Source organism: Pipra filicauda, unplaced genomic scaffold, assembly GCF_003945595.2.
Source record: "Pipra filicauda isolate LSUMZ 115617 unplaced genomic scaffold, ASM394559v2 scaffold199_size1391877_pilon, whole genome shotgun sequence".
NCBI lineage: Eukaryota > Metazoa > Chordata > Aves > Passeriformes > Pipridae > Pipra > Pipra filicauda.
In genome coordinates this window covers 165,978-296,003 of record NW_024104308.1, presented here as the reverse complement: position 1 = coordinate 296,003, position 130,026 = coordinate 165,978, and the positions used below count along the sequence as shown (strand labels likewise).

At 43.0% G+C, this 130,026-nt stretch overlaps 4 protein-coding genes and 2 long non-coding RNA genes across 8 annotated transcripts; 4 read left to right on the top strand and 2 right to left on the bottom strand.

The window, feature by feature from the left end:
• The first annotated feature begins 18,792 nt into the window (after window positions 1-18,792).
• On the top strand, window positions 18,793-51,137 carry SERPINE2 (serpin family E member 2). Of its 3 annotated transcripts, none has more exons than XM_039380559.1 (9): window positions 18,793-18,813; window positions 40,799-41,073; window positions 43,538-43,765; window positions 44,853-45,050; window positions 47,532-47,730; window positions 47,853-47,953; window positions 48,953-49,039; window positions 49,586-49,669; window positions 50,478-51,137. In XM_039380559.1, exons 2-9 carry the CDS (start codon window positions 40,818-40,820, stop codon window positions 50,513-50,515), a joined length of 1,191 nt encoding a protein of 396 aa, XP_039236493.1. In that variant the 5' UTR covers window positions 18,793-18,813; window positions 40,799-40,817; the 3' UTR covers window positions 50,516-51,137. The 3 variants fall into 3 exon arrangements, with proteins under 3 accessions (XP_039236493.1, XP_039236494.1, XP_027607063.1); XM_039380560.1 differs by lacking the exon at window positions 18,793-18,813 and adding an exon at window positions 29,233-29,248; XM_027751262.2 differs by lacking the exon at window positions 18,793-18,813 and adding an exon at window positions 42,246-42,365.
• LOC114003870 (translation initiation factor IF-2-like) lies at window positions 26,701-39,515 on the bottom strand. Its single transcript, XM_027751224.1, has 2 exons — window positions 39,347-39,515; window positions 26,701-27,752 (listed from the first exon to the last, which is right to left on the bottom strand). Exons 1-2 carry the CDS (start codon window positions 39,513-39,515, stop codon window positions 26,701-26,703), a joined length of 1,221 nt encoding a protein of 406 aa, XP_027607025.1.
• Window positions 51,138-59,324: 8,187 nt separating the features above from the next.
• WDFY1 (WD repeat and FYVE domain containing 1) lies at window positions 59,325-84,306 on the top strand. Its single transcript, XM_027751230.2, has 12 exons — window positions 59,325-59,537; window positions 65,614-65,681; window positions 66,388-66,461; window positions 67,661-67,715; window positions 69,050-69,200; window positions 71,885-71,997; window positions 74,584-74,710; window positions 76,179-76,284; window positions 78,634-78,735; window positions 79,512-79,642; window positions 80,653-80,761; window positions 81,447-84,306. Exons 1-12 carry the CDS (start codon window positions 59,401-59,403, stop codon window positions 81,504-81,506), a joined length of 1,233 nt encoding a protein of 410 aa, XP_027607031.1. The 5' UTR covers window positions 59,325-59,400; the 3' UTR covers window positions 81,507-84,306.
• Window positions 84,307-91,299: 6,993 nt separating this feature from the next.
• On the top strand, window positions 91,300-108,573 carry AP1S3 (adaptor related protein complex 1 subunit sigma 3). Its single transcript, XM_027751231.2, has 5 exons — window positions 91,300-91,645; window positions 104,615-104,793; window positions 105,962-106,070; window positions 106,996-107,133; window positions 108,089-108,573. The coding sequence occupies exons 1-5, from the start codon at window positions 91,643-91,645 to the stop codon at window positions 108,122-108,124; spliced, it is 465 nt and encodes a 154-aa protein (XP_027607032.1). The 5' UTR covers window positions 91,300-91,642; the 3' UTR covers window positions 108,125-108,573.
• LOC114003876 lies at window positions 103,931-107,259 on the bottom strand. The gene is made up of 3 exons (XR_003546386.2): window positions 107,177-107,259; window positions 104,478-104,681; window positions 103,931-104,119 (listed from the first exon to the last, which is right to left on the bottom strand). It is a non-coding gene; the product is annotated as an uncharacterized LOC114003876 (long non-coding RNA).
• Window positions 108,574-127,663: 19,090 nt separating the features above from the next.
• Window positions 127,664-129,235, top strand: LOC120323113. Its single transcript, XR_005563277.1, has 4 exons — window positions 127,664-127,711; window positions 128,072-128,144; window positions 128,852-128,937; window positions 129,039-129,235. It is a non-coding gene; the product is annotated as an uncharacterized LOC120323113 (long non-coding RNA).
• The last annotated feature ends 791 nt before the right edge of the window (window positions 129,236-130,026 follow it).

The following is a 130,026-nucleotide window of genomic DNA, read 5'->3' as shown; positions in this document are numbered from 1 at the left end:
GTAGGCTCCTGCACAATCAGCAGCAGCCCCACTGCAGACTGATAAACAGGGCACATAGACCATTGCTGTGCTGAAATTGCTAAATTATTCCAGAATCCCACCGGTCAGTCATGGCAAAGGCCTTTGACTCTCCAGCGGCTTCAGTCTGCAATTGTGCTCCAGGGAGCACCTCAAGCATTTGCCAGCAGTAACCAACTTGCCTTCCAGGTGCTTGGAGAGAGGTATAGAGCTGTCAATCTGATAGTTGTTCACAAAACACATAATTTGGGGGGAAAGAGAAAAAAAACCACTTGCATTGATCCATGTTCATTTGCTTTGCAATCCAAGTATATGAGTGCTGCAGAGCATGAGTCTATTCTGTATTTGAGACCCAGTCTGTGTTTGTGTTTTAAGCTAGTCTTCCAAGCAAAACATGTGAAAAGAGAACATTTAAACAGGAAGGGTTTGATATTTTTTTTTCCCTCATAAATTTCTTTAGGTCTTGTTACTGCTAATTACTGGAGATCTCAGCACAAGAGCTTTTCTTTCTAGCAAACCAGCTTCTCATGTTTCCTGCCCTTCAGTTAATCAGTTATAATCTCCTGCTCTGTTTGTTTATTTAACTTTTTTTAAAAGCTAATTGACTGTTTGTGACATGAGTCTGTCTGAGACTAGGAGAGCAGAGTTTGTTTGTGTGTACCCGCAGCACAGACAGCCGGTGGGCTCTGGCAGTGCCCACCACTTGCCACTGTGGCCTCTGTACGTTCCTCCCCTGATGCCCAGAGCCCACCAGCGTGCTCAGTGGGTGGGTTCAGCGCAGCCTCCTGGCTCAGTCCCCTCAGTGTGCCTGCCAGGGAGGCTGTTTTCCCTGGAGGCAGGCAGTGGCCGGCAGGGCTGGCAGGTAGGGCACAGGCAGCTGCCAGGGCTGATGGCTTGCAGCCTTGCCTAACCAAGGCAGAATCCCAGCTGGAGAGGGTGGTTGGCATCAAGAAAGGCAGGGACATGGATGGGAGCCATTGCAAGCCTGATCCTCTGATTCCTCTGGTGGGATGCAAAAGCAGATTAGCAAATAAAAATTTGAGGAGCTTTATAGTTCTGTGTCTCTGTTAATTGAAGAAAGATGTTTGTGGTGAGAGTGGTAGGCTTGTGTCCTCTTTTGCTCCACTGTCCCCCTGTTCCCTCCCTGGCACAGACACGCCCTTTGAAAGGCCAGGCACCTATTGCTCACTGTGAACACGTGGCACAGGACAGTGGGTGCACCCACAGCTCTTTATTCCCCTGTGCCCCGGGCAGACTTCACAAGACACAAACCAGCACGTCTGGGTGTCAGGGCTCTGCCCTCAGTATGGTTCCTACCCACGTGGTACTGTGCCTCCCAGCCCTGTACCAAAGAGGCCTCTCCCTTGCGTGTGCTCCCGACAGTGGCTGCCTCCCCACACAGTGCAAGCAGGTGCTCTGGGGTGTCACCCACAGACCCTCTGAGCAAGATTACGAGACGGCTTTTCTCAAAATCAGTATTTAGTTGATTGTGAGGATTTTTTTGACCCTGTGGTTTTTTGCCTTGACCATGCAAGAATAACTAAGCAATGCTGATTTTAATTTTTTTTTCTTTTTACCCTTTAAAATGGGTTCCTACATCAAATCAAACTTTGGCTCCCTTATAATTTCCTGTGGCATCACATGGCTATAGGCTCAAAGGATATGGCCAGTGGCAAAATCTTGCTGCCTAAGGGGACTTTCTGAAAGAATGGATCTGCTATGAAATATCTTAGTTATGCTCATGCATGCATATTATCATTACAAAAGAGACTTGTTTTTTTGGCAACTGAGTGCTCCTGGATTGTGTTTCAGCATTGGAGGAACAGGCTGAAGTGCAAAGACTCTTGAAAGGGTCCTACTTGAGTTTGTGGTATGACAAAACTACCCTTTAACCTCAGGCCATGAGGTATGAGGCACTCTCTGTTTCTAAAGCGACTTGAGACATTATGCACAGTTCTATAAAAATGCAAAATGGGGCTTCTGTATTACCCCCTATAGTTGAGGAGGTTTTGGAGCAATTGGTTCACCATTTGTTACCAAAAAAGCACTTCCCTAAAGCCACGGCTGCTGCATCTTCTTTTGCAGCAGGCTCTTTATTTTTGTGCTTATAACATTGCAGTTTATTTCCGTGGTAACAACTATAATGTGGTAATTTGCATCTATAATCACTGCTACTAGAAAAGGTAAAACTGTGACGATCTTTTTGAAAAAAATTATTTGAGCCCAACTGAAATTGCAAACTATAAAAAAATATTAATGGCTAGGGCATTAAATCATGACACAGTGAGCTGAGCATATGATTTTTATCGTCTCACTGCCACACTGAGGGGCAAGCCTGTGTAAAACGACTGGAGAGCTGAGACTGGGGATGAGGGAACACACAAGAACTCTCATTCATATTTTACTCAAGCTTTGCCAATGTTGTTCTCTGTTTTCCCTTCCTTGAGGACTGCAATTACTCATGTACTGTTTTCCTTCACTTTGCTAAGTGATGCACAAATTGTTCCTACATTCCAGGTTAGTTTCTGACGTCCCTCTCTTCTGTTTGCATGTGGATAATGAAGATGCTGCCCTGTTCATCAGGAAATGATTAGGCTGCTTGACTCCAACCTGAGCTGAAGGAGAGAAGTCACATCTAGGTCAGTGGAATTGCTATGGCTTACCACCAGCCCTGAACCAGGGTTTGCCTCAGCATTGCAAGTTGTTCAGTGGTTTTGCACATGTTTTATCTTTTACCTGTGTCCAAAATCTCAATGCTGTCCTTCACTGTCAAGTTTAGGCTGTAACGTGGGCTCTGCTGGGATGAACACTGCATACAGTCATTGAGAAACTAAGGTCAAAATGCATTTTTCTTGGTTCAAGTTCCAAAACCAACCACAGAGTGTCTTTCCTAGTTCTGTCTCCTGTGGGTTTTGCTTGCTGTAAATCTTTTAGAACATAGCAAAAGTTTTTTTTATTTTCTTGCATGTACACACACACTCTGGTTGGGTGATGAGACGCCTACAAAGGGTGTGTAGGACTTCACACTTGTCTGGTCTTCAATGCCATGTCTTGATTCAAATGATTCTCTGTTTTGATGAGTTGATTTAATCTATTTTAGCTAATACTTAGCAGAAGTCAGGCTACTGATAATATAGAACAAGTTAAGAAATCTGCTGTCCATATCCTTTGAGCTAAGAAATATACTGTCCACCTTTCACCTTGGTGAAAGGTGTTCCTCCCACGGCAGGGGGGTTGGATCTAGGTGGTATTTAGGGTCCCTTCTAGGCCATTCTGGGTTGGAAGGGACCATAATTCTATGCTTTTCTGAAAATCTTATATTTCCTCCATAAATAGAAGTAAGAAAGCTGGCACTAAGAAAAAAGAACAGGCTATCAGAGAGCTCAGTTTGACTGCTGTAGAAATGTCAGGTGATATGATTTTCTGTACATCACTGACTGCATAACCAGGTTGAGAAGTTAGACAGTTAGACTTCTCCGGAAAAGGCAAGACCCATGTGAGCCATCTGAACCCACACGTGGTCATGAGCAATTCATCCTTGCTCGAGGCACCCGGGCAAGCAAGTATCGCTTTTCTTCGTTGTGTGTGATGTGGGTTGAGAGTTAGAATTACGAAACAAACCTCTTTGCTTGCTGCTTTGTCTCTTCACGTTTTCATAGGCCAAAAAGAACAAAAATCCCACATCCAATAATACAAGTGTGGGCTTGCCTCAGCCCTGTGTTCCCTTGCCAAAGGGTGGTGAGAGGTCTCTTCCCAGCCCCTGAATGCTCCTAGGACATGCATGACCTACATCTCAGCTGGCCTGGGTCTGCCTCTTCTTCCTGTGTGCTGTTCTTGCCTGTGGTGCTCACCTACATCAGTACATGGATTTGGCAAGTATTTTGTGGCTTATATAGATGATCTGCAATCTGATAGTTAATGAATGGTCCTAATTAGAATACAGTTCTGAAGAGTTAGCTCTGTTTTAAATGTCCTGCTTTTCCTGTTGCATGATATTGCGGTCTCTTAAGAGCTATTGGAGTCACCACGTGACGTGCTCCTTGTGGCTTTATGTGTTTATTTTTTTTGCTTCATATTCAGAGTATTATCAATATTGATTCTCAAGACAGTTGGTTTGTTGTTTCTAGAGAGACATGTAAATTGAGCTACCTTCCATTTAATATTAACTGAAACTCCCTGAACATTATCATCTGCATGGCAACCAGAAGCCCATCTGTGCCTAACATCAATACTACAAAGTGAAGGAGCCTGCTTTTTACAGGATAAATACACACTGTGAAAATCCTTATCAGCTCTGAACAAGGGCTTGGTGGGAAAAGCCATCCCCTCCCTAACACCAGCTGCAGGTCACATCCTATTTCAGCTGTGAGTAATGGACAGCAGTGATTCACTCTGCAGCCAGTCTCATAAAAGTCCACTCCTTATTCTCAGAGATAAATAGGACTGATATTTTTATAGTCAAGTGTTGTTTCTGGTAAGTCCTTTCTAGGCCAGTTTAAACCAGCATGTGTAACCCCTCCTGGTTGATTCCCAGATTCATGCAAGCTGGCAGATCCACTGGAGTACTGGAATGGTGCTTTGGAGGGGACATGCTGGACAAGCCACACGGTCAGGATTGGGAACTGGGTACAAAACCACAAATATCAAAACTCAGGAGTGCTGAGCTCTCTTCTTTCAGTGAAAAATAAGTGTGTCAGGTGCTTGCTGGTGAGGAGGAAGCCTGGTCACCTGAGCACTGGCCACAGAGAGGATCTTCATACTTTCTGATGCTCTTCTGTCAAGGGGCGACATCAGTGTGGGCTCCCTGTTTGGGGCCTTGAATTCCCTCAAATTAATGGTGCTCTGCTGCTTATAAGAAATCAGGACAGTATTAATTTAGCTGTGTCTTAAATATTCCTTTTCTGTCTTTCTACATATATGGCTGCTTTAATGCTTTAATGCAGTATTTTCCATTAAGCATTTCTATGCAGTACAACAAAAATAAACACTCTTATAAAAACATGTGTAAGATTAAACTATTAAACGTGCTCAAAGTATACAGTTCATAAATTAAAAGTGCTTATGCTCATACTTTAGTATTGATTGCTAAGTTGATACAAGTAGGAGAACTTGCCCTTAGGAAACAAAAATCACGGTTCCTTAAGCTTTTCTTTGTCAGGAAGCCAAAAAGACAACATTACATGGAAATGTCACCATTTGTTCATGTCAAATATAGTTTATTCAATTAGATATTTTATAACTCTACTGAGTTATACAAAGGAGGTTAATATTTTTTATTGTTTTTCTTCATGCTGTGCCTCTCATATACACAGAGATAACGTAGCCTAGTAAAATATACAGTGTAATTTGGTAATGTGCTTATTGGATTCCAGCAAAAGTCTATGAGAAATTATTCAAGATTTTTGCTTCTTCAACTGAAATTTTCTTTCATTTTTTTGTTGTTTTGGTTTGGTTTTCTTTGGAGTTTTTTATTTTGTTTTCTTTGGGGACCTTTGGGGAATTTTTTTATTTTTTTTTAATAATCTTGCAAGGTTTTTGTTTTCTAGAAATGCTACAAAGAAGAAATCACTAGAAACACACTTGCATTTTTTCCTCTCAGAGTCAGGAAATAAGGACTTTCTGGAAAACGAGGACTTCAGATACATTCATGTTTTCATAAATTTGTCTATGGTTGCGAAACATATTTGACATCTTGCAAAATGATAAATACAAGAGGAGTGAGCCCAAGTTTACAGTAACTTGCCTTTTGAAAGTGTCTTACTGAAGGTACAGATGAGTTCTGGTTTTATGGATACGGTTTAAGTTAGCAAAAAAATATTCCTTTTTCCTTGTGGAGTTGGTTTTCTGCCCAACTGGAGGCTGAAGCTCCACTCAGCTCCAGCTGTCAGATAAATGCCACCACTGATGCAACGGAGAGAGGTGGGAGCACACAGCCAGTGAGAGGGAAAGGAGAGGATCAGTGACATCAACTTCAGGCTCACTTAACAAGCGATGGAACTTCAGCCAAAGCAGCTGGGTAAAGCTATGGGCGTGCTCCCAAGTTTTACTGAACTGAGGCAGTGGTACCATGCCCTGTAAAATGGCCTTGCCACAGGTGTAAAGGAAAAGGAGAAGCCAGGCTCTTCGGCTGACTTTAGGCTGAGAACCACCTTTGTGGTCCACGGTACTTCTTAAAAGTACCCGTGAGCACTTTCATTGTGTGAATCCGCAGGAGGTGACGTTTCTTGAAAGAACCAACACCCTTCCTGGAAAAATTGCAACAGTTCAGAAAAGGTGAAAGTTGAGCACTGCCACCCTCTTCCTCTTGCGTAATTTGATTAGCTCATCCCCTGAGGCAGCAGGAGCTGCTGTCCCCACAATGCTGGGTTTAGGGCTTTTTTTAAGTCCTATGTTGTATTAGGACATATTTGAACTTGATTGAGGACATGAAACCAACTGCCATTTGGCAAGCCATGCAGATTGGAGATAATTTTTGTTCTCTGTTAAACTACCTGCCTGTGGTATTTTTGTGCTGCCCAGGATTTAATCTCAGCTTGCTCAGGAGATGCTAAACACGTTTGTCTGGAACTGTGCTGGCTGCTGACCAATGGGCAACAGCAGCAGTGTGTCACCAGTCTGATTACTCCTCCCCCCAGCAGGGACAGCTGCTGTGCTGTGACAGAGACAGACCCCAAGGCCAAGGCTTCCCATGATTACCACATCCCTGAGTACATGGGAGGAGCATTGAAGGGGTCTCTCACAGTGGGTACAGCTTTGGGCTGCCTGGCTGGTAAGGAGTTAGTGGGACTGACAGGCAGAAACCCCTCCATGAGCTTGCAGGCCAAACAAAGGAACAGAAATGCTGGAAATGATGGTGTGCTGTGGCACAGTTTGTGGAGCGGCCTCTGGGAGGGACGCCGCAAACTGTGATGACTAAGAGTGGCCTGGAAGCTAAATCAAGTGTAACTAAGGGTGCAGATTCATGAAATGCTTAATCCAAGTTAAATGCAAGCTGTTTCCAACACAGGTGGCCCCTCCACATCTCACATGTGCATTCCTACCCTCTCTGTCTGTCGCCTCTGGGTGTCCTCAGGCTGTGGGTTGACTCAGATCACATTGCTCACCCAGTGCAAAGCAGCAGCACTGTAGGTTTGGTTTGTGTCAGGCCATAGCTATGCATACGAGAATCTGACCTAGGAGGCCCCTTCTGGTAGGGCAGAGGGAGAAATGCTGTTCTGTTTGGTAGCTTTCAGTTAGACAGCATTGAGTAAAAGGAAACTGCACTACACAGAAGCCAATTTGAATAATGCTCAGGGCTGAACTGGATTCAGCAGCTTAGGAGACTAAAAAACAGAAAACCACTGGAAACTCCTCTTAGCTACTTTGTGTAGGAAGCACACAAAACCTGGAGCCTTGCACTAAGCTCCAGCAAGAAGGGCTGTAGACAGAGGAGCCTTCTTTCGGAGACATCACTTGAAAGAAACCAGCCAGCCATAAGTGGTTTGATGGGGTTTGCTGATACATTTATACAGGTCAACAATCTGGAGGCCAGGAAAGAGCTCTGGTTTCCAGATAAATGCCCTCTCTTGCATTCACTTTATTACTGGTCACAGTTCTCTTCCATTCCCTTTATTCCTTCTTGCTCCGGTTTCAGGACAGGGATGTGGCAGAGTTTGAACAGGTCTGGTGGTTGCTCATCGCTTGCACAGTGCTGTGAAGGAACACAACCACAGCATTGAAATCCAAACTAAATACCCTTTCATTACTGCCTACTTATGCTTTGATTTTAAACACAGCTTTTTCTATTCCAAATGTAAACACTTCCCAGGTTTATCACCTCTGGTTTCTGCAAATGGATGCTTCTTTCAGGAAAAAAGTGGAAGAGCAGCATTCTTCCCGGGTAAGTTCCCAGGGCAGGAGATTGCTTCTCTGCAGTGAGAAGCCTGTGGTGATTACTTCTTCCAGTCTTGTCAGATGAGTGTAGTTGCAGAGTGGTAACAAAAGCTGTTATAGCACTTCTGAGAGGAGCAGTGACTCAGGGAAATTTTGGGAAGATGCAGGTGGGAGCTGAAAGTGAGGGATAGGAGAAGATTTCTAGGTTTAATCTCTGATGGAAAAAACAAACCAAATCAACCAACCAAACAAACAAAACCACAAACGTTAGAGAAATTAGGATATAAAAGTGGGGATAAAAGCAGGAAAAAAACATGGGAGTTCTTCTTCCAGCTTCTGCTTGCCTGTCCTGCTCCTCTTCTCTCTGTGTTTGGTGTTGGTGTGTTGCTGCTCTACACACTCACCTGCAGCGTTGCTGTGGATCCCACCCATCCTCCTCCTCACGTGTCTCACATGGTGAGTGCTGCAGGGGATGTTTTCTGACACACACAACTAAAGACTGCCCGGGTGGGTGCCCACCTCAGGCATTCCCAGAAGTGTCATGCCTACCAGCCCCACACCAGGAAATCAGACCAAGGTGCACACGGGATTTGTGAGGCTTGTGTGCAGCAGAAGAGTGGCTTCCACATGCCAGGATGTTGTGGGTGAAAGTCAGATGATGGAGCAAGATTTAGGGGCTCACTCACTGCCCAGACAACACACCTTCCCACGTAGGCCTGTGGGCTCTACAACAGCTTCTCTGTCGCAGGTCAGGGATGCACTGCCTGCCCCAGCTCCTGCCCACAGTGGCACAGCTCCATCCCAGAGCTGCAAATGAGGCTGTTCCCAGCCTCACAGCGAGAGAGTGAGGGGAACAAGTGACTGGTAAAGAGCACGAACTCTGCAGACTTGGAAAGGTCTGCACAGTTACTGAGCAGTGCTGGACTCCAGACTCTGCAAACTTTATGATCACATAAAGTAAATACATAAAAATAAATTCATTTAGGTGGCCTGATTTACACAGTAATGTCCTGCATATACCATCTCTGAAGTCTTTAATGAGTTCCTTGTACCGTAAATTCTGATCTTTTTTATTATTATTTTTAATTCTGTACTGTTCCAAAAATGTCATCCTATTTCCCGCTGTCATACAAAGTGCCTGAGGCTGTGATTGAAAAATCTTATGAAAAGACTCATATTCTGTTTCTAATCTGATGTTTCTGTCTTTAGAGTGCCTGCTAGTTTCTTTTTGCCTGCATGACATTTCTATTTTGATCTAACCTCTTCCTCTCCTCCCCTGTTGCAGTGCCTCTGTCTGCAGGGCCGGTTTCTCCTTCACAAGTTGTTAACATGAAAAAACTACACTGCCCCATACTCGGGCAGGTCAGCTGCAAGCACTCCTGAATCACAGCTTCAGCTGGTGTTTACAGTGGCTAACAATGAAAAACCGTTTTTACGCTGAGGATAATGGTGTATTTGCTCTGTAAGATAAACCTTAGATGTAAAAATCATTACTTATTTAATAAGCACATCAAAGAATACCACTGGAGAAGGGAAATTCAAAGTTTCCCAGAATAATCAGATTTCTGCTATTATGTGAAGTATTTTTTTCTCCTGACTCCATAATAACGAGTAATAGAAGTATAGTTCTCAGAAATCGTTGAAAGCATTACTAGACTGAACTAAAAAAAAGTGAAAAGGAATTAAGTGTTTCCTTAGAAGCTAGAAATCTAGTAAGCAACAGGACTGCAGAGCTAATGAGAGAAAGAAATTCTGACTTGGAGCAGACTACAGCACTTCCAAAACCTGAGAAAGATTTTCTTTTAGGAAGGAGGAGAAGTACCATTGGGAAAGCTCGTTGCTTAATTTCCTACAGGACTTGCCTTAATTAAATGCATATTTAAATAAGCAGGAGCTCAGTAGTGGAAGTATCCTATAGCAACATTGTGCATTGTGCTCCCACGGTACAGAAGCACCACTGAGGGCAGCCCTGTCCCCAGCATTGCATATTCTAGGTAAAGAGTGCCACAGAAAAGACATCCTTTGTGGCTCTCCCCTTACAGATTTGTCTGAACGACTTTCTAAAGCCTCTGATGACCGACTGTGAAACAAGGCCCCAGTTGATTAAGAAACCGAATGGCTTGGCAGAAGAATGAGGTCCTCAGTTTAAATTCAGGCTAGTTTCCGTTTTCTTAGTCCTTTCCATGGCTCACAGAGAAATCCCTCACAATTTTTTAACCCTTTGCTCTGCCTGGCTGAGCCCTGGAAAGATGGGGGCTGTGTGGGTCACCTTGAGCTTTCTTTGTTGGCAGCACCTCACTGCTGGAATGACCCTGTGCCCACCTGGAGCCACAGTATGGCAGGAAAAGGCTCACCTGGCAGGGCTTGTGGGAGAGCTGGGTCCACTGGGCAGAAGGGAGTAACCAAGAGGAAAAAGGGGGCATCCAGCAGGTGGAGGATGTATCTTCCAGCAGGATGCATGTAGTTTGTGGCAGAGAAGGAAGTGTGGTGGTCTCTGTCTCTCCTGGGTGGTCTCTCCCAGGTCCATGTGCCACACACTGGCCTTGTCTGTGATCCTCCTGTGTCTGATGAAAGCCAGGGTGGAGAGTTCCCTGCTGCGAGTGTGACATTTGGTGAGCAGGCATTTGTGTTTGGCACTAATACAGGCAGCTATTGCTTCATCCCAGGCATGGTTGTGGCCCCAGAATTGGCAGGTTTTGCCAACAGCTCTGAAAGGTTCCTTCATCCTGAAAGCACAGGGTTCATTTCCTATCCCCATGATAGGTGCATTGTTTGCATGCTGTTGGGAAGGAAGAACAGTTTCTAAGTTGGTAGGGCAATGATCAAGGTCTCACTGGACATGGCTTCTTGTCTCACAGCTATCAAAGGTCTGCCCAGTGGCCTCCAGCAAATCACTTCACCTCCTCCTGTCTCAGTTTAGCTATTGTGAAACAGAAATATAGGTGCTAACCCTTGGCCAAGTTCACACAGGGACTTCCATCAGCAGAGGGTATGGAGGTTAGACCAATATTATTATTACAGTATGCACAGTATAGACAGAACTGGAACAAAACCAGATGAAGTGAAGGGGGGAAAGGATGGAGCTCAGACTGGAAAAGAACATTTTATAACAGTGACAACAAGCAGGAGAAATAGTTAGATGAGAGCATGTCCTGTTGCCTAAGAGCAAACAGTGCTATGTCTGTGCATTAGGAGACATGGGTGACCTTAGTGTCTGTGTCTGATGACTTCACCCAGGTAGATTTCTGGACAACAATGTGTGCATTGCAAAGCTCTTCCCAGCCTTGGGTTTCATTGCTTGGCATTCTCAGACAGTGCTCCACAGTCCTCTGTAGGCAGCTGTGGCTTGCATGGCCCATGGTCCCAGCGCACTGGTGGCTGCTCGTGCTGCCCCAGCTCCCCAGGCTGAGATAACGAGCCCTGTGAGGGCTAAGGAGATGCTCATGCAGGCACGTGGCTTCTGGCTGGCTCACAGCATGACCACAACTCGCTCAGGCATGTGTGCACAGTGCCTGTCAGGCTCCAGATGGGATCCAGCCTGCCAAATGACAACTGTTTTAAAACTTGGCTGGTGAAGAGTGGTGACACCCCCAAAGGCAGCTCAAGCTGCCTGCAGTTAGGTGTGTCCAGGAGCTCTGGCCAGGACATCACTGTGCCAGGGATGGCCAGTGCCCTCACCAAGCTGACTGGGGGCTGTATGCAGCACAGGAAAGCTTCAGGGTGGGCTGGACTGAGCTGGGGAGGGATGCCCAAGTTTAGACTCCCCAAGGCATTGCACTGATTGGGGTTGTTCAGGAGAGCAGTGCCTCACCTGACAGAGCAAGAGATAATTTATCCTTCTGTAGCTCACCCAGAATTGCTCCCTCTGACACCACTAACAGACTCTTTCCTGTGGGTAGGGGATGTGCAGTGATCTGTATTCTCGGCTCACACAAGATGTACTTTTTTCCATAGCACTTTCAAGTGCTATCAAATACAAAGGTACATTTTCCTTTGTCCTAAATACCATATTAAAAAAAATAATCTGTGGTTCAAGTGGTCCAAAGTATATGACTGAGAGCTTTTCAGAGATAATAATCTGCAGGTGTGTTCCAGTCCTGGACAGTGATGGATCTACTGCAGAGAGTCCTTCCAACAAAGAAAGGGGCTCCTTCTTGTGGGATGTGAAACACAGCAGGAATGAAATGCTTGAAAGAATATTGATCTATGTACAGGTGGCAAAGATAGTGTCAGTTTAATTTTAAAATCAATACAGGCGCTTGTAATGATTCCTAATTGCAGCAACCGAGACTCTTACATCTTTTGTTATTAGGGCTGGTGAAGTCAGGACAGAGAACTTCAGTGGGAGATTAGTACAGCTCTAACCATGCCACGGGACAGGAGATATGGACCAGAGTTTCACAGTATAGTTCCCCCCCAGAAGGATTTTTACTGTGTCAGGAGGAGTAAAAAGGAGGCTTATCCTCAATGCAGTACAGTACTTTTGGGGGAACAATACTAACAACAAATAGGATATAAAGCTGTCATAAGGGAAATTTTTCTGGACCAACTCCAAGGAACAGGGGCTGGACCAAAAAAGCCCTGCAATAACAGGAGTGATAAATATAATATCTTCTAGAGCCTAAAAAGTGAAACCTAGAAAGTGACATAGAAAGGCTGGAAAGAACAGTATTTTGTATGAGTTTTGTGGTATATTTGTGGAAAACTGACTAACAAGCACATGATGTGCAGTTTGGTAGAGTGGGGGGAAAGTGCTGGGACAGAAACCTGAGCTTTCAGAGAAATTAATCTCACTGACATTAAAACAAACTCAGTTCACACATTGGTAGGAGAAAGACTCAAGTGCCAGATTTCTAATGAAAACGTAGCTCTGATCAAGCCATGGACAGCAAAAAGGCATGGCAAAGGTTTAAAAAAAATGGCAACATATTGAGGAAAATCTAGGTGGAATATGTTGGCTCCAACTGCAATATTGAGACAGCTGTTGAATTGCAGGCTGAAAAAGCATAAAATATTGAGAGCTGGTAACACAAGCTCCAATTCTGAAATACTTGTGTGACAAGCAGAAGAGAAACTCGTTAGGAGCTGAAAATGTCACAGAACTAATTGCTTCATTTTGTTAGCTACCCTCCGTTGCATGCACATCAAAAACCACACCAAAAGATAAGGAATATTCAACTTTTTTCAAGCAGTAGTAGACTCTGTGACATCTGAACACCTCCATGCTCCAAATTTTTGCTGTCTGGCACCACAGTAAAGAAATGCCACTATTCCCATTTTACAGACAGGGAGGTAGATGAAAACAAATGAAGTGATTTTCTAAAGGTTGCACTGAGAGTTTGTTGGTGGGTCAGGGACTGAACCCAAGTCCCCAAAGAACTAGCTAAATCTTTAGCCACTGGATTTTTTTTTTTCCTGAGTTGTGAAATGGGTCATTGTTAATAATCCAGATTTGTTATTCTTTTCTCCTTTGACAGATTTAAGGGTTTTCATGTGCCACCTCCTTGTTCTCTCGTATTTTTATATGGAGCATGCACTGCATATTTGGTTGAAAGCCAAGTCTGTGTGCCTCAGTTCTCCATCTGCTCTTTTTATGTTGCAACTTATCTCCCACCTCACCTCTGCATTGTCTTTTATAAGTGTATCTCTAATCTCAAGCAGCATTTAGCAAACCGAGATACCAGTGTCACAAGGGGTGACTGCCACAGCAGTGCTCCTCATGCTCTCCATGGTGCTTCTATGGAAAAGTTGGGCAGTCCTAGGAACAGATCACTAGGTGTTTGAGATTATTTTCAAGAACCTTTGCTAAGTATTCACCAGGAATAGGGAGACAGCTGTTAACACTCCAGAAATACCAAGTGAAGGTTTGAATGCCAATCCAGAAAAGGAGTTGAGAACATAGGAGATGATTTATCAAGGGCATATTGGAGAAGTGTGAATAGAGATGGTGCTGTCATGATGTATCTCACAGTGTCTGATATTGGAATGACTGCTTGAAGACTTCTAGTTAGATGCAGCAGAATTCATGATAATTGCCAGTGTTGAAGGAGTCTATGTTAAATGGGCACCAAAAAGCAAAATGTGAAGAGCCTGAGGACAAGGAATTTTGTTGAGTACAGTGGAATTTGGGTGGTTGGGTTTGTGGATTTTCTAAATTTATTTATTTATTTATTTTTAAGTTTTGGATTTATTTTTTTAAAAATGTTCTGACAGAGATTATTATAGAGAATTAAGAAGAAAATGTCATTTTATCACCATCCCACTATTTGCTAGCAGTGGCAGTTCTCCCCCTCTCTAGATCCAGAAATCAAAGGAAGGAGAGAGGACAGAGGTCTGGGGATGGACTGCTGAGTGCTGCATGGCAGTGTGTGTGGTGGGGACAGAAGGAAGAGCATCTGCTGCTTTTGTTTCCCTCAGTTCATCTCTGTTGGTTTCACAGGCAGCTGGGAGGTAGCCAGTCATACAAAGGGAATAACTTAATCCAAATAACAGAATTGGTAATAAAATATAAAGGATACTTACCAAGAGGGTTGTACAAAAAAAAAAAATATTTTAACCTGAGGTGTGATTGCACCTGAGGTGTGAGGTGTGAATTGCTGAATGCAGCTTTTTTTAGGAAAGAAGGATGCAAAACGAGGGAACTGCTGGCACTGCTTGAGTGATACATGAGCTCGGTTTTGTCTGTGTTACTTGGAATTGGCTTTTAACTTCTGCTACTCTATTATCTGCTCTTTTTTGACAGTAACTCAATAAATATAGGAGCCAACTGCTCTGAGGGGTCTATGTGTCCAACCTGGATGTGCAGTCCAAGTCCAGCCTGGTGTGTAGCTGGCCATGTGTGTGCACAGATGCCCCTTTTGTGCGCACAGTTGCTGTGTTAGTGCCAAGACGTGTGGAGTGTGCAGTTTGTGCAGGTACATATGCAAACAGGTAACCTGAAAATCGAGTCTTGAAAGTATTAGGGTTATTACCAGAGACGTAATTCGCCTTGAATCTGTTTAATAATAGCATTTTGGAATAAACCAAACCTAATGATTACAAAAAGAGACCTGCAAGGTTCTGTTCATTTTGAATACAGCGTATGGATACTAGGCTCTGATTCCCTGCCTTTGATCCTTGGGTAGTCATTTATTTCTATGCAAACTGGACTCTAAATGCTGCTGAACTCGAATTCAGCTGTCCTGTGTTGCTCTGCTAATGTGAACAGACCACTCCTAAAAGGTGAGGGAGCTCTGTTTTGTGACTGCCCGACTCTGGTTCTACAGACGTGTGAAAGGCTGGGGTCAGGCTTACTCTATTTGCCTGAAACGCTCAGGCTTAGTAAAAACGTCTTTGTTTCAACTCTGAATGGAACTAATATCCAGTAGGCAGTTCTCTGCTCTTGATGACAGTGAACACTCAGTAAAAATGATGTAATACTAGATTGCTCAACACCTGACATGAAAAAAAGCTTATAAAAATTGTGTATATGAAGATTTACTTAGAGAAACCATGGCAAGGTTTCTCTCCACCAGGAACTCTTCTGTGAGAGAAATAACCACTGTAAGAAAGTGAAGTCCAGAGCACCTCTGAGGAATGGGCTGGCCAAAAGTGACAGTGAGAAATGGTTGCTCTAGAAGCACAGGGAATCTGAAGTGCTCTTGGAAGAAATGGATGGATGTGAGATGCTAGTGCTCTGAGCTGTCTCAAAGCTACTTTAGGCCTAATACCTAACCTTTCTCTTACAAAGTACTATAAACAATGGCTTCATATATATGCCATTTATTTAACACAAATGATTGTTCAGGCTGAACAAATACCAATCACAGGGGGTAGGCATAAAGCACCAGGTGAGACTGCTACCTTTGGACTAGTGTGTGAACCAAGTGAGAAATTCCTAAGGAAAGCTGAATTTGCTTTATGCAACTCCTTGCCATCTGGACCACCTTCCTGGACCTTCCTGATAACAGGCAAATTGCCAAAAATAGCTTCCTCTGATACCACAGGGCACAAGAACCGGAAACATAAGGTCAGTGCAACATAAGGTATACACCTCCTGTTGCTTCCCACACCTTGTGTCCCTTCCCCCTCCAGGCACAGTTAGAAGAATCCTCTATGAGGGGACTTATCTTCGTTTATTTGAACCTGGGCAGATGTTTTACATGGTTCTCCATGACCTCTGAACCACAGAGTGCACCAAATGAACTATAGATATTGGCTGCTTCATAGCATTGTGACTAGAGAGAGGTACATCCACATTCTACTACAGAAATACAGCTCTTGGTGCCAACTATCCAGGAACTCATGAGGTTAAAAAGCCTAATCCATGCATTTATTACCTTTGAGTAACCGACTCTGGAGATAAGCTGAAATAAGCCATCATTTCTGTGGTGATCCTTTCTCCTTGAGCACTGACAGCTTTCCTGAGTGCTGTCATCTCAAGGGAAGGCACTGGGGCTACTACATCAATCATTTCTGAAGTGTTGTCAAGCCTGATGGGGCAAGAGCAAGCCCGAGTTGGGGATGCTGCTGCCTGTGTATGAGCTTTCTGACTTAACAGCCTATCCACTGGACCCAAACAGTGCGACTGGAAAACAAAGCAGCAAAATCCTAGCTGACAAAAGTGGATGGAGGCAAGCCAGGATTAGAACAAAAAAAAAAAAAACCAAAGCTGCAAATAAAATATAGATCATCTCTGCCCTGTTAAAGAAAAAAAAAGAAAATGCATTCTTGTGTGGCCAGGGGAAGTCCATGCAGTGGTGGGGACCTTGATTTATGTCCCCTCTTATGACACTGAAACACAGTGGAGAAGGCAGAGCTGTCTATTCAGCACAGAAAAAAAAAAAAGTCATGTTTGCTTTTTCCTTTAGAAGGAGGTGACATGAGACAACCTCCGGTTCATGGTGTCCTGTCTTGGCTAAGGAGTAGCTTTGATCTCTTGTCTGCTGGGCTATGTGTGTTTGTGGTGAAAAGGTGCTGACCCAGGAAAGACCCTGAGAGGGCGGCTTTGGTGCAGAGCTGAGGTTTTCTTAGGCTAGTCCATGAGCCCACCAGTTTACATGTGGTTTCAGAATGCAGACAGTGTACACAGTTTGGAGACTGAAACATATCCCAAGCACTGTTATGATAGCTGTGGAAATGGAAGTCACTGTCTGCGGAGCCACAGCAAGATGGATCAGTGTTGGCAACATCTTCTGTTCAGGAAGGGACACTCCTGGTACTTGGGCACCAGCCAGAGGTTCAGGCTTGGGAGGCAAATGTGCTTCACCAGAGCTGTTCAGCCCTACAGGATGACTTCAGTGTGCTGAATTGCTTCTAGAGGGAGCCACTGGCTGGTGCAAGTGTCTAGGCTCCCAACTTCTGGCACGGTGAAAGGTGCCCAGCCTGAGACAGGCTTTCCTAGTGGTGCTTGGATTCATGGATGGATCTATCTGCTGAAGCCTCAGAAAGAGTTGGAGCTTGTGTTGGTGCAGCAGGGAAGGGGCCTGGCAGAGGCAGGGGCTGGCCTTGGCCATCTGGCCCGGGTTTTACCTGGCACTGACACCAACGGGGATGGAAATAAATGAGGTGGTGGGAAGTTGTGGTGCAGGCTAACCACAGAGCAAGGGCATGGGCTGCATCTGTCCACAACACCCACATGCCATAGGAATGGTGCTGTTGATGCCTGGGAAATGGTTCACCATCTTGTCTGTCCCACTCTTCCTCCATTTTTTCCTTGTGGTATCATTCCCGGCGAGCACTGACTGAGCAGATGTAGCATATTTAAGCTTCAGCTAGGGCTTAGTTAAGTTTGGCTACAATGGTATCTAAACCATTTGTCCCAGAAAGTGTTTAGACCATAGCTTTCACCCTCTTCCTAATCTACAAATTTATGTTTTTGCTTACTAGGAACTGCAAGATGCAAAAGGGCCCTGCAGGCTCAAGGGCAGAGGCACTGAGTGGGGAAGGACACCACACTCACCAAAGGTAAGGCTGCAACGTCTTGCTTTGATCTCATCATCGCTGATGCCCAGACTAAAGTTTCAGCCAAAAAAAAACCCACTTAGGTCACTGGCTGCAGTAGTGTAACAGTGAATTGAGGGAGGGCAAATGTGGTTTTGTTCCTTGGCAGCTGTTTGGAGACTTCTAGAGCTTTCTTGGACACCTTTACATGAATAAGGACAAAGTTGTTTCTGCTCAAAAAATCTATCTAGCTGTTTGTACTAAGGCAATGTCTTCTGTGATTAAAGGAGTTTGTTCTGTTATTGGTAGTTGTAAAAAACTTTTTCTTGAAACTTTCTGTTTTCTCCCATAGTGCTGGTTTTCTTTGCCTTTTAAATTAAAAAAAAAAAATCTAAATTAATGTCATATATGCTTTTATATATATTCACCATGTATTGAAAATATATAAAATCTTTCCTATAGAGTGATAACGGGTAGTTGATATTTTAGTCCTAATACACAGTAGCAACTAAATCTAAAGAATTAGATTTGTCCTCATCTTTTTTCCTGTTCCATCCTGTCAGAGAGTCCCCCAAAGCAGACTGCTCTTGTCCCTCAAACTGAAACTAATTCACAAGCTAGTGTGACCCCACCCTTTTTTGAAAGAATGAGTTTGGACTATGAACCATTCAGTCTATTTCTGCCTTCAGAAACTGAAACTTCACAAACTTCAGAAATTCTGGCTTAAGAAATCGTTAGCTTGAACTCCATCTCTGAGAAGGGGACATGGAAAAGGACCTTTCCCATCATGTCTCAAATTAATTCTTAAAGCTTTGAACGAGTTAATCCTGTCTTTACTGTTGTTGCAGCACAAACTGACTCAAGGGGATGTCTGGAGTAAACCATAGGCAAGAATCTCTCCTCCCAGAGAGGATATCAGTCCTGGAAGAAGCTAGTGCTGAAGTGCAGAAGGGGATAGGCAAACCCAAGACACTGAGGCATCAAACACACCAAATAGAGGTGGTGAGTGGAGAAATAAATTTGGGGAAAATAGAAAAAGAATGTTTTTCAGTATGATGATAGGTGCTTTTTATATATAACAAAGAACTATATATAAAAATAAAAATATATATGAAACCTCCCCTTAACCAGAGCTGAGTGCTTAATTTCCAAGCCCTAGAGACCTAGAGAGGTCAAGAAAAGCATGACAGAAGTCACAGAAGATGAAGATAATTAGCATGATCAGAGTTGCAGTCCAGGCAGGAAAATAGACCAGAAGAAATCTATGAAATATCTTGCTGAGAAATAATAGGCTTTTCAAAGACCTGAAGTATATTAATTAGTTGAAAGACAAAAACTGTCCAATCTGCCATCTTACGCATTGTTTTAGCAAAACAAGCAAAGCAAGATTTCCTGTGTTACTCCGGCTTGTCAACTCAGAAGCTGCCTTTGTTTTGGGAAGGGGCAGGCTAATGAGAGATGCTGAGGTTTAGCTAAGGTGTCAGGGCTGGCTGCCCTGTGATGGGGGAAGATAGTTCTGATGGAAGGCTGGAGGTCCCGCGTTTCGGGGTGAGCCGTGGCGCTGCCCTGGCGCACAGAGGAGCAGGTTCGCCGGGGCAGGAGCAAGGTACGTCCTTGGCTCCCTGCTGCTGGGCTTCCTTCCTGCCTGAGTGGCAAGTGATTACAGGCTGCAGCTGCTAATTGTTTCAGACAGTGGTTAGAACCTCTGGGGAATCAAAGCCATAGCATTTCTCTTAACTTCTGGACTCTTAATTTTGCACTTTAGGTGTTTGCTGTCGGCTGAATGGGCCAATAACACGCTCTCTCCAACAGGCTGAGCAGCAGCCTCTTTCATCCAAGAAGGTTGAAATCAAAGCCCTGAGCCTTGTTCCTTTCTACAGGCCTCTGAAAGAGAATAGTAATCAAAATTGATTTAATATTCTTGGACTGAATATTGAATTTCTCTTCAGTCCTCATCCTCAGAGAATACAATATACTTGTTAGCCTCAGAAGTCACTTGAGTGGGTACAGCACAAACCAAAAACCTAAATTCTTAATCTGTAAATGTTGGGGGAGAATATTAGCTTTTTATTGTTTCCCTGTCAATAAAATGCAGGAAATAATCCTAACTGCCCCACCTCTACAGCTTCCCATTATTAATCACAACAAATGTCCCTTCTAGGCTCTTTGGTTTACTCCTGCAAAGGGATTATGCCAACATGTCCCACAGTTCAGCATATGGAACAGAACAGATCCAAACCCTGTTCAACCAAATGCAAGGTGCCCTCAGGTGATGCTGCTTCAGAGTGTGAGCTGACCTCTCCCAGGGAAGACAGTGCACTGCACTGTATTGTGAGCTGTATGAAAACACTCAGGTAGGCTTGGAAAAACGGTTATCAGAAAGCAGTCACTGGAGCTGGCAGGAAAGCACATTTTGGAAACGCTTGTTTCATAAATATTTATTTTAAAAATTGAATTTTGTGAGTTTTCAGATGAAAGAAGCCATAAAACAGCGAATAGAAACTTCAAGATTGAATTTTTTTATATAGAGTCCTTATAACCTCTTTTATCCTTTTTCAGTTTGAAAGAACTGAAGAAACTTAAATCTAAAAAAACCTGTCTCAGGCAGAATGCAGAGCCAAGGCCAGGTTTCCTGAAGAATGAGTCAGTAATAAAGAAACCTGAGGCTTGTAACCAAAATGCCTTGAGCTGTTATCATAAGTTATCTTGAATAAACTATGTATTGTGTACTTCTTGAAGAGCATGACCAAAAACTCACTGAGACAGTGGATCTCCAAGTAGGTTATGGCTAAAAGCCCAGCTAATGTTTTATGCCTCTTTTTAGTTCATATCCAAAAGGATGTTTGTTTGTTTTTACTCATTCATTACTCATGGAAAAAAAACCCCAACAACCCAGTGAACTTAAATGGGGTTTACAATACAAAATTAATTTTTCATTTCTTAGAGAGCACCTCCTCCAGACTGTAGAGAAATTGTTTCCCAGCACAGAAAAATCTTTACTGATGTGGTCAAGATTTAAAATTCAGTGATGTACTTCCTCTACTGGGGAAGTTCTGAATTTCTTCAGTGCAGTGAATCATTCTGGTGGTGGAACCAAACACAACTTACTTATGTTGAATGGCAAAAGAACAACAAAAACTTTCCCAAATTTGAAAATATCACTGAAAAAGAATAAAAGCACAATTGTCTTCAGCCATTATGGGCTGCCCTAATTTGAATCACACGGGAAAATGCTTTGTTAATGGCTTTCTTCTTTTACTCTTCACTGGCAACAAACCAAACCAAACCAAACCCTTTTCTTTGTTCTCTTTTATGCATTGCTTTTCCATCTGGTTTTAGAAGAGGCTGGTCCTGTGGGTTAGCAAAGATGTGGAAATACTAGAGATCTGGGGTCATTTCCACAGATTTCCTGAACAGCCATGGAGTGATCACTTTACCTCCACTACTCTTTTGTAAAACAGGAATATTCCACTTTACCTCACAAGGCTGTGACTAGAAAATTTATTTACTGCTGTAAGATGTCCAGCTACCACTGGAATATTCAAGGCATATATATTTTGTATTTTTCCTTACAAGTGTGTGCTATGTAGAGTTTAAGCTAATGAGTCCCGATGATGATTCATGATGATTCATAAGAGGAACAAATTTGAATATATTTAAATACATACATGTAAAAGAAACATGTGAGGCCTCCCAGAACTCTTTGAAATATAAATGTGAGAATTCCTTTAGGTATAATGCTGGAAGCCTTCACATCAGACCATATTGGCAGGTGCCAGGAAGAAGGAGCCAGCCAGAAAGACTGATTTATGCAGTTTTTAGCTGGCAGACCCCAAAGATTGCAGCACTGCATCACTCCAAACCGTGGGGCGGGTAGTGGGATGCACTCCACTACCACCACCATCTGCTTTGAAACACAAGTAGAAGGCTTATTCCTCTGTGTTCTGGACCTATGGACTTTTTTTTTTCTTTTTATACCAGCTTCTCCAAGTTTGATTTTCATTTTATTCCCCATTTTATTCCCCTCCTTAGAGTATTATTTACAACTGAATAGCAAAATGTTATAGGCTGAGCTGACAGGGCACTAAATATAGCAGGAGCAAGTTCATTCCCCACTCTAATCATCTCCTTCTGCTTTTATGCAGATAGTAAATGATGGGCCACAGAGGGAATTGCCATTTGTCCCTAGGAAATGCATGTCAAAGGAGTTTAAGCGCTACATCCTGCCCACACCAAGGGAAGTTAATTTAGGCTTGACGCAGCAGCACTGGCTTTTCCTAGCGCTGAGGAGTTGCAGAAGAGATCTGTTGTCCTTCAGCTGAGTGCCACAGAACTCATGTTTTTGAATAGGGTATTTACAGTGGCAAATGGCAGCATTTCCAGCCTGAAGTAACAGGCAAATTTCAGCCAAAAAATTGTGGCATTCATTCACATCATCTCCCTTGCTGACCCCGCTGCCGACATACGCCTCTCTCGGCCTTGGGAACCCGGCCATGCCTTGGCTGGTGGCTCAGCTCTGCCTCACCAGGACCTGGGCCAGCCCCAAGGCTGCCATTTGCTTTGTTTGTGCTTTAGGCTCGCTCCTCTGACTTGCCTCCCCCGAGCCAGCTGACTTGCCTTTGCTTTTTTACCTCTGCCAAGTCTGCTTTTGCTGCCTTCTTTCAGGTCTGGAGCTGTTCTGCTGCCTGCTCTTTTAACAGCTGTCCAAGTGTGCAGAAATAGTTGAACCAACAATACAACTTCGCCAGCTCTGGTCACTTGGGTCCTACAAACTTAAACACAGTGTGCAAAAGTTTAAGCAGCAGCTTTGCTGATGGGGCTTAGCCCCAAATCCACACAAATCCAAGGTAATCTGGAAGCAGCTCACTGCTGCTTCCTTAAAATCAGCGTGAGACGGCTTCAGATGAGACGGGGGCAGAAGGAGCTGGGAGCTGCGTGCGTGCCTTGACAGAGAAAGTTTGTGATCTAAAGGTTTTAAAATCTGCATAATGAAAACTGCCAGAAAGTTTAGTGCAGCAGTTCTGCTTTTCCCCGTGCAGAGCTACAGGGCACAGGTTAAGGCTCAGCTCCAAGAAGCGGGCGAGATATTGCAATGCAAAGGAGCAGAGGAGATGCTGAGTACAAGGATATCAGTTAAAGTTTCTGTCCAGCCTAAGGGTTGTTTCATGTATTTTATTCACTGGCTGATTAATGTAAAATACAAAAGTATTCTGCCTGGCAAGCAGGGAGCAGAACTGCAGTCTCCACCCTCCCAAAGGATGACTTAAATATGAAGCTATGGTGCCATGCTCTTCCTTTCCTTCTGCCTGATCAAATGCATTTTTAATTCTTTAATGCAAAGAAGGAAGGCACCAAAATGAAGAGCTCTCCCTTGCTCCAGAAAAGCCTCAGACAGGGTAGATAGAGACCTCTCCTGGGAACACCAGCAACTCTCCTCCTGCCTTCCGGGGAGTTAAACTCACACGCCCCATGCTCTAAGTGACCACCTAACCCTGCAGTATGGGAAGAATGGAGCTCCACCCCCTCCCTAGCTGTGTGCAGGAGCACAGCACCAGATCCCATGGCATTTTGTACCCAAGCAGTCTCAGCAGTGACTAGAGCCAAGCCACCAGCCTGATTGCACAGGACCTGTGGGCAAAAGCAAAAGCACAGGTTTAGTCACCCAAGGGATATGAGCTCTTCATGGCCTACTCCGAGATTTAAACATACTTTGGGAAGTCACCATTCAGTAAGAATAGCCTTATACCCTCGTGGATGTACAAAATACAGATCATTATAGTGGTCTTCCAAACTCAAAAACTGAACACTGTTTACTTGAGTAAAAGCACTGTTTACTTTATTCATTACAGGCAAAGCACTTCAGAGCCATTCCTCCTGAGGTGCTAAGGTCACTCACTGTGGTGTTTCTGTTGCAAGCTTACTGTGTCCCAAGTCACCAATAATTTTCAGTTAAAACACTTCAGATGAACACAATGGAAGCCAATGAAAAACAGGAGATTTGTTGATTGGAAATGTTTCCCCATTCCTGCCACCAATGAAAGCAACCAGCAATCTGCTATGTTTGCACGGCGAAACAGAGTACAAACTTTTTAATCCTCAATTCAGAGTTCACCTAAAAGATTTAGGGCCAAATATTCCTCCTTTTACACCAGTGTAAATTTAGGGAAATTTGATCCAACTTAATGTACTACCAGGTGGTGGATTTTGCCTCAGATCTCATTATTTTTGGGCTTTTATTTATATTCAGCCACTGTGTGTATACACATATACAAAGCAGTAATTTTTTTGCCAGCAATGAGAGAGTGGAGTTTGCTATATAAATCGGTATTTCTCAGTCAATATGTTGCAACCCCTGAAGGGGTTATAAAAACCATCTGGGGGCTTGTAAAAAACTGAAAATTTTATAACAATCTAAAGCAAAGAAAATGTCTTTTCTTCCACTCTCCATAGAGCAGCACCATTCTCTTGGCAACCTGTCAAAACCATACATGAAACAATAAATTCTATAGGCTTATCACTTTTACCATAATTTTTTTACTTTAGCTTTACAAAACACGTATGGGAACTGGAAAGCTTTTTTTTTTTTCTCTTTTATATGCGATTTCCAATCTGAACTGCTTGAGAAACGCTGCTCTAAAATTTTTGGCCTCAAAAGGCATTAGATTTCATTAAGGGCCTCCGCCTTGGTCTTCTCTTAAGCTGCTTGTTAAAACTACGGCCTATTTTGTCAAGCTTAGGCTTGTTTGTGTTGGAGCCAGTTTTTGTATTTCACTGTGACTTTCAGCCTGTCAGCTTCCTCTTTAAACCTAAATCATACAGGGAAACATCAACATTTCCCTTTGTGGGAAAAGATGTTTTGCTTCAAGTGGAAAAAATGGATGAGATTTCCTGTATCCTCATTAGCAATGTGGTGTATGGTTTGAAATCTGCCCTTTCTAAGGTGAGATACCATCTGAAGAACCTCTGTGCTTTAAAGTGTAGCCTCACAGCAGATGCAACTTGTCAGTGAATTTTGCTTTCATGTACTCTCATCTTTCATCTCTGTGCATAGGTACTTATCTATGAAATTAATTTCAATAGCAACCAAGTGTATCCCACCTAAAGGAATCAGAGAATAAATTCAGAAATAAAGGCTCAGTGTTGTTTTTCTTCCCTGCCAGGATGAGATGGGTCACACAAGGACTGGGCAAGCAGCAGAGCTGGTGAGGCTCTGAGACCCTCAGAGGGATAGGGGAAAAAGGAGGGGATGGTAGTGCTCCCCTTTTGGCAGCTGTTTGGTTGGGTGAGCCAGTCTCATGCAGCTTCACCCCAAACTCCTCTTGGCTTCAACTATTTTTGCCTCATGCTTGAATTTCCACAAATTAGCTGTTTGTTGATGCTAAGTACTTAATAGGTGTGGTGCCTCTTTCCAAAAAGTGTGACTAGTTAACTACTCAATGGGCACAAATTTGATCACTCAAATAACTTGTTAAGGAGGAGAAAGTGATTTCTTGCCTGGGTGGGAGGTGCTTGTCGACAGATAGAAACTGAATGAGCTCTGGGCTACACGGCAACAACTAAAGGGAGGCTCCTACTCTTTAGCTCCAGTTTCACTGGATTGGAACTGTGCTGTCCAAACTGGGTGTAATCAAAACTGAGCCTATTTCATGGAAATCATTTGGAATGCAACTTTATCCTTGTCTCATTTCTACTGAACACAGACTATAAAGTTTCCATGTGCAAAGGACGGCTTCAGATCCAAGCTGAGGCTATTTGGGGGCTTGACTGTTGGTCTTCAGCCTTTCAGCCTTTCAGACTAGAACCAGGGTTCTGCCCCAAGATCTGAGTTCAGCTAGCTAGTCAGGGTCTGGCTCTTCTGCTGCCTTTCCATAAACCAGATTGTACCAAAAGGATCCTAAACCCACTCAATTATATTTTTCCATGTAATTTTCATGATTCTAAGCAGTTGGGCAGGAGATCTGACATGGTCTACACAGCTTTCTGTCTTTGTTCCTGAGAGAAAATGGATGCTCAAAGGTTGTCTCTGCTAACGTGAAAAATCATGCAAAAGGCAGGTGGGTTTTGTTGTTGTTGTTGTTTTTAATTAATCTCTATTCTCAACTCAGAAATGGATCTGTGTAGGAAAGATGGCATGAAACATTTTTGGAAAAGAAGCCAAACTTTAAAATAAGAAACTTGAGCTAGTTAGTAAGTAGCCTAAGAAATGTCCAGCAGCTAGTGCTGCCCACAAAGAAGCCGTTCCTGGACATCTTTGCCTGCTGGTGCCAGCGCCTTGTCTCAGCCAAATTCCTCCTGTCCTGGATAAGGCTGAGCTCCCTGCCTCCGTGTATGGCCACGCTGTGCCACCTCCCTCATCCCTCTTTCCAGCATTTTGGTTTTGCCCAGGCACAGGGGCCCTCCACCGAGAGAGCCCACCTTGATGAACACAAGGCTCTCCACCATAAAGACCAAGAGCAGCTGCCACTGCTGCTGCTCCAGCTCATGCCAGGAGATGGGTTGTTTTGATTTTTTTATCCAGAAGAGTCCAAACTCCTGAGGGAAGAAATGTGGTTTATTGCATACTCATCCTGTTTCTTCAAAGCTGGACTGTGCCATGCATGAAAAATGTTTTGCAAAATAGGAGCAGAAAGAATGACTTAACAAGGCAGTATTGTCCACTGCCGGACCAACACACTGCCCGTTTCTCAGAAGTCAGCAGCGGCACCGTTTTGGTACGACGAGTAGAAATTGCTTCTTGTGCTTTGTCAGTCCAGGGCTGTCAGTCAGTGTTAAGGTTCACACGTGCTTTCCCGAGATTACACTACTGTCCTGCCACTCTGCTGTGCCCATGCCTGTGCCATTATGCTGGAGCAGCAGCTTGCCTCAGATCCCTTGCACGGTTTGTGAAGATTAAAACCCCAGTGCCATACGAGGGACCGAGGTCCTTGGCTGAGCCATTTCCTCGTCCTCGCTGCTGGAGGACGTGGGTGCAGTGGTGGGTGATGAGAGGAGGTGCCCCTTTGGCCGAAATCGTCCAATCTCCCACCACGCCACTGGCCAGGAAGGAGCCTCATGGTGCTGGGGGACGCTGCTGCATTTGGCCTCGGTGGTCTCTGTCCCCTCGCCACCCCTGGGATGGGCACCGGCACTGCTGCCTCGGCTCCCCCTTCTCCCCGCCGCGGCTGGCGCGTCTCCCGCCGAGCCGGTGGGGCTGGGGAGGGTCCCCGGGGCAGGGGCACAAGCCTGGGCGAAGGGACTCCACGGGGGTACCCGGGGCTCCCCGGCCCGGCACAGGGAGGGAGGGGCGGGCTCGGGCCGTGCATCCCGTGCCCGGGGCGGGCCCGCGGCGCGGGGCGGGGCGGCCGCGGGCCCCATAAAGGGCGGGCGGCGGCGGCGCGGTCCGGCCGAGCCGTGCGGGCGGAGGGGCAGCGGCGGGGCGGGCGCGGAGCGGCGGGAGAGGTGAGAGAGGTGAGAGAGGTGAGCGAGGTGAGCGGGGCCAGCGGGGCCGCCGTGCCGGGCGCGGAGCGGGAGGACACGGGTGGGCTGGGGGGGACCGGACCGGGGCACCCAAAGTTTCGCTGCTGACACCCCGGGTCCGCGGTGGTCGCTCCGGCGGCTCCTCGGGTGCGCTGTTACCTGGCTCCCGCAAGTTTCCCAGTGCCCGGAGCGTGGGCGCTGTGGCGGGAGCGGGGCTGCTGGCTCGGTGAGTTTCTCCTCCCGCCTGTTGGTTTTTTGAAAGCTGGAGGGTTTTCCTCCCGTAGGAAGCGGGTTTCGGGGCTGGTAGCCCCCGTGTCCCCGTGCCCCGGCAGGGCGGGATCGCAGCATCGCCGCCGCGTCCCGGGCGGTGCGGGAGAGGCGGCACTGCCCGAGCACCGGCTGCGCTGGGAGAGCTTGGAAACTGCGAGTTCCTCGCTTCGTTCTTGTCTTCTGTCTGCTGTGAGAGGGAGCTTGCTGTTCTCCTACTAAATGGAAGTAATAAAAATCAAAATTCAGTTAGTAATGAAATTTTCTTTGCATGTCGACTGATAGAGTAACAGGGGAGCGGCGTTTTTAGCCGTTTGGGAAGGAGAGGGTGACATCCTGATAGTGAAACAGGATTTGGATAGATCTGGTGGCATCGCATTATGTGCCGAAGCAGGTTAGCTAAAACCTCTGACCTTGGCTCCCTTTAGACTAATATAGGAGCATCCTTCGTGTACTGAGTTCTGGGAAGATTTGGAAATGCAGAGTACGCCTCAGGAGAGAGCAGTTTGTCTCTTGGTTAAAACGGTGCTCGATCTCTTGGCTCAATAGTGTGCGGTGTAGGAGGATCTTCACAGAGAAATTAAACCTTTGGAGGTGCTATTGTGCTGATGAATAGGTGTTAAAATGTCAGATGTCCCTTAAAACTGGGGAATAATATTTCTTTATGGATTAGAGGCCTCAGTGTGATTTATTTCTCTCCCTCTTTCTTATGCCCTCATATAATTCTAAAACATGGTTTGTTTCTTGTGGTTTTAATTGCATTCTTGGGCAACTTCCTGAAAGAGAAACCTGGTAGACTGATTTTTTTTTTTCTTTTTCACTGCACTGAAAAATGACCTCTTCTTCCTTTACTTTCTCTTGTGTGTGAGTATTTAGTAATGTCTTGCCCCCAGCTTGCCACAGGAATTCATTAGAAACCTGGTTTCTCGGGGAGTATTCACAAAATGTACGTAGGTGTAAGCAGCTGTGCTGCCGTGTATCTTGAAAAAACGGGAGAAGCTGCAGACATCCATGAGAAAAGGGAAAAGCAGCTGCAATGACTGCTGAGTGATCAGATGAGTCTTTAAAGTGAGGTGAAGACCAGCACAAATAAAAAACCTGAATGATTAAGTAGATTAATTCAACTACATATAAAATGTACTAGCTTGGAGTTTTAGAATTTTATGGGGTGTGATTAAACCTATGAGCATAGCAGCTCTTTGGCACAGGAGTAAACTTTTGAGTAATGAGTGCTAGTCCACAGCTTTTTACAATGATAGACAAACTGTATGTCAGACAAGCTGTAAGCAAATTTTGTCAGTGCTCCTAAGGTGCTGAAAAGCTGCTTATCTGGGCATTATTGTTTTTTCTGCTCCCCAGGTATCAGGGTGATAGAACAACTCCTCTTTGCTTTGAATGGTGATACGATCATCACTATAGTCACATATACATATCTATATATAGCTCCATGTATCTCGTGTGGGAGGCAATAGAAACTCGTGTCAGTACAAAAAAGAAAACAACAGAAGCCTGCAGTGGATTTTGTCTCAAGGTGTATACAGAAGTGTTGAAGCTTCTGTTTGGTGTTGTCATTGACAACCAGGAGAATAGCATGGCTTAGTGGCATGTGGAGACTTTGTGTGGGTCTGTAAATTGCACAGCCAGAAGCGTGTTCCAGTCCTAGAGCTTCTTAACAGAATATTGTTAAGCAGAAAAATGTCAAGCAGGGAACCCAGTAAGTTGAACTAGGCATTTTTAGACTACATTGAAGTGTGTGTGTGTGTATAAATACATAAAAATAACCACCTCACCTTATTGCTAGGAATTACAGTGGAAATGGGGGATCAGAGAGAACTCTGGCTGGAGATTTGTGTTGCTGGTGTGATGGTGGGCTCAGTAGCTACCTGGCTTATGCTGCTGATTGTGGCTTTTGATTCTTGCTAGGCAACTAGTGTGCCCATATCTGAAAAACGTGAGGCTCAGTGGAAGGTTTTTCTTGGAAGCTGGAGTTAGGGTTGTCTGGACTGCTTGAGTTGCTTCATCACAAGCATGCATGAGAGAGCATGCTTTTGTAATACTAATTAGGGGGAAATTCAGCCTAATCATCAAAACATTTCCAGTTACTTGGTCTGTTAACTGGATTCTACTACTCTCTAGGGTCAAAGGTTTTATACGTGGGAAGATGGGAAAGATGGATTAATCATCACTAATTTGTAAAGTGTTGCTAGATCCAGTCAGTCGTCTTTGTGTGCCTCTAGGCATCTTGCCAATCACCTGTGACATAACTTACAAATCATGTTTTACACCAAAGTACTGGTTTGTAAGTACCACGTAATTCAGTGCACGTATACCAGCCATAAACAGCTTCTCAATAAACAGTGATATATAGAATTATCTCTTTTCAGCTTTGAAGAACAGGTAGCAGTAGCATGCAGTAGTCAATCACCTACATACAAATTTAAAGATTAGCAATGTAAATGTTATGAAAATATAAGAAGGTTTTTTTATTGTTATTAAAGTAGATAGCTTCCCTATGTAAAAATATGAGAAAGCTGAATATGAGCAACCATGTGCATGTTCAGGTGTGTCTCCTCTAAGATAAAGTGGTGGGGTGGGAGGAGAGCAAAAAGAGATGAAAATAAAGGTGGTAGCATTCTACAATTGTAGCTACATGAATGTTTGGGCTGGCATGCTATTGGAAAAAAGCTGTCCTGTGTTCTTTTTTCATGTCTCTAGTGATAGGCTCTAATTCACTACTTGACTTACATGAATACTTCTGCAAGCAGAGGTAAGGTCTCTGCTAAAGTGAGAGTCAGTGATCCTGGACAGGGAGAGGATGGGGCAATTTTAGTGGCAATGCTACTATTAGCCATAGGTTCTTGAGCTGTTTGTCATGGCCTCGAAATATACTTAAGTGCTACCTGAAATGCTGTATTTGTGCTTTAGCACCTCTTCTTGAGCGGTGTCTGTGGAAACACATGCATTTTGTCAGCTGCTGTATCTTGTCTGTGATCTGGTGTTCACCTTTAATAGCCAGAAAGATTTTTTTCTTATATTTTCAGGCTGAAACAGAAGATACCTTATGCTGGGGTCAAATAAACTGCTTTGTGGCATAATTAAGTATGAAAACCTATTCATCTTGTGGAATTATCTCCCCATGGTGGAAATTGCAGTCTTGCTGTCCATACTCATCAATGTGATGTAAAGTGTGGGCTTCAAGCAGTCTCCTTTTGTCTCCTTGGGCTTTGGAAACTGTGGCCTGAACTTCTTTTTATTATCATGGAACCATGAAAGCAATTGTGGAAGGCATCAAGGCTGATTGCCAGTGAGTTCTGAAGTTCAGATGCCTGCTCAAGGCTGTGTATAGGTAGTGGCCTCAGCATGCAGGCAGGTTTGTTTGTGAGAATTATTAGTTGTCAAGAGACTGTAAGCTGCAGTTGTAAATCCCACTGGGGTCTCCAGAAGCACAGTTGAGAAATGCTGGTACATCTTAGCTCTCTTAGTTTGGCTGATGTAGAGATGATGTGAATTTATGTTAATCAGTTATGTGGCTTTGACCAAGACTCGTTTCTTACTTAAATGTTTTTTGTATTATTTAACAGCTTGCACTTTAAACTTCTATTGCTGCAGAAGGGCATTTTGTGGTATTTAGTGATGTTTCTCACTGCTTCTGAGAGGCACTGTCACCTGGTCTGAAGTGCAAGCTTCTTTTGGCCAAAGGTTGAGTGGGTTTTGAGGTTTCATGTTTTCATGGGAGAGGGGCAGTTTGTCATTGTCTCTGACAGGTTACAGGTACAAAACGAAGAGGAGAACTGAACATAACTAACTTTCCCATTCTGTTATCTTCTTACATTACATCTCCAAGTAATCTAAGACATATATGCAGAAGTTGGTGGATTATCTGTTAGCTACACATCTCCATTTTGCTATATACCTTCCTCTTCCAGGAGTAGTTCATGTTGCTTTCTCAGCACTGAAACAAGCCTCCAGCTGCTCTGGCAGCTCAGCTTAAGAGGCTGCTTTCCCAGCTAATTGCCTACTTCCTCTGCAGAGGTTCGTCATCTGCGTTACAGAAATAGTGATGGACTCTGCGGAGGCTTCTCAGCCAACACAGCTCCCAGCTCAGCCTGCAAACTTTCAGGCTGAACTGAATCAGATGGTTTAATATACCAGGTCATGACCTGCTCTTGCAGAATTCATGTGCGTAGTTCATACTCAGTTGTCCCTTTTTTCCTATGGAAATTTAAGTCTTGCCTTTCCAAAAACCTGTAGTAAAGCCAGTGGGATCAGTCGGAAGTGAGGTGAGATTAAGGAAAAGAGTGTGTTCTCTTAAATACAGCCTTTAAACAGCTGGTAATTCTCTTATTAACTGATGAATCTAAGTCCTCTTGCAGATGACTGAGGAGGTGTCTATCTGAGCATATGGAGAGTTCCCAGCACAGTGCTTCATTCCTACATCCTTACAGCATCCGTGACTGCTGGTTGCATTTGTGGTTGGCTGGTTCTGCTTCTGAAGCTGGGAGGGGGAAAAGATAAATATATGTAAATGTCTATATCCTGTAAAGAGAAATGTGAATATCCTTATCCTTTTTGGGTAGCCTTCAACCCAGTTCTGAAACAGCTGAGAAAAGGCCACTAAAAACTAGTATCTCATGTTCCTGTGAGCTTAAGTCTCTTTCAGTGATGCTGTCCTGGATACAGAAACTCAGTATGCTTTTTTTCATCTTAAGTACTAACAGTTTGGCTATATTACACTTTACATTTGTTATCTAGTCTTTCAGATGAGAAGGTGGTTTCTAAATTAGCTTGCAAATAGGAAGTGGTTGATTGCTAATGTTGTACAGTATGATTAATAAATAAATAAAAGGCTAGTCACCTCTTACTCTGCAGATCTCCAACCACAAGTACAGTAAATGGTTAGAACGCTGTTCCAGGTAGTTTTGTCAGTTGGTAGCATTCCCGAGATACAAATGCTTAAAGTATCAGTTCTTGGCTATCAATGAGTTTCTGTAAGTAAAAGTTTTTATAGAAGTTCTTGTTATGAACAGAGAATACTGGAGTTCCAGTTTATTTTTATGGTGAAAAGAGTGTATTGATTGCAACTGTGTAAATTTAGAGAACTGCCAACACTGTTATTGCCAGAGCCTCTCCTCTTGTAGGAGGAAGGATAAGTAAAAAATTAGTAATATTGAATTACTTGCATTATTTTAAGCGGGGTTTCTTAAAGGCCTCTTGGAAGACTGGGAGCCTGTCTCCTGTTACCAGCTGGGTATCTCTAACCCAAGCATGAATAGGCTTTGGTTAGATGTCATGTGGCTGATATGCCCTCCTACCTCTCTTAGCTTCCCAGAAGAAGCTACATAGCTTCTTAGCTATGTAGAAAACCCAATTTTCAGTTGTGCTGTAAACCTAGACTGAACCATAGGGTGTGGAATGATGGGAACTGGGCTTTGTAGGGTGTTGTTTTGTAGGAAATACAAGTACCTCTTCTGTAGAGTAACCTAAAAGGTGTAGAATCTGAAGGCAAACTGTCATCTATCTCCTGCTCTGCAGCAACTCACATGCCTTTTCAAAGCTCTACTGAAATTTTCACTAGTGGCTTGAGGACTCAATTCTATACCTTTAGCTTTCTTTGTTTCTTATACAGATTTTTTTTCTTTGCTTGACAGTTCTCCAAGTCCCAGTGTTACAGATATTAGTATCTTAACCCTTCTGAAGAAGGATGTATACTGGAAAGCTCTTGGCATTCAATCTGCTCCAAGCACAGCTTTCCACAGTTTTTAAGTGACCATGGAGCCATCTTCACAAGGCTGTTTCTACTCTCAGCCTGGTAGGTGCAAGACACAAGGCATGAGTCACTGGCCAGCAGATTAAAATTTACCTGGGGAGAGGAGAACCAAATTTGTTTCCCCTGCAGAAGTGCCAGAGTCATGGTATCAGATGATACCAAGATACCTGCAAAAAGTGAAAATGAGTAAGGATATTGGGTTTCCCTTTAATATTTTTTAAGGAAGAAAGAAAGGTCAAATCCTATGGCAGAGGACTTAAAGTAAAGGTGGTGGTGAGGTACCTGATAAGATACCAGCCATTGTTAGTCCAACACATTGTGGACTATTTACTTCATAAATGTGTACTTTTATAGCCCATTGTACCTTTATTAATGGGAGCTTGCAATGCTGTAGGCTTGCCCTCAGCTCCTAATGAGCTCCTGCTTGCATAATAAGCATTGTTAATGTACAGTAAATGTGGGAACTGTGGTTCCATGAGTGTTCCTTCCACAAAAAAACCTTAAAATGTGAACTTGAGTTTAGGCAATTGCGGTGATTGTTGAACCACTGTTCCCTCTACTGGGGTGAATCCAGAGCAAGAAGGTTTAGCCTCACCAGCATGTTGTGAAACACTGCTGTGCTGCCTCTTTTTGGGAAACTGGTTCTGCAGCATTAGTCATGATGAGCTGACTGTCCCAAGCTTGTTTCTTCATTACGTTAAGATAACCACATTGCATAAAGACCTTAAGAGCAACAAAACCACTTATTTAATAAAGGGACACCAGTAAATTAAAAACATAATTCTCTTTAACCTTCCTGATACTGTAAAACTTGATAGTAGATCTTGGAAAATTCTGTGGCAATGCTGCTTTAAATACAGGAGTAAATAATATTTACAGGAGTAAATAATACATAGAAACTTTTAACAACAGCTGTTGAACTTATAGCAGTGAGAGAATGCAGATAAAATTTGAAAATTGTGGTAGAAGTGTGCCCTATCGTATCAGCAAACTGTATTTGCTCCATGAAGCAGAGTTTAAGTTGGCTTTTTTTAATTATGTAAAAATGAGATGGAAGGAAAAGCAAATGATACATAAATGCCTATCTATGTTCTTGAAACTCTGAATAGTGCCTGTGTAGTGGAGTGGTGAAGTAAAAAACTCTCTGGTCAGCTTTGCATGATGTGAAATTCGTCTTTGTAATGAACTAGCATGGCCAAATGCTATTGAAGACAGATACTGGTGCAAAAATCAGGGTGGCTTAGGAACTGGAGACCCTGTTCATGAGGCCACAGAAAGTTTTCGATGGAGCTTGTCCCTCTGCACTTCATGCTTAACAAATTCGCAAGAAGTGGTGGTGGTCAGGACTCTTCATAAAGAAGCCCTGAACTTGTAACTTTCTCCTCATGTGGGAGCTGTGGAGATGGACAAGGAGATGGTTCCTGTCTGGGACCAGCCTGGTTTAACAAGCCAGGGCTCTGCTGGGAGATTCCTGCTTGGCAGGGGAGGCTGGTTGGACACGGCAGAACAGGCATTCCAGACCGAAGTGACCCATCTTGAAACAAACACAAATGCACTCAAAAACTGGGAGGAATAGGAATAACAGAGGTAGGTTTAAGGTTGAGAGATGAAGGACTGAGCCATTACCATGCTTTCTGCAGCTGTGTGCAATGGTGGCTGTAGTGCCTGAAATCAGACCAATATCTTAACATACAAAATTAGGGTTTTTTTAAAAATCACTTCCAGTTTATCTCTGTGTACAAGTTGTTTATATCTTGTTGACGGTAACTCACTCCTCTTCAAAGCAGTGTAAGTACTGAGCTGTTTAAAAGCTAGCAATCATCCTTTCTTGGTAACACTGCGCATATACTAAACTTTCCAACTATTGGGTAACAGTGGAAAGAGTTGTTAGATAAAAAGGGAGAGCCAACATTCAGGACGTACCAGAAAACCTGGAGGAAGATGAAATATTTCCCAGATCTGTTGTGTGGAAGAAGCCACTCCTGAATTCACCTGCATTCAGACCATGATAGGAGAAGATACTGAAGCTGAAGGCTTTGGGATGTAAGAAGCTTAGGTGGGGAGTTATGAACACCTGTGAGGGGGAGAGAAGCCTACTGACAGATTTGAGTGTTTTAATTATGTTTAATATATATTTAATTATGCTGCCAAGTGTGCATCATCTGAAAAACAATACCCAGCATCTGACCTTCCCATTGCAACCAGAGTGGTCTCATTGCTTGGAAAAAACAATTGCTGTGTGCCCAGCCAGCTTCTTGAATGACTGTTAACAGGTTTGGTTGAGTATTTATTCAGTCCTGCTGGAGAGAGTTGGTTAAATGCCTGAAGTGAAGCTGCTTGCTTTGAGCTCACATGTCAGCTGAAATAAGACTTTTAAATTAGTAGCCCAGATGGCACTGACATGGAAACATCAACATCTCAGACTTGGAGAGGTCCCTGAATGTTTGTTCCGGGCCGAGTTTCCCTGGGTACACAAGGCTGCCCAGTGTCTGCCACGTGGGCTCAGGGGATCTGAGCTTTTTGAGCTTAATGCATGAGACCAGCAATGCTGTGAGGCTCTGCTGTTTACTTTTAGTCTGTTTAGCTGTGCTTGCTGCTGTTTTGGTTACAGCTATTCACAGAAGTGCAGTCTGGTGTGCAAACTTCCTGATGTCTTTAAAGAAACTGCAGAATCAATCTTGCAGCTGCAAGAAGGAATTTTTTTGGGTTATACGTTATTGCTGTTGAAGTCAGGCTTCAAAATAAACTCTTGGAGGTGTCTCATAGGAAGTGCAGCCAGTACAGATACCTAAAAATCTATGTGCAGTTCATTATTTCTTCCTCAATTCACTTCAAAGTGTTCTTCAGGCTCTCTGGGATAGGTCTTTTCTCCAACTTAGATTTTAAATATGAGTATTTTTTCAGCTTATATTTTGCCTCTGATCTTGAACCAAACTAATTTCTCTTCTTCCTCTTGGGAAGAGGGCAGCAGCTTGGTTTGGCTCTCTGAAAACTAAGTCCTGCCTAAGCTAGTTCTTTCCTGTAGGAGGATCTCCATTCTTAGCAGTTTTTTGTGCTTGGGACTGAGATATAACTTCTCCCCGCTCTACCAAAAGCTTTTCTAGACCCAGATTAAACACTCAATATTAATATAACTTCGCTTTTGTACCAGGCGTTCTGTAAATGCAGGCTGGAGGCATCGTGTCCTCTTTGTTGACATAACTATTTCCATAATAAATTTCAGCCAAAAACTTAAACTATGTATTATGGGGGTGATTTGAAGAGCTGAGCCTAGTGAGAGCTGAGTATTCTGCCTAGTGTGTCAGAGGGTTAGTGTTTTGAACACCAGCTTGAGGCTGAGGTCAACTAGAGATTGATATCCTGAAGACTTTTCATCATCTGTCATGAAACGATGCAGAATTATCAGTGTAGATAGGACGTGGAACAGTCGTCTTCCCCTGCCTTTCTCAGAACTCTGTGCCTGACTGGAATAGTTATCTGGAAATTATATAGCAGCTTAAACTAGGCTCTGCAGTTAGATACAGGTATAACTAGTACTTCAGTGTGGTGTACAGGACTTGGTGTGGTGCTGTTCAGTGAGGCAGGGGGAGTTAAGGAGTCCTTGGTGTGCTTGCCATGGACATAGCATCCCCCATACAGCTGAATGTGTGACACTGTCATCTGTTTTGTTCAGAAAATTTAGCATTAGGGTTAAGAACTGGATTTGCATAACAAATTGCAGGGGGGCCTGTTTTGGGTTTTTATTTATTTATTCTTTAGATACATTTCTTTGGGTTAGTGACAGTATTTACTTTGCCTATTAAGAAGTCTAAGTTGTGGGATGTCCTTCCTGTAAGTTCTCAATTTAAGAAGTGGGCAGCCTACCCTGAAGAGGGACAGTTTTTTTGGTCCAACATCTTTCTAAAGCCCACATTTATGTAAATGAATTCGCCTATACACCTTCCTCCTTCTCAGTTAACTTTGTAAAAAATTTAAAGGTCATAGGCAAAGAAATGCCTAGCTTGTATTTTTGTTTGGCTTTCTGAAGCATTAGATTCAGATTTAACTATCACTAAGTTTTCAGCTTCAGTGTTATGAAAGCTTGTTGAAAGCTTGTTGGTATTCTGTATAGCAGGTCAGCTGTTTTCCATCCTACACATTGTACATCCTTTTGGATTTCTTTTCCTTGCAATGTACTTAAGCTGTTTCTTTCAGGATATGCAAATGCACTTGTTGTTACTGAACTGCATAGAAGTTGAATATACTGAAATCCATGATGGAAACATTAATAACAGGGATGCCACTTTGGCTCAAAGATGAATTTATATCCTCAGATGAAATTATCTCCCTTTTTATCTAACAACTGTTGCCTGGTTAAGCTACACAGTGGCCATAACAGGGCCAGGCCAAGAAGGGGCTGCTCTGTAACCGGTGCTGAAAAGTGTTTTTATGCTTTTCCCATGCTCAGAGCACTGCATGACTTTATTTCACTTATTAAGTATCTGCTAGAGATTGTGCTCCAAAACAGAGACCAACCTGCCTTAATAGCGTGTTGGGGGTAGAGGTGAGGCAAACATCCTGTACCTGGTTTCCCAAGAGGTCTCCATGTTATAATTTGAAACAAAACAACAAACACAAAAAATACCCAAACAAAATAAGTCCTGCAGCAGTGGCCTTGGGGGCAGAGTTGGATTGTTTTGACAAGGCTTCACATGTGTCATGGTGAAAATGAAAGGCTGTCATCCTGAGTCTGCAGGGGGCTGTCACCAGTGAAGTAGAAAATTTAGGGACTTGTGCTGTATTGCGGTATAGGCAAAAAGAGAAATGTCTGACTTCAACTAGGTTTGTGCAGATGCACTGTGTAAATGACAATGAAACATTGTTTTATTTGACTTCAAAGAAGTGTCACTCCTGTCTGTGCCCTCATAATATACTTCTTGAGGTGTAATGTGTCAAGGGTAGATGTGCTCAAAATAGCCCAGTCTCCTTTGGTTTGGGCCAGGTGGAGCTGCCTGGGTTTTCAAAAAAGCAGGGTTTTCAAATTGCAGCTCAAATTCTGCTTTGTGGTTGTCTGGCACTGTCCCTGTCCATCACTACATGGGACAGGCTGTATTGCACCAACATTAACTTTTGCTTGCTTGTAAGTGCATCTGGTAAGAATCTCTAATAGTTTTGGGGGGTTGAGGCTTTTTTTGCCAAGGTATTTGGTAAAGGTAAAAGTCTGCTTAATATCGGGATTCAGAATTTGTTTAAACTGCCCACTGGGTTTCCAAATAGGGAGAAGAGGTGGCAACCAAACCACCAAAGAAACCTTAAACCCTTAACTTCTCTTGGAGTGTCAAGCCACACTTGCCTCCTGCAAGGCAGCATTGCCATCAGCATAGAGCTGCTGCCTGGGAGAGAGGGAAGCCATGTGCCTAAGAACAAAACTAGAGGTTCAGATGATTTGTGCCAGCATCAGGAAACACTCAAGAACATTCCTTAACATTTTTTTACTTAAAAGTACAAGTTCACTTTCCCTGTCAGGCTCCTGGCTCTCCCCATGACAGCTTCGTGCTGTAGCTGGTGGCGAGAGGTGCAAGGTGAACCTGGGGGTGACTTGTGTCGCCTGTTTCAAGGGCTTGGGTGGCATTTGGGTTTTCTTCCTGCAGGTCTCTGCTGCAGATAGTCAAATCCTGTCTAAATTTTGGATTAAGCATAAATAGTTCCTGTTGATGGCTGATGTGGAGCTCCTTTGGAAGGAATTGTACTTCAGTGACTTCAGAACTGCTTGAGGGATTATTAGGTTGATGGGAAAGACTTAATTGTTGGGTGGGCTGTTAGCCTGCTTTGTAGGACAGTGGTTTTACTTGCATAACTTAAATCAGTCCAACAAGCTGCTCTGGTAATATTAACAGTTGGACTGAGGGGAGAAAGATGTCTCAACTCCTTCATTATTTCATTTGGTTTATTCTGTGCTGCAGTGGCAAACTTTAACAAAGGCAGCTCTGTCCCCTGAAGCGGTGTAAAAGAAAGTGGAGATGCTGCATTTTGCTACTTTCAAGTGTTTTAGCACAGCTAAAGTACATGCTATTAAAAGACGATTAAACAAATCTGCGCAAACACCAGCTGGTTTGATGGTAATCAAATGCTCCAGCGTGGTTTGAACTTGCGGCGTAGGTAGGCTGGCGATGGCAGAGCTCCTGGGAGCCACACGCCCTTGGAGTGTGGGAGGAGGCTGCGAGTGACGCCTCATCCCGAAGCTCTGCGGCTCTGCCGGGCCCGGCACCCGGGATGCCGCAGCCAGGAGAGCCAGTGTGCCATGCTGTGCGAAGGCTCAAGACGGGCACAGACCCGTGTTGGGGGTTTGCGTGTGTTGTGCAAATGACACTTTATTCAGTTGTGTGCCTTCTGCGGCCTGATGAGCCTTTGGTGAACTAGGGAACCAGCTGATTCCTCCTCAGCGTGTTGGAAGACCAACAGCTCGGCGCGTTCTTGGAGTGCCAAAGTCAGCTTAGTGAGGCAACAGGCACACTACTGGTCTGAAAATAGAAGTCAGGGCTGTTAACTGTGCAACTGAAATGTCTTAAAAATGTGGTGAGCAGGGAACATAATTTAATGAAACTGAACATTATTGCATGACTGTTTCTCTAAGTACCTGTTCGCCCTAGCAAAAAAGAGGTTGACTACAGTTTCCTGAGTAGGAAATACAGTGTAGTAGTTACAGTACAGTGTTTAAGATTTGGGCTTGGTTCTCTATAATCAGTTGCTGAGAGGTCTTGAACAAACTTGCTGCTGCTTGTGCTTCATTTCCTAGGAGATCACGGGTGTCCTGATACTGAATTCTGTCAGGTGTTAGACCTGCAGATAGACCTGTTTTGAATGTTAACTTCACTCTGTACTCATTAGGTCCTGTATTTTATTAAATGGAAAATTGCAGGTTGAAATCCAAACTAAACTTTGCATTTTAAAATCTAAAAGTTTTCCTCTACATTCCCATTATGGAGAACGCCAATTATGCAGCTAACTCTTATTGTTCTAGGCAGGTGTAAATTCCCACGACAGAAGGTCTGTTTGCATATGCACACATGCTTTTGTTCACTGCGGAAAATGATCTATAAAGTGTACTGTGCATCACATCTTAGTGGGTGAGGACTGTACCACATCACTTCTTACCACTAACTTACCCTAAAGGGCAGTCTAAATAGAATGCCAAGGCTCATTTTATTGAAACACAAAACTAACAACTTGTGTGTGGTGGGAGGTAATCTCCCAGTTTGGTGGCTTTTGCCCTGTTACGTAGGCAGTGATATTTAGCCCCACTTCATGATTATCTCTGCATCTGGAAACCCCTAGGCCTAAAATACCAGTAGTGGTAAGTAAAATGCAAGTGTGAGCCTCACTGCCAGAGCTCTGTGAATGGTGTGTGGCACATGTGCAAGACTTGCCTGGTCTTTAGGTAAATAAGAATTTACGTTAAAAATAAAAATACTGTAGTTGTGAAAACTGACTTAACTTTCCCCTCTTGTTTTCTTACAGGTATCTCCAACTAGGAATCATGAACTGGCACTTCTCCCTCCTCTTTGTTCTTGGGACTTTAATGTCTGTATGTTCCCAGTTCAGTTTTTATCCTCTGGAGGAGCTTAGCTCTGATGTTGGAATCCAGGTCTTCAATCAAATAGTGAAAGCGAAGCCTCAGGACAATGTTGTTGTTTCTCCTCATGGGATTGCGTCAGTCCTGGGGGTGTTGCAATTGGGAGCTGATGGCAAGACCAAGAAGCAGCTGACAACTATGATGAGATACAGTGTAAATGGTCAGTGGTTCCTAAGGTGGTTTTGGGTGTGTTATGTCAGACTCTTCATGCTGTATGAGATGGCTTTCCAAGTGTGGTAGATTGCATCATGCACCAATTAACTGTGTTTACCAAAGCACAAAATGGACAGACTTGAAGCTAATTGGCAGTTTGAGTATGGACATATACATATACTCCAACTGGCTTATAAGCAGCTTGGTTAATGACTTCAGGGCCCCAGCTAGAACTGCCTTTGTCCTTGCAAAATTGATTTTTCAGAGCAATGTGGGAGGTGGTCCAGTGCCAGCACCGTGCAGGAAGGCTGCAGTACCCCATTTCAGGCTGTACTGAACAGCCTTTAATGTGCCACTCCTTAGATAAGGGGGCAAGAGAATATTTATTGGCACCATACTGAAAGCAATGCAAACTAACCATACTATTGATACTTTCACTTTGCTCTTCAGCTTTTTTCACGTGTTTCTACTGTCAGGATCCCTGTATCTTGTAGTGCCCTCTTCAGCCATTTCTGCTTGCCTCTGTGCCTGACACTGCATGCATCTGTGTTTGTGTTCTCTGCCAATGTCTGCCCCTTGAGAGTGTGTGGCCTGAAGGTTGTTACTGCTTTAATTTGCACGCTATTTCTGTGAGTGTTTGCCAGCAAGACTTAACGTTTTAGTGCCAGCATTCTCCCTTACTTCCAAGAATAGGAAACCCTCTAAGAGGTAAGTGCACATTTAAATCTTGAGCAGTATTGTCATACGACATGCTGTTCTGTCTTCATTTGCTTTGCTGTTTTGGTCCTGGGTTTAAAGTACAGCAAAATTATTTGACAGTTTAAGATCGAAATGATGTAGATTGAAATCTCTTCATTGGATGGTCAACTTTAGGAACATTTGAATGCTCAAAGTAGAAGTACTTTGAAAAATTTTCAAGCATTATATCAACTTGTTTTATTTGGCCCACGGTCCTAATGCCGTGAGACACAGAGGTTCTCAAACACTTTAGAAGGTAGCCAGTACCTTGTTAGAGACTTGTTATGGGATGGGGAGATAGCTATCTCATTGCACAGATTTCCTCTGCTCTTGTTCATGACTGCCTTGCAGTTCTTTGGCAACTGCAGCAACTGCTTCTTTGGAAAGGTAATAGTTGAAAAGTATTTAATTTGTCTTTAGCTGTCTTTTAATGCAATTTAGCAGCTGGAAGCAAAGAGGAGAGCCAGCATCATGAGACCAGACAGCTCTCCCCGGACCATCAGCAAGTGATCCGTGGACCACCAGTGGTCCACAGAATACAGTTTGAGAACCTCTGTTATGGTATGTTCTCCAAAAGAATTTACCCATAGTATTGGAGAGTGAACATTTAGAAATTCATACAACTGTACTGTTAAAGCATTCATGATACATGAAACAGCAAAGCCATCTGAGGCTTTTTTCTTGTATGCAGCTAAGAGAATAACTCTGAACTAATTTATTCACTTCATATCTCTTAAGTTTGTCTACATCAGGAAGTAGTCTGGAAATGTTTCTGCCCAAGTTGTATTGGGAAACAGAGGGAACTCATTAATAACTCTGAAAAACAGCCACCCAAGGATTCTGTTCAATATAATGGTTGAACATGAAGTTGCTTGCCTGGCAAGAGCTTCCCTGTGTAGACAAGCACTCCTTCATAAGCCATAACACTGGGGAGAACTGGGTATGGTGAACATAGCAGTTCTTCTGTGGTGCCATATGCCTTCTCTCACACACAGTGAAGGAGCTAGCAAGCACTTGATACAATCTGCTTTCAGGTCCTGAGGATCTTGACTGTAACACCAGAATCTGCTACTTTCCCTTTTTCCTTTTTTTAGAGACAAGCTCATGTGTTAAGGGATTGATTCCTGCTTGTAGCTGATTTAGGCTGGGACCTAGTCTTGAGGGAAACCAAGACTTGACTTGCAGTTTATTAAAGAAATCTTGACAGTTTACTTTATTCTAGAATAAACGGAAAGGAAGTACGTCAAAAACAATTTTTGCTTTACACTCTGCAGTTCAGAACCACTTGTTGTGCAAATCCTGCAGAGCTCTGACTGAGCAGCCTGACCCCTCGACTTTCTTTGTCACCGTCGCAGAACTGACAAGTTATCTGGGCTTATATGATATGAAATGTGTTTTGGAACAGTCTGTTCTGTGGAAGAGTGTGGTTAGTAGCTCCACAGTAAGACTTGAACCTCAGTGTTATCCCCAGCACTGTCTGTTGCATTCTGAGCAGACACCTAGAGGGGCAGCAGGAATCACAGCAGAGGTCATGTTTTTGCTGGGAAATAGTAGCAATCTTCAGATGAGAGATCAGAAATGGTTGTTTTGGAAGTCCTCTGAGAATGCCTGCTATGATCTCCTTTTCTAGTCCAGCACTTAATGTCTTACCTTTCATGTCATTAATAGTTTGCATATAAAGTAACTGTTCATCAATCTTATTCTAAATTAAACTTGCTGTTCTTTCCAACTAGGAGTTGGTAAAGCCTTAAAGAAGATAAACAGGCTCATAGTCTCAAAAAAGAATAAAGACATTGTAACAATTGCTAATGCAGTGTTTGCAAAGAGTGGCTTTAAAATGGAAGTGCCTTTTGTTACAAGGAACAAAGAGGTGTTTCAGTGCAGTGTCAAGAGTGTGGACTTTGAGGACCCAAATGCAGCGTGTGATTCCATCAACCAGTGGGTGAAAAATGAAACAAGGGGTGAGTATTGGTGAGTGCCTCTGTGTGTGGCAGGGTGGTATCTGAGACCTCAGATTCAAATGGAAATACTGGGGAAAGATGGGGAGGTGGAGAAGGCTCTGCCCTGCAGCTAAAACCATCTTTTAGCTGGCATTACTGTGGTATTTTAGAGCTGGTGGGCCAGGAATCAGCATCTCGCTGCCCCAGCAGATGAACCTATGTGATGGCCTGGAAGGGATGTGTGCAGTGTGTGTGCCTGTGTCCATCTGCCCATGGGATCAGAGGAGCTTCTGCTTTACTTTACATTCATACAACTGGTGAGAAATGCAAGCAGAGTTTGGAGCATGCTTTCTCTTTCAGCTGTGCTTTCTCAAACATAAAAGATACTTTCAGGCAAGTCAGATGTTTTACTCAGTAAATCAGACTTACAGAAAGATGTAGGGCAGTTCAGCTTTTGCTCTGACTGCCCTGAACTCTTGTAAAATATGACCCTGTTCTTATGACTCAGATTTAGTGGAGGACTTCTGCCTTGACAGAACTCCTCGTGATTCAAACCTTTTGGCATCTAGTTGTCAAGATTACATGTGCTAAAGCCAAAGATCACGTTTTGCAACATTTCCCAATCTAGGTGAACTACCTGGTTTGGTACCTCTTGGAGTTAAAACCAGTGCCTCCTGGATGTGAGGAGTGTGTTAATGATGTTGGATGTGGTATGTGTGAAAGGAGGCTGTCAAATTCTTTCTCAACCACATCACCAGTTTTGCATAGCAATGTTGCAAGCAGCGTGTGAATGGGGAGGTGTTTCAGCTGAAACTATTACCACTGTAACAGTCTTAGATCTGTTCACATGCTGGAAAGGGTAAGGCCTTGTTAGTTGTTATAACATCAGACTATCAATTAGTAAGATGTGTTTGAATTCTAGTTATCCCAAAGGCTTACTTTTTGACAAAGAATACCATTGGCTTTCTGAATTGTGAATGTATTGCCCTGTGAAGAGCTGGCACACTCACAGATCAAGAGGTCTAAACTAACGTGTGCTTCACATTCCTCATGAACAGTTGGCAGCGTTATGACAGCAAATACTTAAGACTTCCTTTATTTCTTCTAGGTATGATCGATCAGGTTGTAGCTCCAGATGATATTGAAGGCAGTTTGACCAGACTGGTTCTAGTAAATGCTGTGTATTTCAAGGGCTTATGGAAATCGCGATTCCGACCTGAAAATACAAAGAAACGTCCATTTTATGGAGCTGATGGGAAGACCTACCAAGTTCCTATGCTGTCCCAGTTGTCGATCTTCCGCTGTGGTAAGCTCAGCGACTCCCACTACCATGGACAATGGTTGTAAACTCAGCTTTTTCAAACTGAAACAAGAGTTTTCTGGACATGTGGTGTTAAATAGTGCTGCTTGTTGCAGCTGATGCAGGCAGCTTGTGTTAGAAGAAGTGTCTGTGCTGCTGGGGTATGGGTAAGCTTGCCCTGCAAGGTACTTAGCAGTTGCTTAAGGTTGAATATTCTGTCAAATCCTCTTGCCTTCCAAATGGAAAATCTGAAGTACCCAAATTGAGAAATTTGCATGTTACTTAAACTTTGCTGTAAGGAAAAAAAAAAGGTACAGATTCCTAAGGAGTGAGAAAAGGAAAAGCTGCAACAGACAGAATGTAGAGGTTTACCTGGTGATGAGCTGTGTATGAAAGAAGATTGGAGTAGAATCAATCTATATTTTACTGCATATAAAGAAATGGAAGTTGCACAGTCCCTAGTCCTGTGAGAGCCAGAAGAGCAAGGGGTTAGTATGTTGGCTGTATCTCTCAAGGTGTGAAACAGCTCTTCTGATTGAGTCACAAGTGAAAAGAAGTTCAGCAGGTTCAGCCAGACTTCCTTCAGAGATTCTCAGAGCTGACATAAGCAGCTTGATGTGACTGACAATGAACTTCAGAGCTGCAGTGTTGCAGCCCTGTGGGGATTTTAATGGTCAAAGTAAGATTGATACTCTGATAAAAACTTCTGTTGCATCCTTCCAAGAAGTGCTACTTGGAACTTGCTTCCTTGTGTGCTAAATACAATCTGAGGAATAAGTCGGAGAGTACAGCTTTCTTGCTATAAATCCAAAAAGCAAGACCCACTGTGCTTTTTTTAAATGCTTAGTCTTACTGTCAGTAGTGCTCACCTAATAATATTAGTAATTTATGTTAAAGTAAACAGCTGTGACTTTCTGTCCCAAACCTATATGTTAGAGCAGATGTAATGCAGTACTTTAGGTGACTGCTGAAAGTGTGAGTTGGAGGAGGTGGGGAAGCCTCCTGCAGTATGTACTAATCTGTGGAGTTTCAAAGAAGTTCATAACTTAAGATGGGGTTTAGCAAGACTATTATTCTGAAGGCTTTTGACTTCTGATGCTGGTTAAAGTCTCCATTATGTTTAAGCTAGAAAAGCTATTAAGGCTAGAAAGGAACAAAAGAAATACTGCTGAGTTAGGACTCACTTTAGTTTGTGAATCTCTGGATTTCCTCACACAGGGCTTCTGTTTTATCTATGCTTGCAAAGGGATCTTTAAAAGTTTAAATTTGTTAAGCATCTTCAATCCCATGAGCGGACTGAAGCTGAGCTTCCCCTCCTTTGGGGATGCCTCAGTAATGATAGCAGTGTGTAGCAGATCAGGAAAGCAGTGCTTACCTGTTGGGACAGTTCACCTTGTGTTACTGTCCTGTAGCTGAATTATGCAGCCAGTGTTTTGGTCTGTAGGCTCTAGTTTGAGAACCACTGCCATAATAAAAGGAAATAATGAAACTGCCAAGCATGACGCTATTCCTGCAAAAGTGTGATACTGCTGGTTTTGTAGCAATGTGAACTCAGTCAAGGCACGTTGCGTGGCCCTGGCAATAAGATTTAATTAGTAATGAAGCTGTTGATTTTTCGGCTTGGGCTGATAAGTGTAAGTTTAGATGAAGAAAGGGGAAAGATAATAAGATCTTGCCGCTATCCAAAAACTTTGCCTGAAATCCTGTCTGTAGTTAAACTGACAAGTTTTCACTTGAAACTACTATAAAAAGCATTTGCTTCCCAGCCACATGCCAGAAATCCCACAGTAACTAAAGGGAACTTGGAAGAGGAGAGGGTTGCTCAAAGACAGTCTTCCTGACACTTGCTGTAACTTGGAGGTGTTGCTATCTCACTCCTTCTCATCTAATTGGCATCGTACACTGCCTCTAAGTGGCTGATTTCCACTATCTTGAAAGGCTTAAGACTGCTTCCTAATCAGATCCTTATTCAGCAAGAAGATTAAGTAAATGCCACAGACTACTTCAGACAGGAACTAGGAGCTCTTGCAATAACTCTTGGAGAAAAAAGCTTATCTACAAGATCTCTTCAAGTTGGAAAGATGCTTTTCCTTGCTTTTTGTTTCTCAGTGTGCAGTTGGTTCTGGTACAGTTGAGATCTGAAGTAGAGATGCAGCTGCTTTGCAGACTTTGTCACTTCTAACGTAGCTTGCTTGCTGCTCTGGGCTGATGAGGTTTGTCTGGGACACAGGATGTACATTAAATGAGTATTTGCTCCTTGGTGTCATCCTGTCTGTGCTTCATGTAAAGCTAGCATCTCTCCAGAGCCCATGCCTTTTGAAGAGTTGCCTAGTAGGAAGCCTGTGACTCTAGAGTCAGTTTTAAGATGTGGGCAAAACTTTCCTAACAAACTCTTACAGCTGTAGGTATCTAAAGGTAAGATGGACACTTAAGGCTGTAGGTTATGGCTCACTAGAATTGTTTTTTTGGGTTTTTTTTTTTTTTTAGGTACTACAAGTACTCCAAATGAGCTGTGGTACAACATCATTGAGCTGCCATACCATGGTGAAATGATAAGCATGTTGATTGCATTGCCTACTGAAAGCACAACGCCACTCTCTGCTATCATTCCCCACATCAGCACAAAAACAATAGGAAGCTGGATGACAACCATGGTAGCAAAAAGAGTGCAGGTTATTTTACCAAAGTAAGTACTGATGTAATCTGTTTCTCCTTCAGAGTGTTTTCAGGGGTTATTTATGTATATCTCGTCTGATACAGGGTGACTTTCCTGATGCATTCATTTTTACCTCTTTTTGTTCCTACTAGATTTACAGCAGAAGCAGAAACAGACCTAAAGGACCCTTTGCAAGCACTCGGTATTACAGATATGTTTGACCAGTCGAAGGCAAACTTTGCAAAAATAACAAGTAAGGGGGGTTTTTGTTTGTTTTAATTCATGGTGGTCCTTCATAGTTCCTAGCACTGAATAAAGTGCCGCTTTACCAATCCAGTTTTGTCTGCTTTATCTTGGCTGCGTTACTATGACACTGGAGCTGGGTGTTATGTTGTAGCCAGCCGGGCATGACTGTTTGCTTCTGTTGAACGTTGCAGTAGCTCTTTTTTTCCCTTGTCTTGCATTACAGCAGTAAATCATGGTGGTCAGTTTAAGATTTGATAATACAGCCTGGGGGTCTCAAGCATTGTCTAAAATCTGTGGCAAGACTTATAACAATACTGTACCTTAGACTGTGGCAAATACTGCAACTACAATATGTAACTTTCCCTGAAGTATGTGTTTAATGACTTTTTCTTGAGCTCTGTAGGAAAGCTCAAGGATTACATTCACACTTTAAGGGACTGGACTGACCCAGAGCTGTAAATATTAGTATCTGAAAATGGAATATAGACACTTCTGAACTCATGGCTGTAAAATGTCATTATGTTTTTCTTCTCTGCTTTTATTAAACTTCTCCATAATGATCTAACAAAAAAGCCTGCCTTGTGCTGGCTTAATTTGAAAACAAATTCCTGTGTTTGATTGAAAGCAAGGTGTGTTGCTAAGTGCTTTTTCTCCCTCCCTGACTTTGAGATAAGTGTCTTAAATTCAGGAAGCATATTTTTTCAGTTTTTTTTTTTTAATTAAAACTATAAATGAAAGTGAACACTTAAGTGAACACTTCTTAAACCATCAAATCAGAAAACCTAGTTAAATGGGGAGGGAGGGGAGTAAGATAGGTTATTCCCTGTTTTCCAGTTACTCAGTGACTGTATTCAAAGATGTTACCAGCAGTGTTCTTCCCTGCAGCTTCAGGATTTTAGCAGCTTTTATTATTCTGAGCCATGCTGGCATAGCTGCTAGCTACAAGGTACTTCAGGACTCTTTCAAGTAGTTTTACTGAAAGTACTGTTCTCCATGGCTTTTTCAGGAACAGAAGGTCTTCATGTATCTAATGTTCTGCAAAAGACAAAAATTGAAGTTAGTGAAGATGGAACCAAAGCTTCTGCAGCAACAAGTAAGCAACTGCACTGATAACTGTCAGACTTGGGAAAACTCCATTATAAGGCTATAGCACTAAGCAAAGATAGTCCACTCAGAGACCATTGCAGGAATAATCTGACTTAGATCAGTTGATGGGTTTTATGTAATATTTCAGGAAAACCCCAATTTTCCCATGTTGATCACTGTAAGAAATGCTAACAGGCTTACTTCTAGAGAAGTGTCTTCTAATAGCTCTGACCACTCATAAAATGTTCTGGCTATCCAGCTGGCAAAGAGGACTGAGCTATTACATGCTTTGGGTGACAGCCCAAGAGTTCCAGCTTTCTGTGGGTCTTGTATTGTCTTTTTAATATGCATCCTGTAAGAATATCATATGACCTATGTGGCTTTAAATGTCTGAGTTGGTAGGTCTTAGGCATTTGTCTGCACCTGTGAAAACCTATATGTGTACCCACACACACATATATATATATATACACACACATTAGGAAACTGATAGAGTATATCATGTGTTGTCATGCTTGATTTGTCTCACTCTGAGTCTTATCTTTCCTGCAAGCTGCAATTTTAATAGCCAGGTCATCTCCTCCATGGTTCATAGTAGACAGACCGTTTGTATTTTTCATCCGGCACAATCCCACAGGTAAGCAGCATTTGTAGGTACTTTTTGGCTTAGCAGTTGAGTGTCAGTTATGTAATAGTGACAAAAGAAGTCTGGAGCTACTGAATAACTATTTTTAAAAAAATCCTGCAAGTATATTTTTATGCCTTTAATATTAGATTATTTTATTGGGAATACAACTCAGAACATGGTGAAAAATACATACTGGCTGCAAAGTTAACAGAAATAAGCATAGCAGGTTTATGGGTACAAAAAGAAGACTCTTTAATAGTCAGAGTTCCTCTGAGGGCAGAGGAAACAACTCCTACTGATAGTGAATTGGTGAATAGGGCCCAGCTTTCTGATGGACAGTCAGCTATTCAGGGCAGAGGCATGATAGGGGCTTCAGAGATCTAGGGTGTTGCTCCAGCCTGCTCTGAACCAAAGTCAGTGTTCAAATATAGTGGTTGTGGCTTCTCTGCACTGTGGGCTGATTCTCCTAGAGCGGAGTTGCCCCATTTACTTAGAATAACTTGTCTGCTTCTTGCAGTGACATGTATGATAGATATGTTAGTTAGCAGGGAACAAATGCACTGCCAAGCATTGGGGGAAGAGCAGGCTCCTGGCAACAGTCCCCATCCCCAGGCTCCACAGAGCATCAACAGAACTGTGTCTCCAGAAATATGAGCTGGCCACCTATCCAAACATACACTTCTCTGGGCTCACAAACTTGAGGGAGGCTAGACAAGACTGACGAGGTGGCTTGGCTGTGCTCTGTGAACTTCATGCTTTTATGGAAAAATCTCTACTTACAGACTATGGTAATCCTTGTTTTTGTTTCATCCCTCAGGTACAATCTTGTTTATGGGACAAATAAACAAACCTTGAATGTGGAAAAGACTTTCTTCGAGAAGTAAACAGGCACACCCCTGTTCTGTTAAATATTTTGTACACTACTCTTTGACTTCACTCAAGAGCTAGTTTTAACCACTGACTAGGTTTTGAAACAGGAGTCGACATAGTTCTGGCTTTGTGGGGAAAAATACAGATTGAAAACTACAGTATCTCTTCAAAATGTCTAAAAGATTCCCTAAACTACTGAATGGTTACCTATGCTAACAGCTTTTGAGCTTTTTCTGTATCTACTAAGAATTTTATGTATGGCTTTTTGTGAGAGGATTTTAACAAAGAATGATAAACGTTTCTATTAATGTTGGTTTTTTCTTGTGTGTGGAAAAGGTCTAATTTTGTAGATACCACCTATCAAGACTACTTTTGGTTCTTGGTACCTGGATATTCTTGGTAGAAATAGAATAAAAGTTCTAGCAGTTTTTATATAGTGCATGTATCACTGAGAGTTCTAAAACTAGTGTGGTGTTCAATACACATCGCATTGTCCTGTCTTATTGTAATGTAAACTTGTCATTGCTAGTATACACTTTCTATTGGATTTAAATTTTATATTTGTTTTTGTACAAAGGAAAAAATAAAAGTGCATTATGAACAGTCAGTGTTGTGGATCATGGATGTTCTGGTAGATATTTGGCTCCAGAGCCCTGTGAACTACTTCTTTGAGACTTACTTCTAAGGAAGGTGAAAGGAGAGTGAGTGGTTTTGTGAGACCTTTTTGGTGTGTGTGTGTGTGTGGGGGGGAGTGGTTTGGGGGTTTTTTTTGTTGTTGTTTGGGGTTTTTTTGGGGTTTTTGTTTATTTTTAGTCCATGCTGCTGATTACATTTTTTTGTTGAAGTCATTCTGCTGTGGATGAATTATCCATAAGTTTAGTATCTGAAGACCAAACTCTATTTGCTTGTGCCCAAGTTACTACTAAAAACTGCCCTGTGAGGGCATCTCAGTGCACCTCTGGGACCTTTCCTCCTGTTCCCTATGGTGTAGGTTACATGCTCATTGGCATCTCTCTGTGCCCCTTGCAGGACTCTCCTGAGTGTAAAACTCCTCAGAAGATGAGCAGTAAATCCCTTTGGCTTGTCACAGATGTTCTTTGTTTGAAAGCATGTTGTACTGCTCCTGTGGCAACCGAGGGATTTGGGTGGGTAAGGTAAATCTTTGATGTTAGCTGCTCCTCTTAAGGGCACACTAGCAGGGAGAGCAGCCTGGCTGCTGCTGGTCTGGGGGAGAAATTCCTGCACTCAGCCCTAGTGTGAGTAGATGACTGTTGCATGTATCCATAAGCTGGAGGGTGAATGAGCACTGAGCCTCTTTGTCAGGTAAGAATACAAGATGAAGAGAAAAGGCTTCCAGCTGAAAATACCTGAATGTGTTGTGCATGGCCAATCCTAACCCAGTACAAAACCTGGGAGGAGAGCTCATAATATGCTGCCAGATATTGGGCCAAGCTGCTGGCCTCTCATTTCCTGCTTGAGTTGAGCACTGCAGTTGTCAAGATGAATAAATCTGTTGAGCTGTCTTTTTTTATGGGTTGTACTAGCTGCCTACCACCAAATCCTCTTAAGCTGCGAAAGGAGTGCTCCTGCTGCAGGCTGAGGGCTGGGTCTCCTGTACTCAACTGAGAGGTGCATGGAGGAACTAGCGTGACCTGGTTATCTTCCTATCTTTTTGAAGAGAAAGTGAGCCATGCAGGTGGGGAAGGAAAAAAAAAAGACAGAAAAACCCCCCACACAAAACAACCAAAAAAGTAAGTATGTGAGTAATGTAACTCAAGATTCTGATGCTGAGCAGGAGAGCTCTCCTGGCTAACCTGGCCAGACTTGTCCTCAATTCCTTGCATCTCATGCAGGTAAGGAGCACAAGTACTAACAGAATTATTACTGGGTTGTGTACAATTACAGTGACACTTGCATTGGTTTGTCTTGAATCTAGTTTGGGTATGGTTCCTCCTGCAAAAATAGAGAAATGTTGCATCACAGAAACTACATAGCCAGGACCACCTGAGCTAGACTTGAGAAACCATGATGTGTGTGAGAAGTGACTACTGGGGTACAAGGCATCATCTTTGGGCTCTGGAGCAGTGTGGGATTGTATTTCAGAGTAACAGCTGCTATTTTGGTATCAAAATAAAATTGCAGTATGAGAATTTTCCAGTTGCTTCTATTTAACGTTTGTGGTAAGAATTCAAATATTACAGGGTTGGCACTCAAACTGGACTCCCACAGGACTTGCACACAGCAGCAGTGTGTGATCTGGGCAGCAAGTGGGCTTGGGATTAGGTTTGGGTAAGAAAAAAATGCAGTGACATAAGCTTTCAAGTTTGCCTTAGCACAGTTTCTGTGTAAACAACTGTCGGTCCCTTCTCTTAGCCCTGAAATAATTTGCAAAATAACATGATTGCTTTAGGGCACTGAACAACGAGTAACTGTGGGTATTTTCTTTTTGCCCTGGTCAGGCCAAAAGTGGACAGTGAAGAGGGTGACTTGGCAAAGGTGAACAGGCTTGTTGAGCCTGATGGGGCCAGGAGTACCTGCCCAGGCTGAGCTCTGAGCAAACTGACTGGGAATGTCACATGTAGCAGCTACTTGTGAGCTTCAAGGTTCTGTGGTACAAGGGTGAAGTAAGTCACTGTGCAGAAAAAGGGGTTTTCAGCTCTGCTGCTGTAAGGCAGTACTTTTTTTTTTTTTTTTTACCCCTCATTGCTGGGAAAGAAAAGCTTAACAAATGGTGGTAGTATTTGCCTATAAACTGGGTAAGGGAGATCAGGATAAAAGGAAGTGAATTAAGAGTCTTAGAAGATGGGGGTTCGATTAGCTGCTAAAAACTTCCTTTTTGGTAGTGCTGTAAAAATAGTGTCTGTGCTCTTCTGTCCTGGGAGTTGATTAATATCAAATTTCCAGTCCTGCTTGTCAAAGTAACTAAAGTTAGTGGGGTGTTTTTAACATTAGGGACGTGCTTACTGTAGTCTTATTAACCCTTACTGCAGCAGTCTGTCAGCTGCTCTTGAAAGGCTTTGGGGAATCTGATTGCAATCAGCAGAGGTTGTATGTTAATTTTTTTTAACGTCATCTTTGTCTCTAGGAGTATCCAGCCTAAGGTGAATGCTCATGTTGCTTGGTTCTGCTTCAGTCTACTCCTTCTTTACTCCCAACTGCTTCACAGTTGAACTTTGTCTTCCTGGCAAAGCCAGGGTGCTTTTGAGCCCCTGAGCCCTGTGATGCAGCAGCCCTGCACCCTGCTTTGAGGGTAGGAGGGCTAGGGAGGAACCATCCTTGTAGAAGAACAGAGACCATGACACTGAATGCGTAAAACTTAATAATGGATTGGTTACTTCAGGCAGGAGTTGCAGAATTGCTGCCCAGATGATTGCATTATCTGCTGTTCCTGGCTACTCTCTCTATGGGTGCCTCAGTTTCTCAGTCTTTAAAACCAGAGGTAATACATCCTTTGTAAACTTCTGAGGTGGAAAGCTTGGAGAGACTTAGCTCTTCAGCAATGAGAGGCTGAAACCCTAGGCAAGGACTGATTGTGAAAAATGCTTGTGGTTACAATTGCTTTAGCCTAGAAAGTGAGTAGGGAGAAAAAGTTTGGTAAAACTTGCCATAAGTTTCCTAAGCCAGATCTGTAATAAAGAAAGTAGTTAGTCATGAAGTAATTAACAGGTAAAATAGCAGGCTATTAATCTGCCAAACTGTGTCTCAACTTTGTTTTCCTAACTTGAGAGAGCTCTAAAAAGCTGTTTTTCTTTTACAACTTCCACATTTCATTAAGACTTTGTTTTCAAATCTTGTTTGCTGGACAGAATGGAAAGTGTAGGGAAGGGCCAGTTCCTCAGCCCATGTAAAGGGATAACTGCTGTGCACCCCTTGGCATCACAGCACATTCCCTGCTGGCAGCCCTCTTCTGACTGCAGCCTCTCCATTAAAAACATGGCTGCATTGCTTCCCAGCAGCAGTGAGAGTTAATAAAGATGAAAAAGAGAAATTGAAATACCTCTTTTGTAAGCAACATTTTATAAACTCTCCCTTGTGCTTCAAAGAAAGTAAAAGCCCTTTAGCTTAGCCCCACCAATGGAGTTTAACTGCATGTATTTAGTAGTAATGCAGTGGTTGAAACTTGTCTAACACTAATAATTTCCATTATTACTGTGGTGCCAGGAGTCTATGTCGGATGTGACACCCAGAAGGACACAAGTACCTCTTAAAAGCACGAGAGGACCCTAAAGGTAGAAGTTGCAGGGGGTGATGCAGTTGCCCTCCTCCCCAAGAGGATGGTGCTGGTGACAAACTGCAGCTCTCCTTGCCGTCGGATTGCTGGGCCTGCAGCTAGGGCCAGGTGGGCACTGTTCACTTACTCAATGACAATTTTCTGTGGTAAGGATGGAGTCATGTTGGGTAGATGCTGCCACATCCACCTGTCCTCACAGCAGGGGCAACCCCCTCAGTGCTGTGCTGCCTTCAGTCCTCTCTGTCCTTCAGCTCATGCTGGAATTACCAGGGTTGTTAATTTTTGCTTTCAAGGCCATGTTGATGATAGCTGTTACAGTCTGGAAGGTTGGACCCTGTCTGGAGTGCATGTAGCATGCATTATGCATTACCATTGTGTCATTTCCATTCCACCATACTGCCAATGCACAATCAACCCTGACCCAAGGATTAGCATCCCCAAGCCTTTTCTGGCTGCTAAGCTTATGGCATTTCCCTTGAATACTGGATCTGGGCTCCTAATGCACCATGTTCCCTGTAATTAAGTGTATCAGCTCCTGAAGGGCATTTGTGCAATAGAGGGAGTGAATCAGATGAATTTTCTTTGGGGCACTGAGCACCTGGAGCCTGTGGCCATCAGTTAATTACTCTGGCTGTGAGCCACCCTGCCCTAGACAGAAGGGCTGGGTATGTCTCCTTGGTTCACAGGCACCATTTGTTTCACTTCCAGACTAATTTGCATTGGCTGGTTTGGGATCAGAACAGGTGGTGGAGAGGGGAGAAGGCAGGGCTGTATCTTTTGCTGTATCTGACCATCCTGGGCTCTTCCACCTTCCTGAAATGGTTGTGGTGAGGACACTGCTATTGTTCTGCTCCAGGCCTCGCTGGCAGGAAGCACAGCCTTGCATCACCTCTGGCCCTTCTTGCACACTGCCCCTGAACTCCTGGCTCCCAGCTCTCCCCAGCAGGCACCACTGGGCTTCGGGGGGCTGGGGCCATGTGTGCCCCTCTGAGAAGCAGTGCCACCTTCAATGCTCTGCCTTGGACTTAAAAAACCCCCCACCAAAACCAACAACAAAAAAACCCACCAACCAAAGAACTCCCTGATAAAACCATTCTGAAGGGGAATGATGGAATTTGACCAGTCCTGTTTTGGGTTTTTTTTCTGTTACATTTTTTCTATTGGGAGCTCTGATGGGTGTCCTCTAAGCACTGGGGTCAAGTAGAGGGGTTGAACAGGTGCCTTTCCTGCCCTGCTGGCCTCTCCAGGAGGCAGTGTTTCAGCAGGAGGTTCCCACTGTCCCCATATCCCTCTATCCCTATGTTCCTCATCCCTGTATCCTCATACCCTCCTTGTCCCCATATCCCCCTGTCTCTATGTCCCCCTGTGCCCATATCCCCATCCCTATATCCTCATGTTCCCCATGCCCACGTCCCCCTGTGCCCATACTCCTGTCCCTCTATCCCCATAACCCCCCTTCCTCATATCCCCATGTCCCCCTGTCCCCCTATCCCCCTGTCCCTACATCTCCTTATCCCCCTACTCCCCTATCCTCATGTCCCTACATTGCCATATCCCCATGTCCCTATATCCCCCTATCCCCGCATCCCCATATCCCTACATCCCCATATCCCCCTGTCCCCACGTCCCTACGTCCCCATATTCCCCTATCCCCGCGTCCCCATGTCCCTACATCCCCATATCCCCCTATCCCCGCGTCCCCATGTCCCTATATCCCCATATCTCCATATTCCTCTATCCCCGCGTCCCCATGTCCCCACATCCCCATATCCCGTTGTCCCCCCGTCCCGCATTCCCGATCCCGGCGCTGCGGCAGCGCCCCCTGGCGGCCGGCCGCGCGCACGGCGCCGTGTCCAGAGGCTGGTCCCTCACCTTGGAGTTTCGGAGCGGGATGTGCATCGGGACCTGGGAAACACGAGTTGTTTTCACATCCCCTGCTCCCGCGGGAGATGGAACTCCGTCCAGGACACGGAAAAGCTGGTAGAAGGATGTACCTCCGAGCCAAAATGCGTTTCCACCACGCTCCCAAGCCAAGGTCAGCAGGATGATGAGCACCAGATGACGAGGCCGGAGGGAATATCTTATGTGATAAGAAAGGAAGGTTAAAAAAAGTTCAAAACCACTAGTCATCAAATAAAGTTTTTGGATAGTTGCTCTTGAAAACGTTTCCCTGTGGATATGCCATCCTAGAGCCGTGCAGGAGTCCCTGCTGTGCAGCCTTTGTACAGGGAGAGCACTGCCTTCCTCTCTCTTCTTTGGGCAGAGAGCCAGAATCTCACTTCTGACAATGGGCAGCAGCTAAATAGGTCAGGCTTAAAATGCAGAGGAATAGATATGTACAAGTCTGAGCAAAAAAATAGACCACTGGGCAACAAGGTGCCTTTGGTGGCTGCTTGGATCACGAATTATTAATTCTGACTGCAGGTATGTCCACTGGGCCAACTGCTGTATTGCTGTTTGCAAGCACAGCAAACATAGTCAAGGCCTGAAATATTGTGTTTGAAGGATTTTTAGATCCAGCTGTTCCGTGTATTTCACTTATGTGGTCCTTGCCTGTTGTCTTAATTGGGCCAATTTGCTAGACCAGACCTGGAGTAATATTCTTGTCCTTGGTAACCAAACCTGACTGCCATGCACCAGGTCCCCCCTTACAAGTGGGATTCAGGCCAGGTTCTCATGGCAGCATAGACCAGCACATCATTCAATAAAATCTGAAATTTAACCCTGGAGCTTCTGGTGACAGCAGTTCTTGTACAAGGAATGGTAAATGATTACAGGTGATCCCACAGAAGAGTGTTTGTACGCAGCAGCATCCCTGGGTGCAGTGGGCTGAGCCAGCAGCTCTGCTGTGTGCTGGACCTCAGCTCTGGGGCAGGTATTGAGCAGTAAAACACTGTAGGGTACAGCAATGTAAGGTTTGTAGGTGTGGAGACTGAGAGCCTCAAAAGGAGATTTCTGTTTAATTCCCCTAGGTTCAAAGAGGATTCAGGCACCCGCATCCCTCTGAGGCTCTGGGATGGGCTCTTGGGATAGCTCTGCACAGTGAGTCACCTATTTTGAAAGACCTGTTTCCTATATATATCCTCCTGTGACTGCTCCCTGTGAAGCCTGGGTGAAGGCCTGCACAACCCTGGAAGAAGTGGATGTAGTCAGTCCCTTGTTACAGGGACTGATATCTTCCCTTCATCTTACAGATGAGCCTCTTCAGAACCATGGGAGACATGAGGTCTCCTCATGGGAGATGTGAGGTGGTGCAGAGTGAGTTGGCTTGCTGCTGGGTTTGATTGTGGTGCTGGTGCAGATGTGGTGATGGAAAAAATAGGCTGAGAAAGAAGAATAAATGGAGAGAAAAAGCAGGTTTTAAGTTTAGGAACTGGACCAAAAGAGGAACATTGGAGAAAGCAAAGCACCATGGCACAGGTATGAACTGAACGAATGGGGAGTGGGCAGGGCTCAGGAAGTAAGAAGGGTGGAAGAAAGGTGGACTCTGGAAATACAGAGAAAAAATAAGGAAACAGGGAAATGCTGAGGTGAAACAAAGTGTATTTAACCAAAAGTATCTTAAAAACTTCAAGCTGGACCTATTCTTCCTGTGTCTGTTTCCTTTGCTGTCTAGCCAATCTCCCTTACTGGGTTTCTTAGCTACAAAATTCCTCTCTTGGAGTAGGTCAGGGTCTTGGAGCAGGTCAGCAGTAAAGATAATTCCTGACTGCTGCCCTCTCCCAGGAGCCTGGGGAAGCCTCATTCAGCCTCCCTGCCTCCAGGTGGGGGACACGGTCTGTGATGGCTTTGGTCAAATGGTACGAACCTCACCACTGTGCTCTGGGAGATTTGTCTGCACCTCATCTTGTAGCTCATCTCTTTGGGCACAGTTCTGTCCAGGACACACAGAGCTGAAAAAGCTTCATCCAGCTCCCAGTTAGGATTTTCAGTTAAGCCCAGTGTGTTGGCTATGTAATATATATAAATATATAAATATATATGTGTTATATGTATATATATGATTTATACATATAACACACTGTTCAAATACAAAACCAGGAGGAATTCTGCCCCTGGTTAACCAGCTATGTGGCCAATATTCACATGCATTGGACACAGAGGCACAGTAACAGCACAGTCCAGCTGCTTAAGGACTTAAAGGATGAAGGCTTACAGCTGCTTCTGGTTTAAAGGACAGAAACCAGCTAATGTATTTCCTGTGACTACACATCCTTCCTCAGCCCATATCCCTCCGTTAATTACTCCAGGGGAAATAGCCTTTCTTCTGCTGTGCTGTGGTGGCCCCAGGCCGGCATGACTCCTTGAGCCGAGATCATGGCAATGACTTTTCCTGGGCAGAGCACAGCCAGCCCCGCGGCGCACGCCACGAACACACGTGTTTGAGCCCACGGCCACCTTGTCCTCCCGGGCGTTGCCGGAGGGGACACGACCGCACCGCCAGCCCGGCCCGGAGCCAGATCGCTTTTCTCCGCTTTTCTACGAAATACGGCCTCTCGCGGCCCTTCTATTCCAGAGAATACGCCCTCTGCCTTATCCCGCCCCAGGCCCATGACGGCATCGGCGCGCGGCTGAGCTGCGCCGCTACACGGGGCACCTCGGCCCGGGCCGGCGCCGCTACACGGGGCGTTACGGCGCGATGGCGGCCGAGATCCACTCGCGGCCGCAGAGCCGGCGGCCCGTCCTGCTCAGCAAGGTCGAGGGGCACCAGGACGCGGTGAGCGCCGCGCTCCTCATCCCCAAGGAGGACGGCGTCATCACGGCCGGCGAGGACAGGTGAGCCGGGGCCTGCTCCCCGCCGGGCCGCGGGGCCGGGGCTGGCGAGGGCGGGGGCCGGAGGAGAGGCGCTGGCGCGGGGGGTGCTCTGTGGGGAATTCGGTGTGGGCGATACCGGTGTGGGCGATGTCACTGTGCCAGGAGGCGCCCGGCCGTGACTCCGTGCCTGGAGCCACAAGGAAATAGAAAGCAATAAGAAACAGCCGGAGCTGCGGTTGCAGGGAGGGACTGGAGCCCCATCAGCTGTGAGGGAGGAGCGGCTCAGCGGAGCCCGCAGCCTTCCCTCGCCCGCTGTGTTCGTGTGCTGCGCAGCCCCTGCTCGCCCGTGTGTGCAGATGGGCTCTGCGGAGGGTACGACACAACCAGGACTGTGGGGATGTGTTTCCCTCGGCCTTCAGCCCCGCCGGCTGGGTCGCTTGTAGTGTGTCGCTGCTTCCCCCCGTGCTGGCAGAGCCGGAGCTCCCCGAGCTGCTCCAGCCGAAGCGAGCCCGCTCCGATGGCTCACCGTGAAGGTTCAAACCTGCTTCGCCCCGGCTGGAGCAGCTCAGGTGGCAGAGCGGGGCGGAGAGGGAGTGATGAGCAACTGAGGAGGATGGTTTCTGCTTGGAAGGGAAAATGCCTTCAGCGCCTAATCCTGATCCGCAGCACTGGCTCACACAGCTGTGAAGCGCCTGCCACGGCAGCTGGTAATGGCATTAAGCAGTTCTTCAGATGAAAAGCAAGTGGAAACGAGGAAGCGAGTAGCACAGAGGGGTTGTGGCAATGAGAGTGGTGAGGGGTCTGCAGCGTAGCGGTGAGAGAGGGAATTTCCCCCGTGCTGTGTGGAAAGTGAGTTTTAAACGTTAAGAGGGATAGAAGATGCTCCTGTTTAGAAACGGTATCAGTGTCTTAAAGAAGCATGTTAAAAATAAGAAAGTGCACTCTTTGAGGTGTAGCTTGGTGGAGGGATAATTTTAAACTGAATTTGCATCAATTTTTGCATGAATTCTTATTTGAATAGCCTGACCTTGTGAGAAACGGGAGTGTGTTATCTGAACTGAGTTTTCTGGCATTTATTTTGGGTCAAAAAGCACAATCAGACCAGTTGATCGATGGCTAATTGGTTGGTCTCTTCCCTTCCCACGGAGATGACTTTGTGCAGTACATGTTTGATAATGGGTTTTGGATGGGACTGGGCAGCTTCCTTTTTATTCCACTCTTACGTGTGATTGTTCTGGTATCTTGGGGCTGTGCAGGGTGAAGTTGAGCTTTAGGTGCCAGCATGGGCTGTGTTCAGTTCAAGTTGCTTCCTGAAGGAGAGAAGAGGAAATAGCAATTTTTAAGAGTTCCTATCTGAGTTAAACCTGCACAGAGTTTCTTGGTGCAGGCTTGCAGAACCTTGCCTGTGGCAGACAGTGCCAACCTTTAAACCTCAGAGTCTAATGCTGAAGGTCAGCAGCCTGCATGTTTAGGCTGTTGATAAGAGCCAAGGATGCAGCTGCATCTTTATCTGGGCAAGTTTTGATGTCAGACACAGAGCTGTGTGAGGAGAGCAGAGGCCGCTGCCCACGTTTGGTGTGTGTAATGTTAAGTGAGGCTGTGGACTCAAAGCAGAATTCATGTCACCTGCCTTGCGGTGGGAATTTACTTAGATCTTTAAACTTTCAGAAACTGTTGCACTGTTATTACCTCTAATCTGGGATACCTCCTACAGTACATCAAGCCTACTCACGTATCCTTTACCTACAGTTTAACGTGTTGTCAAACTTACTGCCCTGTTTGTTCACAAAAGTGGGGTGTAGGTGTTAATGCTGTGTAACTGATTATGCTGCTCACAGCAAGCAAAGTACAGAGTACAAGGAGCAAAAGAGCTGCTGTGTACACTAAGAGTAGGGCTAAAGTATTTTTTATTGCACCTTAATGCAGCCGAGGCTGTCAAGTATTTCATAATAACCAGTCAGAGGAATGTGTTTACAACTTAAGTAGTGAGGAAGACATTGGTGCACAAACATTCTCCAGGATTGTTGTAGATTATTCTCTCATAAATTGTAAGTTCTTTCTATTTTAAATTATATTTCCTGGAATGAGAAGTAACAATTCTATTTTTTTGAGAATACAAGAGGTTCCATAGTAGATCTGTGAATGCCAACACAGAGTCTAGGGTTTTTTTTAAAGTTTTGAAGATGAGAAAGGAAAGAAGAATGCCATCAGGAGACAAACAGTTAGTTTTCCCAATCTGATTTTTCAGCAGGATACTTGCCATCTGTGGAGCTTTCTCAGAACTAATCTAAAAAGGGCAATCAGCTCTGTGTCCCTGTCGGCATCTTGCCTGACCCTGGCTCCAAGACAGTGTTGGGAATTGTTGCAGTGTGTCCCTCAGCAGACAGATAGCTAAGGCTGGGTGCATGTTTCCCAGCTGTAGTTGGGAATGCTGAGGGATGATAAGCTGTGTGCAAGACCCTAAATGCAAGATGAAGGTAATGTATTTACCACAGGCTAACAGGATCTCTGGAGTCACTGGCCCACCTGAGTGATGGTGTTTGGTGACCATCAGCAGCTGCTTACATTGCAGTGTTAGGTTTTGTTGGTTTTGCTGGTTTTTGGTTGTGGAACTTAAATATTGGTCAAAACACATTTTAGTGTACAGAAATTCAATAAAAACTGTCAGCTGCAAGCTGTGTCCTTGAGATTCCACTGCACTGTGATTAAACCAGACTCCTAATGCTGTTTTGGGAACAAGGTCAATATCAGTCTAAATACTTTTGATTTATTTTAACTACCAGAAAGATGCAGTCTTCTGTTCTTGCTAGGAAAACAAGAACTGTTTTAGTTAGTAACTGTTGGTAATTGATTTCAGATAGGAAAGCAATTGCTGCTGGTTTGAAGGTGTTAGGAAGGTGCAGAGCTTGGAACAGGGCTAGGGTAGCTGTGTAGTAACTTGCAGCAGTGCTTGTATTGTAGCAGGTTTGGATTTGCCTGCTAATCTTTCATCAGTTCTTACTCCCTGACATATGTGCAGTTGGCTTTTAGAGGGCAGCTTATGTAGCACGAGCACAGACACTTGTGATGCGGGATTTTCTCTGCTCTCAAACCCCAGACTTTGTCTCCAGCACTATTGGGTGCTTAATCACCTTGTAAAAGAAACAGCAATCAAGAACAATGAAAATTCTTAGAAATTGGTGAGGCCACACTCAGTATTGCTTGAAGATGGCTTTTGTGTGTGTTTCTTTATATTACATTAAAAAATCCAACCGAAAAACTGCTTTGAATGGCTCTTCTATAAATGTGCATGCTGTCCAGCTGAAAGCAACTTCTGGTTCAATACTGAATGTTAGGGAAGTTTGGAGGTCATTTTTAGTCTTGTTTTGTTTCCTCCTGCCACTCTCAGCTGTCTGAGTCTACTGTAATTTAAAAAGTATGTTCCTATCTCTGGGTGCTCCTTAATGAGTTTCAACATTTTTACGTCCTTACCGAGACTGCTGTCAAACCAACCTGTGTCTTTCTAGGCCCTTAATAGGAAATGCCGAAGGAAAGGTGAGTGGTAGCCAGCTCTTCTCAGGCACTGAGCACTCCATTAAGTAAGACCAAGGTTTGAGAAGGGTGCTAAAGACTTTAGGGTGGTTCTCACGATAAAGCAATGTTGCAGTAGAAGGAGATTGTGGGAGCAGCATTACTGGAGGACTTCTCTAGTCCTTTAAGCTAAGAACTAGTATTTCACAAACTAATTTGTCCTAACATAAGGAGATGCATCACAAAAACAGGACTGTATGAGAGAGAATTGAGGAGAAGTGGTATTTTGGCACAGGTCACTTGCTGAGTGAAATGATCTCTTCAAATTTTGCTCAGTCAGAGCTTTGTATAATTAGATATAAAGCTGTCTGACAGCTTATCTTTGCAAGCATGAGGCGAGTGTAGTCTAAATCTTACTTAAACTAAAATAAGAAGCTTTCAGAAGTTAATTTTGCTAACACTTGCAGCTATTTGCTTAGGCTCTTGACTTCAGTGAGGGACTGAAGTTGATGATAAGTGCAGAAATTATACTTCCAAGAAACAATTTCTTAGAAAAGCCAATTCTTTGCTTCCTTTACTCTAGTTTAGTATCATTAACTGCAATACTGAGAGGAAGAAAAATCTGCTTGTGAAAAATCTGCAATGGGTGATCTCAATCACCATGATAACCCAGTAGTCTTCTTATATAGAAAATAATTACGTGACTTTGGCTAGAAGTGAAAGAGCTGCAGTAGTAAGGGTGGAAGCTACCATCTGGTGAAGTTGCTTTACAAAGCAAATTAAAGGCTGATAAAAATAAATAGGTGGTAACTCATGCTACTGTTGGCATTTGCATCATAAGAATGATTTGGAAACATTGTTTTTCCCAATATTGTCATGTTACCAAGAAATAGCAAATGCTCTTCTGAAGTGTTAACTTACTGACATAAGGCAGGGTGTCGATTCTTGTAAAGAGGAAGTGATAGCTTTTAAGAGACAGTCTTAATGCAAAATATTTAGTGGACTGGACTAATGGACATATGTCATTGAACTGGTGGAAAAGTGACTTGATTTAAAAGCTGAAAATTATTGTTTCGGGGCAGTGTGTACTCAGCTGTATTGATTTCAAGTTTTAGAAAAGTAGTACATTAAGGGTGGGCATTGTTTGCTTTATTTTTGAGTGGTTTTTTAAACAAAAGCCCTGAAGTGGATTGCAAAATTAGAATGCCACCATTGTATCTTCAACCTGAAAAGTTCTAGTCTTGATGCAAGATACCAGTCCCCTGCTGTGCTCTTTTTGTTAAACTCTTTACTGTCAATCCTATATGATATTTAGAAAAAAAAAAACCAACCTAGTATTTTTCTAAAAAATTCTAAATACCAGGCCTTGTATTAGCTAACAGTAAATAGAACAATGCATCTCAATGAAGTCTCTTGACAGTGTTTCCAGGTACATATATTTACAGATCATTTAGGAATGAGGAAGTTGGATTTAAACAGTAACAAAAAGGCAAACAATGGTTTGGAGAGGAAATTTCAAGTAGACTTAAAATAACCTGAGCACTGTCTACATGTGTGCTCTTAACTTCTTGATGTAGAGGCCCTTCAAACGTGTCTGTTGTAGGAATGTTTTTAATTGACAATAGCTTTCCACTTCCTTGCTGGTCTCTTATATCCCTTCTCCCGGGATTTGACAGTCACGAGAGCAGTGTAATGCTAAATGTTCTTAAGACTCTTTTTCCTTTTCTTCCAAGGGGTGATTCTGGAAGGTTGCAAACTAAAACCAATTTTATAAAGAATCTTAGCATGCTGTCCAGCTCATCTTGTCCGCTTGTTTCAGTTTTCATTTGAGTGCCTCATCAGTCCTGTTCATGTTTAGGCCAGAGGAGCAATGCAAACTGAAAGCAGCTAATGTTGTTTGTTCTTTGCATTTCTACATGAGGGAGTACAGGTATGGCTTAGTGGAAATAATACTGACTTAGATTTGTTGTCCTCTAAGAATTCACACATTAATTAATACTTGGGGATGGAGATGTCAGTAATATACTGGTCTGGAGGATTAGGTGCCTCTCTTACTAATATTCAGTGTCTGGCTTGCTCAAGGCTGAGTTGTACAGAGAAGCTCTAAAAATGAAAAAGTTCAGACTTCCATAATGACATGATTTGCAATTTTTTAAAAACATATCAGACACTTAATCTGTTATAAAACAAGCTGTGTTTGCACTGCCAAAGCTAGAAAGTTTCTGCAACTTGAATTTGACTTGCATCAGCCAGATCCAAGGAGGGGAATTAAAGGAATGCAATATGTAGCAATTTTGAGGTGAACTGAAATAGCATTTCCATTTCATACTTACTGAAACTCAGTGTATAAATAGTCTTGAAGAAAACTCTTCAGAATCCAAGGATGCCTATTCTTAGTACTATTAATCTTGTTAAGTTAGAGTAATATTTGAGTGCTGTTATTTCTGTTATGTCATTTCTCAATTATGTTTGAGTAGCACAAAAGCTTAGAGGGTTGGAGGTGATACATAAGTAATGAACTGGTTCAGATGCAAGGGATGATGCACTCACTCACAACTGGTTTCTCCCTGCTCTTTCCATGACACAGAACAATACGAGTGTGGCTGAAGAGAGACAGTGGACAGTACTGGCCCAGCATCTACCACACCATGTCATGTAAGTACAATACTGGAGATGGTAAGTGGTGGCCAGGCATACCATGGGTTTTGTGCTGTGTGTGGGAATACCTCCTTCCCATTTCCCCAAGTGCTGGAGTCCTTCAGTCATCTCGATTTTGAGAGCTTTGCAGCAAATCTAGCTCAGATTTCAATTTGAAACAAGCTGCATAGTGGGCAAGGTCTACTGCAGCTCTGTCAGAACCACACCCTTCAGCAGGGTGGATCTGCAGCTGTAGGTGCCTCAAGTGCTGGCAAATAACTTGTCTACCAGTTAAGTGAGCTTTTCAAACCACTAGCTCTAAGTTCAGGCATAAGAATATTCTGTGCTTTCCCAGGTGTGCTTTTTTATCTTTTAGGGCTCCATGTGAGATAATTTTAGTGAGCTCAAGTTCTTTAGTGTAACCAGCTGCAGATGCTGTTGCTGCTAGCTCAGCTTTCAGCCTATGTAAAATTCCTCTTGCTGAGTTGCACCCTGTGGCAGGAAATTGTAGTAGTATATCTGGGTTACAGTAATGTACCCATCCTCAGCTTCACAAGTGGGAATTTAACAATCTTACCAAGGGATGTTATCTGTGCAGGCTAATTTCTATCAAGCTACTTAAGTAGCTTTTGCCCTGAGTGAACGATTTGACTTCCTGAAAAGTCATGTGTATCCTAATACCTCCATTTAAATCACTGTAATGTACTTGCTCTTTTTTTGACAGCACCATGTTCTGCCATGGCTTATCATCATGACAGCAGACGAATATTTGTTGGCCAGGATAATGGAGCTATCATGGTAAGTTGTTGTGACTTTTCTTCAGAAAGTAGATTATAATTGCTTAGGTTGTCTGTGAGCTCCAGGTGTTGCTGGCAGCTAATAATCTGTTTTCTTCCCATTCATTTTGGAATGCAGCTACTACTATATGGCTGAACTTCTTGGCAGTTCAGCTGAGCTGTGCAGGGGAGGACTGCAAAGCAAGGGTTCTTTTGGCTAGATGTGAGCCAGATAGCCTCAAGAAGTCACTGAGTCATTAGTGCAGCAGTGGACCCAAACAACTGCACTTTGTCAAGGAATTATTTTAAGGGGAGTACATTAAGCTGGGCAGGGTGCCATGGTGGAGAACTAACAGGGGTTATGAACTGCCTCTGGCCAGGAATATGGATCTGCCTCTATCTTGCCATGCACATGGCACATGGATTTGTTTTCTGCAGATCTTTTTATGATGTGGAAATTTGAACACTAGCTCTAAAATTACAAGAGACTGGGTTTGTTTCTTTTCTTTCTGGGATCTCTTCCTTCTTTCTATACTCTTGCTGTAGTTGCTGTCCTTGTCCTGGAGAGCAGATACACATAGCAGAACAGAAAGTGGGTTTGTATTCTTCCGCTCTGTTCTTGGTAAAGAAGGGGAATCTTGTGACTCTCAGATGTTTTAACGATTTCCTTTCTCTATGAAAACAAGGTCAAAATAATAACTGTCCTATAAGGAGTCAGGGTATGCATGAGTGTCATAAACAGTGATTCTACTGATAACTGCTGTGAATAGTCTACATAGAACTGCATAGAATGGTGATTCCTGTGGTAAATACTGAAACTTGTAAGTTGAGACTTCTAAAATTTCATAAGCCTAATGGATCAAATAGAGAACACTCTCACTTAAACCCATCCATTATGAAGTCTCAGACATGTAAATCCTAAATACTATAAGATACAGTTTTGGTTGGTTCTGCTGGGGATAAATGAGGTCTTATCTTTTCCTGTAATCTCCCTTCAGCAAACTCAGTTCTGAAAGGATGTTCCCTGTTGAAAATTCTGTTAACCTTAATTTACAGTTGATATGTCAGTGTGCTTTGCTCCAGCCTCAAAAACGGCTCTGTTTTGGTGAGATATACTGCTGCTATATAACCTTTGGCCTGAGAGGCTACTGCTCCTTTTTGGGTATCAGTGTTGTTTATATCACTGTGGTATGTTTCCTAACAATTTCACTTTGCTTTTAGGAGTTTCATATTTCTGAGGACTTTAATAAGATGAACTTTGTGAAGACCTATCCAGGTAAACTGTTAACCAGTGTCTACACTAACATTTGTGTGAAGGGAAGGTGTCTAAAATGCTTGGTAAACTGGACACAGTCAAGATTAATCAAGTCTAGATATGCTTTAAATCTGACTGACCTCATAGCTGTCACTTAGTTGGGGATAACTGCCATAAGATAAATGTTCTGTCAGTCAGCTGAGTCCAAGTTGCAGTCATTAAGTTCACTACACCATTAGCCTGTAAGTATAATGAGCCAGAACTAGTGAGTTCAGATTTTGCTCTTCAGTTGGAGTAGTTATACTACATGAGTGTTGGGGTAAGAGTTTTCTAAAGGTGAATTTTGGTATTTACAATTTCCATCCTTTTTGTCATCCCTGGGCTTGGTTACTTCTAGCTGAAGGTAAGAATCCTTACCCTCTCTATCATCTTAGGAGGGCAGAAGGCATGAAAAAGATCATATTTTTCCTGTACGTGGGAAATAGGAATTGTTCTTGTATTTATAGAGATGCTAATTTCAGCATTTGTCTGGACATCCTTAAAAGAAATACAAAACTCAATTGCTGGTTAAAATTGGAATATTAATGTGAAAGGCCAGAAGGAAGCTCTTAGAGACTGTAGATTATGTAGCCAAACAAAGTGTAGTTTGTCTTATGACTCCCTGACACTGATAGAAGCAATGTTCTTGCTTAGGAGAAAAAGACCTTGTTTTTAAAGCAACAAAACCTCCCTTTATCCTAAGGGAGATGATTGGCAATTTGGTCAAGGGAAGTACTTCCATCTTGGGGTGGGGGGGACTTCTTTCTAATGTCCATGTAACTTCTTGCTTAGTGGCACCATTCGAAACAAAGCTGGGTGGGATTTGGTTGCTGTCACAGGGGGCAGATTGAGTGCCATGGACTAGATATGCTTTCAGGTGCTTAAAAGTAGGAATCTGAGTGTAGCTTCCCCGGGATCAAGAAAAGAGGTATTTAAAGAAAGCAATTAAAGTTTTCAGATGTTTTACATTACTCCCCAGAAATCCTGGGCTAACTAGAGGAAGCTGAGGGTTTGCCTGTTCCTTAACCAGTGTGTTTTGAGTATCTGGGCTGAACTCAGCTTCTCTCTCTCAGGGAGTAAGGCTTAAATTAGCTGTCTGATGTGTTTGTTCTGTTTAGTATTTGCCTTCTGAATAGCTTAAGTGAACCAATATGAACCTTTTAATTCAGCCTAGTCACAAGTATAATAGTAAAAAAAAAATCTTCCTGAACATTGCTTAGATATCATCCTCAACCTCTGTCTCTCTGAATTAGAAGGTAAGAACACATCACTTTGATTTTTGGGAAAAAAAAAACAAAATCTTTTTCTTCTCACAGCTCATCAGAATCGAGTGTCTGCTATTACCTTCTGCCTGGCATCAGAGTGGGTTATCAGCACAGGTCACGACAAATGTGTCAGCTGGATGTGCACCAGGAGTGGGAGTATGCTGGGGAGACATTACTTCACCTCTTGGGCTTCATGTCTACAGTATCCTTTGAAAAATGATTGCTACCCTGAAAATGGAAGAGTACCTTTAGATCAATTTGATCCCTCCTTTATGTGTAAAAAAGCTAGAGTGACACCTCTTGCAAGTCTGCTAACCCTTACTCTGATTAGAAGTTTAGCACCTTTATTTCTGTTAGTGGTTGTTAGATTGCAGAAGTGACTGTGAGTTGCACAAATCAGTGTGTACTACTTCCTAATTTTGAGGTGTTTGTCTGCAGCATCTTGTGGAAGTGACTAGTAACTATCTATAGCCTGGCCTGCATTCTTCCTAGGCAAGTCACTTTGTTCAACAGATGCCAGTGTGCATTTGAGTCCTTCTAGAGCATAAAACATCATGGAAACCCTTTGGACTGCTTCGATTTTTCTGTCTTTGCTCATGTTAATATCTTCTATCTTTAAGCTGCAGGGTATGTTGAAACTTTATTCACTACTAGTAGTAATTTTCTGTGTGCAGTTTGCTTTTCCACAAACTGCATTTAACTGCAGCATTTGTAGCTTAAGCACTCTGGTTGTCTGTCCAGCTGTATAAGTACTTCAGGGCATTCTTTATCCTATGTAAAAGACTTACAAACCCAGTAACTTCAAGTGTATTTCACATATCAAAACTTTTGAGCGAGTTAAATACTTAAAATCCTAAAACTATTTTGTAGCACTTGTTAATGGTAGCAGTTTAGATGTGGCTGGACAGTAATTGAGGTACTGGTTATGTATGAGGATTAATGTCAGTAATGTTTTAGAAGTGGCAAGATTCAAAGATGAAAGAGGTGAACTACATTGCTTGAAAACATGAAGGCCCCTCTGGAGTGGCTATGTAGCTGTGTGGTGGTAAGAAACTAGGAAGAAAGGCAACTGCTCAGTTGCCAACAGCATGTCTGGCCTTCTGAGGTCTCCCATCTGTGCAGACCCTGCCTTACTGAAGAGCCGACAGGTTTGTACTGTTGCTCCTTTTTGCTGTCTATTTTTTTTTTTTTTTTTAGAGTTTTGGTGGGTTGTGTCCCACAAAATATTTCATGTGCAGTTCCAGTTCGTCTCAACTGAAGTGCAGCACAGAATGGGGTTAAAGCTGGAGAGTGTGTTGGAGACCAGCTAACAGAACAGTGGTGAACAGTCTGAGCCTCACTGAATTCAGTGAGTTCTGTAGCTAATGCTATTGCAAATAATGGGATGGTTTATTATTGAAATGGAGAAAAGAATATGACCTTTTATATCAAGATAAAAATAAATTTCCGCTGAAGAACTTGACATTTGAAAATGCTTTGTAATCAATCCTGCCTTTGGACTTGTGTTTGGAAGACCTAGCTTTCTGATACGTGTTCTAGGTGCTTGGTCTCCCTATTGGAGGTTCCTTAGCAGTTATTTGTTAATGATTCTATGTGTAAGCTTCTGAATAACACAGTAGAGTGCCTATTCTTTACTGGATTAGTGGGGATAATGCAAGTCTGAACTTCCAATATGAAGAAAGGATCACATGTTCAGGGACTTAGAGGATTTGTTGAAAGCGAATTGTTTATCTCAAGATTCTGAAGGCTTAAGAGGTTTTAGAATGTCATCAGATGGCAAAGCCTCTGCATTTTCACTTAAAGCAGTGGGCTTTTTGTTACACTGTCTTTTTAAAGTTAGCCTTTTCTGTGGCATACCAGAGGCTACTTAGTTTGCTGTTGCTTGTGGTTTTGTGTGGCTCCAGGAGGACATCTAAGTTTATACACAGCTCTTAGGTGATGTGGTGTCAGCTCTATGGATCTTTCATAGCTCTTGCTTTTATTCTGAAGAGCAAAAGTCTTCTAAAGGCAGCAAATGTTCTAGTTCCATTGGCTTGCTGTTCTTTGGTTTCTGGAGACAGTAGTTATGCCATGACAAAACTGAGTGTCACAAAGCTGTTATGAGGTATAATGCTTTTGCCCAGTGTGCCACCATGTTAATAGATCCCATGTCAGGATGCGGTGTGGCTTTTATGTCAGTGTTAACTGACAGAACTCCTTTCTGAAATACAGTTCAGTTTTCAATACCATGCACAAGGACCTGCACTGGTAAACTTGGAAGTGCAGAGAACAGAACAAGAAACAAGATGGTCTCACCTTCTCTGTAGCCTGAACATTGGGAGTGTACTTCCACTGCAAGATGAACTAGCTGTGGAGGGTCAGCATCTTTGTATCCTGATTTTTTTTGTCTTGAGGATATCAACTATTATAACATGGTAGAAAACTGAGGGCTTATAGGGGAACATCCTAGCTAAGACTGAACGCCACCCAGTGTCCAGTGAGGTGCTCCTAATGGTAGCTCTGCACTGAAATAAGTAGCCTGACAAGTTTTGGCATCTCTTGTAGACAAGCATGAGTGTTTTCTGTAAATATATGCTAGAAATGGCCCAAATCTACTTAGCTTGCCTTAAACTAGAGCATGGATTATCTCACAGCTTTCTCCAATGGCTTTTTAAAACTTTTCTCATTTTCTTTATATGCAAGTACAGCTTTACTCGCACATATAGGGAAGTGTGATGAGAAGAGAGGAATCAGAAGAATCAGAAAGGTTTATTACAGTCTCCAACCCCTTTAGAAGTATTTATGTAAATATTTATCTGGCATATTAAAATGTCCTTTTCTGATTTTTTTTTTTTTGTGCTATAGCTGACTATTTGTCATGTAAAATACTCCTTGACTGCTGTTCAGATATGATCATGAAACTCAGCATGCATTTGTTGGTGATTATTCTGGACAGATCACTCTTCTGAAGCTTGAGCAGAATACGTGCTCAGTTATCACAACCCTCAAAGGGCACGAAGGTAAAGTAACTCTTTGCTTAAATCCACTTGTCCCAGATGTAATACCTCGTTGTAAACTGGGGTGAGACGTTCAGTTGCATATCTAGCTCTTAAGGATAGATTTGGGATAAAAAACCAGTCCAGGGTAGTAGTAACCGTAAGCTGTACATGTGACTGTCTGCTAAAGAACACACACATATTCTTGCTGAGGGGAAATCTTAGCCTAATAAATCTGGACAGGTATTTTTATTATAGATGAAAAATAAAGGTAAATATATGCATTCAGTTAAACACAAGTTATCCACTAGATGGCCACCTTTAAAAGCTTTAGTCTCCTTAACTTAGAAGAGAAAGGATGAAAATGTGTTACTTTGTGGGGCTTTTCTCTTTTTTTAGGAGACCTTGTAATATGATAATACCTAAAGCAGCTTTAACAACCTCCAGTCTAGATTCTAAAATACCACTTAATTCTTCTCTATGCAAACCTTGCTGTTCTGATCAGTCTTTATGTTCTAGTTCAATTTCCTGTGTTTAGCTGAACCTAAGCTATAAGCAAGAAATCTAGAGAGCCTTTTAGAAACAAAAATGCCAAGTCAAAGGCAAATGTCTCATCCTGTATAGTATAGTTCTAGTCCTTGTATCAAATGAAGAACCAAATGGTCTGTAACATGATATAGAGCCACTGTCTGCTGTAATGAGTGGCAAGAATGCAAATCACAGAAGAATGTGTGACTTAATTATATGCTGAGAAAAATAAATAAGACAGTGCCTTTTCCCATGTGGTACTGCCAACTTTCAAATCAGTTGACTAGTTTGCATTTGGGTAGGGTTGAACTACTGGGTCATGAGTCTCTGACCCACTGGAAAAGGCTGCCTTGTTTAACAGCTGTAAGTATAGAGTAGGCTTTGTTAAAGCTGAGGAGACTCCTGATTTACAGATGACTGAAGTGATTAAGCTGGTTTGGAATGCAAGAGGCAGGTTGAGATTTTCAAGTGATAAATGTCTCTTCTGCTTTCAAGCAGAATTCCAGATTGTTTCAGTTAAAAGCAAAATAATTCTCTTGGCCCTAGAGACTCCTTTACCTCTCTATTCTTTTGCACTAGTCTGTTCAAATGCAACTCCTTGGCAGATGTTCCTGTTAGTCTGAAAGCAGTATGTGTCCTTAGCAGTTCTTATAAGTGTAGGTTCTACCCATTGGGTTGTGATGGACTTCCAAGCACCAACTTCAGCAATAGTGTCTGCACAGCAGACAACTTTGGCTTATGTACTTCCATATGGGGATTGTGACCCGTAAAACAAGAATTGATCTAGAATAAAAGATGATTAAATTTGAGGGGCAGAAACAGGTTTCTCTTCAATTGGTATAATACTAGCTACTTCATCTTTTTTCCTTTTTTTTTTTTAGTAAATCAGATTATGTGTAACTTTTTTTCCTCCACAGTATTACAGTATTTGTGTAATATTCTCAAGATCTAGTAACCCTGAACTTAAATGGCATCTAGTTCTTCTCTGAGTGCACCTGTGTTTGACAGACTTCAAAAGTCTGATTTCATCTTGTTTCCTTTCTAGCTCTTGCTAGATGGGACTTCATAAGCAAGCAGTGTTTGCTTTGCAGTTTAAATGGTTTTAGAGTTTGTTCTTCAGGTTAGCTTCCAGAATTCACCATATTTTACAGCTTACTTTGTGTAATGCTGAGATAATACTCAAACTACTGCCTTTTGTGGTGCAAATGCTATTCCCAATGGATCAGTCTGAAAACAGTGCAGCCCTAAAGGCGGCTAAAAAAAATCTCTTGCTCCAGAGCACTGAAATGGACTGATTTGGGTTCTAATTACCATTCATCTTGCTTTCAGACTAACAAGGCTTTTGATGACAACTGAACAGTGGAAGGATGCTTTAAAGGGAAGGATCTCTGCAAAGGAATAAAATATCCCAACTTCACAAGTATAGGTGGCATAAGTGACAAAATTACTCCTTTAGTCTCCTGGCTACATTACCATGCACATGAGTTTAATATAAAGCTGCTAATGTCAGATGACTCATTTCTTTCCCTGACTAGTGTAATGCATAGCCAGGCTGGGCCTTCTGAAATTTAGTTTGTAATTTAGTAAGTGGTGGCAGATTTGCTAACAGCAGCGAAACTGTGACTTTGTTTCTTATTCCAACTATTTTAAGGTTGTAAATATTTATGTAAGGGAGTTGGTTTACCTGTGAACACTGCATGCTGTCCTGCAACCACTGACCAAGCACCTTGCTGAGTTGTAGATACTAGTCTCTGCTTGGCGAGTGTTCATACTTTTCATCTTCCAAAGCTTACAAAGCAGCCTGGCAACTCTTAAAACCACCTACCTAAATATAAGGGGCAGAAGGCTCATAACTCAAACTTTCTGGTTTATGCTTTATCTGTCTTCTTAGGGACATTCTGTTCTGTTATCCAGTGCTCTTTCCCCTCTCCACCAGGACTGTATCTTGCTACTGAATGTTGTCCTTTGCCTTAAGGCTTTCAATATGTTACCGGAATAAGGTTTCACTTTAGTGCTCGAGAAGGGCATCATTGTGCTGGGGAGTCAGTCCCTTACATCTAACTGCAGAATGTTCTTTCCTAGGGAGTATTACTTCCCTGTGGTGGGATCCTGTTCAGCGACTGCTCTTCTCAGGTGCCTCTGATCACAGCATCATCATGTGGGATATTGGCGGAAGGAAGGGGCGAACGCTGCTGCTCCAGGGACATCAGTATGTAATGGTGCCTTATTTTTCCTACATGTTCAGTAATGAACACAGAGTCCCAGGAGGACTAAGTAGATATTCGAATCTTTGTGAATAATGGAGAAAATATCTTTTTGCAGAACCCTGAGGACTTTGAGGGAAGAAGGATAATCACTACTAGGAAAGCATTACTGATAAATCTTTTTTCTTGCTCGTGTTTGATATGTTCTTATTACTATAGTCTAGAAGTAATATAGAAGTAGTTTATAGAAAGAGGTGGATAAAAATCCTAAATCACCTGGTTTGTCTTTTATGTAAAAATTGGATGTGTCTGTATTGTAAATACTGCACTGAATTACCTGTGAGGGTAGGTCTAGAACCTTAATGTATAAGCATGTTCGTGTACCCGACTAGAATAAGCTTCAGTATGTTCCTGTTCTCTGTCTCTTTCTATCAGTGAGGTGATAAACTGATTGGCTAAATTACAGGGGTGGTCTCTCAACTTCAGACAGTGTGTCACATCTCCCCTGTTCTGCAGATGAGATAGTTAGCTGCTGTATTTAATCAACCCTTGATTTTTACAGAGACCCAACACTAGCTGCCATTTTTAAATGTAGGGCTCTAACTCAGTCTGACAGGCAATTCACCACTAAAGATACATTCTACTTAGAAATGCACTGGTGGTAGAGATCTTGTTTGTGTTTAAAGATGTCTTTGTATAGCGCATTCTCCTCATGTCTAATTCATAGATGCCTCCATCCACCTTTGATCAAGACTGATAGCCTTAGCCCTAGAACTCTTGTTAAATATTGAGGATTTAGTTTTATGGCTAAAGAATTAATACTGTTTACAAAAAAAGTAACTGAAGTCAGTAGCTGGAGGACTGCTATTAGTGCTCCCTCCTTTGTCCTGGTGAAGACTTATAACAGTTAAGTTTCTCTTCAAACATCACACTTAGCATCAAACTTTACACTGAATGGGAAATGAAGTTCTACTGAGAAGCAGAATGACTTTTTTAATTCAACTTAGATGTTGCAAAGCAGTTTAATACTATTGAGATCCTTTGTTTAGTTTCTTAGGGTAGACTTTTATTTTGCCATGACTTTATTTAGGATTAAATTGTCTTACTGGTAAATGCATGCTTTGCTTTGCAGCTACAGACTGACTGTGATTTGCTAGCAAAAGTGGAAAGAAGCTCTGTCTGCTTCTTAGCTGCATCTTAAAACAAATATTTCTCTTTATTTCTCCAGTTGTCTCTGTTTTGATAACTTGGCTTTCCTTGCCAACATAGAAGAGTATTTGCACACACATTTGGAGCCAGTTGACACTCAGCACCTGTCCAGTCATCCTCATAACTCTACTCAGCAGACTTAGCAAACTGTTTGGAAACCAGTTTTGCCGTCCTAGATAGCTTTACAAGGATAAATCAGGGTTTGCTGGGAAACTAAGCTTTGTTTAAATACCTTTGGTTAAATAGTGTCTACTTTGTTTTCAGTGACAAGGTGCAGGCTATCTGTTACCTCCAGCTGACACGGCAGCTGGTGTCTTGTTCAGCTGATGGAGGAATTGCTGTTTGGAACATGGATATCAGCCGAGAAGAGGTAAATTCATGTCCTAGGTCAAGAAACTATTTTATTTTCCCCCCCTTCAGAGACTGATGTGACTTTACTTAGTCAGTTCTGCAGGCTGCTTTCCTCACATTGTCTGACACTTTAAGATTCAGTGGTATTATTGAAACCTGTTCTGTTCTAGTGGCTGTCCATGCTGCATTGTAGTAAATGGACTCCCAGGACAGGAGAAGTGCAGGACACACTTGGGTCTACTTAGAGTCTTATGTCAGTGAGACAGCATGTTCACTGGAATGGCTGTGGCCCTTGCTGCTAGAACAATCTAAAGCAGGCAATCTTCTGCAGTAAAAAATGGACTGTGCTTCAACAGTCTTGAAATAAGTTCTCAACTCGTGTCAAAGCAGGTAAAGAAGTGAGATGCAGGTTTTGAGATGCAGTTCAGAAGGCAGAGGTTCAGCCCCTAGGCAGTGCTTTTTTTGAAGATCTTAGTACGCAGCAACTGACCTTGCCATGCACGGCAAGGTTCTGCATCAGTTCATACCCATCACAGGAACTGAAAAGATATATATTACTACTCTCTGTGGTTAAACCATAATTATAGGAGGTAGTTTTGGTTACTCCCATAAAGCAGTATTTAAGGCTCAGCCTTTCTTGTCCTGTTGCTTTTTCTTAAATGCAAGTGTCATGATTAAGAACTGGTTTTTGATGTGTTGAGCTGTCACCTTAAACACACTGAATGCTGTATGTGATGCTCCTGACATTTTCAGCATGATGATCTCTCTTCAAAACTTCTGTAATGTTATGAACCTTTGTAGATGAAAGGAGTTGACTTATGATACAATTGAGAAAACAAGATGTGGCCATTTCTCTTCTGGACCTGCACACAATAAAGGGATCTTCTAAATAATAGACAGTTTTAATGCAGCTAAAATAATGCAGTTAAGATAGAACAGCTGTGATGTATCAGAACTTGTTGGAAAAACATAATCAAGCCCAATCCGAAAGCAAAGAAACCCAATGTTTGACAAATGATGAACATACTGCCTCTGAAGCATTAGTTAGTGAGTCGTGTTACAGGGGTACCTTCAAATATGCACTAATGCACAGAAGACTAGAAAACAGACTTTTTTGATTAGAAGGAATGGTAACTCCACTGACAGCTGTATTATTGCTCTTGAGCAGTTCCAACTGTATGTTGGTAATAGTGTTGGTAGCGTTGGCAAGTTTTATCTTCTGTTTAATGTGTGAAATTAAGATGAAAAGAATTGGAGGATATCCTGTTTTTCTACTAGAGGGAGCCAGAAAGGGGATTGTCTTCCCAAAAATGCTTTTAAGTGAAAACTACTATTCTAAGTAACCCAAAGAAGCAATATGGAATATCTCATGTGATGGAGAGGCAACTCATTTCCTCTACTCTCCCTCCCACCCCCACACTGGACTTGTTACTACCCTTTACAGTATTTTCCACTGTTTGGGGGAAGGAAGAGAATACAATTGAGGTTGAAGATTTAGGAACTGGACATCTGGAATCAATAAATGTTCATGGTGACATGGTGGTGCAACTGAGAATATTCTTGTTTTCTTACTGTCAGTGATGAATGTATGTGAATTAAGGAGAAAAAATGCTTTGTTGTTCCAGCTTTCCTCCTGTCGAGTCTCAAGGAGAATTGCTCATGAGGTCTATAAAGTTGTATAGAATATACATGTTCTAATTCAAGTCTATGTACTAAAAATATTGTGCCTCTTTCTATCCCTTACAAGGATGCTCAGTTAAAGATCTGAGAGAGTTGAGATGTGTGAAAGCTCTGTTTTCATTTGGCCTAGTCCATTTATGGCAGGAAAAGTATGTGAGTGGGAGAAGGGTTGCTTAATGAAGATGTGGGCAGGATGGAAAATGCAAAGGAGTTCTTAATTATTTCGAACTGCAATCCTAGGAAAGCAGAAAGTATAGTTATGCAGAATTTACTTCTGGATACCCCCCTTCTTAGAGGGGATAACTGCCTCATAGCTTCTACAGCTTGAATTACACTAGTCCTTAAAAATCATCTAGGCAATCAGAGCAGCAGTCTTGGAATGCCTGCAGCAAGTTTAATAACTTAGATGTTTGAATGAGGTTTTTTTATTGAGGCAGGAACATAAGATATTGCTGTAGGCTTAAAAAGTGTAGGGGGTGTGTAGGTAACAAATAACTGTAGTCTTGGATTCAGGGTTTTTCTACTAAACTTCCTCTGTACTATACCCTAGGCAATCTATTGTTGTAATGTTCAGAACTGAGCCAGGGCATCTTTCCAAGTAAAACTTTACTTTTTCTTAAAACAAACTTCCTTGGCTGTTGTATGAGGGAAAACAATTCTGATTGCTTGCATCTCTGCTCTTTTGTAGGCTCCTCAATGGCTGGAAAGTGATTCCTGTCAGAAGTGTGAACAGCCTTTCTTCTGGAATATAAAGCAAATGTGGGACACAAAGACGATAGGGCTGAGACAGGTGAGATGGCTGGTTTGAGTGCTTAGTTATAATTCAGCACTTAAGCAAAATGTAAGCAGAAAACTGATAAAGCCATTAGATCTTTTCAACTGTTGATATTTTTGCTGCTTTGAAGTGAGGGTTTATTGAGAGGTTATGGCTTCTGGGCAGCGCTAAGACATTTCCAAGTTCTGTGGAAAGTGTTGCACCAAACTTCTGTCACAGGTCAAAGCAGGCTGTGCTAGGAGTGTTCTGTTGGATTTCTCTGGATATTTCTGTGCATTGGAGCTTTGCTAATCCTCAAGTGTTGTGTAAAGTGGCAAACAGTGCCCCATAACTGAGCAAAGTGCAGCCTAACATGTTGTAGGTGCTCACTTCAAGGAAGCAGTAATGGCCCTGCTTTTACTGCGTGACAATGTGAAAGCATTCCAGATAGCCCTTTTTATGGAGGGGCTGCACAGGCACCAAGACATTCATCTAGTTTTGGCTTTCTTAGACTGTTATTTCCTTAGTTGCTTGTTCAGTCCACTTTTTCCCCTTCTCCCAGAAGAGGCTTGCAGAAGGAGAAGAGGATGTACACAGAGAATATGGAGATAAAACCATTAATGGCCCAGGTGACTGTTCAGAACTTGAGAGTCCTTGGTCTTTGGTTGAAGTAACAGAGCATTTCCTAACAGGTTGCTTTCTAACAGGTTGCAAAACAGAAGCTTTGTTGTTGTTCACTGAACACTTGGTAAAGGTGGTCAAGGGACACAGTATAATGATTTATTTTTTTGCTTTCTTCTTCCTCCATGAAGCATCATTGCAGAAAATGTGGGCAAGCAGTGTGTGGCAAGTGCAGTACCAAACGGTCCAGTTACCCAATCATGGGATTTGAGTTCCAGGTCCGTGTCTGTGATTCCTGTTTTGAGTCCATCAAGGATGAAGAGTGAGTATTAAGGACTAATAAACTGAGGTAGTACTGCTGGGGTGCAGAAACACTTGTGCTTGGTCCACATCCACACACAGTGCTACAAAACACACCAAGCTGACTCTCTGCTAATAGGCCACCTTTGCCTTGGGCACTCAGAGCACTGTGGTGGCAGAGATCCCCCAACTGGCTCTGCATGCTCATTTGGATCAGGTGTGGTATTACAGCTTTTCTGTCAACTTTGTTTCTTCCTCTCTGTGAGCCTAGATGTAGACTTGAAACATATTTGTCTCAAGATTTCTGTTCAGTTAAAAGCTATTGATTGTACTTAAAATTGCTAAATGGCTGCCTGACAATGCATCAAAGCTGCCAGGATGTATATGCATTAGGTCATGTACCCTTATTGGATACTATTTCTACTGTTGAATACTATTTCTACTAATACTAATATTCTTCACAGCCCAACATTATTTTCCCCATGCAAACAAATCGGGTTAAACACCATTTGCTGTCTTGTCATTTGCTAAACTTGTCTTAGCAATGAAGAAACGCCTTTTTATCTTGATATGAACAGAGTAATCAGATGTGACAATTTTAAGGGCGTTTGGGGTTTTTTGTTTTGTGGTGTTGTTGGTTTTTTTGGTTGTTGTGGCTTTTTGTTTGGGTTTTTTTTTGGAAAAGTGAGGTGCTGTGCCCTGGTTGGCTCACTGTAGCCAGCAGGAAAAAATGTAGCTGAACTTGACTTTATTAACCAAGAGTAGGAGTATTTGCTAATGCAGTGTCCCACTTCTGCTCTAGTATTATTAACAGGCTGCAGAAGGCCAGGAAATGTCACACCTACACAGGCAGTGCCTTACCATGACTTGCTAATTTAATTCTGTCCCCTTTAATATGGCACTGCAGCTCCCAGGATTGATTTATTAGTACTTGAGCAACTTAGTTTTCTTTTAAGTTTATTTTGCACTGCTATAATGATGCCATGAAGCTTCATCTGATGATTGGCTTTCATTCCAATCGTTCCTGTGCAGCCGTACTTCCTTGGCAACCTTTCATGAAGGAAAACACAACATTTCACACATGTCCATGGACATCTCCAGAGGGCTAATGGTGACCTGTGGGAGCGACCGGATTGTGAAGGTATTCCTGCATTTCTTAGAGATATTTAATAGAGAGTTAATTTTTGTATATTCTTTTTTCTTTCTGACAGCTCTTGTTACAAAACTATCTGTTGTGGGCAGCAAGAACTGTATTTATGTCAGGCTGTTCTTCCTGCAGCTGAATGACAAATTGACCTGTAACTCCCCTGTATGGAGCGTAGCTCTTGGAACTCATTACTGTTGTGTCTCTAGATGAACAAAGCAGGCAGGAGAATCTGCCAGCAGCCTTAAAGACAGAGACCTGATGAAATGTGCAGGTGCCTTTACTCTGAGCTCCATGGCTTGGAGCATGGCCACTAAAAACCCTTGTTACGAGACGAGCTCAGATTGATATAGAATCTTGGTGTGATTAAGCTCAACGTCTGCCATGGATATCAGAACTGAGACTGTCCCAGTCTGTCCTTGTTTCTGTGTAAGCATGTTTGTAGCAAACTGCATAGCACTTCTTAAAACAGGCCTACAAAGAAGTGCAAGAAGACTCTCTTGACCCCCAAGTTTGGCTTTTGGTTTGTAAGGCTGGTATAACTCTTTATGGCATTTTCCTCAAGTATAGTTTATCAGGATTTGTTACGTCCAGGGACATCTTTGTTTGCTTCTATGCCTCTTACAGAAAGCCCTGTTAGGTCTTACAATGCTGTATAATTCTCCACAATATTCTCTTCCAGATCTGGGACATGACACCAGTAGTTGGCTGCAGCCTTGCAACGGGCTTCTCTTCCCGCTGATCTCGTCCGTGGCAGGTTTATGCACCTTATGTACAGCAATACGCACCGAACGAATGGAATCCTCCTCGAGAATACTACCACCAACACTGGTTGCTTGATTCTTCTCCTGCTGCTGTTCCAGGATGGACAGTCACCTTTGTAGAGCACGGCTTTTCTGTTGGGCTCACCAGGAATCTCCTTGGTGCCGAAGTGCGGTTTCGCAGCCTCTCGGACTAACATGAAATGGCTTACCTGCAATATGACACCTCGATGGAAGGACCTGTTGTTTCTCAGTTTACATATGTAGTGTTAACAATGTGCTATCTCTGCTGATATATCTTGTATAGATACCTTGTAGCTAAAACATTATCAGAGTAAAATGAGTGTAGTAAATTCAATTTGTGCAAATAGTAAAATAACTTATTCTCTCTTCCAAAAAGCAGTTCTGTCAAAATACTTTTGAGCAGTCACTTGTCTAAACTGCCTCCAAAAGGTATGTTGGTTATTCCTATGGAAGGAGGAGATACTTCAAAGTGGCGGGTAGCTTCCTTCAGATGAGATTGTAAGAGAACCTTTTGATCACACAAGATTTCCTGTATTGGCTTTCTTGTAGTGTTTGTCTTCGAGTTCAGTTGTTAGTGAAATCACTTTTGTGGGACAGCTGTTCTGTAGCTGGTGAGTCTTCAAACAGTCCTGGGCTCTTTCTGTAGTCTTTTAGCATAGCTAATAAACTTCTGTAGTTCTTGTGAACATGTGCAGCCCAGCTACTCTAAAGAGAGGCCGTAGGTATCAACTATATACTTTGACAACTCTATAATGCTGTTAGAAATGGGAGCCTAAACAAATCTGCCTTGTTAAAGGTAATGGCTAAGAAAAAACAGCCAGCTAAATTTTAGAAATTTTTTCCTGTGGAAAGGCTGTTGTTTCTTTACTGTTAGGGAACCTGTCTCTGCTCAAGTGCAGCATAAATTCAAATACTGTCTTGGTGTTGCTTAAAACAGATAAATACTGAGCAATAATTACTGAAGTACAGAACAGCTGCTTTTTTTCCCTGCTCCTAGGTCTGTTAATCCTGAGATATCTATATTGATCCTTTCCTGTTTCAAACCTGAGAAGTATGAAGAAGAGCTGGGAGGCTTTTATGACTGTGCAGTTGGCACATACAGGAAATAACTAGTGAGATATTGTCAGTTAGCTGGTCTGACAGTTGAGTGAATCTCTGCATTTATACTCTGTAAAGAGAATTTATTTTGTAACTTTGAAACCTGAGGTAATATGTCACAGAGTTTAGTCTTGGAGCTGTTTAGATTTGTCTCAAAACAGATGCATATGTGTGAGGACAGAAAATGTGGGTAGGTCAGCTGGCCTGGAATAGGTAGTGTTGCACAATTATCAAAGGTAATAGGCTCTTTCTGGCAGAAGAGTTAAGGGTTAGACTGTCTTTATTTACAGCAACAATCAAGTGGTGCTATGAGTGTTAGTGAATTCAAGTCCTAGGTGTGCAACTTGACACTAATAATCTGCATTGGACCATGCTGTAGGCTGAAGTAGATTTAAGATCGTTAATATGTCATAATTCACTTTAAGCCAAAAATCTGATAGTCTCCAAAGGGCATTAGAATCCAGAATATGCTAGTTACTGTTACTTTTTCTGCCTTTCCATGGGCCTTCTCTGGAAGTTTTGTGAAGAGTTTTTATTTGCTAGCCTTATTGGGCCACTGAAGAATAAACAAATCCATCTTTTGTGGGAATCCCAAAACTTGTCTTGCCTTCATTCAGGATTTAGCACTTGTCACACTGATTTGATTCAGCTCTTGCTACATGCTGTATAGCTTAGGTTTTTTGGGAAGGTTTATTTCTAAGCTGTTGAGAGAAAATCAGCTTGTACTGGAAAAGCAGTTGCAACTTTCTGCTTTGAAGGCCTTCACCCTTCTAGATTAGGAAGGAAACTGAGTGGTTGTAAGGGTGAATAAGTCCTGATAATGCTCTGCATTCACTTTCAGACTTGTTCCTATCTGACTCTGGAGGAGAATGGAAGCCTTCTTCCTTGCAGCATGTAAGGCAGAACTTGAGTTATAGTGCTAGAACTGTTAAAAATCCTACTGTGGTAGGTAAAGAGGATCCAGGGCATGAATTAAACTTGGGGATTGAGTAACATTTTTCAAACCAGACATTCTGAAATTTACACCAATGACACTGAGGTGTAACTCCTTTGCAGCTAGTACTCCAGAGCTTCAGCTTTTTTAGTTCTGATTAGTCAAGGTACCCCTTGCTCAGTATGCAGCTCCCCCTTCCCTTCCCTTCCCTGTGAATACTTCCTTTGCTTCTTTACGTTTTTGCCACTAGATAATATATTCTCTACCGCCTAAGGAATCTATTTTCTATAATTGATATACTTAAAGATAGTGTCAGTTCAGATATAACAAGACAAATATGGCCACTAAATCATTAGCCTTTTAAGTATACTCTTGGTGTTGAATGAGTAGTGTTTACAAACCACTAAAAAGAGAATGGTTTTGTTTATAAACAACTGTTTTGAAGGCACACACTCTCTCCTGAAACTGAACATATTCAACTCTGTTAGCTCAAGTGTGCAATTACCGAGAAGCCTTGATTTGAAGCATTACTCATCTCGCTTGTGTAACCTCCTCCACTGGAGCAGGGAAGGGGAGCAAAGGGTACTAATATGTGCTAATTCTTTACTAGTTGTATTTCTGTACCCTGCATAGATAAGAGATGCTAGATAATTCTGTCCTTTGCTCCTTCTTGTCTGTTTTTTAAACTTTGATTACATGTACAATAAAATATTTCTTGATATTCACTTAGTCTATTTGGATGATCCATTTTTTCTTCCATCCTGTGAAGGTACAACCCCCATTGTATGCTCTGGCTCCTCTTTTATGTGACCCATGTCCAAAATCTGGGTTGATGGGAGAGCTTGTCAGGTGTGTTGCATTGGAGCTGAATGAGCTGCAGCAAGTTAAAGGCCCATGATGAACTAGTGCACTGAGAGACAACAACTGCTGCATGGTCCCAGTTAGGGATGTATAACCTTATCCTGTGTTCTGTTTGCCAGCTCAGGTAGACCTCTTCTCTGGTTATCTACAGAGTATCAGAGGATTAACCTCTTTCCTGAGATCCCTTGGACCTGTCTAAGGTATTAAAGAAATGTTAATTTTAATGGGGTGAGCAGAGTCTACAATATGATACATACAGAGGACACAAACTGCAGCCACAGGAGGTGGTTACACTTGTCTCATACTTTCTCACAGAGAAAAGATGGAGATAAGCTGGGAACAATCCTTATCCCTCACAGCTGCTCTCAGCCTTCACAGGCTCAAATACAGCATTGGCTGGCTTTGTAGCTCACTGCTTTCTTAGGGTATTTAGGAGCCATAGAGGGAATCTGAAAGAGTTTCACAAACTTGGCACCTTTGAAGGGTGGCTGAGGAGCCTGTGTAGTATATAATAATGTCTTTTTTTTTTTTTTTAAAGACACGTCTCATTTTAATCAGCTTAAGCTTCTTACCTTTCTCAAGGCAAAACGCCATGTTTTTGAGTTCCAACAAAGACTGACTGGAAAAAATCAAGCTGTTACTGATCTGTAGTCAGAAAAGCCTATTTAGATGTCTGTGTAGACCATCTTATGTTTTAGATAAGGCATATGAACTCTAGTTAAATTTCAAAATGTTGGAGAACTGCAAATCACTTGTAGTGAAAGCATGAAAATACATGTATTGGTTTCTAACTAAGAATGCATAGTTGATCACTTTTCACGTTCCTTATGTTGAAAACTTCATTTAAATTTCAGATAACTCTTTGCCACCTTTTAGTAACTGAGGGTTCTTTTTGTGGTGTTGACCTTACTCGTTGAAGAGATTTCATATGCTAGATGAAGGAAAGGGACAGATTTTTTGTTGATCAGAGTTACTACTATATACTTCAGAAGGAAAGCTGTCTAAGCTTTATCTCTATAGACAAAGTCCTCAGTACTGAATGGCCTGGCTTACAGTGAAATGCCATGATCAAACTACAGAAAATGATGAATTCTGCCAGCCTAACATTTAAAACACTTGTTTTGTCATCAACTAACCATCTTACAGTGAGTTGCAATGTGGCCTTTGAAGGTTTTCTCTGCCTCTCTCGTTCTCCTAAGGCAAGTCTTCTCAAGGATCTCTTTAAGTGACTGCTATCAAGTGATCCTACAAAATTTTTTGTCCCTGTGGATGAAGTAAGGGCATGGGCTCTAGGGAGCCATGTGGTCTCCTAAACTCCCATAAAAGCTAATTGTTGAACAGATTCAAAGACAGTGTCGTAGGTTTTATCACCTCAGCAATGGAAGAAAGCATCAAGAGAATAGTAAAAAAATCTATACAATTTTTTCATTAAATTAAATATAAACTATTTTATCAAAGAATAAACTGAAATATATGGGGTCATTAGAAACTTTGCTTTCTGCTTCTATACAGGAATCTTTTGCCCCCCGACATACAGGCAGCTCAGAGTTGCCGTAACTAATTGCTGTCCAACTCGTGTACCCAGGGTCTCTCACCAGTTTTAGTATATAATCTGTGCTCACACAGAGAAGTAGAAGCATATTCTTTTAATTCCTCTTGATGTATTATATTAATTTTGGTCAGATTGACTGGCTCGTCTGCAGAATATTTGGTACATTCATTCCTAAATTGCTTTTTATCACAAAGATATGGCTTGTGGAGGTACATGCTTTTCTCCTCTTTAGCTTGTTTATAGAAAAGACACAAAATAGGGTTTAACTTGCTCCTAGCTTTGGTACTATAGCTGTCAAGTAAAGATACCATGCCTCTTACTATCTATATTAATTCTTTTTTCTGAAGCCTGTTTTCCTTATGCTTTCAGCTGCTCTCAAAATCTACATGCATGTATCTGTCAAAACTCAAGTTCTTGTGAGCTGAAGTGCCACCCCTATGTTGCTGATCAAGAGAGGGCACTGCTTGCCAATACTTCTTGATGGCATTGCTGCTAAGTCACAGCAGTTTTTCTGTTCTAGTGCTGTCCTTTGTCTTTTCTCTGTTCTCATTCATTTCTCCTTCTTTCTCTCATAGTTTATGGCTCCTCCTCTGGTTTCCTCCACCGCAGCACATCCATGTTGGAGTTTGGCTCCTTGAGACAGGTGATAGCAGCTCTTGAAGTACAAGTGACCTGCTGACCTGGGCCTCCTGATCTATAAGAGTGAGCTGGTCTGGCAGTGGCTGAATAAGGGATGACCGAGGCAGCAGACACGGAAGGTGAGCGTTGTTTAGGAAACAGCCTGTTACCTTACCCTCAGTTACCAGACTCCATCCCATAAAGCACCCATAGCAGTGCAGTCATAACTTGATCATCTGTTTGCTACAGCCTTTGCATGTTGGAAAAGAATACTGTAAAAGCCACTGCCTCCTGCAGCTCTGTGCAGTGCCCCAGTTGAGTGGCAGACAACAGATTTTTTTAATCATGGTGATGGGTAGCGAAGGTCTGGAATAAACAGGACAGTCAATAGTACTTACAGGTTTTGTAGAACATCAGAGTGATTTTTATGAGGGTAGAGAATTGCACATGTCTAAGTGGTGTCTGTGGGACACTCAGTTTAAAACTTAATCTCACAGGCATTAACTAAAAGAGAGAAATAAGGCTGTGAATTTTGTTCATTACAGTCCCTTTATGGAGGAGAACTGCTGGGAATATAAGCATGCTCACAGGCAATGAGGGATGTCCTGGTCCTCCTACTCCACAACAGCAGTTCTCTTGTTTTATGTTGTGAATATACCAGCCGAACGCTCTGCTGTTTCAGGAGCATGGTCTGATTTTACAGCCAGGATGGAAAGAGGAAAAACATGAAAGAAACTGAGGGAAGGTGTATAGGGCAAAGAGCTGGCTGGCAGTGTGGTTAAAGCATGCAGAGCCATGATTTCAGGGGTGGTGAGGAAGGGTGCTGTGGATCTAAAAGCTGTAAATCCAACTGAACACAAGAGGGCTACAATAACACATTTTCTTTGCTTGAAGCAGAGTTCTGGATGGAGCTTTGTTAATATCTGTCTACCTTTTGGCCTGCTCTTAATTTTATACAGCTGGGAAATGAAATAAAATGCTATTTGACACCCTTTAAGTACTTGTATGCCTATCACTTCAGTACAGGCTATAAGGATTTGAGACTGCTATTTTTAACACTTTTCTAATACTTTAAACTACTTAAATGTTGGGACTACTTACTGAACATGCTGTTGCTGCTGATAAGGTACCAAAATTGGTGGCATAGATATGTAATTTGGTATGCACTCTAGTGATATGAATGCTTTGTTCTGCACTTAAACTGTGGAGAATCCAGATTGTGTGAGCAAATAAGGAAAAGGGAACATATGAAAGGCAGTCTGGAAAAGTACAAGTCCCTGCCTAGTAACCAAGAGCAAGTGTTAGGTTGCTTCTCTATTGATCCAAAGTGCAATTAAAAGATACCTCCTGCAGCTGAATTTAGATTGGGCTTTTAAAGTTTTTTCTTTCCTCCACAGACCTAGTATCAAGTGGGAAAAAATCTGCATAGCAGGTCTCCTATAAAAAAATCACCAAGTGGAGTTTTCATCAGCCTCAACTCCCTGGTTTGTACAGGGCTACTTACCTGAAGTCTCTCAGCTCAGTTCAGGTGCTGAAAAATGACACCAAGGCATGTGCTGGCTAGAATCAGGTAAATGGCCAGTGTTCTGCTTCATTTGCTATAGTACTCAATGTCAGGAAAAAGCCACCTTTCTGCAATATAAAGGTGCTTGGGTTTGGGGTTTGTTTTCAGAAGGAGTTTTTGTGCCTTTTTTTTTAGAACAAAGTGAGAATGTTATATTTTGTTCACTCCCTGCTGTTCTTTAGACAGCAGTTTATCTCTTAATTGAAGCTGTCAGGATTTGTTTGTTTCTCTGGAAATGTACAGGAACATAACTTCCCAATCAATTGTAAATCATTGGTGAATATATAGCTTTATTTATATGGTCCAGGATTAGCTTCTGCAGTGCATAAAGCTTGCAGAGATTAAGAGGGCCTAAGACAAAGCCTGTTGCAGATTCAGGCATTGGACCTTTTAGCAATGACTTTTTTTCAAGTAAATAATGCCCAAACTCACCCGAACTGATACCTAGGAGCTAGAGCAGCTCTTATAGCAGGTATAGGCACACAAGGCCCATTAAATCCACTGTAACTTTTGGTGTGAACATTTTCTGCTTCTGAATGCTACAGGCTGCTAGAAAAGTGGAATATAAGCAAAGAGGAGACAATATCCAGTAGCAGTAAAAAAACTGCTTGTCTGTCTTAAAAGCCTATTTCAAAGGGCCCTTAAGAAAGGAGTATGAACATTTTCTTCCAGGCAGAGGCAGAAGCCAAAAGAGAAGGGTGTCAAAACTGCCTTTTGCAGAAGTTTTGAGTTAGAGAGATAAATTTGCATTCCTTTGCAAGCTTTCATATTCAAATTAATTAACTGGGGCTAAGGGAAGAACTGGATGGAGTCCATCCTCTGGCATTTTCCTGGAATGAGTTCACCCCATCAGTTCACCTGGCACAACCGTGTGCTACAGGTGCCTCCCCCTGCTCCCATTGCTGAGTGACACTGGTAGCTCAAACCTCCCAAGTAGGAACCATTAGAAGATGCTTATCTTCCTTATCAGAGCATTATGCAGGTACACAGTGCTAGGAGAGGCAGGGAGGGGAGAATTCCAAGTCCTTACCACAGCTATTTAGGCAGTCATTAAGTGCAGCCTGGCTTTCTGAGCTGGAAAGCATCTAATTTAGGCATGATTCTATATCTACAGCCTTGTTTCTGTAGGGCTTCTTCTCTCTGCCAACCTCCAAGATTGGCCATAATAGGTTGATTTTGGCCACTGCTGTTCATGTGCACTGTATACATGATGTATTTGCTGCTGCTGCTTTTTTTCTGATTACTTGCAAAAAACACAAAAGCAGCAGGATGGTTGTCTTGAGCCTATGGGCCTAATTAGGGAAGATCTTTGCACAGAAAAGCAAGATTATTGGGAAACAGTTGTTAAGCAAAAAAAAAAAAAATTACTGTCCATCACCTGAGTAAATTACATAGGTAGGGATTGAGGGGTATGTTCATCCCTTAAATTCATTTTGGAGTTGAAAGTGTTGATGTCCCACTTCTGTAGTACAGCTGTGCTGTGGTGTCCACATTCTTGCATGTAAGGCAAATCCAGTTCTGAGTGTTCACAGACATTTGGCTTTCCCAGTGCTGCAGTGCTATCTGGGAACACTCCCCGTTCACCAAGTGTGTTTGGGTGAAAGTGCAGACAGCTCTCTGTTCTTCTGCATAGGCCACAGTAGGTAGAGCTGGGGACTGCAAGGGGCAAGAGCATGAACAGGGTCGTGGGGAAGACAGATGTTTACCTCCTGGGAAAGGCAGTGTGGGCACTGTGGCACTTAGTGTGGCCTGTTTACTCATCCCCGCTGTCTTCCAGAGAATCTGAAAGATTGTGGTCTGTTTTAACAGATGCTGATTGCAATAATGTGTCTTTGGCAGGCTCACTGAAGGCAAGATGGTGCCCCAGCAAAACAAGTGATGCAGTGCAGTCTGGCAGCATGGCATGGTGTGTGCTGCACGGTGTGTGCTGCACAGCTGGGCAAAAAAGGGCAAGCATGTTCTTAGGGTCTGTAGATAGTACTGCTTTATGGGCTGGGATGTGTACTCAGGAAAGACAGAGGCCAGGGGCAAGTGAACAGATCACTGAGATCTGTAGGCAGCTGGGACTTGTTGCGTTGTGCACAAATGAAACCAGAGCACCCAGCAGCTGGGAGTGCCACAGCACAGCATGTGATGTGCCGCTTGGTGGGATGGGGCTGGAACATGCAGAAAACAGAACTGAGGAAACAGCAGTGAAGGACTCTGTGAAGAATAGACCAAATCAAAGCTTATGGAAGGCCAAGAGGAGTAGGGTCATGCATGCTTAGGGAAATGTGGAAATGACTTCGACACTGATAAATGAGGATAAGGAGCACACACATGCATTTGCTCTCTGCTCTTGCAAATAGGCATTTCCAGCTGGTAGCAGATTTAAGCCCAGTTGCCCTCTCAGCTATACATGCACAATTGCTTTTGGCCAAGGATCTCTCCCCTTTGCTGAAGCCAGAGGCTGAAGAGAGATTGTCAGTGTCCCCTAAAGTCCCCAAGCCCTTTTGGATTTCTTTCCCATTTTCACTGATGACTCAGATGCATCTAGCACTGCATCCAAGAGCAGGGCACAGCTCTTCCCTGAGCAGATGTGATCTGTATCCTGAATCCAGACACACTGTGCTTGGGGCTAGATGCATGTTGTGCTGGGGGGATGTCTCTCCTTTAGATTACAAACACGGGACTTAAGCATCCTAACCCCTCTCATTTTATGCCCGTGGTCGTTTGCATCTGGATCAGACTCCTCGTACAAGCTTGAGAAGCCTTAGGCCTGGATTTAGAGCTTTCGATTCAAGTGCTGAGTCTGTGGATGTTGCACATTCTTTTGGCACCAGTTCCTTATCAGCAAATCCTGCCAGAGGTTACAGGGATTTGCTGATGCCTTGCCCTCTCATCCACCTCCATCAAAAAGCACAGGGTTGGCAAATCCCAGCCATTTAAGGTATTTAAACTATCTGAGTTTCATTTTGATGGAGATGGGATTGCTCTGGGAGATGGGCTGCAGAGCAATCGTACCTGTAGATCTACCAGTGTCTTCAGGGTATGAATGCCTGACAGGGGGTAGAGCCGGTGCACCGCAAGAACTGCGTTTTTATTAATCTCGGGTGCTGTGGTGAGAAGGGTGCCATGGTGAGGAGGGTGCCCTTGGAGCGGTCCTGAACGACAAGGGGACAGCGGGCGGGGGCTCGGCACCCCCGGCCCGTCACCGCCCAGAGCCGGGCGCTGTGGGCACGGCGGTGCCGGGGAGCCCACGCTGCCCTGGCACAGGGCCGCCCAGCTGTGCCGCCCTCAGCCCAGCGCTGCCCTTCGCCCCAGGGGAGCGGGAGGAGGCGCCCGGGGAGTTCCCGTTCGGGGCATTGTGGGAAGGCGCGATGCGGCCGGGCCTCACCTGGCGCGGGGCGGGGAGGGCGGAGGGAGCGCCCGGGAGCCACCCGGGCCGGGCCGGGGCCGCGCCGGCTCCCAGCCTGCGCTCCGCACCATGGTAAGTGTCCGATCCCACCGGCTCCAGCCGCCCTGCCCCGCCGCCCCCGCCTTCGCCCCGGTGCTCCCCTGGGCCGCGGAGCCCTCGACGGGCGCGTTGTCAGGGCTCGGGGAGGCCGGGCACACCCGGGCTGCCCCGCTTCCCTCCGCACCGGCTGCGCCGAGAGGCTGAAATGCCGTTTCCAGGCGGGTTTCCGCAAGGTTTGCACCTTTTTTTTTTTTTAGGAAATGAAAGTTATATATTCTATTTTCTGTTTTCCGACCCCCGGGGTGAGCTCGGGTCACGCCGACGGTGTTTCGTGGCCAACCAGGAAAACAAGGCTGTTTTACAGGGAGGTTTCATAAAGCCTTCCTGTAACTTGAGGAGCTGAGGTTCAAGTCGGCTCCCGTGCCCGGAGAAGGATCGAATGTGGTTTCAGGTGGATCTCTGTCTTTTGGCTGACTGGTGCAGAGAGGGTCAGTGTTGGGCAGTGGGTTTTCCTGTGACAGGATCGCTGGGAAGAGCTTTTCCCCAGGGGTATTCCCTGGCGCCAGGTAAGTGGAGAGCTTGGACAGCAGCCTTGCCTCCAGGTCGGGTGCCTTTGCTCCACTGTCCGGTCTCACAGGGGTTGTAGGAATTTGGCTCCAGCTCTCCATCAAGTGTCGTGCCTGTGAGAGAGCGTGTGGGTCTGTTTGTGTCCCTCGCCCGCTGGTCACCGGGATGGGTGACCCGGCCCCACGGCCGGGCAGTGGCAGCAGCAGCGACTTGTTTGAGCTCGGAAAGGAGGGAGGCTCTTTGACTCTCCAGTGCTGCGCTTGGCGGGGGTTTGCTGGGATCAGTAAGGGTTTCTGTAGGTACTCTCTTATGCTAAGCGTGATGACCAATATCTTGAGAACAATGGCTGGATTTTTCCCGAGGAGGACTGTGGGCTCTCAAGCAGTGAGATGGTCAGTGATGCCTCTTAATGGAGAAGCCGTCTCACTGCTTGATAGTTCAGACTTGTTTTGCACAGTTTGCCCATTGTGTGCACCTGTAATACCAGTTACTGGCAGTGCAGCCGAACAGGAGTCTCTCAACTCCTTCAGCGGAGGCCAAGTGCTGTTGTTTGTCTCTATCCTCAAAGGCAGAGCTATGTTGTTTCTTCTCAGTAGTTTAGCCAGAATGCTAAATATGTGTTAGTCCACTGTATTTAGAAAGGTGTATCTGTCATTACATATGCAAATAGAATATGCACAGTAATGAATTTACAGATGGCAATGCAATCTCCACACCTTAAGTCCCTATTTAGATGTAACTTTTCTAGTTACACCCTAAGACAACCCTGCATATCCAATTCCCTCTAATAAAGCTTATGTAAACAACTGGAGTTCCTATTTTGCCCTTGAAAGTCAGTAAATATGGGAGCTGATTTCAGGGAAGCTGATCTCAGAACTCTCCCTGATGCACGTACTTCACAAATGCCAGTTTTCAAAGCACTCACGATATTCTCAGGGGAGCTCTGCTCACAATAGTGCTGCTTATTGACAATTTGGAGACTGTCTGCTGTATTGGTGGTTAGAATTTTACAAGGTTGAGTGTGCATTCTTACAATTAATCTTTTTTTTCTGTGGTCATAGTATGAACCCTTGCTGGTGTTATTACATTTAACTAGTGGTGTCAGCCTTACCCTATTCTCCTGTTGTAGCTACAGTGCTAATGAAAGGATTCTTTTGTCAGGGAACCCTTACTTAAAATTCCTTTGTCATCCAGTCTCTGGGAAAGAGTTGTTAACACTGGGTTATGAGTCAAGAAATAAGGGTTTGCTGGGTTACAAACCAAGAATATAACTTACTCAGGCTCGGAAGTGACAAACTTTCAACAGGTCCTTTAAACTCTCTGTGCATTGTTTCCTCCAGTTTGGACTGACAGAATTATGCTTGCAACCTTTTTTCTGTGTTTTGAGAGCGGAAGGGAAGGTGCCATGTATATAATACCATGTTTTAGCAAGAGGGTTGTTTCAATTGTTTGCTCTTGTATATTTCCAGGGAAGTTTCAGGGAAGAGTCTGTTTAGCAAAGCTGACTTCATTTCTTACTGAGAAAGACAGCTTTTCTGCCCAGCTGCTACTTGGGGATATGTTTTTAAAAAAAGACTTCTTAGAAAAGACTAAATTCTACTCCCTGACATGTGGGTGCAGCAGAGAAACATGTCACAAAGAATGGCTGTCTCAACAAGAGTGGGGAGAGAGTACAGAGAAGAAAATTATTAGTGTCCCCAAGGACATATTGCTGTAGTCTTTCATGCCTGGAAGTGTTGCAACACCTTGATCCTACTGCTGCCTCAGTGTTATCAGTATTATTTTTGTGACAGTACATGGCTCTGCTTGCAAAGCTCTGAGTGCAGAATTGGTGTCTGCATAGTAAAGGCTCTGCTTCCCTCCTACCTGTGCTATTCATCAGTAAGAGGAGACAAATTAGTACTTGTGGGCACAGTCTGAAACCCTGGAGAAAGATCAAAAGAATCCCATTGAGCACAGTGGCTCCAAAAATGTATTTGGCCCAAATAGAAAAGGAGTTGGCAAGCATTGATTCCGCTTAGCAAGACATTTGATAAACAGTCACTGATCTAGAAGCTTGGATGCAAATATTAGTTGCTGTGACTGCAGCTGCTGACACCTTCCTAGTGTTTGGAAATGAACTCTCAGCTCTTCTGAATATCGACCTCACCAACAGTCTCAATGCTGTTAATTGTTAAAGTGGATCTGCAAAAGATGTTTTCATTGCTGCACAGAATTTACTATCTATAGTTCAAAGAATGACTCCTTATTTTCCACTTTTTACATTATTTTCCATTTTACAGCTGTGTGTTGGCCTAACAAAGACAATGAACTTTGCTTCTAGGCATTTAACTCTGAAAGACAAGAGGGACAGCAGATTAGAACAGATGAGAGGAGAGAAAATGACAAATAAATTATTCTTGTTGTTCAAGGCAGCATTGTACATGGAAAAAAAAAGTCCATGTGGTATTTCTGTGTTAATTTTTCTGGTAATGAACTTTAGTATGATAGTAGAAAATGGCAATGGAATGGCATCTTGTTTAGAAAGTCCTGAGTATATGGACTTTTCTGCTTGGAAAGAGGTGACTGCAGGGGAAGTGATACAAATGCATGAAGTCATGAACACTATAAAGATTGGTTGCTACAAGAAGAGTCAGGGTCCATCCTGCAACATTTTTAGGCACTAAATGTATAATAAACAAAAGGGAATACTTTTCTACCCGGTGTAGGTGAATGTTTTTAATCCACTGCTGAGGGTGCTGTGGGTGTCCTAGTAGTTAGGCAGCTCATGGAGGGTGGGTCCACAGGTGGGTTGTCTGGATGCAGTTTCTATCCCTGAATCCTTAAACCTGTGATTCACAGAGATAGGACTACCAGAGTGATTTTACACATGCCCTGTTTCTTATGCTGTCCCCTTCTGGAAACTGCTTAGATCAGAGCACAGCTTAGGGGGTGCTCTGGCATTCAGTTACTCCCTGTAGGATACAGTTTTGTGGGATTTGCTAGGAAAAATGTTTTTTAGGGTTCTTAGCAGAGAATGTGTAATGTTGGACTTTCCAGTTTTGGATGTTCCTTCTCCAAGTGCTCATGATCATTACAGATTGTCACTGTTTAATACTGGAGCCTGCTCGGGCTGGGCTGTCCGTGCAGGAATTGTGGTGCATACTTTGCTGTCTCTGGGTAATAGGTGCATTTCTGGAAAGCAAAAGAAATGATTCTTTGGTTAAGTATTATTTTTTTTAATATTTTCACTCACAAGTAAAGAAATTGTAGACATGTCTCAGAGCCAGGAGTTACTAGGATGTGGAGTGCCTGGAGGGCATTGGAGAAAGCCATGGCATCTGGGATAGGCAAATGCAGGAAGAAAGCTGGAGGAGTAGTGGGCAGCTGGGTCTGTCATGAGGCAAGAAAATGCTACCAAGCATATGGACCATGCAAAATGTTTGCTGTTTTGCCACATCTTTAATTACTTAAAAAATCCCATGCTTTATAAATGATCCCACAGACCTTCTGAAGGCATCAGTTACCTGCAAGAGCAGCAAAGGGACAAAATTATGAAAGTACTGAGGAAACTCATGCAGATAGAGCTGCTCCTCCCTGAAGTACTTGCAAGATTTTTGCTTCATCAGGCATTTCTGTGCACCAGTATTGGTCCTTCCAGCGGTGACTAAATTAAAACAATAGTACTCCTGTAAAAACAATTCTATCTGTATCACATATGTTCAGCTACTAGTTACCCATTAATTCCCCTACTGTCCTATTCCTGCAGGCTGTCATCTGCATTTTCTTGGCTGCTTTGGCTGCATTCTTTCTTGAGTGGCCACCCCCGGACCTTTGCATTTTTACAGGTGTTGCAATGCAGAGATAGAGGTGCAAGATCCAACCATGCACAAACGGCATTTCATCATGCAGAGGCATTGAGGTAGGATGGGAAAGTAAAATTTGCATTTGTGTTTGAAGGCAAGCTTGGCGTGCCTTTCTGGCCAGGCATGTCTTTCTGGCCTGGTATGTCCTGGATATGGATTTCTTAATATCACAGGCATAACCCCAGGTACTCTACACACCAGTGTTTTCTTCTCGTCTGTCTGAATTTATGTTGAATATCCATCTGTCTGGGAGGGCATTAAAATTCCTCTTCACTAGCCAGTAAATGCCTGTTGTTGCCTTGCTCCTTGCCCTTAGAGCTTGGAGACAGGTTTGCTCAGATGCTTGCAGTTCTCAATGGCTTGTTAACCAGTGCAGGAACTCTGTGGTCACCACCCTCTGCTTAGTGCCCTGTGGTGAATGCTGGGTACAAACTGCAAAGGAATGAGAAATAGGCTCACTTTTGTTTAAAGAAAATGCAGAACTTTACTGTCTTGTGCCTTTGTCTTGCAAGTCCGTGCACTGCAGGCGAACACATGAAGTATTGGGTGAGTGCTGGTCTGCTCTGACCTCTGGAGAAGCCATGGGAAGGACTATGGGAAACACTCACAGCAGCCACTGCGTTATGGAGATGGGGAAGGACCAGTACCTCAGGCATTTCCTTTCCTCTAAATCTCGTGACAAGACTTGGATGAATAGCAGAATGAATTTGTGTTCCACTTTCTCAGTCTTGAGGCTAAATATGGGGCCAACATAAAGCATTTTGTGAAATCTGACACTTCCTTCTGTAAACAGTGGTTGCATCTTTTATATTTATGCTTAGGTTAAATCCATGTTGTTTTTTTACTTTAATGAAAAAATGCCTTTTTAAAAGGGAAAATTGAGAATTTCTCTATTGAAAATGCTTGAATGAAATGCTTCAGCATTTAAAAGAAAATTATTCCTGTGCTCTTTCAGAGTAATTCACAAATGTGATCCAAACTCATGTGTATCTTTGGTCCTTTTGGAGCTCAGGTTTCCTGTGAACGTCTTTGTTGGGAGCTGGAGGAATGGGTGTGAGGCTCTGTTCCTGCTCCACCAGGCGTGGGAATCCCCAGGCTGAAGCACTGTCTGTCAGCTGGCTGAGGAGCCAGGGAAGCTTGTCACCTTCTGGATGTGCCTGCCCTGTCCCACAGCAAAGCTTCTAACTTTGCTCCTTGAGAGGTCAGAGTCAAGGGAAGGGCCCTGCAGTGCCTTCACACAGCAGGGCTTTGCAAATACCTGATAAGGTGAACTGGAAATTAAACTAAAAGAGGCTGCACCTTTACCAGAACCCATTGGATGAGATTTCAGCTCTGTTTCTTCACTAGGTGTTCAAGGAACAGACTGGAAAAATAGCTCCTTGTGACTGTGAAGTACACTGGGGTTATAGTGAATTAGGAGGAGCTCTGGTAGCTTGCTCAGCCTCTCCCCTGATCTTCTCCTCTGTGTGGTAACCTCATGAAGATTTTCACTGCCTCCCAGAAACATATAAGCAAATAAAAACAATTCTAAGAGCCCAGCTGCCTAGGAGGCAGAAGGGATGTGATTATCTGGTTAAAAATTGCTCTGAATGTCTTCAAATTGTGGTGGTTTCTGTGAGGTCAGCCAGCTACCACCCCTGCCTCTGTCTGTCCCTGGGGGTGGCACTGAAGCTGGAGTGCCCTCTGTCTGGTTCTCACGGCTGTCCTGCCGTTCCTGGCCTACTGTCCTATGGCAGAGCTTGAGGCAGGTTCTCTGCAAACTCCTGGCCTGGATCTGTTCTTGCTTATTGCCTGGAAACTGGAGTAATTCCACTTGCAGGAATAAAAAAGCACTGATTTAAGAAAACCAAGAGTAACTATGCTCTGTAAAAACTGGGTGCCATTGCCTGCGCTGTCTCTCCTCTGGAAAGCCGGGATTGCCGTTGGTGGGATGGCTGGCAGCCTGTGAGGAGGAGGAGGAGGCACATGCTGTGCTGTAGGGAGGACACTGTTGAAGGAATACCACCAATTTATGTGGAATGAGCCAAGGTTGGGAGGACTAAGATACAATGATAAGCAAGAGCAGAGCAGGAGGGAGCTTGTGGGGCACTTACAGGGCACTTATAAAGCTCCTTCAGCTTTGTTTTCTGATCCTTAGGTAGGGATCAGAAGTGAGGAGCTTCAGGATCTGTTTGGTTCAGAACTAGAGCTGAGCTATATCCTTTAGATTATAGTTTAATTTAACTCAAGTGAGGCTAACAAGAAGGTTGTTGTTGTCTGAATTGATACTATATGTTATAAATATCCTTTAAATGCTGGTGTGCTGGTCCATTTAAAATCTTCAGTAATAAGGGTGACTTCTGCATCAGGAAAAAGCATAAAATCAATGTGTAACTATAGTCACGTGTACCTGTAATGATCTGGCACGGCTTTTATTGCATGGACTTTGGATGTATTGTTTAGGGGAAATTGCTCAGAAATGTTCCTAATGGAGATTAAGTGAGAAAGAATCCTGTGCCAGTTAGGCAGCAACATGGTGCTTCGGGATTTCTGTGTTACTGGTTTTGTCCATGTTTTCTTTGTTCTTATTTGCTTACATCATGTAGGCTAAATGTATGTTTTAAATTTTAAAGCGGAGATCCAACAGTGTTTAACAAACGTCTCTCAGCTGCTGTGAATGTTTTAGCGACAGAGTGAACAAGTAAGGAAATTAATATTTTTAATAAAGTAGTCTGTTTTGAATTTTACATATTTGCTTTAGAAGGGTCTAAAACCCCAGAGTGTGTATTAAAGGTCACTAACCAGATGGAGACTTTGTGCAACCGCAGAATACCAAAATAGCTGTACTTGAGTGTGTTAGTATTCTGCCTCATCCTGATGTGGGTAGATTGTTAATAGGTCCATAGTTGTCAGTTCAGTACATCTCTCTCAATTCGCCCTGAACACCTGACATTCCAAACCATCTCTGTGTTTACAGTATAGCTGTTCTTTTTTTTTTTTTTAAATTTCAGTATTTACTTTCCTTCTGCCAAAAAACAAACACTAAACAAAGCGAAAGCCAAAAGAAATCTTTTATTCTTCAAATGTTTTGGAGAAAAAAAAGTCACTTAATAGGTGGAATACTGTGTATGTTTATACTTTTTAAAAGAAACAATTTAATGAAAGCAGGTTTTGTTCAATTTCAGATGTGATGTAAAAATAAATACTAATAAAAATATCTAGTCAGCTGTCTGTGCTGGGACATAGATTCTCTCACATCAGAGAAAAGAATGAAAAATAGCAAAAGATAAGTAGAATATGAACTCAACTAGACTAAAACAGTGCTAGAAGATCAAGCAGACTTCCAAGGAATCAGAATAAGTTAAAAGAGAACTTTATCATAAAAAGTAGCTTCCTCTGCCAGGTACAGCTAGTCAGTCTGGTTTTCTCCAGGCTTCTGGCAGCAACTAAAGGTATGGCTTTTTCATCCCACTTCCCGTTTTATGAGGTCCAGGAATTTTCATCCATTAGCGTGTCCTATATTGCCTGTTTCCCTACAGAAAGTTTTTAAGGAAATCTTAAGAGTTTCCGCATTCTGCCAAGATGTTTTGGGATCGTGATTCCTAATTTGCAAACCTTAGTTACATGTGAATTTTAGGAATCTCTGTTTTGTAAAGGTGGCTTTGTTTTTGGAGGGCTCTTAACTGAATTTGGAAGGGTTTCAACTGGAGCAGAGTGTACCCCCAGAGCTGCCTAGCCGAACAAATCCTTGCCCAGAGAAGGCTGCTTGCTGTTTTTTCCACAGTCTTCCTCTTCTGCGTCCCCTCCCCTGAGGCTCCTCGTAGTCTTCCTGTCCTGTCCCCCCCCAAGGACCTGGAGCAGCCAGATGCCACAGAACAGGTTTGAAACTGGTCAGCAAATGTAGTGCAGGTTGAATTATGGGAGGAGCAGAAGCATTTCTGGGGCACATTCTTTTCACAGTGGGGTGAATTAGAGCCTTGCTGCACACCCCTGGAGTTCACTTTGCAGGAAGAAATGTGGCATCTTTAAATGTTTACACCGTTGGACAGTAAACTGGACAAATGATCCCTGTCTTCCCATGGAGTCATCTTTATTTGCTCTCCCTATGGGTGGTTTGTTGTATATGTAATAGAGTACAGGCTGGAGCCCTTTAGATGGTTGTGCTAAATGTTGCAGTAAAGATTAGGTTAAATTTAAAAACCTCTGTAAAAGCAACAAATGATCCAAGTTTGAAACCAGTGAGCCAACTGTAACGTGTTTGATCAGTCTGGAGTGTGTAATGGCCAAACACTGGGGAAGGCTGCACCAAAGGGGACCTCCAGTCCTGGCAGAGAACAGTCCAGAAGACAAGCTCGGGTAAGCTGCTTATCAGATCATGACAGCCCATTAGCTAAAGGAAGGAAAAGTCTCCCTAGGAAGGTCGAAAGAAATCAGAGTGTGTGTTAGTTTTACATATTTCTCTTCTGTTTGCTGTTCATGAACATGCAAACCTGTATTTTGCATTTTTTATGTCTGTTCCATTTACTGGTAAATTATTTCATGTCAAAGTCTACCATTTGATTTTTTTGTAGCCCTGAAACTAAGGGTGTTAGCTTTTATCCCAGTACAGCTTTGTAGATCTCGATAAAAGAGAAGGCCCCATAACTTTCCAATCTGTCATGTAACTTAAAGTAGCAGTTGATTCAGAGATGCATGAGAACATAGACTTCAAGTTTAGAAATCTGGTTTAAATGCTGGATTTAAAAAAAAAAAAAGCCCTATTTTTTTCCAGTAGCCTACAAATAGAAAGTGGAGTCATTTAGGCTACTTACTGACGTTTACGGAGGTCATTTTGCACAGTGCTGTAGGTGGTTGGGTCTGATTCAGTAAAACAAGCTAATAAAATTACACTCAGCTTCCAGACCAAAGCTTGTCTCCACAGACTCCACATGTGAAGGCAGCTGATGCTCTCGTAGGAACTGTACTCATCCCAACCCACTCAGTCTCGGACCTAAAAATTCCCTCTGGCATCGCCCCTGGGTCTGGTGCTTGTTAGTCACAGCCAGCACCCCTGTAGGATGGTAGCAAAGGGAACCAAGCACCCTGCTTCTGAGGTATTTTGCTTGTAGAAAGTCATTTGCCTTTGTTTTCCTCTGGAGTTAGAACTTTTAATGATGAGTAAAACATTGCAATATAATCTACCTCTATTTGTGGTTTGGCTGCTGGAAACCAACGAAAAATTCCTTAATCAACCTCCATCTTGTCATTAGCACTGTAGGAAAGCAAATATGTTTTCACAGTCAAGGAGCAAGGAACAGATGAGCTGTTAGATCTGTGTTTGTGCATATCTACTTCAACATTTCCAGGTTTATTGATGCATCAGAATCTTTCCAGTGGGCTGTAATGAACAGAGCCATGAGAGTGAGGAATGTGTTGTGTCATGTCAGTGTGACTGGGCAGAGCAAAGCTGAACTGAATGAAACAGTTGGATGCTTATGCTTACAGGAATGAAGCTATGTAACCTCTTGAGAATGTAATATTATTACAACTCCTAGAGAGTTAACCCAGATTGAAGGGGTTTTAGAATTTAGAAAAAGGAAGAAGAACCAAAAGAGGAGAAAACCCCCCCACAGTATTTTCTCTTCTAAGCATCTGCAGCTTTGTAATGTGTTGTTTTGTTACAGTAATTCTCAGCTGGGCAGTCATATCTACCTTGTTATTATGCAGACTGTGAAATTAGAATTGTACTACAGTAGAGGCTCTACCTATTTTCTAGATGCATATATTTCTGTAAAAATTGCCATATGATGTATGCAGTTATATTCTGCATATGAAACAGTGTGATTTTGGAGCTTGTGTACGAATCTTGGTGCATTTAGGAGCATTAATAGATATTTTCTGATAGCAAAGAATGTTGCCTCTGATCATGAAAGTGGTGGTGAGACATCAACTGCATCCTTAGAAGAATCAATGGAGTTCTCAAAGCAGTTTTAAGTGAAGAGCATCGCACTTTGCTATGGGTGAAGCATAACATCCTGAAGTAACTAATCAGCAAAAAATAATGGTAATATTCACAGTGACTCCCTGATTTGTTGGTATTTATTTAACCTTTTAGAAGCATAAGGTTGCTCTCCTGGAGATATACATGTATTACTTGCAGGCACTCAGATTTAAGGTCTGTTGGGTCCAACAACTGAGGGTCCAACAACTAAACCAGAATATCCTTTCATTTTCTTTCCCTATTAAAGCACTGCAGGCAAATACATTTCTTCCTGAAGGTGTCTCAAATCTCACAGTCTTATGCTGAACATGCTGTCAGCTTTTGATAGGGTTTCACTGACTAATTCCCTGGCATTTTCAGTCAAAACTGATCATCCTCTCCGATCTGATGATTCACCATATCTTTAGAAATTTGTTTATCAAATAGCTGCTACCTGTACCCGATGGCTTTTAGAAGGACTCCTGCTGACCTGCTGCTCTTATCTGTAGAACCTGTGCTCAGCTTTTCAAAACATATTCATCTTTACAAGGGCTTTGGAGTTAATGTGCTGTGCAAAATAGCCTTTCATTCATCCAGCTCCTCTCAGTGGACAAGTGTATGGACAGTAAGTGCTGTCCCTACATGTACTGGGAGGGGGTAACCCTGGCAGCTGGAATACTACCATGTCAAACCCAGTTGATAATATAAGCAGAGAAAGGCAGAAACATGGTGCTTTGCTCTTCACTGTAATCAGTGTGTACTGCCAGCAGCATACTTTTTATTTGCAAGCTCGTCTGGAGGGTATTTTAGGACTCAACACAAGGCAGCTACAAAATCCTTGTAATTTTATCAAGCACATTAGACTAGTGATGGCGAGAGCCTTTTGTCCAGCAGTAGATGCTGCCACAGACACATGAATAAAGCAGTCCTCCTTTCCCTAAAACAATCCTATATTTGAAGTCTTTCTCAATATAGTCAGAACTCTTATCTTTGGATTACTCAATAACTATGCAACTCAATAGCTAGAGAATGGTTCTGAATTATGAATGAATGCTTTGTTTAAAATCCGGTAGCTTTTTCTTTTTTTTCTATTTTGCAGAAGCTTCTCTGGTGCACTTCTCTGCTCAGACTTCACCAGAGCATGGAGTGATTTTATCTTTACAGAAATTTGCATTGTAATCTTGATAGTGATTGTGAACATTAACTTTATAATCGTCACTGGGGAAATGGAGTGATGAAGTATAGGTACAGTAACAACCTGGAATAGAAAACAAGAAGCAGAAGGAAGTAGGGTGTAGATTGAAAAACTAAAGGGAAGGGTAAGGTTAGGCTAATGGGAATGGGGTTGTGGTAAGGGATCTCCCAGGTCTTCTGTTGGGACTTTGCAAGGATTGGGAGCAAGTGAGGAAAGCAAGGCTCCTGTGCTTCTCCCTGGTCCTCCTAGGATCCAGGGAAGCCATCAGTCACTGCACAGACAAGTAGCAGCGTACCTGTCATCATGCACATGGATGTGACCACGGTTAGACATCCTTCCTGCACATCCCTGGCCTCCAGGCATTGGTACTGGTGAGAACAGCAATGGGGGTGCCTGTCAAGAACAGGGCAGTTCAGTGTCTTCAGCCGTTGAAAACGTCTCTATCCCCCCTAAGTGGGTTTGTGGAGTTTTTTTCCATTTAGCAGAGGATGTTCTGTTGAGAAGGATGTCCTCCTCAAATAGATGCCCTGCATTCTTAACACCATTTCTGCGCTCTGAGTAAATGGCTTATTGTACTGCTCACATACACTAGGGTCAGTTATTTTAACCTGCTAATAGAAGTATTTGTATAAATGTGAATTGATACTTTTCTCCCAAAGCCCCACTGGCATTTAAAAGCTGGCTCTTGTGTATTTCAGTAATACTGCTTATGCTAAGCATGAAAAAATCATGAGTCAAACCCTATAAAATTATGACTAGCTTTAAACTGGAGATTTTAGAACAGCGTAGATATTATACTTTATTTAATATAATATATCCCTGCTCAATGAGGTCTGTCCATCATCACAATTGTCTGTGTTTCATAGTCTGCTGATTTCTTTAGTAAAACTAGTCAAGCCTCCTTTCCAAAGTTCTTCTGCCCCTTATTGCCTCTTCTAGGAACCTGCTGCTTTGTTTGTGACCTGAAATATCAGAATTGTTAGTGATTACGATTACTGTCTCAGTATTCATATTTCTAGTCTTCTGCCACACTGATCTTGATTTCCCTAGCCCTGTTGTGGATAAGTCTTTATTCCCTTCACTGAGGTATGTGATCTTGCTGGAGGAGGGGGTGGTGCCCTCTTCTCACCACTGCAAAGTGGTGATGCTCCTCCTGTTCCCCAGGGCAGAGATAGAAAAGGAAACAAAGCTACTGTTTGCACAAGGTAAGGAAGGATGGGTAGGAGAGGATGCAAAGGGTTTGGCCTAGGGAAGAGGTCCAACAGGGAGGGGAGGGCTGCCTGGGGAAGACAGGAGAGAGGAGGGATCTTTCCCGTGGACCTTACTGACATCATGTCCAAACATCACACCAAGACTGGAGATGCGTGGCCAGGACTCAAGATTTCTGGCAATGGGCAGAGGACTGTTCTTCTCTGGCCATGGCCCTGGTGTTAACCATGTTGCTTTGTTTACTCTAGATACACTTTATACTGCTGTTCAGTCGGCAGGGGAAGTTAAGGCTTCAGAAATGGTACACGACGCTACCTGATAAAGAGAAGAAAAAGATCATTCGAGAAATTGTTCAGATTATTTTGTCTCGCAATCAAAAAACAAGTAGTTTCGTTGACTGGAAAGACCTCAAGCTTGTTTACAAAAGGTGTGAGTAATTTTATAAGAACGTGTAATTATTATTCATATGAATAACACATGCTAGAAGAGAAGAGTAAAGGCTCACTTCAAGAAAAGCAGCAAACAACACTCTTAGTGCTAGGCTCAGTTAGGAGCCTGCCATCTAACTGTCTGTAACAATACAGTGTCCCTGGACAAACCAGCAGGGTAAATTGTGGGGTGCAAAATACTTGTACAATTTGTCAAATGAGAAAAATGGGAGTAGTCTAATAAGTATTGGTGGTTAGAAGGCTCTAGACTTCACTGTACCTTCTAATTCAACAAGGTAACCTGCTGGGATGTGTGCTGGGCTTTATCAGGCTCTTTAGGGGGTTGCAAGAACTGTTCTGAGGTACTTCCAACATTTTGCCAAATTTTATCTTTGAAATATTTGTTGCTCTGGAAAGTGTTAATTCCTATTTCCTTTTCCAAAGAAATCACGTGGTTCCCAGTTACACGATACCTAACGTTTACTCCCTGTTCATTCTTCTAAAGTTGTAGCAAACAAAAGTAACCTTAAGGTATAGCTGGACAAATTAAGCAACATCTCCCATTTAGCAAAAATTGAGTTCCATGCAGTGAAAGGAGGGGTATAGACATCTGATCAGCTGCTGTGAGCCAGCCACAGCACCAGCGAACCGAGGTAGATCGTTCTTGCATCTTAGGTTGGTTTAAACATAAAAGTTTTGCTGCAAGTTAGTTGTGAAGGTTGTTTGGTCTAAGCAGTTTCATGCATTCTGGCCCTCTGTCATTTGATAGCCAGCAGGCTTACTGAGATGTGACTCCTTTCACCTTTATTTTTGCCTTTTTTAATTAGGAGGAGTAGCTTGTCCTGCAGTTTAATTAACCCCACTTACTATAGTGCTATTACAGCAGGTGAGAGAGACCTGAAAGTACTACTGATTTATTGTTTATTTTATCCCAACCAGTGTTGCAGGTATCCCACTTTACCAAGGGTGGAGTTTGTTGGTCTAACTAAAATTTGTTTAAATTCTCTGATCTTTTAAAGTGTTTTCTGGGATACTATAAGAATGAAAGGAAATGTTTATTTTAGAGACTAGATAGGAATTAACTGTCATATGAGTAACTACTAAGAGACAAGCAGAGCACTGAGGTGCCAGCTATTCACTCTCATGTTTTTGCCTCTGTTTCCCCAGGTATGCCAGTTTGTATTTCTGCTGTGCAATAGAAGACCAGGATAATGAGCTCCTGACACTAGAGGTTGTTCATCGATACGTAGAGCTCCTGGACAAATACTTTGGAAATGTAGGTTTCACTTTTTCCCATGAACTCATTCCTGTATCTGATAAACAAAGCTATGTGAAGCTTATTTACTTCACATTTCCATCTGCAGTACTTGCCCTGCAGGCTTTCTCAATCCAGAGTGAAATTCATTATTAGAGTAATTTATAAAATAGTGCTGAAACAATCATAAGATTGTTTTTCCATCCTTTCTTCCCCTTCCTCCCCTCCCCCAAATTAATCTTGCTACTTAGTATGTCTGTCTTGGAATAGAATTTGAAGAGAAAGCTTGAGGAAAATTACTTTTAAAAAAACCCTGGGGTAAAGTACTTTAATTCTCCCTCCTGATGTCTTCAGATATACTGGTTTTGTTTGCTTCATAATACTGCGTAACACTTAAGGACACAGAACGAGGAAAAATATAAACTGGGTGTGTTTTCAAAGAAAAGACCTGAAGAAGGTCCAAGTAAGTCTTTTAGTAAGTCTTTGAAGACTACAAGAGACCCATCTTTTCTATGAATATTTTTGAAACTATCCTGACTACCTTAAGTCATCTCATTTCAGTCAGTGTGCCATGACTCGTGTCTGTACCACCTCAAAACACAACAGTGGTTGGTGGCTGTCACTAGGCAGGGAATTTGTCTTGCTCAGTGAAACCCATATTGCAAGGGCTATGTAGGACCTGTGATAAGGTTAGTAGGCTAGGAAGTCTGCTTTGTTCTCTGAGAGCTAGTATGGATTTAATAATAAGTGAAATGTCTTTGCTGTAAGTCTGTTTATGTGAAGAGGCTTCAACATTACATAATATTCAGTTTCTTTCTTCACCCTGCTACCTGCCACAAGAGTGCATATGTTGAGTATATTTGATTAACCCAACAACTTCTGACCCAGGAGTGCTTATAATGTTGTAAAAGTGGTTTAAATGTGATGTGTCCTTTTCTTCTGGCAGGTGTGTGAGCTGGATATTATCTTTAATTTTGAAAAAGCTTATTTTATTCTTGATGAGTTTATAATTGGTGGAGAAGTACAAGAAACTTCAAAGAAGATCGCAGTGAAAGCCATAGAAGACTGTGACATGTTGCAGGAGGTAAGGCAGAGGAAGACAAAAGGCAAACACATCATCTTCCTACCTCTTCCTTGTTTGACAGGAGCTGAAAACACAGCTAAGCACTTCTGGTATTTAATTATCCAAGTGTGTCTTGCATTCAGTTTCAACAGGTACAACGGTGCAGTTACGTAAGCTTTCAGTTCAACCCTCTTGGAATCATCTGGAGACTCTTTATATATGGCTGTTGCTCTCTTGCAGTTTTAACTGCTAGAATTTCACAGATAGTGTATTAAGAAATAGTTTAAGATGCATCAAAGATATTTCTATAAGATCATATTTTAAGATTATATTTTATGTATAGATATGTATATATAAATATGGAAAAATCTCTTGTGTTTCACTAATACATTGGAAACAGATGACGTACTATTAACATTTAAAATTGGAAAGAGTACATGCTGGCAAACTCCACTTCCATTCAGAAGCACCTGTGTAGTTCTGCCAGGCACAGATATGTAACCTTTATTCAGAACCCTGCAGAGAATTCAGGAATTCTCTGTAACTGGTGTTGTGCCGGGAATGGCAAAACCAGTTGCATGGGATGGATTTATTTCATTTTTAACTCGACAGTGAAGGATCCATCCTAATTCTGAAGGAAGCAGCACATGGGCAGAACTAGCTCAGGACACACTGTGTGAGTTGAGCAGCTTTCCCAGTGGTCTGTCATGTGCACATGGAACTCAGCGAGCTGTGTACAGAGGCCACTCGGCACGATGAGTTTAGCCACAGCTGTGGTATGTCATGATTTGAGGATCAGATTCTAAACCACTCTGTTACATGTTTTTAAAGCAGAATTATTTCTACATTTTAATTAATCTGATCTAATTCCATGCAAAACTACAACTGTCCTCAAGGAGGACAAAGGTTTTGTATGAATATTACTGTACCACTCCATAATGCATCAGTTGTTTCTTCTATTTTTTTTTTTTCCTAGACAGTGGAAGAATACATGAACAAGCCTGCATTTTAATGTTAAACTACCTGGAGAGAAAACTGCTGTATGCACCTCTACAATGCACTTCCTGAAATTGCTTCCCAAAGTGCCAGATTCTCAGAAATACCAAAAACCAATAACTGAAGGGGTTTGTTTGTATAATGGTGAAGATGAAGGTCAGCTAATGTAGCAGAGGGTTTAACAGTTCTGTACTTTGCATTACTCTGCATATGAGTTTCCCAGAGTTGTTATTACCCTGGGTGTAGTTTTCTCTTTTCCTTGCTGGACTGAACTCTTGTTTTTTACCATGTCTTTTAGCTACAGATTTTGTCATCATAAAATGCTACTCTGACAGTACTTTGAAGAGATATTTTTACCAGTTTTGGTTCACTGCTGACTGTATGACTCTACTTTTGTACAAATGTCCATTATTTTGAATGTAAGAATTATTCTCTCTAATAATAATTTTTTTTCTAAAAGCCAAATTGTTGTGGGCCCTGATTTCATAAGCTTTTTGTGACAAGATTAACCCATCTAGCATAAGAAGAAATATGCATCTCTTTAGGCCAGCCCACTTCTTTCACGATCTTCCCTCTCTTTTCTGCTCTAGTCTGCTAATAAGACTGCTCCAACTGCTACTAGAGTGCACTCCATGCCTCCATTTGATCTGGAAGACTGTTCTGACTGGAGGTAGGCTTCTCCTAGGTTTAATGAATCCTTTCTGCTGCTGCATGTGGATGGCCTGTCTCTGTCTTCCTCCTCATTTTCCTATCCCCTTCCTAGATCCCCTGGACGTGTGCAAAGGCTCCAAACTTTGGAAGTGTGCAGCTTGAGAGCAGGAGATAACCTGAAGAGGAAAAAATTAGTCTTTGGGATTTTAGCGTGAAGATAATCTCATATATCGTTTGGTATCCACCAAAACCCATATTTCCCTTTAAAATTTTCCAGTCTCAAATTCACACACCTCTTGGGATGATCAGCTTTCAAGTAGTTGAACATGGCCCATTTTTGTGAAGATTGGACAATTAAATCAGTTTTTTTTAACTTTGCAAGCTACAAAAAGGGTAAAATAGAAGAGTCAGCTGGGCTGTGTCTCTTACTGTATCTTAAAACATTGTAGCTGTGTGTGTGTGGAGCCGGCTGTGTTAACATAACTGTCTTTCAGTGCAATTTGGACCCTATGAACTGATTGAACTGGCTTCCTTGGAGAGAGAATTTCCTCCTTTAACAGAATTCAAAGCTCAGGGAAATTCTCTTTATTAGCCCATAACTCACAGCTAGATGTTTTGTCTCTGTCAAATCATGAAATTATCCTGTACAAAAATTAGGCACGTTATCAGACAAATATGCCAGAATGATCCAAGCACTGATTCACATTTCCAGTCAAGATATATTTCCTCGATTTCTGGGGTGTACAGTCAGTATTTTCTTTCAGGGCTTTTTCTCATCTTTAAATGTCCTGCATGCTTACTTTGATTTTTTCATTGCTCCTTCTTTCCTAGTCCATTTGTATCTTCCCAGGGAGGGGTACAGGGGTTGTTTGGAGGGTGGGGGCACTTTGACATAACACAACAACTGTGCTGATTGTCAGCCCCCTCTTCTGCCTGTGCTTCCTGGTCTGTTAGTAAAACTGTGACAAGCTGCTTCATAGCATCATGTTGCTCTTTTTATAATTACTTTATCCATCTGTTTTCTCTGCATTGATGTCAAAGGGATACTTTGAGCATTGAAAAAAATAGTGAAATTGCTGAAGGGCTTTTAATAGCTCTGAAGACATCCAATTTAATAGTAAATTAATGAAATTGTATGAGTTGTATATTATTTTCTCATGGTTTGAAATGAAGTTTTTAGAAGTAGAGTGTTTAATTGATTAAGAAACCACTTCAGAATGTACAAAAAGGCTCCTTCTGCTCTTTGTAAGTGACTTCTATTCAGTGAAATCATCAGTAGTTTGATTTGCTTTTTCTCCTTTTTGGAGCCATGCTGTGATTCTCTGACTCTTGAAACTGTCATGTTGCTTGAATTCTGGATTATATCAAAATAAGATTTTCAAAAAATTTCTTGGTATGAATAAGGATATCATAAACCTGTCTTTTCAGTCATTCTAAGGAGAGCTAGAAGACTTCTTTCCCTGTAATTTCAGATGAAGGAGAATTCCTTATGGAAAAAAATAATAGACTAGCTGGGGGTACTTAGCCGTATCAGTATAGCATCTGAAATGAACAGCGTTGCCAAACTGATGTATCCAGTGTCAACTTGAGAAGTGTGAAGGAATTAGTATGGTTTCCTTGCTTAGTGCAAAAGTTTATTGGAATATGGTGTGCTTGTTGTGCCACCTGCCTTTGTACTACAAAATTGAATGGAAAGTCTATGTCAAGTACTCTGAAGAACTGCTAAATTATGTTCATGCTCTAAGAAACATCTTCAGTTTTCTGTTGCCTACATGTGGGCTTCACAAAGCAGGCAGGTGAACATTAATTAATGTGAGTTTTGCTAGTGTCAGCCTGCATGTATGGCATACTTAAAACCAGATTGATTTGAAGCATAAAACTTGTATTTATACTTTTTACAATCTTCAGTGAGAAAGGGATTACTCACCTGAATGGTTTTGTAATGGAATTCAGCTCAACCCAACTTTCCCAAAGGGAAGAAGCCCAAATGAAACCCCGTTATTGTCGGGTTACCCTTAGGTCACTGTCAGAATGCCTGTGTCTCCATCTCTGTGGAACTCCATTGCCACCAACAGGACTCTGCACTGTGGAGCAGAGCTCATCAGAAGATTGATGTCTCTCTTGTTATCTTAGTTCCTTGATTTTTCTTAGAGCAGGAGATGCACGTATCTTTGTACATAACTGACAGAGCTGGGAAGCATTGCCCATTTCATTTATATTTGCTCTTTTCAACTTGCCTGACTATACTAGGCAATGCTCAGTGTAAAGTTTTCTGAGATGACTTTATGAAATTATTATCCAAAAAGGTATTACCAGATTCCTTAACAGTTTTCCCCATTTCATCTCATCTTTTGCAGTTACCTAAACTCTCACCTTGCTGACAAGCCTCAAGTACTTATGTCCTAGTTTGCAAAATTGTGTTTACTGAAATAACCATGAATCACAGTCATGTTGCTAGCCTAGATTCCCTTCCTTGCTTTTGCCAGCTGCATCTAACAAAGAGCTGCTTGATTTTCGTATGGGCATCTCTGCCTGGAGGATTCTTCTTGTGATCTTACTACTCACCAGCTGGGACAGAGCTGGTTCTCTGTCTGCTACTGTTTGCAACTCATGAGTTGTGACATCTTTGAACATATGATGGCAGTTAAAAAGAAGGAGACAGATATTAGACTGGGGTAAAAATAAGTGTAATAATGTCAAAAGGAATATTAAAAGTATGACAGATCATCATGAGTGAGACGCAAGAGTGGCAGGATCTCATAGGATCCATTTTTATAATTTTTGTTTTCTTTTTTCATTATGAATTTCTGAGTGTAATGGCTCATTAAAAGGTGTCAACTCTTACAAATAACTGTAGGAAAAAAAATTGACATTTAGGTTACCTCCCATCAGCCTTTGTTTAACAAAGAGCCACTGAAAGGGAATCTTGAACGTGTCCCCCTCACTGCTCCTGCGAAGCCGCGCTGTGCTTCCAGAAACTCAGGTGGGAAACTTACAGTAAAGTTTGGATGTGATTCCGTGTCTGAATTTTCACTGGACAGAATAATGCTGTACTTATAAAAGGATGATCTACCATTTTTTCCTTTATTTTACAGTCCTTTGAATAGATAACACATTTTTCTATCCTCTGCTTAGCACTGTGCTGTACTGGAGTAATACAGCGTGCAAAACCGGTACATTAGGTGTCAGGAGGGACTGGTTTATAAGGAAAGATTACAAGAGTGTAACTGTGAGTGGGGCTTTCAAAGATACCCAGAGACATTCAGTTAACAGTCCCCTCAAAATAACAGTTCATATAGAGAGAGAACTCCTATCCCTGCCTGTCCATGACGTTCTGCTCCACTGAAAATGCGTTTGAAAATATTTCTGTCAGCACAGCTCCTGTGTGAGGGGGATTTTGCTCTCACCCTGCATAAGATGACTAAACCCAAAGGTCTCAGTTCTGCAGTTAATCCCTATGGTGGGGTTTTCATTAACTTTATCCAGTGTCTTTATGAGCATGGAGTCTGCATCATCATCTTGCATCATTGTATTTTCAGTTTAGATGGCTGCTAAAATTTGTGAGCTCAGACCAGGTAACAGCATCCTTCTGGGGGAGTTGATGACATTCCTACCAAATTCAATAGCCTGCATGTTCCTTGGCAAGGTCACAGTACAAATAAAATACAGCTGTTGATTTAAATGTCTGTTAGGATATTTCAGGGATTTTTTTTTCATGAAGATAGCTGGTCTAGGTTAAAGTATAGTAGTGAAAGCTTAGTGTTCGTAGCAGAAATAACGGGCTGTGCTCCCAGAGAGTTAATGTTTGCTGTCATGGAAACCTGTTGCCTTGGAACATGACTAATGAGACACAGGCTAAGGGAAAGGAATAACCTATTCTTCAAATTAGTGTTTAGCAAAGCCTAAGCAAGACCAGCAGTATATATTATCATGAATTGTAGTTATTTCAGATTCTGTTATCTAGTTCACTTAACTTTATCTTTTTATTTACTCATTCAACAGCTCTTGTAACCACATGTTTTCATGCAAAGAAAATAGTTAAGAGCTAATCCTTCGGCTGTCTAGAAATAGATAGCATCTTATTTGCATTCCTCTTTCCCAGTACACTACAACTTTTGTGGAAGGGACACACTGAAAACAAACTTGTGGCTGATCTGGGATGCCCCTCAGTAAGGCAGGGGACAGTAGCAGTTTGGCTGAGGACTTTTGCCTTTGATTGTAGCTGTAGGTTTCAAAGACAGTCCAGGAATATGAGGTCAGGAACATTTCTGTGTACTTACCCATATGGAAAAATCTGGTTACCCCTGTGTATCAGTGTGGTAAAACTGCTGCTCTCTAATGCTGAAAGGAAACTTGGTGGGGGGAACGATCAGAAGGTATTTTAAAGTTGACTTCAGCATTCTGTCATCTCCTTTTAAAATTGCTACTGAGAATTTTCTGGAGTTCCTACTCCAAACCCAGCATCTGTCTTTACACACCAGGCTCTGCAGTGGAGAATAAGAGTGCTGATGATTTTTTCCTGCAGAGGGAATTTGGTGTGTCTGTTGTGAAAAACAATGCTGAATGTAGAATCCCCAGTTACACAGGGTGACAAATTCATTAGAACTTGCTGAGGGTTTCAGCTGCTCTCTGAACCAGGATCTTGCATGAATAAATTGTCAGCAGCTTTAAGTCTCCCTGCCTTGTGGAGATCACGCTTCAGGGTCCTTCTGCAAGCTCACAGTGAGGAGTCAGCCTTAGCTGAGCTGAGCCAACAATGACAAGTCACAGAGGAACATCTCCACAGAAGTTTCAGGTGAAAGAATCTGTTCTTTTTTATTTCTCAGGAGGGCTTGGGATGTGGTCCTAGATGAGTATTATGCTGGATAACAACTCTGAAAGCACAACATGATGATGTGGCAAGAAGGAAATATTCTGGGAAAAACAACAAAGAATTGGCTGGGTGTGTAAGCTGACAGCTGCATTTGGGATGAAGGAGGGTTTTTTCTGGTCTCTTTTGTCAGGGACAAGGTGGTCCTTCCTTGTTCTTGGAGGGAAAACTGGCTTGGGTAATCAGTTCTTGTTTGGCAAGGGCTGACACAGAGTGTTGTGTTGGCACTGACAAGAATGTTCTGCTGGCAAAGAGGTACTGCAGAGGGCAATGAAATATCATACATTATTTTTAAATATGATAAAACATTGATTCATTCTGGTTGGGCTAATATGAGGAAACAGCAACATTTACCATGACAGTTCAGTGAATGATGATGAAAATAATCAATATGCCAAAAAAGTTGTGTTGTAATGTATACTCCAGCATTTATGTTTAAGTCTGGCACAAAAGTGGAAAGACTGGGACCTCAAGAAGTCTTGTTCATCTTTCAGTCCCAGGCAGATTCAGCTGCATTTAAATCGTATCTGAGTGATGTTTTTCTAACAAATTCAAATCAGAACAACCTGTGCATCCTGTGTGAAAAAGATTCTCCTAAATATTATAGCCACATTGGAGCAGAAGAATGGGGAATATCTAAGACCCTAAATATCTCCAGTAAAAGAAAAAACTAACAGAAAAGCAAAGGGGTACTTAAAGAGGGATGGATGAGAACCTCTGTTTTCCTTCTGTTCCTTAATGAAAATACCACGTTTTCTTATAAGAAGGTACTGATGGCAAATATGGGGTTGTTAAGGGGTTTCTGTAATTTTTTTAAGTAATGAGTTTCTGTAGCTGCCGAAGGCTGCATGTTTGAGGCCAAGCAGCAATAGCGTGGCACAAGTAGACCGGAGTGAAAGTGCTTACTGCTCCCATTCTGCTCCAAGGTGATCCTGGCCAAGAGCAGGAGGGAGATCCTCCAGGTTTCTGGCACGCCACTTTCTCTTGGCACAGCCTGGGGAAGCAGGAGATCTCTTAGTCAGGGATGGCAGCCAAGAGCATTAGAGAAGTCCTTGGTGCCAGCCAGTGGCAGGAGTGAAGGCAGACTTCCCCCGCTTCCAGTGTCCCTGCAGGAGCAGGGAGCAGGGCAAAGAGGGTGAGCCCAACTCCAGAGGAGAGACTTTTGTAAGAAGGAGGAATGAGAAAGAGGATCTTCAGATGCAGTCTCCACACCATTTGGAGAGGGATAGTTTTAGTGATGTTATCCACAGCTTTCACTCATTCTGCTTTCTATTTCTGGGTGGCCACTGCCCCATACTCTCTTTACCACTTTTTTACAAATCTTCCCAGTTTTCTCCAAACTTGTTTTTCTTCCTTTCTTTTTCCTGATGTCTGTTCTTACATAAACTCCCCTTCATCTCCCGTCTCTTCCTTTCTCTACTGACTTTTAACTGACTTTCCACGGAGGGAAGGAAAGACTCTGTTTCTCCAGGGAAGGCAGAGCAGTGGAGCCCAGGAGCTCTGTTCTGCTCAGCCCTCAGCTCCTGCTCACGGCACTTCTGCAACCTTCTCCTCTCTTCTTTTTTCTTTGTGCTTCTGCCAAGAATGCAAAGTCTTTTGGAAAGCCTTGTGTGAGGAATGACCACATTTTTGGTATTGTATTCCCCATTTCTTGTCCTTAAGTAATTGCATAGGGTGTTATGGCAGCTGTCAGATGGCAGCTTGGTGCTTTTGCAAACTGAAATGTTATTTAGGGTCCAAATACAAGATTATGAGGCACATGCAAAATTCAAGTCCATTGGCACCTTTGTTGCTAATTGATTCTAGAAAGATGAGCGCTCCCATTTCAGTGTGCTCTGTTGTCCAGAGTTAACTTGGACACCCAGGGGACATTTTTGCTGTGAACTTTCCATCTCTTTGCTGCATACCTATGTGAGAAAACTTCTGATTTGGACTGCAGATAGACAGAGACCCCACAGAAAAATGAGCAGTTAAACTGAATCAAGGCTAAGAATACTAACAAGCCAAAAGGTTGGACAGGAAACCCATTTCACCCCAGAATGACAGAAAGACAGTGTTGATTATTTTTAAATAAAAAGTGTGTTGGGCAGAGGCCGCTGTCATGGCAACTCTCAGCCTGTGTGTAATACTGTGTTTCTGGCACCTTTTCTGTGATATGTGTCTGGTCAGTCATTTCGTGGCTTTCATACCATATCTGTGTCCTGACGAGGTGTGAGGGGAAGGAGCGCAGGTGGGAGCGCAGCCGTACTCCAGCTGCATTCTCCATCTCTGGCACAAACCCCGCGCGGGCGGATGGCCCAACGCTGCCCCGTGCTCTTTCCAGACCTCACTCTACTCCCTAATTGACTGCCTTTGGTGAAGAGATTGAGGCAGCAGCAGTGTTTCTGCTTCCAGCGCTGTACTGGGGAAGTCAGGAGTCGCGAGCTGTAAGCGATGCTGCAGCCGGGACCGGAGCTAAATATATCTCCTGCCCTGCCCTGCCGTTCCCTCAGGAGCGGCTGCTGTCTGGGATGCGCTGCCGCGGGAGCTGGGCTCGGAGGAGGCTGGGGCTTGGCTGTGCTGCCTAAAGCTAGCAGAGAAAATAAGGTATCACAGATGTTAGTAATTAATCCCATTTAAGGCTAAATCTCAAGTTACCCGACTTGTTCCCCTCTCCATCACTTTGCAGGTTTTCTGGGTAAAATGTCGTGGTCCATGAAACAGGACTTGCAGCCTGGAGTAAAAAACAGAATGTTAACTACAGAGAAACAGCTCCTTTCTAGGTTACTACTTCTGCTTTTAACTGCGATGGCACCAGACCCAGGTTTTTTTTACAAATCCAGGGATGTGTTCATCTATGAGGTTTTGGATGTCTGCACATTTCAGCACAACCTTAGCAAGGTACATATAGAGGACAAGGGATCTGGATTTTGGCAGCACTGGCTGTGTTGATGCTTCTCTGCGTGTCTATTTGGGCACCCTTATGGGGTGTTAATTGGCGGTATTATTTGAGTAATTTCAAGGACTGATTAACAGCCACTTTGGGTTGTGTCAACATCTTGTGAAAGTCCTCCCACCTCGCCGTGAGTGTGGGGAGAGCCAGGACAGGGTGTGCACTCACTGCCGTGCCGAGCCCACTGAGCAGGAATCGTTCCTGCGGGATGCACGAGCAAGATTTACCAGAAGGCCTAATGCTGGGGGTTTGTTTTGATTTCTGAGTCAATTTCTAATAAATCAACTTGCTTGAAGAAGTATGTTTTATGGTTTTAGTGTTCAACAGGAAAGTTTACCCTTTTGAAGGAGCTGTTGGTGCATATGCACAGTGTAGCTCTTCAGGCAGCAGCAGAGATGACCCCTGACCAAACCCCATGTGTTTGGGAGGAAGTTCAGGCTGTTATGTTGATACCTTTTTTTATCTTTTTAATGAAACCTCCTTCCTGCCATTTCAGAGGAGAGGAGGGTTTGACGTCATGTGCTGATGAGTCACTGCTTTTAACAGGCCAGCAAGCAGGGATTGAGAGTGCTGTCTGGAGCAGCTGCTCTGTTAATCATTCACAAAAAGCCCAGAGAAAGCTCAAGGGGAATGCTTGTGAATAATTAAATTTCTGTTTTCATTATGAAGATGCAGTTGATTTACCTGGATCTGCTAGAATCCAGGTATTGGGAAGTGAGAGAGGAGGACAATGATCTCACTGGTGTGTTGATACCACTGTGAATAGCTTTTGGATAGTCATTGGTGTCAGTCAAGCATATACATGATTTAACAATTTCATGCAAAGCTTATGTAATAGAACTGACCACCAGCTACATTTCACTTGTTGCAACCACTTCAACCATACCCATGTTTTCTAGAAGAGAGTTCTTGGGGAAGCAAATGCCCTTGACAGGGCAAGACATGGATTTCACTGGAAGGCTGTATTTCTGATGTGTCTCATAGCCTAAAGCTGTGTATTGTCAAAGGAAGCAGAGTTGTCTAGGTTTGTTCACTGATGGTTCTCCTGCTCATAAACACCTTCTGGGGGTGACTTGGATCATTTTGAGTTAATGCCAAATCAGTATCTTGACAAGAGATGTTGCACTCATCACTGTGATGAGCTTTAACTTCAATTGCCAACATGCTGTGATCAAAGAGTTCATAGATTCCACTTTGGATGAGTAGGACTCTTATTTTAGACAAGGTCCAAACTGGATAAATACCTAAATGGTGAATTATTCACTGCTCAGCTCTTCCTCTCGAGGTTAAGTGTCTTAGACAAGAGCTGCTACCTTCTACCTAGAGGTAGAATAAGATGGACAATCCCATCCTCTAATGGTCAGTTGAAGCTGCCTTAGAACAGAAGGATACTGCTTGGCCTTGACAAAATGTTAGGTTTAGCTTCGCCTACACAGTTGGAGTGCTGGGATGGTGGGGGGATTGCTTACAAACATTGACTTTAATTACCTATACAGTGTGAGTAGGAAGTTGTTATTCTGCCTGTCAGATATATAATGAGAAAGAAAACCCACACTACGAAACCATTTGAGTCTTATAAACCTTTCTGTCTTTGGGCATTGTTTTCATGGACTTGTGAAATCCCACAGATATGTAGGCAGAACCTAATTAGCTATAGCCATTGAAAGAGCAAAGTTTGAAACAACTTGTTGAAAACTGAATATGTTTTCCTTCTTTCAGCACTGTGGCCAATTAACTGTGCATTTGCCTTCTTGAATTGATTAGTAGAAAAGTTTAACTGATCGTATCAATTTCTCCATACACACATTAGCCCCAAGTTCTAAAGCTTCTTATCACAATAAAATGCACTTATTCAATGGGCTGCACCATTCTTGATAGATGAAAAAAAATGTTGGCAGATGAAACCAGATAGTATCACCGGGAAACAGAGTGTTGTCCTAGAACTGCAGTAGCTGATGATCTGCCATTTCTGCAGTGAGATGATTTCCAGAGCCCACTTCTCAGTCTGCAGATATGATGGCCAGTCTGGACCCTTTCAGAAGAGCTGGCCTTGCTCCCTGGGCAGGTACAGGCTTCCTGGTGGGGTAGGAGAGTACGGGGGCTATTTAGATATTTAGGGGGCAGTGAAGGACCAGCAGAGATGATATGAAAATCTTATACTGGGGAGCAGTTGGGATGGATTGAAACCTGGGATGCAACAGACTCACTGTCCCGAGCTGGGTAACCAGAGCCAGAAGGATGGGGACAGTGATAGGTTAAACTGGCAGCTGAGCTGTAGCTCTTCTGAAGAGGAGCAGAAGCAGAGGCAAATGGAAGGCCAGAGGAACGCTGGAAAGGCTTCTCTGCAGACCTGCAGAAATTAGCATCAGTTGAGAAAGCAGGATGTCCCTGCTGAGGAGTTCAGAGGCTGGGCTGACTCTTTCCCAAGAGGACCAGAGGTGACCCTGAGAAGTGGTAAATGCTGGGACTAGGACAGCTGATGTGTCAGTGTGGTGAGTTTGAGGTTGTTAAGGTTTGTGTGCTGTCTGTAAGTGAACGAGAGATGAAGAGTGTACCATCACACAGCACAGGAGACTGGCTATGGAGAGATTGGGAACAAACTGGGACTAAAGTGGGAGAGGAGGATGGGAAAACCAGTAATGTTGTGCCCTTTTCACAAAGGTGACCTGCTTTCTACTGGGACCATGAGAGGGAAAATTTTTTACTTCACATAGCAGAGCAGCAGCACTGATGAAGTTGTAAGTGAGCAGGTTATTTCCAGCTTCTCAGATCATTGCTTGCTGTGGGGAGTGGGTAGCACTGTCCCTGCAAACCCATGGAAGGTGTGATCAGGAGGAAATGAGGTTTGCATTGATTTTGGCAGAGGTAGAGCTCAATTTACAGGTCAACAGCAAGAGGTTCTGCATAAACTCTGTCACAAGCAATCAGAGATCATGAACCAAGTGACTTTCTTCCCCACAGAATCTCAACCTGAGAAAAAGGATGTCCAAGGATGGATGATTTGTAACTTAGATCCTGTGGCACATCCTTCCTAGAGCTCTTCTTTTTTTGCCTTCTGAGCCTTTGAGATTCCTCTGTTCGAGTTCTTAATAATTTCAAGGCCTGGAGAAACCTACATATTGAAAGATGTGATTCTAATAAATTAGTGATATTATAAGAATACCTGGCTTTAGTAATAATTCCTGATACTGTGAGATTTGAATTCTTCAGCATCAGGAGCCACTAAGTCTGGGATGTGGGATCGAGCCCAGTTTGGATATCACAGCTTAGGTTGGTTATTTATATTAGCAGGGGAAAAAGTATCAGCAAAGCAAATCGTGTTGCTCACAGATGGAGTATGCATTGTATGGCATAGAATAATAATGAAGGTCATCTCTCAGAGCAGAGTTGCTAGCAAAAACTGAGTATTGAAAATAGGGGAAATCAATCAGGAACTTACAAAGTATGGGAATAAAACAAAATCAAAAGGAGGAAAGCAGTTAAAATCTAAAAAGAACACTGTTTTTGAGGCCTTATGTCAATGTTGATTCCACAAAAGATGGGTTTTTTAATGGTTGTTCATTAAAAAGGGTCCTACTGAAGAGCTGTTGTTCCCTGAGAAATCAGATGCATTGTGTAGTCAAATACCATATTAAAAAAGAAAAGGATTTTTGAGACGATGTGGATGCAAGAAAACAATAAATTCTGAAGAGTTTGTCAAAAGCCACCCAGAGAAATTTGCCATGTGAGATGTATTACAACACTGAGAAGCCATCAGCAACAAGACATCTGGGACACCAAAGCCTGAGTCTGCAGGTGATCCTGAGCACCTGGGAGCCTCTGAGCTCCCTCTCCTGGAGTCCTTGCTGTGTGGACGAGGACAGCTGTTGGCCTTTGCTCTGACATTTCTATGACTGGAAGCATTCTCTGTGGAAAAGGATGGCAGGTTTAAAAACAAGTTTGAAAATTTTCCATATTCTCCAGACACATTTTTTTCTCCTAATTGCAAAGCAAGTATAAGGTGTTTTTTTTAAAATAACCGATTCAGCCAGCCATTTAATCTTTTGCTGTCTGTATTCAGCAAAAATGTGAGGTTGTCTGGAAAAATAATAACAGGAGAAAGATTAACACAAGGGACCAAACCAATCTGTGATTAAACAGGAGTCTTTCCCCAGCCCAGGTCAACAGTAACCAGGAACTGTCCAGTAGATTTTGACATTAATCATGGTCTTGTGCCAGTGTCCAGGGTAAGTATGAGCCCTGGAGCATTAAAGGGTGGGTATTGCCTCCCTCAGGCACTCTCACCAGAGCACAGGCCTGTCTGCTTGCCTGCCTTGGTGCTCATTAGCGATCACAGTGTTATGGGGTGAGAAGAAGCACAACTGGTTGCTGGTCAAATCATTAGATTTCTTTGCTCGCTTCTGAGCTCTCAATTTGTGCTCGGGAGAGCTTGTCAGGGCTCCTGGAACCTGCCAGCTCCCCAGGGCTGCAGTCAATGTCTTACTCACACAGCAAAATACTGGGGAGTTCTTGTAATGCCAGAGCTGGTTACGTTAGGTGTGTCATCATTAATTATTTACAGAGCACTCAGAGATGGGATTGTGATATTTCTGTTCTTCGTTTCTTTTATGAGAAAAAGAATAGCTTCTAAAGTTAAATTTTAAAAGTTTAGAAGTTTAAAGAGATGCCTATTCTCCCATGCCTGAGGGAATGCATTTGTTTTCTTCTAAGGTGAGAAATAAGTTTCTTTTCCAGCTTCCATCCTTGATCCAACACCTTGGGATTTCAAAAGGGCTCTGTGTCCCATGTAAACCGGCACATCAGACGACTCCAACGGATCAGCTACAAGCTGCTCTCACAGGTATAGTACCAAAGGCAGAAGAGTAGTTCTGGCTTTGGTGCAATTATTAACTGCTCCCTGCTTCTCCAAAGTGCTGGGCAGGTATCCTCAGAATCCATCACGGCTGGAATTGATGCTTAAAAAGATGGAAATACCTGTTGCACCCCTGCTTTGGCAGCCCGATCTTTCCTATTGCATCCTTCCATACATTGTGGCAGGGATTCTGAGTGTCCCCATGAAGCTGTTCTGCATTTCAAGAGCATGGCACCTTATCTCCTCAGAGAGATAAAGACTTGCCTTTCTTTTAGCTCCAGGCCTGCTGGAAAACAAGGTCAACCTGATTGTTTTGGAACAGATGGCTTCCTTCCATGTAGTGGCATTTCCCTGGCTCAAAGGAGCCAGACTGAACATAAATATCAAATGTAGCTATATGTGGATCTATAAGTATAGTAACAAATTTCAGGTTAGGAGAATTTAGAGCTGCTGAAGAAATTATGATTTACTTCCCAATAAAATCAGTCAGCACTTTAGGTTACTAGTTTTTTTTTTTTTATCTTCAATAGTCATCCTTTAAGCTAAGCTAAGCTGGCAGGTGGCAGGTTACCCCAGTCCCTCCTGGGGAAGGTTTACAGTGGAAGATGGCTGGAAGCAACTGCACAAGGAGAGCTTCATATATTCTGAGCCATCCCCCCCGGCAGAGCGAGGGTTTGTGGAGTTCTGTGGAAATGTGAGCTAAACCAGGTCTGATCTGGATACTAAAACAGGAGATTGACAGGGAAGCATGAGGCTAGAAAAAATACAGGTTAATTAATGGCACACAGAAAGACTACCTTGCTGTTTCTGAGTAAAAGCAAGCTGCTGTCAGTTTTGCTTGGTTTTTTTTCAGAATATAGGGAATGATTGTGCCCCAAATTCTTGTCTGTCTGTATTACAACATGCTTGTGGGGGGGGGAATAGGGGAGTGACCTATATGCTTTATGCAAGAGAGCATTACTTGAGATTTCCTGTTTTTCAGGATGTCTGTATGCTTTTCCTGGTCCCAAAGAAATAATTCAGATAGTATTAACTAATTTTTTCAAATACTATTGTTCAGGAGGGCAGAAGACCTCCAGAGGCTCATTCCAGCTCTATTTTCATGTTGTCAAAAAAGCAGGCAGCCCCCCCAGCGAACATCCCTGCTACAGGCTGTTTGCCCCTGTGTGAGAGGGTGGCCCTGGCAGTGTGTGGAGAGCCCTGCCTTTCCAAGGGGGGCATTCAGAGCTCTCCCCTCCAGCTTTATCTCATTAGCTCCTTTCAGAAAGTGCAGCAGAAATGTAATGTAATCACTTTGTGGTTCAGAGGCCCTGGCTCAGTGTAGGACACTGGCTCAGTAAGGAGAAATGCTGCTTCATGACTCACTTCTACTCCTCAGCCAGTGAGTCACTGTGCACCCCTGTTGCAAGAACTACCTGAGAGAGTCTGACTGGATTCCTGGGCACTTGGTGTTTTACCAAATTTCAGATGTGTAAGGAATCACTTAAAGACATGGAAGCTTGTTGTCCCCTCCAAAACACCATGAACTATCCTAAGATTTAGGAAGTGAATTTGAAAGCCTGGCTTAAAAATAAGCAGGTTTCCTTTGGCTGGTAAGTCATATGCTGAAAAAAGGACTGAACCACAGATACAAGGACTTCAAAGGACTTCAATGAACTAGAGCTGAATTTCTCTTTTGTAGCTTGGGCTTGTTTCCAGAGCAGAAAAGAACTTGCTTATGCCTTTTAAATACCATCAGTCCTTCAAGTCAAGCACCAAGTTCAAGTGTACAGTGAAGTGAGGACCTTGACTGAGGTGGCTCTGTGGTGCCCAGCTGTAGTTTGTGCTCCTGCATCTGAGCAGGAGGGGAATAACCATCAGGAACACCTCCACCCTACCCCTTTGGCACACCCTCAGCCTTCCTCTGCCCAGGCTTCCTGACTCTGTGCTCTTCTTTCTAACTGCTTGTTCTGCTTCCAGAAGTGCTGCCAGCTCCCCACAGTTTGCCTTTGCTGTCAGATTTCCCAGTGCCTGGAGTGACATCCCACGAGTCTCCCTGGTTCAGCTGTAAATCCAGAAGCTGCTGTGGTCTTAGCTGTGAGCCTGCTCAACCTCCCCTCACATAATCATCCAAACATGTCAAGAGATCCAAAGTATTTTAAAAGCAAACCCAGTTCATTACAAAATAATTTTCCAAAATAAACACTTGTGTGTATTTGGAGGATTTTTTTTCTCTTTCTTCACTCAAAGGTTTTTTCGTTCTTCATCATTATTGGAGTCATTCTGTTTTAGGAAATTTAGATTTTTAGATTTTTAGATTTTTTTGGGATTAAAGCTATTTTAACACAGTAGACCTCACTATTCTTATAAGAAATGCTTACTTGTTTAAACCTCTTTACAAATCCCAAGGAACAAACACCAGCATCAGCATTAAGAGACTGAAGTGAAACTAGATGCATCATTTATTTCTCAATAGATTTAGGCCCCCCAACTCCCCAAATTCCCATGTTTTCATCCCTTTTCTTGTGATTTGGTTGTCTAAGGCAACAATTATGTAGCAAAGTAATATGATGTAATATTTCTTCACATAGACTTTGTCTTTAGTTCCAGAATTTCCAAAGGAGACATCCCAACCTTCTTGGAGCAACTTGCCAGAAGGCAAACTCGTTATTCAGAGACCTGCTTTACACAGATTCCTTTCTGCTCCCAAGTAAAAGTGATCTTAGTAATAAGAGTTGTTGACCATCTCTGTACACTTGCCAGCATTCATCAGCCCAACTGTTAGTCCAGAACAGTTTGGGGTTTTTTACTTTGTTAAGAGCTAGTGAACAGTCACAGTGACTAAAGGAGGGTCGGAGCAGCTCCAGGGCTGCTGGCTGCCTTCCCAATCCTGTGCTCCTGGTGATGGTGTTGGACTGTTCCAGAGCTTCAGTGGCAGCAACCAGGACCTCGGGCCGAGATCTTTCCTGCCCCAGTAAGTTGATACGTCCCCTGTAATAAGCACAGACCAGAATATTACTGTAAGTAGGTCTATTATATAAGACAGCTAAGAAATTAGCGGGAAACAAAGCAAAACCTGGCTCCATAAAATCTGATTAGTAGTTTTTGCTAGAAAATGCTGGCAGCACAAAGATTTTATTTGTGTTGTTTCACAGAGCTTGGCTGAGACTAAATGACTGAGGCTGGGCAAGGAGTGACGTATATGCTTGATTTACATGTGCCCTGTCCGAAACAATCTTGATGTTCATGTGTGAGTTTAAATATTCCCAGAGTCTTTGCAGAAGCAAGTCCCTGAGATTAACTTTCAAAGACTGGAAATGTATTTCCCCAGGGCTCATGGATATTTAAATCCCTGTTGTTTGGCTTTGCTTATTATAGGATGCATCCTTCCCTCTGATTAAGGCGTTTATCAGATATGTACAGCCAGATAAACACAAATAAAAAGGACTGAATTTATGAATTACCGGCCCTCAGTAACCCCTGATGATTGATGCAGTCTTAGTGTGATTTGGGTTGCACCTCCAGTGCAGCTGCTTGAAGCTGCCTGTACCCTCCTCAGGTTCTCTTTCCCCTCTGGGAGGGAGAAGAGACAATTTCTGAAGACTGAACCTGACTTCTGAATTTCTGCAGTCTTCCAAGTTTGCTTTCTTTTATTGTATTTGACACATCTCATGAAGTGACTTAGTAGTGGGGTATTGAATATTGGGGCTTCTTCGGTTTTAGTTCTACAGCTGCATTTTAGTTAGTCCCCTCTTCCATCATTGAAGTCATATTAAAATGGTTTGGAACAGAAAATTAAATGTACTAAAGTAATTTGAAAATTTATAGCTACCAGAAGCTAAATTTAAATCTGCAGCAGGGGTTTGCTGTTCTGTTTGTTTGCAGGCAAGTTTTCAGCAAACTCTCTGGATAAGATGCAGGAAGGTTGTATCATTGCCACAGCTCTGTCTGGCAAAACATGCCATAAGAGCAGAATACTGTTGCTTAGCGACTCATGAGAGATGATTAACCCTTTCCTAGAACTGCCCAATATTTCTGTGGACGCCCTCCTGAGGCATCTTTGTAGACAATAATTGAATATGAAGAAACTTATAGCTTTAACTACTACATGTATTGATTTATTCATCATTAATGTTAAATGAAGGACCATTAGTTACTGAAGGAGATCACTTAATGAAAAGTCATTCATGCATAGTGTGACATGCAATTTTTGCACAGGAAGGCTCATATAATTACAATAAAGATGGAGTAAGGAGTGATTAAAAATAATTTGGGAGTGATGGCAGTTTAATGGTACGCTTCTATTTCTTTGTGTGAACTCAAGTATTTCTAAAATTTCAGCTAGATTTAAAGACTGAGCCCATGTGTTGACACTGCTCTTGCCACGGGTACCTTGAAGCAGAGTTTACTGTAGCAACAGTAGTTAGGGAAGTTCCTCACCTCCCATCTCTTTTCAGTGCAACAGGGACATTGTAAAGGCCATTTCAGTGTGAAAACATTAATTTTAATTAAAAATGTAATTAATCTTTGAGGTTGATGGGCTGAAAAATTTCAGTTTTCTTGTTTGAAAGGTGCCTGAAATTCTGCATGAGCTGATAAGCAGGAACGTGTGGGTGTGGCGGGCGGGTTTGGTTGTACCTGGTGTTGTCCTTTTGTGGATACTACAGAGCAGAAATTTTCCACCTGGTGTTACTAATGTGTTCCAGCATTTGGGTTGATGTATTTTTCAAACATGATCACTTTGGGTGGCGTTCACCTCATCCAACTTGAGCTCTGTTAAAATGGGATGGGGAGCAATTCTGATGGTTCATTCACTACACCTCTCTCAAATATCCCCCTTGGGTGGGCTGAACTGCCCAGGTTTGCCCTCTTTTGAGGCAGCTGGAAAGACCCTTGGACTCCAGCCCGTGGAGAGTGCTGGTTGACAGGAGCCCAACCCTCTGACTTGGGTGGTGCCCTGAGTAGTGTTACCTCTGCAAGGATGGCTTCCCGGTGTTCACTGGACTGCTTAACAACAGTGACAGAGCAACGTGGTGTTCAAGTACAGCCGTGGAAAAATCCTCACATGGGAACAGAGGTTAAAGCATAAATAGAGGATTTTAAATTGCAGTGGCTACTCTTTGTGGAATTAACTGGCAATAAAGGCAAGAATTCCCCTGGAGCAAGAAACAATCTTGGTTTCACCTCTCCCCCTCTAAGAGTTCCAGCAGCAGCAATAGTTTCTGTAACTATTGGCCCTCAGTTCTGGTAGCTTGAGAGCAGGTTGGGGCTGTTGACCGTGAGGGCATCTGCCACATGCACATGGGCCTGTGTGCAGCAGCATTCCCAACACCTATGTCTCTCTGCCATCAATGGGGAAAACCATCTGAGCTAGAAACATTTTGTACTAGGTAGTGCTGAGATTGTGTCCTCCTCTTGTCTGCAGGTGGGTTAACTCTGTGACCTGAACAGAAACTTGTAAGGTGTTAGAATCAATCCAGGTGACCCCTTGCCATGAAGATAACTTTTGCTATGACATATCCCAATTTGTCTTATTCGGTAATATTATGTGTGCTCCTATCAGGCAGAAACAGAATTTGCTGGAGGTCTTGTTTCCCAAATGTCTTATCCTGATGCATTTCAGACTTTTGGCTCCAGAAAGCAGCCCATGTGACAAACAAACTGACTGTGTGCCACGTGGGATTTTGTACTACTGCTTTTTGTATGAGTCCATGCCACTAAAAGATCTCCAGGGAGATTAATTCTGTAACAGAGGCACAAACCAATGCAGATATTTCTGAATTGTTAGGCAGATCATTTACTGCTGTTTTGAACACGCTTTTGTAACTCGCCAACAGCAAAAAGAAACTTGTGTGACTGATATCTGAGCTGTTCTCTTTCACTGCCATCAGTAAGGAGATGGAGCTTCCAAACTGGGATGTTTTGGCATTTCACTAGAATGGATGGATTTGACTTGTCTGAAATACAATTTCTGTTGGCACCTGTGAGAGGAAACAGCCATTTGTCTTGCACTGTGCTGGCTGGCGTGTCACGCAGTGGGGACAGTGTGTATTATCAGCCCGGCTCTGTCCCTCTCCTGGCACACGTTAATCACACGAGCTGTGGTGCTTTGGTTGTGAGCGAGAAATCCTGCGCTTGGGCTTCCAGCTGTTGCTGGGCAGAGACCAGCCTGGGAAACTGTGATGTCAGTGCTTGTGCACAGAGAAGTCCAGCAGTCTGCTGTGTGCCCCTGAGGAGGAACAAGCAGAGCAGGGCTCTCCTGGGGCTGGGGAGGGACAGGGCTGAAGCACCAGAGCCCTGAGCTCTCTGCTGAGCCACGGTGAGAGTGGGCAGTGTTGGTCTGTCTGCTCCTGTCTCTGTGCCTGCTCACCGAGGTTGGGAGTCAGACCACTGGTGGGCACAGTCACCGTGGGCTCTGCCCTGGCTGGAGCCTGAGTGTCTCTGTTCTCTCACGTCTGTTTCTGGGTGGGAGTTTCACAGGGCTGAGATGCTGGAATTTCGTAATATGCTTCTGGGAGAAACAAACTTAAGCTGAGATCTGTGTGGGCAGTAGGGCCATAGCAAAGTAATATGTGTGGATGAATCTGGTTGCCCTTGGGGAAATTCTTGCCATTTCTTGTACCTTTTCTGCTTCAGATTTGGTGTGATTTTGGGGCGCTGTGTTGTTTTGTCTCTGTAGGGGAGTCTGTGCTATGGAAAGGCTGCAGTGTGCTTGGACACTGAAATGTAACCACAACTGGAGTGTCCAGGGGGTAAGTGGATTTCAGCGTGAAGGGTGGTGCAGGGGCTGAGGCATTTCTGTGGGCTTGGGCAGCCTTAGATTGGCTCTGGGTCCCCCACAAACATCCCACATGAGTACATTGGGTACCTGGGGCTTACGCTCGCTGTGAAACCATGGCTATTTGTAAAGTACTGTCCTCTCCCCTCCATGCCTTCTGTGCTGCACCAGGGAGGAGAACTATGGCAGAGAGAAAGCTCAAATACCTTGGTAGTTGGTGAGGGGGATATTGGCACCTGAGTACATGCTGGGACCTGCCCCTGCCTGCCTGTGCACCCTGGTGGGGTGGACCTGGGTCAGCTGTGGTCCAGCTCCACAGAGCTGTGTTAGTTCCAGGATGGATTTGCTGTCAGCAAATACACATGTACCTGCCTACAGGGAGTCAGTTCTCTGTTTCCCATAAATTCTTTAATTCAAGGGAAAGATCTGGATGTGTGGTTATTTATTAGCTCCAGGGGTGCTTCATCCATGTGAATTGTAAATAAGAAAGTGGCATGTGAAATTCTAGTCACGAGGATGGGGAAATAAAAGGCAACTAATCAAGAAATTATTGATTTTTTTTTTTAGTTGTTCTTGGTTAATATTTAGCCACACCCAGCTGTGCTTGAATGCAGTTGTGAACAATAAATGTGAGACAGGCAATAAGGAGTGGCTGATCTCATTTTAACATCCTTTAATTAGTGCAGAAAATAGCCTGTCACCCATATCTGAAGTGAAAGGGCTGCACACTGAAGTGTTCCCTGGGATGAAATAATATGTGATTCCAGGTGAGTCTTCTTCTTTCAGTGTTGTCAACAGTGAGCCCTGGGGAGTTTGTTCTTTCCAGCTGGATGATAGCTAGTGACAGATTTCTTAATATTCATTACAGTGTTGATGCCTTTGACTGCATGGCACATCAGGAGAAGAAGATTCACTGAGAAATCACCTTTATTTTGGGAGTGCTTTTTTTCCCTGTCCCATGTGAACAATTTGATCTTCCTGACCCATTTGCAGCAGCATGTAATAGCCAAGCATGTATTTTCAGCTGTCACACAGGGTTTGATGCCCTGAGATCCTGGCTATAGGTCACAGCTCAGAGCATTGACAATATCCAGTAATGAGGCAGAGTCATGTCAGATACGACTGGATGAGTTATTTGTAGCAAACAGCTGATTTAATTTCTTTCCCTCAGTCCCTGAATGATCTGCTGTGAGGTTTTGACTGCCTGAGATCTGTGTGTGTGAAATGACAATGACTGTTTTATGCAAATGGGTTTCATGCTCTGGATTGCCTATCAGCTATTCAGAGACATTATTTCTCATTATTTGCTGTTTCGGCTGAATGAAAGTCCTTGCAAGTCACGGGGCGTTGAGTCTGATCCCTGAATGAACAGCTTCCAAACTCACGCGGAGCTTCCAAGATGATCTTTCAGCAGGGCCATATGCAGGCTCCGAGCATAAACCCTCATGCAAACAGATTTGCTGTGCTTTCCTCGTGTTCTTGTACCGTGTTTATTGCTGGCAAAGAATGGGAGTGTTGCCTGCTCTGCAGGGCAACCACTTGCCTGACTTCAGATGAAGCTTTGTGAGTGGGGTTTGGCAGCATTTGTAAGTATGTGACAGGCCAGCGCAGAGAGGCAGGATTGAACTGACAGCCAGTGTGGCAGTGGGCAATGGATGACCTCGTTTGGGTTTGGCCACAGGTGGGTTGAGCCAATCCATGCCACTGGACTCGGCACTGTCTCTTCTGCTCTCACAGACCAGGCCTTGTCTCTGCCCAGGAAGCAGTTGGTGTTTGCTCTGTTCCTTATGCAGTTTTTCAGCAAGAGGTTGTACATGAGAGAGCTACATCAGTTGTGACAGTTGTAGCTCTAAATA

Excerpts from the sequence above, each read along its gene's own strand:
- LOC114003870 (XM_027751224.1), bottom strand. The coding sequence starts at position 39,515 with ATGAGGCGTCACTCGCAGCCTCCTCCCACACTCCAAGGGCGTGTGGCT. Across the intron at positions 27,753-39,346 it reads TAATCGTCTTTTAATAGCAT|TAGGAGAACAGCAAGCTCCC; the intron begins GTACTTTAGCTG and ends ACTTCCATTTAG.
- SERPINE2 (XM_027751262.2), top strand. The coding sequence starts at position 40,818 with ATGAACTGGCACTTCTCCCTCCTCTTTGTTCTTGGGACTTTAATGTCT. Across the intron at positions 42,366-43,537 it reads GTTTGAGAACCTCTGTTATG|GAGTTGGTAAAGCCTTAAAG; the intron begins GTATGTTCTCCA and ends CTTTCCAACTAG. Across the intron at positions 47,954-48,952 it reads AAACTTTGCAAAAATAACAA|GAACAGAAGGTCTTCATGTA; the intron begins GTAAGGGGGGTT and ends TGGCTTTTTCAG.
- WDFY1 (XM_027751230.2), top strand. The coding sequence starts at position 59,401 with ATGGCGGCCGAGATCCACTCGCGGCCGCAGAGCCGGCGGCCCGTCCTG. Across the intron at positions 59,538-65,613 it reads ATCACGGCCGGCGAGGACAG|AACAATACGAGTGTGGCTGA; the intron begins GTGAGCCGGGGC and ends TCCATGACACAG. Across the intron at positions 78,736-79,511 it reads AGACGATAGGGCTGAGACAG|CATCATTGCAGAAAATGTGG; the intron begins GTGAGATGGCTG and ends TCCTCCATGAAG.
- AP1S3 (XM_027751231.2), top strand. Across the intron at positions 104,794-105,961 it reads CTCAAGCTTGTTTACAAAAG|GTATGCCAGTTTGTATTTCT; the intron begins GTGTGAGTAATT and ends CTGTTTCCCCAG. Across the intron at positions 107,134-108,088 it reads ACTGTGACATGTTGCAGGAG|ACAGTGGAAGAATACATGAA; the intron begins GTAAGGCAGAGG and ends TTTTTTTCCTAG.